The sequence below is a fragment of the Gymnoscopelus braueri genome, assembly GCF_963280865.1.
Source record: "Gymnoscopelus braueri genome assembly, chromosome: 18".
Lineage (NCBI taxonomy): Eukaryota > Metazoa > Chordata > Actinopteri > Myctophiformes > Myctophidae > Gymnoscopelus > Gymnoscopelus braueri.
In genome coordinates, this window is record NC_137618.1 from 38,029,547 (window position 1) to 38,154,476 (window position 124,930).

At 42.6% G+C, this 124,930-nt stretch overlaps 3 protein-coding genes across 3 annotated transcripts; 1 reads left to right on the plus strand and 2 right to left on the minus strand.

Annotated features, from left to right (window-relative positions):
* Window positions 1–3,043: 3,043 nt before the first annotated feature.
* slc49a4 (solute carrier family 49 member 4) lies at window positions 3,044–82,127 on the minus strand. The gene is made up of 9 exons (XM_080413017.1): window positions 81,646–82,127; window positions 76,987–77,080; window positions 56,090–56,358; window positions 53,782–53,911; window positions 47,735–47,843; window positions 37,316–37,383; window positions 26,728–26,855; window positions 20,635–20,817; window positions 3,044–5,276 (listed from the first exon to the last, which is right to left on the minus strand). The coding sequence occupies exons 1-9, from the start codon at window positions 81,989–81,991 to the stop codon at window positions 5,161–5,163; spliced, it is 1,443 nt and encodes a 480-aa protein (XP_080269143.1). The 5' UTR covers window positions 81,992–82,127; the 3' UTR covers window positions 3,044–5,160.
* Window positions 82,128–82,805: 678 nt separating this feature from the next.
* On the plus strand, window positions 82,806–99,835 carry hspbap1 (hspb associated protein 1). Its single transcript, XM_080457199.1, has 8 exons — window positions 82,806–82,955; window positions 88,635–88,839; window positions 90,573–90,757; window positions 91,969–92,105; window positions 94,180–94,351; window positions 96,431–96,514; window positions 97,043–97,153; window positions 99,050–99,835. The coding sequence occupies exons 2-8, from the start codon at window positions 88,641–88,643 to the stop codon at window positions 99,659–99,661; spliced, it is 1,500 nt and encodes a 499-aa protein (XP_080313325.1). The 5' UTR covers window positions 82,806–82,955; window positions 88,635–88,640; the 3' UTR covers window positions 99,662–99,835.
* Window positions 99,836–100,891: 1,056 nt separating this feature from the next.
* On the minus strand, window positions 100,892–121,124 carry slc15a2 (solute carrier family 15 member 2). The gene is made up of 22 exons (XM_080456794.1): window positions 121,041–121,124; window positions 119,485–119,572; window positions 118,896–119,037; window positions 117,692–117,784; window positions 117,259–117,358; window positions 116,522–116,612; window positions 115,344–115,421; window positions 112,680–112,762; window positions 112,141–112,224; window positions 111,409–111,498; window positions 109,761–109,805; window positions 109,495–109,530; window positions 108,873–108,961; window positions 107,490–107,571; window positions 106,694–106,819; window positions 105,912–106,085; window positions 105,686–105,732; window positions 105,455–105,562; window positions 104,514–104,616; window positions 104,254–104,397; window positions 103,439–103,543; window positions 100,892–102,453 (listed from the first exon to the last, which is right to left on the minus strand). Exons 1-22 carry the CDS (start codon window positions 121,047–121,049, stop codon window positions 102,241–102,243), a joined length of 2,130 nt encoding a protein of 709 aa, XP_080312920.1. The 5' UTR covers window positions 121,050–121,124; the 3' UTR covers window positions 100,892–102,240.
* Between the last annotated feature and the right edge of the window lie 3,806 nt (window positions 121,125–124,930).

Here is a 124,930-nt window from a genome sequence, read left to right on the forward strand (position 1 = left end):
ACACCCTGCCTAAAGCAGATCCAAGTCTGCAGGCAGTGATGTTCATCTTACATGCATGGGGCCAGGCTGACTACCACTAATATATTTAAAAAACACCTCAACAGGTATGTTTTTAAAACTTGCCTCTGAGAACTGTGCAGCTTTACTGTTAATTTAACAGAGTTTATGACTTTATGATTGGCTTAGATTGGCTTTTAATCTTGCAATGGCTTCTTCTCTACTTGACTTGCCATGTTAAAAAGCAGTTTGTAAACATCTGTGCTAGGTGCTACTGTACAGAAACAAAGTATGATGTCGCGAGACATCATAGCTTACAACGCGTTGCATCGCGACACGTTGTGAGCTTGTAGATCTGCTACTTTCAAATAGCTGATATGTTAAAGTGCTCATGTGGCCCATAGTCGCTTCTTTTGGGCTGGTTTTCCTAGACCTGGTTGCTTGTTTCTCTCACAGAATCTGGCAACACTGGGTACTGTACTGTACGTGCCAGGTCAGAATGGCGTAGGGTTTCAAGCACCACAGAGAGAGAGAGAGAGAGAGAGAGTATCTCGGGCAGAGGGGTGTCAAAGGCAATCACGGCGTCCGCTTTAGTCACACGAAACAGCCAGTGAGCCTGACTGGAAGCAGACCTAGAATACGATTTAGACTCAGTCTACCGTGCTCGCATGCACACCAGCCCCCAGAGGCCCGGCGCTCTGGCACGCATCACAACATGAGCTCATCCACAGCTGGGAGGGGGGGAGACAGAGGGAGCCAGGGGATGGAATGGCTGTATGAAGGGATATAATGGGAGGCTAAAGCCTGATTTGCACTTCATCGCACAGTGGTGTTGTGTGCCGATATACAACCTCACAAACGCAGACGTTGTGATCTGTGCTAGGTGCTACTGTACAGAAATAAAGTATGATGTCGACGTCACTAACCGGGGGTCATGTCACGGTACTGTCAGGGTTGTCCAGATCTGCTTATTATAATTTCCCCGCATCACAACATGAGCTCATGCAGATACCATTAAAAAGTTAAAAGTAGCAATAAAAGAGCCATATTTAATAATAACATTTTGCTGGGGTTGCCAGATCTGTCAGGGTTGCCAGATCTGCTTATTATAATTTCCCCGCATCACAACATGAGCTCATGCAGATACCATTAAAAAGTTAAAAGTAGCAATAAAAGAGCCATATTTAATAATAACATTTTGCTGGGGACCCCCTGGAACTCCCCCAACACTTAATGTTTTTGAAAAGTCCTGGAAAAAAAAACGAAGAAAGGACTCGCGCAACAACAATCGTCAAGACACACCATCTCCGGTTTACTTCCCGTATCTGCATAGTCTCGCGTCTCGCGTAGCTATCTGCGTGAAGTGGGCGGATGCCAACCTGCTTCCGGTCTCCTAAAAAAGGCGTCCGCCCACTTCACACGTTTCTTTTGCTTTTAGTGCAGTTTCTGGATGTTATTGTTCAAAACATGCTTCATAGTAAAGAAGTAGGAGGTTTGAACCCACCACGACCTTTGGCTCATGCTGATTTGCCATTTCCAGGATCCACGCAGGTTCAGAATAGTGGAGTTTGGAAGCACTTAGTATAGTGTGCCTGGGTGTCTTGACTTCAGACCACAAGGTCATGGGATCAGATCCCAGCACAGAAACCTCAGCATCTGAGCAATCTGGCTCCCATGGGTCTACTATCTTTTTTCGCCTTTATCATAAAGGTTGCTGGACAATATATAGAGGTTGAAATGCATAATTTATTAAATAATATAAAGGTAATATCAAATACATTGTAAAAAATGAGAGACATGACGCTTTATTAGCAAGACAGTCTTTTATTATATTATTCCTCATTTTGCTGGTTTCCCCTGAAACCCCTTTACTGTTACAGAGTAGGACTGCGTTAGATTGTCTGCTGATGATGTGGCCATAGCTGAATGGTTAGAGAGCCTGCCTGGCAAGCCATAGATCTCAAGTTCGATCCCAGGCCTCAACATTGTGTCAAAGTGTCCCTGAACAAGACACTTAAAAGAATAGTTCACCCTAAAATTACTTATTTTCTATCAATTACACACTCCATGAAGCCTTGAATTCATGGCGATTTTTATGTTTTTGACGTATTCCTGAGCACAGACTCAGACATATTGGTTGGATCGGCAGTGCCATGTAGGTGTGAGGGTAACGGCCAGAACCTGAGTCTAGTAGAACATAATCACGATTTTAAGAACCACTTTTAGCACTATCTAGCACCCTTTTTGTTTAGTGTGACATATGATCTACAGCCTGTAGATCATGTGTTTACACGTAGACTACAGGTAAACACATTTGAACATGAAGTTGATGATCAAAGTGACAGCTTCTGTAACCTAAACCATACCTACCAACCTCCGTCCGGTCGGGGGTTCCCCCCCCCAGGAAAGTTTTAACAGAGTAAATGTAATTTACAGTATTCTGGTGGATTTTGGGAGTTTGACACTTTTATCAGCCTTTACTTACATAGGATCCATTAAAAAGTTAAAAGTAGCAGTAAAAGAGCCATATTTAATAATAACCACTAATTACTTTAAAATGACTATCTCTTTAAAGTGGCATTGTACTGGAGTTTATCCAGACATAAAGCGACAGTAAAAGAGTAACATTCCCATTCTCTCAGAAAGAGTTTTTTTGGGGTGTGTGCCAGAATCAAAGCGTGAGAGTGAGTGAGTGAGTGAGTGAGTGAGTGAGTGAGTGAGTGAGTGAGAGAGAGAGAGAGAGAGAGAGAGAGAGAGAGAGAGAGAGAGAGAGAGAGAGAGAGACCACTCACACCTTGCCCACTCACACCTTCCAACAAAAAGAACAATCAAATACTGCCATTGTGATTTGCATATCAAAAACTCAAGGAACTAGCAAATGAACATGAATGGCCGTGGCTGCATATCAGTGAGGGGGCACACAAAAAGGGGTGGAATCCCCCAAAACAGGATAAGAACAGGAGAAATGGAAGAACAGGAGACGTCCAGGAGATGGGGTCAAATAACAGGAGTCTCCTGGTGAGAACGGAAGGGTTGGCAGGTCTGATATAGCAGCGCAAAACAAGCCCGTCCTCTGGTTCGGCATGATGTCATCTAGTCCCTTAATAACCTCTTCTCTGCCTGTTCATCAACAACGGAAGCACAGAGACAGCGGTATTCTGGAAATGTTCATTTTAATAAGGTGCTGAAAAATCTGTGACAGTCAAACATGGTATTTTTTCCCTCCTTTCCGCAGAATAAGAACATTTATAACCCAAAGCCCAGGAAATGATTTAAGTCGCACTGCAGAATGTGGAAACATGAGCATAAAACAGCTTCTTTCAATGCTACACATATACAGATAGACCAGTCACAGTGTGGAGGAAACAGAAAGACTAAATGCGTGGCTCGCTCTGGGTAATTAAGGCAACATGTCACAAGGTAAAAGACAACCCTTTATGTACAAGGAGCATAAAAAAATAAAAAGCAAGCATCAGGATATACACAATACAGTATGCCAGCGGAAGAAAAAAACAAATAAAACCATTCCCAGTGGCTCATGTGCATGGCAACTGACTCAGGAGAGAATGTTTGGCTCCACCACAAGACAAAGAGAAAAGAGAGAAAAGTCACAGAAAGGTCAGATCCAGAGAAACTGGGTAAAATGGCAGGTGGTTCTTGTCAGTGTCAGTACAGTATGTTTGTTGTGGTTATGTCCCTCAAGAGTTGACGCTCACGTCTGTTGGAGCTCCAGACTGATCCGTTCAGGCTTCTTTAAGGGTGTCCGTTTCCTCAAGTAATAATGTGCTGCTCTCTCCGTCAGTTTTGAAATCAAGTCCACGCTCACTTTGTGCAGTGACACCTGCTGGTGAACATGGTGGCTTGCATGAGGAGTAACTAGGCGGTTAGGATGAGGTTTTACCAACATGCCCGTACACAATAAAATAAAATCCCTCGATTGGTTGCTTGGTTTCGACTCGTCGTGTTCGGATACACTGCCAAGCGCTCAACCACTGACCAAGCTTCGCAAAAGCTAATTCTCGGTGTAAAATATTAACTGTTAGTGTCGTGCTCCCTCCCAATAAATATATATTTATTTATTTTAAAACGTAAAAACAAACATGTCAGATTTAAGTTAAGTTTAAAAAACATTAATAAAACAACACCAATAGAAGACCGTGGTAAAATGGTAGACCGTATGAGAATAAATTCTAAATTATGAAGGTGTAACCTGCTACCTTTGTTTGGATGACACAGGGAATTTGACACTTCCAAAAAAAAACAAAAGAACACTGGACCTTCTTGCATTGCCAAGGCTTATCCAATCACAGCCCATGATGACACTGGCAGATGGCCAGTGCAGCGTCCAATAGTTTAGCTAGATAATGTTCATTCTCGCATAATAACAGTCTTTGAGGGGGAGATAAAAGGTAAGTGTCTGTCACTATACTATAGGCAATATCACATGCCACTTAACAGTGTGTGCCTCCCCAGCTAGTCATGTCCCATAGGTTTGAGTGGCACTAAAAACTGCTGGGATGTCCCTTGTTTGCCCCCAAACTCTGCAGCATCAGGCCTGCTGACTGGATGTTGAAGCCATCTTATATTCACCTTTGACTTCCTAATTAAGAGCACCGTCATATCAGTTTGCCTTCCCATTCTTTGTTATTGTAGATAACCGTTATTGCAAGATCAGCCTCTAACCAGGCTCAGGCTACTTCTATGAGGAAGGGTAGTGAACTACGGTAAACGGATCACAGGGGGGGGGGGCAACACTGAGAACGTTAAACATTACATCATCTGTAAACAACAACAGTCCCTCATGCCATGATTGGTTAAAAATAATTAAAACCGTTGATGAGCGTTTGTTTACACACAAACGTAGGTTGTACATTACATTTATAAAAAACGGCCAAGATGACGTCGGACGACCGTGTGGCGCAAAGTCAGTTGTGTATAAAGAATAAACATCGGAAACTCTTCCCACGAGCCGAGGCCTCGTACAGAGGCGCAAATCCCGACGGATTCATCGCTGTCGTCTTATACACACCTCACACCGTAAATCCTTAGTGAGGGAGTGCTGGAGCTTCCCTCTTCCTCTTTTTATCCTCTTCTTTTGTGCAATGTCATTGTTCAGTTCTTTGAGTGTGTATGATTGTTTTTGTTTTTTTTGTGCTGGTGGTGTCAGACAGAGACGAAGACATCCAGGTAGAGGCGGTCGTAGGACTCCCTGAAGAAGAGGATGAGGATGAGGCTGAAGAGACAAGAGCCCGTCAAACTCCAGTTCAGCCAGGACACTTCTGAATGGAGGGAGACATGTAGGAGACAGAGAGGGGGAGAGAAAGAGAGCGAGAGAGAGGATTAGTCTTACATCATATTTCAAGCCTGATTTATAAATGACATAGTCCTACGATGTGTATAAATTAAGCATTAGTCATTTATCCGAGGCTTCAGAGATTTTTACTTGAAATTGAACGGGAATGACTTGCAAGTGGTTCAGTGTATTGCTCAAGGACACTTCAGTCAAGACCCGTGGCTGCTGGCTGGACAGATTTGGGTTTGGTAATAGTACATTTATACAACGCTTTTCTAGACTTCTAACCCTCAAAGTGCTTTACAATGTACTGTATGTCTCTCTCTCACTCACTCACTCACTCACTCACTCACTCACTCACACACTCACACACACACACACACACACACACACACACACACACACACACACACACACACACACACACACACACACACACACACACACACACACACACACACACACACACACACACACACACACACACACACACACACACACACACACACACACACACGTCTGCAGCAGTTAGGTTTCAGTGTGTTGCCAAAGGACACTTCAATGTAAAGAGGAGCTGGGGACCAAACCAGGAACCTTCCGGCCCCCAGGCAGCGGCTGTTCCACCTCGCTTATTTGACTGTTGTGGGGATTGAAGCTTTGACCTTTTGTTATAAAGGCTGGAATTTTAATTTAATTTTATCTTCATTCTCATCTATCTTGGTTGGCTCTATGGCGTTTTACTCTTCTGTTGCTGCTATGACACCTGAATTTCCGAATGGGGATCAATAAAGGCTAATCTTATATCTTATAATACAAGATAAGATAAATATTATGGTTACCATTTTATGGTAACCATAGGGTCCACTCTCCTGGCCATAATTACATAGTGGGTTTAACCAGTAGAGCAGTAAAAATGAATATTGTGCTCTGAATTTGAGAGACTATAGAGGTATAACAGCATGATGACGTGTTCCTTTATAATGAAATACAAGTAATCTATGCACTCTGAGAAACGTAATGAGAGCCGGAATAGAGTTGTGCTGAATAATTTATGAATAATGTATGGGCGAAATGGCTAATCAATAGAACGGTAGGAACCCCTGCCGTGCTGTAAATGAAATAAGAACAGCTTGCAGTCTTGCAATCATGATTCCAAATAATTCAACAGTATTGGCTCCATTTCCACATTATCATTGACCCACACTTGAACCTAAACAACGTTTGTATGGAGAGGATCTCTTTGCTCTTTTCAAGCTCCATTAAGCGGAGGAAAGGTGCTTGGGTTGTCTGCCATAATATTGGATCTGAAGGGCAAGTCAAGAGGCTAGACTGACTGCCTAGAGCCACAGGCCTCTCAACTAATCAACACTAAGACCAATAAATCTCTCGATCTCAAACACAAACAGGCACACAGGCACACATGCGCCTGTGTGCCCCACACACCCCCACACACACACACAACCAGTCTGGACTACAGCAAAATCAATTGTCCTCTTTTCAAATGTAATTCAGCAGCACTTGCTGCACAGCCAGCTGTCTCAGCAACATGTTGACAAGGCGTGCACCGTGGTGGGCGCTGTGGCGGGCGAGACCTGATGGAAACATTAAGCAAAGCCTAACCCACTCTGCAGAGCCAGAGAGCCCAGGACTGATGGCACGGTGGCAGGTTGGCAGGCAGCTGCTCGAGCCCCAGACAACCCTGCCATAGTACATAGAGAAACCAGGTCATACTCGTCATACCACACATCCGGGGAGGGGGGACCCCGCCGACGCAATGCATCTTCATTCTCACCCAGGGACGCCCAGGGTTTGAGCGCAGAGGGCCGGCCTCCTGCCTAATGCGGACGATCAATTGCCCCGGTTTGAGGACAGTGCACAGATCGATGAGCCACGGGGGAGAGAGAGCGGAGCAGTGCTTTTTTTTAAATTATACTGTATGGTCGCTTGGCACAAATGCCCCCCCCCCCCACCAGTGGAGGAAAAAGTACTCAAATGTTTTACTTAAGTAAAATTATCAATACTGCAATGTAGAAGTACTCTGTTACAAGTAAAAGTCCGGAATTCAAAATGTACTTGAGTAAAAGTACAAAAGTATTGGCATCAAAATATACTTAAAGTACCAAAAGTAAAAGTACTAAAATGTTTGAAAATAGCAGATCTACAAGCTCACAACGCGTCGCGATGCGACGCGTTGTGAGCTTGTAGATCGGCTATTTTCAAATAGCCTATGTATAAAATAGGGCTAAAGCGGTTAAGTATGTTATGTATGTTTTATACTATAATAATTTATATCTGAAAGTAACTAGTAACTAAAGTTTTCAAATCATTGTAGTGGAGTAAAAGTACAATATTTGCTTCTGAAATGTAGTGGAGTAGTTGTAAAAGCATTGGAAATTGGAAATACTCAAGTAAAGTACAAACACCTCATAATTTTACTTAAGTAAATGTACTTAGTTACTTTCCACCACTGCCCCCCCCACCCAATCCTCATGAATGGTAGAAGGAGAGGTGAAAGGGAGGGAAAAAGCGTGTGCGAGACAGAGGGAGGAGATATGGCGTTAAGAATGGTAGAGAGAAGGATAGAGGAAAAGATAGATGGTGGTGGTGGTGGTGGGGGGGTTGAGTGAGGATGTGATGGTGGATGTGTGGAAGCTTCCAAAGGCAACGTCGTTAATCAAAATGGGTGTGAGAGCCGGACAACGGGAGACCTGGCATGGAGACAGGTTAATGGAGTTGTGTTTGTCTGACCCACCGTCTCACTCACTTTGTCTTTCCTTCTCTCTCCCTCTCTTTCACACACACACACACACACACACACACACACACACACATATGCATCATAGAGACTCATCCATTTAAAGTGTGTGTGTGTGTGCGCACGCGCGTGCGCGTGCGTGCGTGCGCGTGTGTGTGTGTGTGTGTTGTTGTTAAGGTCTGCAGCCTTGTGTGAATGCTAATGTGGTCCCGAGGACCTCTTGGGTAATTCAATATGGTGCCGTGGTAAAAGTGGATAAGCAGCTCAATCGCTCCCCTCTGACATGCAAAAGGAAGAGCCTGGAGCAATGTGTGAGGAGGAGCCAAAACGAACTACTATGGATCTATTTAAATACTCTGAGTGGAAGGAGTAGGAGAGGAGAGGAGAGGAGAGGAGAAGAGAGGAGAGGAGAGGAGAAGAGAGGAGAGGAGAGGAGAGGAGAAGAGAGGAGAGGAGGCCAGGCCAGTCCCTAAACTACATGAGCAAGTGGCCGATTTAGATTTGAGTCTCAAAACTTTTTGCATATGTTGTATGTCACACAATATGTGTAATAGCCCCAAAATTGCATCCCCTTCTCTAGTCATGCAGAGTGACTGGTTAATTGCTCTCTCTCTCTCTCTACGGCTGACAGCTGGCTAATCAGCATGTCAAAGTTTGTTTCCCCGGTCACAGCAGCAGCCGCACTGCACTCTGATACAATGAAAACGCCAGAAATTTGTCAGAGCACAGGATTCATTACATGCGGCCACTTAATTGGCTGTGACCCACCCTGTCACATTAAAACGACCGAATACTGTGTGGGCCGTCATTCGCTAGCCCGGAGAATTTGCAGATGCGTAACGTGTCCCCGTGATGACGCTAATAACCAAACTCTACATTGGCGACAAAAATAAATAAAATGGCAGAAAGGCTTGAGACATCAATGCCTTAAAAAAAAAATCACCACTCGTGCTAATGTCAACTGGTTCTAACAAGGGTGTTAACGCGGTGGTGCATCAGCGTAGCCATCAGTCAGCTCGTCACATTAACCCCTTCAATCAGGGAACGCTTCCGTTATTTTAGATTTGAGCTAGAACCGTTATTTTATACTTTGGCCATTCAAAAAATAGCAGATCTACAAGCTCGTAGCGCGGCACCGCTTGTAGATCTGCTATTTTGAAAAATCATGAACATTTTTAGCAAGTCTTTGAATATACTGTATATTTTTTTAAGCGAAACATTTTTACTCAATTGCTTCTGGGGGGTCCCTGGAACTAAATATTTTGAGATGGGGGTCCGTGGCCAAATACATATCATTTTGGGGGTCCTTGACATGAAAACTTGAGAACCACTGATATAGCAACACAAGTTTTTTGGGAAAAAAAACTAGTATTTAGAGGACATTTGTAGAATCGGACAAATTGCACAAATGTAAAAATCAAAAAAAAAAAAATCTAAAATAGCAGATCTACAAGCTCATAGCGCTATGAGCTTGTATATCTGCTATTTTTGAATAGCCAAAGAAATCTAAAATGACACAGACGCGTTCCAGGATTGAACGGGTTAAAGGAGGAGTTCACCCAAAAAATGACTTATTTTCTATCAATTGCACACCCCATGAAGCCTTGAATTCATGGATTTATTTTTGTTTTTGTGGCATTCCTAAGCCAATAATTTGATTATAATACATTTGTCCCCATTGATTCCGGTAGGAGACACAAATGCATTTGTGTCTCCTACCGGAATCAATGGGGCTACATTTATTATAATCAAATAATAAAGGAAGGAATGCAACAAAAACAAAAAATATCCGTGAATTCAAGGCTCCATGGGGTGAGTAATCCATAGAAAAAAAGGTATTTTGGGGGTGAACTACTCCTTTAAAGGGCCTATCACAGTGAATGCCCCAGTCAGCATGTGGGTGCTATGGATGAAGACTGAGGCCTGAGGGGACAGATAGCGCATGTGGCCTTAATCAGCCTTAATTGAGGTCAACACGGTATCGTAATTAATGGGAACTCTCAATATGGCTCGCTATGTCCCCTTAATGGTAGCGTTTTGAGATGTGAGTTAAGAGTGGGGAGGATATTTACTGGAAAGCTGCATTAGCATACCGAGAAGTGCATTAGGTATTAAAAATGTGTACGTACTATATATCCCCTCGTTAGTATGCATGCATGCGATAGTATTGACTGTAGATTGATGGGAGTTGGTGAGTGTGCCTACCTGCATTATTCAAAAAGCCAGTGTGCGTGTGTGTGAGCCCACTTGCGTAAACCTGTCTAACATACCGTTTGATTTACCCATGTTAATGCTTCTTCTTGCTCAAGAGTCAAACCTCTCCCAAAAAAAGAGAAAAAAGAGAAACGGAAAAATAAATAAAACTGTTGATTCTCTCAGGAGTGAGGGAGCTCTACACAGAATTTACTTTCTTTTTTTTCTTTCTCCCACCTTGACAAACTTCACATGGGGTTGAAAAAGTCAGCCGGCAAAGACGTAATTCCCTTCCGTCAAGTGTTTTAGCAAAGTTTAACGGAATGGAAAATGGGAGAAAAGGAGAAGGAAAAAAAAACGTTTTGAGAGGGAAAATTGGTGGCAATTTGCATCTTCCCGGTGGCTTTTGTTTGCGTTTCACCTGCTAAAAAAACATCAATGGTGTTCAACTTCAGCAGCAGTGCAGTGCGCTTGAGATTGGCTGCGTTTCAATCGGCTGTTAACATTAAACGGGGCTCATTCAATATGCGAGAAAAGACAATATGGATTTGGGAGCGTAATTACAACGCATATGACTCATTTTAAAACAGAAGGTTAAAGAGATTAATATAATAATAATAAAAAGCTGGTCGTCGGATCCTCATGGGTCCATACGGATAATCCATTTCAAATGGATCCGGATCAAATGGCAATTGGAACTGATCCGACCCGTGCCCAAGGGACAAGCCAATATTTTGGTCGTCGGTTCGGGGCTTGGATCTTCGGTTCCGGGCGGACCAATGCTACCCGCCTCTAGTAATTTAGAATCTATCTACGGGTCCGTTTCGGTTCGGATCCCATTTTTGGACCCGTGCTACCCTCTAGTTGACTGTGTGGGTGCCTGGTGGCTCCACCAGTTAGTGCACAGACCATAAACACCTTGTGAGCACGAGGACCCAAGTTCAAATTTTTACCCCTGTTATCTTGCATGTCTCTCCTCTTTCTTTGCCCTTGGTTTCCTGTCTCTTTACACTGGCCTATCTGAAATAATAATTTAACAAAAAATATTAACCACAAAAACCCTGAATACTTCATTTACAGGGTCCCTCAGGGCTCTATAACAGGTCCACTTTTTTTCCCCCTCTACTGACCAAATCTCTTCGGTGGAAATAGCCGATCTACAAGCTCACAACGTGTCGTGTTGCGTTGTGAGCTTGTAAATGGTAAATGGTTCATTTATATAGAGCCTTTATCCAAGGCGCTTTTCAATGATTGTGCATTACATTCACCCATTCACACACACATTCACACACCGATGGCGGAGGAAACCATGCAAGGCACCAACCTGCTCAACGGGAGCATTTAGGGGTTCAGCGTCTTGCTCAAGGACACTTCGACACTAACTCTGGGGGAGCCCGGGATCGAACCGGGAACCTTCCGGTTCCCAAGAGGCCACTCTACCTCCTGAGCCACTGCCCCCCCTTGTAAGATCTCCTATTTCTCCCTGAATGTTCTCCCCCAGAATAGGGATGCGCGGGTTCACGTGGTTAACCGACTGAGTGAATAACTCCTGGCTTTACAAATGCAGAAGACTGAACGGCAAACCAATGCCACCCCTTTCGTCTTCGACTCCTGTCCCCCCCTCCTCCATCCCTCCATTCGGCCCGTCTCCCTGCTTCGTATTCTGCCCACCGCAGCGCGCTAAATCACACAGGCACACAGCAGATGAAAATGGGGGGGGGGGGGGGGGGGTGGACGACAAGCGCAGATATATGGTTCTGAATTTCCATTCATGTTTCTCAGTCACAGGGTTCCGAGTCTTTTGGAATTTAAAACACTTGTGGGGAGGGGTGGGTGGGTGGGCAGATAGCACTCACTGAGCCGAGACCTCTGCTCCGCACACATATTTAACCCATTCAAACCGGGAACGCGTCTGCGTAACCACTTTATCCGTATTTTATACTTTGGCTATTCAAAAATAGCAGATATACAAGCTCGTAGCGTGGCACCGAGTGCCGCGGTATGAGCTTGTAGATCTGCAATCTTGTTTTTTTGGCAAATATTTGAATATATATATATTTTTAAAGGGAACATTTGTAATCCAAATCTTTGCTTCTGGGGGGTCCCTGGAACTAAATATTTTGAATTGGGGTCTGCGGCCAAATACATATCATTTTGGGGGTCCTTGACATGAAAAAGTTTGAGCACCACTGATATAGAAACATACGTTTTTCAGAAAACTGTTGGGATTCAGAAGACATTTGTAGAATCCCCAGAAGCAAAGATTTGAGTTACAAATGTTTGCTATAAAAATATATATATTCAAAGATTAGCTAAAATGTTCGCGATTTTTCAAAAAATAGCAGATCTACAAGCTCGTAGCGCGGCACTCGGTATCTGCTATTTTTGAATAGCCAAAGAAATCTAAAAATTCTTTCCCGGTCTAGATGGGTTAAATGGACACGGCAGCTAAATTCATAAACGCGTTCCGGCGGCTTGCAAGGAAAACGGGGGGCCGCGCTTCAGAAATGCAGAAGTGGGCAGTTGGGCACATGAAAGCAAAAACCTAAAATGAACCGGAACCTGGGATTAAATGAGCATCTTTGAGGCAAAAGATTGCCAATTCTTTCATTCTTCTTACAACCAATAGGTGGGATGTCGGGGCAGGGGGGTTTAAAAGAGGAAGGCTGGTATGGAATTTATCAAGTCTGAAGCCTGCTTATTATGTGCCACCTCCATTATAGGACTACACAAATGGAATTAAAGAAAGGGAGACAGCCCACCAGAAACCTTTCGTAGGGAATTTACATAATAGTCACGTTAATCTGCAGAGAACGATCTCTTTAGGCAAACACAGAACATAGCTGTTTCTTTTAAACAGGGTAGAAAATCTAGTTCCGTTTTTTTTCTTACCCACTGGAAACTTTATGCAGAGGGTTACTGAGGTTCACCCGCTTCATTCAAAGGCCTTTTAACTACTTTCAACCTGGCGTTCCTATTTTGGGCTTGTCAGATTATTATGTAGGCCAAGTTGTCAAAGAATAAAAAATAAATAGCCAAAATAGCAGATCTACAAACTCGGCTATCTTCGCTATTTGACGTATGACAAAGGATATAGAGCTTAAATGGTTAATACAGCTATCAACAAGCATACGTACTACGCATCCTGATTCCTGACCGAAAAGCAACTACATAGACTGATCGTGTCTCGCACCGAAAATATCAGATCTAGAAGCTTGCAGAGTCTGATATTTTCAGTGAGAGACACCGGCGCACATCTGAGTATAAATGAGGCGTATCTGTCAAGTGAGCTATATAGTCTGATCACATGCTGTGAGACACCATGAGGGCGTGATGTGAGGAGTGGAGCAGAAGAGAACTCTATCATCATGGCCTTGATATTCTCTTCAGCTGTCAGAGGGAAGTTATGTCAGTATCCATCTCGGCACATCAGACATTCGTTTACAGAGACAGCCTCACACACACAGTATATGTATACTAAAGGAAGCAGATAACATGCAGACTGCCACACCCAAGATGCTTATACAGAACATGCGCGCACACACACACACACACACACACACACACACACCCCCCCACACACACACACACACACACACACACACACCTCTGCCCATACCAAGCAGTCTGTCAGTCAATCCCACAGAGGCTCTATCGTGTATACTTTATGAGGCCTGTGTGTATGTTTTGGATCGCAGCTGCTACATGTCAATCTACTTGATGCTCTCTGTCTGTCTGTCCGCACTCTGTCTGGACTACACAGCCTTCTAATCCATGATTAATCACCAACACGGCCAACTCCCGGCAAGGGGAATACAAAACGCCATCGCTTGTGATTAGAATCGGCGGGTCTAACAAGTTCAGGGTCTCTTCACCGCCCCCCCCCCCATCCACCTCCCCTCTCTCATCTCGTCCATAATGAATATTGAGCAGGACTTGGCTCTTCTGCTCGGTGCTTTTAGAACACAGGGATACGGCTTCAGCTGAGAGGCAACTGGCCGATTAACGGGTGGATTTGTTCCCTTTTACCCGCCATTTTGGTAGGCAACCAACCGTGGTCATAGTTTGCTGCTTCACAAACTTTGTTCTCTGGCTACGCTGCAAAAAATCCAAAGTATCAATTTAACCCATTGAGGCCTGAGGTTCCGATTCTGCAAAATGTCTTTTTTGGTTTTCTGAAAAACTTATGTTTCTATATCAGTGTATATCATGTGTATTTGGTCGCCGACCCCCATCTCAAAATATTTTGTTCCCAGGGACCCCCAGAAGCAAAGATTTGAGTAAAAAATGTTCGCTTTAAAATAATATATATATACAAAGATTTGCACACATTTTCACGATTAAAAAAAAAATAGCAGATCTACAAGCTCGTAGATCTGCTATTTTTGAATAGCCAAAGTGTAAAATAATGCTTTTTAGCTCAAATGAAAAAGCGACACAGTTGCGTTCGTTCCAGGTCTCAATGGGTTAACTCGTCAAGAGTGTAAAAATGCACCTGTACGAGTCGTTGGAACGGGGTGGAATTAGCGGCTATTGTGCCCTGTCGACAAACAAAGTGACTAATTGGGACGGTAAAATGCCGAACCCATTACCGCTACGCTACATTCAGATCACTTCAATGCCTCCCCGGTACAAGCAGCACTACTTAGTGTTTACAAAAACTCTAAATGGTTTAGCTCCTGAATACATTTCTGTCATGCTGCTCATTTGCCAGTAAAACCAATCAGACCTCCCACAACATCGGTCTCCAAACTGTACACAGAACAACATCTAAATCTAGTGAAGCCATGCAGAGTTTTATTATTATGGTTTTTACTCTCTGGAATAAACTGCCCGTCTGACCTGAAATCTGTTACAACTGTGTGATGTTTAAAAGCATGCATAAAACCAGCCTATTTTCTTAGGTTACCATAGTTAGTCTGTGTCTGTGTCTGTGTGTGTGTGTGTGTGTGTGTGTGTGTGTGTGTGTGTGTGTGTGTGTGTGTGTGTGTGTGTGTGTGTGTGTGTGTGTGTGCGCGTTGTTGGGGGGGTCATAAATGCTGTGTCTTGTGAATGTGTGGATGGATGGGGTTTATAAATGCTGTATCTTGTGAATGTGTGGATGGATGGGGTTTATAAAAGCTGTGTTTAAGTGTATGTGTGGGTGGGTTATGTATCTCGTTTGTCCTTTAATGTGTGAACGCCTGTGAAGTCCCAATGTCAAAACTACGGCCCCTGGGTCATAAATACATGTTCCCATTAAAAGAAATCCCATTGACTTAGTGTGTTCCAAAAATACAAAATTAATGAGTCGAGGCATTTTAATCATATAGTTACCAAGCATAAGCTGATACCGGAATTGTACCAGTTTATCCAAAGAGGCCGAAAATACAAGCCCGACAAACAAAACAGACGGTATCAGATATAACTAAATACAAACGATACAGAGCATCCTCCCTGACGTATCATGCCTGGTCTGATTACATTTTGGGAACACAGTTCTCATATTAATCATTTATGACCCTGGGACAGTGTTGCCAGATTCTGTGAGAGAAACAAGCAACCAGGTCTAGGAAAACCAGCCCAAAAGAAGCGACTATGGGCCACATGAGCACTTTTAACATATACATCAGCTATTTGAAAACAGCAGATCTACAAGCTCACAACGCGTCGCGATGCGACGCGTCGTGAGCTTGTAGATCGGCTATTTTCAAATAAAATCTTGCGGGGAAATTATACTAAGCAGACCTGGCAACCCTGCCCGGGGAGGGGACCTGGTTCTGACGTGAAGACTTCGGGTGCTCTATTGAGTTCACTGGGCTTGAATTGTGCTCTATAAATACATTTGACTCGACTTGAAACGTACGGAGAGAGACTGTCTGTGCCGTCGGGCTCGTTAGTGAACTGAAGTCCTCCTCGTGCCCGGCGGCTCCTTCAGCCCCGAAGACGAAGGGTCCCGTGTCTCACCTGCACTGGCTGGCGCAACCATCCACAACTATACTGTAAGGCTCGGGATGCAGTTGTCAGGCAGCAGCTGTCATTAGCTGGCTTCCACCTGCCGTAATGGCAGTGGGGAGAGGAAGAACTTGGCAGTGGAGAAGGGTGAACGTCATGAATATTTATGAGGATCTGAAAATATATCTTCCTATTGACTAAAACAAAGGCGAGAGAGAGAGAGAGAGAGACAGACAGTGTGTGTGTGTGGGGGAGAGAGAGAGAGAGAGAGAGAGAGAGAGAGAGAGAGAGAGAGAGAGAGAGAGAGAGAGAGAGAGAGAGAGAGAGAGAGAGAGAGAGAGAGAGACACACAGAGTGTGTGTGTGTGTGTGTGTGGGAGAGAGAGAGAGAGAGAGAGAGAGAGAGAGAGAGAGAGAGAGAAGAGAGAGAGAGAGAGAGAGAGAGAGAGAGAGAGAGAGAGAGAGAGAGAGAGAGAGAGAGAGAGAGAGAGAGAGAGAGAGAGAGAGAGAGAGAGACAGACAGTGTGTGTGTGGGGGGGGGGGAGAGAGAGAGAGAGAGAGAGAGAGAGAGAGAGAGAGAGAGAGATAGAGAGATGAGAGCATGTCCCATTCTCTCAAAGTATTGCTCATCATTCCAGCTGATTGGCTTTGTGATGTGAAGGTTAATCAGACCGTGGAGAGAGGTGGGCAAAAACAGAGGCGATGGGTTTAAAGAACAGGAAAAAAAACACACACACGCACAAATCTGCAAACACTCATTCATGCACATATTAGACGCTCACATGGATTGGATATGGATCTGATGTGATTATTCTGGCTGCCGTTAAACCCCACGGAGGCAGAGAAGTATGTCCTCTTTGCCCTCTGTCTACATTATACTTTCAAACTACGCTAGGCTGCAAACTGTGGGAGATAAAAACAGAGGTTCAATTACAATCTTGCGTTCTGCTGAACGAGTCTCATTAAGAAACCACGTTGCGTCCCTTTTGCCGCATAAGGACGCTATACAGTATACATATGTATGTATACTGTGTGTCATCATGGCATCAGGCACAAACAAATCAGTCAGCTCTATATACAATATGGGCATACATGGGCAACTGGTGGCCCGGGGGCCACATGCGGCCCCCACCCATCACTTAATGCGGCCCGCAGGTTAATATTCGGAATACTGATATATTATTGATTTCAGCTGTTACAATTCCAAACATACAAACATGACCCGCTTTAATTACTTCAGTCTATATTAGTAGCTTAACACATTGGGTGCCAGAGGTTTATTAAAATATTATACGTTGAGTGCCTGCATTTCTTCCATCCACTTGCGTTATACGTTTCGTGCTGCAGAAGCCCCGACGCGGAAGTGCATGTAAACAAAGCGTGCGTGCGAGACGGCGGAGGGTCCCGACTAACGCCTGGAACAATAATATTTCCAACGCGATCCTCCATTGCAGCGTGATCGCCGATCGGAAACGGCTCGTTTCCACCACATTAAAAAGAAATGGAGATATTAAGCTTTTAGTCAAGGAGATAACATTGAAAACGCCGACCGGAAGGATTTTTGACATGGAGCCTCATCCAGCCTCTTCTTCTCAGAAACTCCTTGGGTGATGTCAAAGTTTCGTTTTAGTGCCCCACGTGGGCCACTCGTATAAAAAGAGAATTGGGTCAAAAACGGTCCGGACCGTTTTCGGCACTTCTCGTTTGGACCCTCAAAAACGGTCCGGACCGTTTTTGGCATTCAATGTGTTAATGACAAGTATTAAAAGTCTATTGTCTTTTTAATGTCCAATGTATTTGTATTTAACTCATTCACTGCCACAATTATTGCTTGCCGTGTTTGCCCACTGCCAGAGATTTTTCATCGAAAAAAAAAAAAGTACTCAGGAGCCGAGATACAGACATTTTAAGTTTTAAGTTAACAAGGAAGTGTATGGGAGTCTAGATCTTCGATAAATCATATCTCCTTGGTCTTTGGGTGAAATTTGAAAAAAAAAAAAATTAAAGTAAAGTAAAGTTTTTTACGTCAGTGGCAGGATTGGTAAACGGGAAAAATTACGTTTTTTACGTCAGTGGCAGTGAATGAATTAAGTTCAAAAAGTTAAAATAAGTATAACTACAGGAAATGCATTTGAAATTAAATTAAAATGTTACTTTTCAGGATTCCAATTGGGAAATAGCAAAAAGATATCAGAATTCCAATAAAAAAATTGCTAAAATAGCTGATCTACGAGCTCAAACTGCGACGCGTTTTGAGCTTGTAGATCAGCTATTTTTGCTACTTTTGTGTGACATAGAATGGCGAAGTACGGCATTCATTTACGAAAAAAGTGAAAACACAGCGATAAGAGGTTTCTGTACAGTACTGTGTATGCAATGTGGCCCTCTGGAGTGAGTGTGGAAATATTGTGGCCCTCTCCATCATCAAAGTTGCATCACCCCTGCCATATGGGCATACACTGATGACCTCAGCGATCTTCATATATGGGCATAAAAGGGACAAGGACTGACAGACACAGAGATCTCCATACAGTATATGGGCATACTGGTCGGATCAGTGGTGCGACGTAGGTGTGAGGGCCGCGTAGCAGCCCGAACTCTAGACACACACACACACACACACACACACACACACACACACACACACACACACACACACACACACACACACACACACACACACACACACACACACACACACACACACACACACACACACACACACACACACACACACACACACACACACACACACACCTCTCAAGCTCTGAATCATCTGTCAATGCATGACTGGGATTTAACCCATTAAGACCTGAGGCCGCTTCTAAACATTTTCTAAATCCTAACAGTTTTTCGGAAAAAAATGTAAAAAAAATATTTTCACGATTTTTCAAAAATAGCAGATCTACAAGCTCGTAGCGCGGCACTCGGTGCCACGCTATGAGCTTGTATATCTGCTATTTTTTAATAGCCTAACGAAATCTGAAAGTGACACAGATGCGTTCCAGGTATTAATGGGTTAATACGTTTCAGCCCGCGACTCTTTGCATTGCCAGGTAAACCCCTTATGTGGTCTCGCCAGCTGAACCCTGACCCGTCTGCCAAACGTGCGTATATGGTTACCAACAGATATGTGTCATTTTCTTTTGTACGCAGAACAATACCGCTGAGATTGAGCTAGAAGAATAAAGATATGATTTCACGGCAGCCACATTCCAGCTTGATTGTTCACGCATGACCCACATCTCTCTGGTTTCCTCCATTGGCTGGCTGCCCGATCATGTGACTAAAATGTTCCCGACTACCGTATGTGTCCCGTCTTTGTGTGTTGCACTGTTTAGTCGTGTGGTGCTGAGTTACATGTCTCATGTCTATAATCGAAGGAATAGAAGCCTGCACACTGTGACTTTGCAAAAGCTCCCAATCAAGGCGTTATGATAGATTAACGTTAATCTATCATAAAGCCTTGATTGGAAGCTTCTGCAAAGTCACAGTGTGGACTTCTATTTCTTATCTTGCCTTAAATCCACTGTTGGTCCTGCACCTGCCGTCCACAATGTGCCAGTTTTATTCTTCCTTCTCATGTCTATAGTCGACCAACCAATACTACTACTACTACAATGGTTTGAGCAAGTCACTTAACCACTATACTTAGTTGACCGGGGTACCCCAGCAGTAACGACTTAAGCCCTGTTTTATAGACCCCTTAACAGACGACGTCACACTGATAAGAACCAGTATGCGTGCAACCAGTATGCGTGCAACCAGTATGCGCGCAATGAAACCCATTCTATCAGGTCTCGCTAGGACGCGCCTCACCAGCCAACACACAAGAGGGGGTTGGGGTGCAAAACAACAGGTTGAGAATTGATTGCGAGAAACAATCACCTGTGCATCCAGTCTCAATGTTGGTAAACAAATAATTGGTCTATACATGATCGTACAACGGCGTTGTGCAGAAATAGCCAATCTACAAGCTCACAGTACGTTGCATCGTGATGCATTGTGAGCGTGGCATTTTTTTTTTAACTTACCATCACCTATAATGACAAAAAAAGGAAAAAAATAAAATTAAACTTTTTTTTTCCAAAATTGATTATCTAAAAAAAAAAAAACACGATTATAATCCTCCTATAATTTGACAAACCTCTGTAGTGCATGGGTGCGTGGTGTAGTGGTGAGGCCAAAATTGGTTCTGCCCGTTTCTCCTCAGTGGCTGGAGCAATTGATCTGAATTTGCACACAGCCATTGACCCTTACCATGTGCACCTAACAGCGAAGCCCGTTTTCCGATTACACGAAATCAGCTGTTTATTTGCGTTTTTGTGTTCGCTGGCTCCCGGGTTGCCAGATCACGTGCGCATATCCCCCCACGGGTATGGTCTAGTTTAAATAATCGATTAAATCAATGACTGTAGTTGATAATAATCCACAGTTTGATCAGCTGTGCCATCCCATCTTACCGGTGCAGTAGAAGGAGAGGAAGAAGAGCATCAGGCCCGTGACCAGGTTGCCCAGGAAGGTGACCACCCCGCAGGTGATGCCCTCAGGGACCGGGTACGTCGTCTCGATGAACAGCTCAAAGAAGATGGGCACGCTGCTGTTGATGAAGATGCCCACCAGGATACAGGAGGTGTACAGGGTGGCTGCGGAGGGCAAAGGGAGAGAGAACCACATAAATAAATAAATAAATTGTGTCAAACACGAGGAATTAAAACAATTTAAATGGTTAATCAATCCATGGGGCACTCTGTGACACATTTGTTCCATAATGAAGATGCATCGTTTACGGTAGCCATGGCGATAAGCATCATCAGGTGCGCCCGTAAAGTACAGGTAGCTTTGAACACGGAGAGATGGATGGAGAGAACAGACTTTGACTTACTTTTTCAAGCCCACCAATGTGTTGATGGGAGAAAAGCCAAGAGGAAAATGGGTCTGGAATTGATTTGTCTCTACGGTGCCCTTTCTAGGTTTTCATACACTGTTGTAATAAGACACACAAATAATCCTTGGTACAGCAGCTGTTCAAACAGTGAAGGTCAGTTGAGGCTGGGTACAACAACAACAACAAGACAAGACATTTATGTTGTTTTCCCTGCCACCTTCCCAGCATGAACCAGCGCTCTTCTCTCTCTCTCTCCTGTTTCGTTTCACTTCATCAGTCCTAGGATTATAGATGGCCCGCTTCACGCCGAACCGCCCAGGTACATTCTCTTCATATAAGATTTCGATTCAAAAGAGCAGGATTGCGCTCCACAGCGTGGCCATTTTACAACGCTTAATTCAATTTTGGAGTCAACGTTGTTGCTCCTCAGTCCGCCATCAATTTAAAAGTGGCGAGTTATTTTGTGCATTTCTGAATTCACTTTTTCACAAAGACATCAGTGGGGGAAAAAGTCCGTAACACAGTTAAAGCCTAAAGGCGGTTACACACCGGCGAATATGCGAATATACGCAAAATTCGGACTCGTTCCGAATAATTAAAAGACGCTTTTTTCGCTCCGCGAAACTGGTGTGTAAGCTTGCATTGACTTTATAAGGTTTTTTTAAAAAACGTATTATTCGCATGAAAAAAATCGGTGTGTAAGGACCTTTTAGTGTTCATTTTGTCACACATGTGAATGTAATGCACATTGTAAAGTGCTTTGGATAAAGAGCTATAAAAATACACCATTTACCAACATTAACCTACTAGTCTGTGAAAGAGTGGAAAGAGGACCGACGTCCTTAGACAGAAAGGCCATGTGAGCACTGCAACAAACAAACGACAAATAAATGGAACCATCGGCTTCTCACAGTCACATACGCAGCTGTGCTATCAACACGGCAGGGCTTTGATAATGAGGAAACAATGGCGCATTCAGGTTTTAACTCCCTGCTGTGAAGACTGGCTACGTTTCTCCACTAATTCCAGAGCGAACCGATTTAGGTCATCCATTGCAAAAGCACTCGCTATTAGAGAACTGGTCTATGCCAAGCGTGATGCACTGTATGCATGTTGGCATGCACGTGTCTTGTCCCAGGGGGTCCCCAGCTAAATTGGTCAATATAGCATCAAAATCAGTTTAACCACTATAACCCCTATATACATCGGATATCTCCTTTTTAAATTTTTAAAGGGTGTAAAAACTATTTTAACAACATTAATCTTGTGTTTTTGCACAAAATATTTTCAGATGGGGGGTCCGCAGTCAAATACATATTCATTTGGGAGGCCTTGCCTGCACACTCTGCCCTCCTACTAGGGCTGACCTTCGATTATAATTTTGGAAATCAAAGTTTTAGGCCAAAAAACTATCAAACTTCGAATAATCGATGTTTAAAAAAAAAAGAAGAAAAAAACGGTGAAAAACGTCGAAATTTAGTAGCAGGGCTGCTGAAGGAGCGCTACGACATTGAAACGCGGAGCACCCCCCCCCACCGAACCGGGTCCGCGCTGAAAACACCCACCCCCCGTTGTCAAAACGGTGCTAGGGGGAACCAGGTCCAAGCACCGGGCACCACGAAGGTGCCCGGTGCTCCGTTAGTGATCTATTAAGATCAGCTGTAGAATGCTGCTCCACGACCCACTGAATGTAACCCGACACCCAATGAGCTATACTAGTTGTGTGTCGGTGTCGTGCGCAGTAAATAGCAGATCTAAAAGCTCACAACGTGTCACGAATAGGACGCGTTGTGAGCTTGTAGATCTGCTATTTACGGCATGCAACACCAGTGTGCAATTAAGTATGTTGTGCTCCGTTCCCCTCTCATTAATGTATGACTCAACTCATTCACTGCCACTGACGTAATTGACGTAATTATTCCCGTTTACCAATCCTGCCACTGACGTAAAAAACGTAATTTTTTTTTTTTTTTTTTTTTATTCTTTTTTTCAAATTTGACCCAAAGACCAAGGAGATATGATTTTTCGAAGATCTAGACTCCCATCCACTTCCTTGTTAACTTAAAACTTAAAAATTCTGTATCTTGGCTCCTGAGTACTTATTTTTTTCGATGAAAAATCTCTGGCAGTGGGCAAACGCGGCCAGCAATAATTGTGGCAGTGAATGAGTTAAAGTAGCACAGATTTACCACTGTGAAGTTATGGAAGGTGGAACGTTTCCAAAAGATGAAATCCCAGGAATAATGGAAGACACTGGAGTTTTAAATCGAAAGTGGGTTAATTTACACCACGTAATAGGTAGGATCTAGTTATTTGTTGACATGGAAGGACCAGCAGTAATTGACAATAAACGTATGCTCAGGTTCTTTTGCATTAAAATGAGCAGCGGAACACTTGCTATGTTTGTCAATTGGAGATTCGAGAGGATTTATTTGTCAGTCACAAACGTCGTAGTATGTATTTTATCGAGTCGTCGTGACTTTTATTTTCGTATCTACGAGAGTCTTAGCGACCACCCCCCCAGTTCACCCTGGAATGTCACCAGTAAAGCCCGTATTTCTCCAAACATGTACAAACGGAAAATATAAGGTGCTTACCCGCTTGCCTCAAATGTTAACTAGGTGTCCGGAGTATTTGTGCAATATATTAGTCCATACTTTTCAATTAAGAAGTGTTTAAATCTCGTCTGTGACCGATTCTGTCGGAAGTTCCCAATGGGCGGTAGTGACGGGGCGCGTCCGGTGAAAGCCGGAATTACACTCAATGTAAACAGGAATTAAACGAGGGGGGGGGGGGTGGCGTTCGTCCACAGACGGGATTAAAACAATTCTTTATTCAAAAATATGGACTAATACATTGCACAAATACTCCGGACACCTAGTTAACATTTGGGGCAAGCGGGTAAGCACCTTATATTTTGCATTTGTACATGTTTGGAGAAAAAATAATCAAATTTAAAAAACGGCCAATTACTTGATTTTTGAAAAAAAAAATCTAATCATGTGCCATCGAACGAAGCTTCGAATATTCGAGTTATTTGGGTCAGCCCTACCTCCTACCCAAGACGATGGAGCCGAGAAGCCACCCACTCAGTGTTCAAAGCCCGGGCTCCTCCCCTCCCCAACAACCAAAGGAGCAGGTATCAAACTCTGCACTGTGTACTGTTTCACCCTCTGGGCTTCTACCTCACATTATTATTACATCAGGTTCACAGCCTTCAACTCCCAGGAGGCAGTGTGAGATAAAAAGTGAAGTACAGCACTGGAACCTCTGCAGCCCTTTCCTGTGAGGACTGCTGGGCCTCATTTATACTCTGTAGTCCCATGGTGGTGTCCTGTCGCTGGCCGATAAGAACTCATTTTTAAAAATCCGTTATTTTCGGCAACGCGTCAGCGACAGGGTTGCCAGATCTGCTTATTATAATTTCCTTGCAAGATTTTATTTGAAAATAGCCGATCTACAAGCTCACAAGGCGTCGCATCGCGACGCCTTGTGAGCTTGTAGCTCTGCTATTTTCAAATAGCTGATGTATATGTAAAAGTGCTCATGTGGCCCATAGTCGCTTCTTTTGGGCTGGTTTTCCTAGACCTGGTTGCTTGTTTCTCTCACAGAATCTGGCAACACTGGTCAGCGACACCGTCGTGTGAGGAGTATAAACTAAAGCGCCTGTAAACAGGAAATGACATCATAGATGGCTGACGTCATAGCCTCTAGGTTGATAGCGGGTACTGCAGGGTACTACCGGTGAATGACAAGTACTGCACTAGTTTATGCAACCACTTAAGCCCTATAAACTTTGTTGCCCGGCATTCCCCCAGTGGTCTGGGGGAATGCCGATGCCTTGAGCTTGTACATCTGCTATATTCGCAGAGTGTTTGCCTATTTTCGCCTACAATGACAGGCCCAGATAAGGGACACTGGGGTTCATGTGGTTAAATAGCGGCAAAATGTATATCGGCCATATAGTGCCACTGGACAAAATACAAAACAATGTATTAAAATACGTATGGGTGGTGTTTAACATCGCATGCTGTTTAACGTCCCAACAGGGATGCTAAGTAAAGGGGGTGTGGGACATTTTGGCAGACTCCGGGGCAGGAGCACTCATGCGCCCCATGTGCCAGGTGGATGAGCGAGGCTGGAGCCTGGCTGCTCGTCTGTGGGCTGCCAGTGCCGGGATAGGAGGGAGATTAATCCATTAGGACCGGGAAAGCATCTAGACTGTTTAATTTTTTATAGATTTCTTTGGCTATTTTTTGAACAATTTTGAAAATGTGTGCAAATCTTTGAATATATATATATTTTTTTAAAGCAAACATTTAACATTAACTCCAATATTTGCTTCTGGGGGGGTCCCTGGAAAAAAATATTTTGGCGGCCAAATACAAATCATTTTGGGGGTCCTTGACATCAGTTTGAGAACCACTGATATTATAGCAACATACGTTTTTTCAAGACATTTGTAGAATCCCCAGAAGCAAAGATTTGAGTTAAAAAATGTTCGCTTAAAAAAAATATATATATGTTCACGATTTTTCAAAAATAGCAGATCTACAAGCTCATAGCGAGTGCCGCGCTATGAGCTTGTATATCTGCTATTTTTGAATAGCCAAAGAAATCTAAAATCCCACAGATGCATTTCCCGGTCTCAATGGATTAATAGACTGACAGCGGTGCCAAGGCTGGGAGAATGGTGATGGATGATCATGGTGAGAATCAGCAGGTTTGAGCAGTTATACGCTGTTTTTTTGGACTCGGGAGAACTGCGAGGAGAAGGAGACTCGTCTCCACTAGGTCCCCAAGTCCCTAATAGGTATATATGTCGCTGACGTTCTCTCTCGCTAATGGACTGGCACTGCTGAATATGTATTGAACCTATAACCGCGAGACTGGAATACAAACACGGGGCTAGTACCTCCGTGTCTATATACGCTTAATGAATACCTTAAATTATTCATACAGGGGGGCCAAGCCAGACGTCGCAATTCATCTGATGTCAAGGCGGCTAAATTAATTCCGTGTGCGTACGACATTGCCTTTAACCCATTGAGACCTGGGACGCATCTGTGTCATTTTAGATTTCTTTGGCTATTAAAAAAATAGCAGATATACAAGCTCATAGCGCGGCACCGAGTGCCGCGCTACGAGCTTGTAGATCTGCTATTTTTTTTTGAAAAATCATGGAATTTTTTTTAAGCAATTTTTAAAGCAAACATTTTTAACTCAAATCTTTGCTTTGGGGATTCTACAAATGTCTTCTAAATCCTAACAAAAATCCTAGGAAAAAACGTATGTTCCCATAATATCAGTGGTTTTCAAACTTTTTCATGTCAAGGACCCCAAAATTACATATTTGACAGTGGACCCCCATCTCAAAATATGTTGTTCCAGGGACCCCCTAAAAGATTTTAGTAAAAATATATTTTTAAATATCGCTTTAAAAATATATATTCAAAGATTTGCACAAATTTATTTATTTTTTCAAAAATAGCAGATCTACAAACTCATAGTGTGGCACCGAGTGCCACACTATGAGCTTGTAGATCTGCTATTTTTGAATAGCCCAAAGAAATCTAAAAATGACACACAGATGCGTTCCCGGTCTTAATGGGTTAAATACAGTACGTTTTTTCCGGCGCCTGTGCGGCTGTGGAGACCAACGACCCACCTGTGGTGGAGGGCAGGTGGGTGAATCTGGTGAGGCAGGTGAGGGTGAACCAGGTGGAGGAGAGCGAGGCACCGGCCAGCATCAACACCAGGATCAGCTTCAACATGCCCCGGATGGAGTCCGCAAACCTGTGACACAAGGAAGAGGAAGAGGAGGGACTAAGTTTAAAAAGCACTGAAGCAAAGGAGAGATATACTGTATATACAAACTACTCCATAAGCAACACCCCCAACATACACACACACACCATAACACCTCAGGGAACGGAGGCAGACGGCGCGCGAGAGACGGTACGCCGAGCAAAGATAGCAGACCTGGAAAGGTGAGAGGCATCCTTCACGGAGAGCAAACCTAGCATCTGCCTCGCGTCTGACTCGGTGTCATAATCTATTAGCGGAGACGCGTACCATTTCAGCCGGCGGGAGAGATCGTTTCCGCCCGCCACTTGTTGTCACAGAGTGCCCGAGTTGAGAGAGAGCGCTTTGTCATTATGTGCGTGCATACACCACTCCGAGAGTTTATTTAATTGGTTCTCGCTCTCAAAGACACTCTGGTTCTTGTACCGTGTGTTGATTTGTGGCCCTCTGCTGTGCCCTCACCGATTGTTACCTCTGCCTCCGTCCTCTGTTCTCTGGCTATGTATACCAGTCATATACAAGCCTGTGGTGAAGAAATGATTACGCTAATTATCTCCCTCAGGCCGGAAAGCAGAGATTATGTTTTCACCTGTTTGTGTGTGTGTGTGTGTGTGTTAGTCGGGAGCTAATCTTACAAACTGCTGGACCAATGGGCGTCATACTTTTAGTGCTCACTGGCCCCAAATTGTCCCCCTGGCACCAGTCCGCTTTACGTTCGGGGCCTTTAACTATTCAAATCATAGGTCGTATAATCAAAAGAATTCCCTGGATTCCTTGGATTATGACGCAACTCCCCATATAACCTTCTGCCATTTTGTATTTTGTTCAAAACACACATGTGATATGTTACTTCAGTACACTAACAGACATTACTAGGACCACTACAAAAGATTATAGATGAACATTTCATATCCAGGAATTCACATTATAGACACACACTACCACTATCCCTCTAACAAATTGCCCACAAATTGCCTAGTTTTCAGCTAGCCTTGTTAGATGACATTATTGTAATCTGTACTTACAAGGACTGTCAGTGAATATTTGACTCAATGACACAACACACAACTATCTCCATGTAGTATAGGAATATATCTAATCTCAGCTCCATTTAAGCATCAGGATTCCACATACTGCGACTGTGTGAGAAACTGTTGTAGCCCAAGGGGCCAAACTGCAACAGAATTTTGCATGGCTTAGCTTTTGTATCTCGCTCCTATTAAGAATAATGTATGGCTTAAGCTGGATTTCCTCCATCACTGGTAAAGGGATCTGTCGAGATAAAACCGTAGCAAAAAGTGTTTTCGAGGAAGGCTCTGGGCTGGACAGCAGGAGGGAGTTCGTTTTGAAGACCAAATGATCATTTACCCAGACTAGTATGGTTTCTGTTTCTGTTTCTCTCTCTCCCTTTCTTCCCCAAAGCTACACCACTCAGATCTCCAACTCCCATCTGCCACTGGCTGGCACACATCTACAAGCCTTCCACCCACCGGGCACCAACAGTGCCAAGAGAGGACTAAATCCTGGGTCCGCAACGAGCCAAGCCCCCTATCTCTCTGGACTGAGGATCAGCGCTCTCTCTCTCTCTCATATCGCTCTCAATCTAAACCTCGAGCCAAAAAAGCCATACTGTAAGTAGCTTGTTTCCTCAACGAGCTACGAGAATCGACTGATGTCTGACAGTTGACTGGCAACAGGGTGAAATGCGGTCGAGCAGAGCTTGAATCAAAACTCTGCTGTTCGAGTGGTTTGTTTAAAGTTGGGAAAACCAAGTGGTTCACAGCTCCAGAAGCTGTCTATGGGTCACTTCTCAACGACTGAACCCAAAGAAGATACAGGAGCTCACAATTCACTTTAATCATTTAACCCATTAAGACCTGAGGCCGATTCTACAAATGTCTCCTAAATCCCAACAGTATTCTGAAAAAAAGGTATGTTTCTATATCAGTGGTTCTCAAACTTTTTAATGTCAAGGACCCCAAAATGTATGTGTATTTGGCTGCGGACCCCCCATCTCAAAACATGTTGTTCCAGGGACCCCCAGAAGCAAAGATTTGAGTTAAAAATGTTCCTTGAAAAGAATAAATAAATTCAAAGATTTGCAAACATTTTCACGATTTTTCTAAAATAGCAGATCTACAAGCTCGTAGCGCGGCACTCTGTGCCTCGCTATGAGCTTGTATATCTGCTATTTTTGAATAGCCAAAGTGTAAAAGAATGCTTTTTAGCTCAAACAAAAAATACAAAGAAAATGCCTCTGGTGATAAACCTGTCCCATATTTGCATACTGGTTCCTGATTGGTGCCCCACAACTTTGGGGGGCAGCGAAATCCAATCACAACCGAGCAGGGCCAGACCTAATCTGCCGAGGGCTATTTGTACATTTCTTTGCACTGGCAGATTCGTCTGGTTTCCAGGCTATAAACGATGTAAGTGTTGACAGACACACACTGCATATTCTTCAGAGTCGAACCCTAAAGGCACAGACTGTTAAAGAGCAGTCTCTCCCTGATTGATACACTGTAATTTTGGGTCCATTTGGTTCCATTTGTACACTCTCAAGAGTTAAATTAACACTGAGGATTTTACTGGGAGGGCCAGGGACAAATAAATCAATATATTAAACTACATCACATACGCACATTAACTATGTACATACGTACATAGTTTAGAGATAACAGAAGGCCAAATTATACTTGTCGTGTCTCCGTAGCTGCGTCCTATGACATCATTTTGTCACTGGCTCGCGGGGACATCCACATGCGTCACAGATTTTGTGACCGTGCGTACTTCATGCAGAGATGAGTACACTGACTGCACATGCGGTACAAATGAGAAATAGATGCTCTGTTTGAGGAGAGGTTGAGTGAGGAGATCAATCACTACCCGCTGCATTAGACAAAAAAGGACTTGGAAGTTGAAGTGATGTTCATTGACATGTTTGTTAAATGGAATACAAACGGAACCGAATAAACAATAATGAATGAAAAAAGACTTCTAGATGCTTTGCTGAAGTAGCTGAGGACTACTGTGTATAACAGGAATGTACAGAAATAACTGACGCAAGTTATAGAGTTAACGAGGACAGTAGACTCTTCTCACAATGGCCTCTTGCCATGGTACTTTCTGTCCTTCAGTTATCTGGAAGAAAGTCATTCGTTTATGTCTTGTATTGAGTGCAGCCCTGTGTTGCTCCTGCTCTTCAACACGTGCAAGTCTGCAGGCAGAAAATTATAGCCACGTCGAGTCCGCTGTAGGCCTAGTTCATTGAGTCCATGTGGACTTTTTTTTTACATAGGCACTAAATACAGTTGTATGATAAAAAAGCATATGTAAAAAAGCCTCTCTTCTCAACAATTTATTTACAATATATCCTCTCTCTGGGAGGGAGCCAATTCCCCAAAACCAAGGGAGCCGTGATTTGATTGAGCCTAGTTTCTCACTATTGCATAATCCATGTTTTGATTGCAAATAGCAACCTCGTGTTCAGAAGTCTGTATTTTGAGCGGACGTTTGACCTACATACGTTGTAAGATCCTGAGTTTTATTTTAAATCTGAGAGTGTACACATTTCCATTTGTACACTCTCAGAGTTAAATGAACACTCAAGATGTTACTGTGTGTAGATCATCCCACAGGGACCTTTCAGAATGTAGACAACATGGGTGGTACTGCTGTTTATGACTTAAGCTCCACTGAAATCATCATATCTGAATAGCAAAGCCTCTGTCATGAATACTGCATGTCTCCAGAGATGTACAGTAGATCAAGGATTTGTTATAACCAACAATGTCAACTGAAAGACGGGCCTTGTCTTGTCATGAGGAAATGTGTGAATTAAAAGCCTATCATTTATGCTCCCCTTAACTGGCTTTTATTGGGCGTCAAAGATAGCGTCACTTAAATCATGTCACATCAGATTCCATTTTCTGTACTTCCCTTGCATGCCTGCAGGGAATGATTCAACAATCAGTCACGTGACGTCCGATGTTATCATTTGGCCCACGTCTCTGATTTTACTGTGCAACATTAGACATTTAGCTTGAAACATTTACAGAATTAACAAGCAGACGTAGATGGTCTTGAGTTGATAGCTGCAGTGACACGATGGAGAGGGCCATGCTTATTGGCCAAACACATCAGGCTGTGATCGGAATCCGTTTCTATTTGCGCGATCAAATCTCTCATTAACTCAAAATCAAGTGTCTGGATCAAGTCTCTCTCATAACCCGTAGTTCTTTTCTCTCCAATCCGCCCCACCTGCCTCCTCCCCCAGTCTACCCACGTCCCGAAGCTAGTAAATGACAGATAAACAGCAACGCATATTTGTTATTCGTACCACACTTCACTTTCGGCCCCAAAAACACAGCAACTGTGGTGCCACAGTCGTCTCTGTGCTGCTGGGCCATGCAATTAAACCGCCGCTGGATCGTTTGTCAAACACTTCTTCCGCGATGCGTGCCACGCCTCGGAGCGCCCACCACTAATTGAACCCACCACGTCGTCCGCACATCCATCCATCTGTGGCACGCCAGCAACAAAATATTAGCGTGCATTAAGTGTTTTTTTTTTCTGGCCAAGGGCAACTGTAGCACCCCCCTACTCCCGAAAGAAAAAACTGGTGGCTCGTAGGGGTTCAACCCACTTAAAATGTGCCACCGCAACACCTGCGGCATTAAGAGCTTTTAATGGAGGCTGTTTTTCTGCAGCCTGTGGCAAGCCATGCTCCATGGCATGCTGCCGCTGCACTCGTCTTAGGGAGAGGGAGAGATGGTGGTGACGTAGTGTGATAACTCCCTTCTGCAGGTGATCGATATGAACTAAATAAAAACTATATCCCAATGTTTTGTGGTATTTTGTCTATGGCAATATTTGACAATATTTCTCAGCTTTCATAAAGCTGTAATATGAATATTTTTCTCCTGGCATAGAAAGTAACTTACATCAGCTAATCTAAAGAAAACATAGGCCTATAGTATTTGTTAAAAGAAAAAACAGACACATCTTAGGCTCACAAACTAAAGTTAACAAAGGTTTTCGTCATATGAACAAGAACAAACTTCAAACTTTGATTAGCCAAAAGTAACAACAATTAACACACTGACTGCCAAGATCACATACAGTATATGGGTTCTTTCCAAAAACTTTTTTTATTTTGAAAATTCCACAAGGGGCGCCCTAACACAGCTTTGGAATGATCCCTCGTCACTCAGAGAAGCAGAAGCCGGATGGGACGTCATTAAAAAAAACAGACATCCATCCAGCCCAACTATAGGATTTTTAGAAAAATACTCCTAAGGGCGCGCTCTCACCGCACTTTTATTTTACCTCTGGCGCAGAATCTGCCAATGCATTGTCAATGTAAATGCGTGGATTCACGCAAGAGCGGATTTTTCCGCTTGTCGCGCAGACCTTGCGTTTATCTGCTCTACGCGACTTGTCTTTTGGAAGCATAAAACTGCTGGAGGCAGGAGCTGATTTTCCCTCTCTGTTCAATCGGGTGAGTCGAGGGCGGACAGTCTCAAGACTCAGGAAGCAACATGGTGCTCAAGGCGCGTCCAAGCGATTTGCAAGGGAGTTTACGTTCTCTTCCGTATACGTCAGTCGCTATGGACTGTGATTGGTCCGTGTGTGTGTAAAAGTGTCATGGCCGCCCGTTATAAGAAGTCTGTAGTATAATACTTGCGATGCTTTATAGAACTAATCATAACACATTATAAAGCATTCTAATTGGGGCAAACGCTTGCCCTAAAACATGATTTACTATTCTGTCCCTATCGGTACGTAACTCGGACGGCGCTGAGTAGGCTCAAGCGAACTTCGCAACGTTCGGCACGGCAACTCGCTCACTTTAGCTCGCTCGGTGGTGCCTCTCGTGGCTCAAGTTTGCTTGAGACTGCGCGCCTCCGTCATGGTTTTGTCCATAACCAGTGGTGGAAAAAGTACCCACATTTTTTACTTAAAGGGATACTTCACTTTCGGGTCGGGGAAACATTTAAAAAATATATTAAAAATAAATGAAAAAAGTAATGGAAAATTCATGGCCCCCTCACGCATTAGAGTGTCCTACTAATGTGTGAGGGGGCCTTTATTTTGCCATAACTTCTTTCATTTTTTTTTAATATATATTTTTAATGTTTATTTTATGTGAAAGTATCCCTTTAAGTAAAAATATCAATACTGCAATGTAGAAATACTCTGTTACAAGTAAAAGTCCTGAAATCTAAATGTACTTGAGTAAAAGTACAAAAGTATTGGCATCAAAATGTACTTAAAGTACCAAAAGTAAAAGTATAGAATAAATAAAATAATTTTAGTGGAGTAAAAGTACAATATTAACCTCTGAGATGTAATGGAGTAGAAGTAAAAGTATAGAAAATTGGAAATACTCCAGTAAAGTAAAAAATACCTCAAAATTGTACTTAAGTACAGTACTTGAGTAAATGTACTTAGTTACTTTACACCACTGTCCATAACTATACTTTATCGGCAAAAAAAAAAAGGTCCGCGGTTTTCATAAAAAGAGAACCAGCATTGGGATTCGATCACGGGGAGTTGTAGCCTGGTAAACCCTCCCTCCGGAAATCTCAATTCCATTTCATTTCAGGAGTGAGTCTGGCCTGATCCGCCTGTCTGCAATATTGGCTGTGCTGGAGTTGGGCGGGAGTAATACCGTTGACTGACAACCCCTTCAGCCAATGATAATTTTTCCCCTTCAGCCAATCAGCAGTTCACCAGTCTTAATGTGACGCGACGGGACTTTTGAGACAGCCATACCCAAAATGGGTTGCCTTTTTCGGGTACAATGGTGTCACTGCACGCCCCTACCGGTTCTCTAATTATTTTTTTTTAAATAGGCTTTGTCATGATTAATTGACCACATATATGAAGTTAAACAACTAAATTCTATCCAAACGATATCTTATAAGTAAATTCCGTGCCTCAAAATAGAAGTTAGAGAGCTTTTTGAAGTAAAAAAATAGCGGAGAATTGGCCGCACAAGAAAAAGATGGCTGCCGTTCGTGTTTTGGGCTCACTCGAACTCGCCACCTGATTGGCCAACGTAAGCTGTCAATCACAGAACAATGAGCGACGACACTGATAGGCGCGGCCGTTTGGCATACACAGCCAATATTGCAGAGAGGCGGTTCATGCCAGACTCACTCCAGGAATCAAATAGAAATGAGATTTCCGGAGGGAGGGTTTACCAGGCTAGGGGAGTTGGGGTTGACAGTCTAATGTTTAACGAGCACGCCACCGTCCCAGTTGCGGAAAGAGGTTTTCCGCTGTATTAGACTGTGTTACCGGGTGGATTCCTTGTTTCTTTGGTGTTTCGACCAGGCGGGCCATCCCGTTTCTTTGGTGCCGCGCACAACCTGCGTTTAACAGCGGCCAGCCAACTTTTGGTGAGAGCGCGCCCTTACTCAGTTTTTTTTTTTTTTGATGAAAACCACCCGTTTCAACGGGCCATAGCCCCAAACGTGGCTTCCACTGCGTTTCAAAGATCGTCGATTTAAGGTAATTACGCTGGCATGGGGATAAAAAAAAACGATGTTTAATATCTTGGCAGGTAATGTGTTAATAGCAAGAATATTAATGCATAGTAATATGACCTCAAGAAAATTAGCAAAGTGGCTAGACTATGCAAACAAGTTACTGTTCTCGTCATATGGCTCTTTTCTGCTTAACGACTTTTCAGCTGGCTGTTTTTTGGCAGGGGCAGCTGCATACTCCATATTCTGCATACTGATCATCCAACTATCTTTAACTGCAAGTGGCTTTTCGACACAGTTTACAAATCACTATTTCTTGTTAAAGATCAATCTTTTCTAATCTAAACCACCACCAGGCAAGCGAAGTCGAGCCATGTCTGCCGATTTAAATATTCTGTTGTGGATTCAGCGCCTCTTCTCCTTGACAGTCGAGGGCATTTCTGGTGTCATCTCTGGAATGCTGCTGCCACTCAGTTAGTTTATCATTCAGGTAACGCAGCGTGATAGAAAACCATGTGCAGATTCAAATGTCAAACGATCGATTGGGTCATTCAAGCTGGCGCTCAGAGTGCCTGGTAGAACAAGCCTTGCATTGTAGTATCAGCATGTCTAACCCTTTAAGACCAGGGGAACCATCTGTGTGTCATTTTTAGATTTCTTTGGCTATTCAAAAAATAGCAGATCTACAAGCTCATAGCGCGGCACCGAGTGCCACGCTATGAGCTTGTAGATCTGCTATTTTTTGAAAAATCGTGAAAATGTGTGCAAAATCTTTGAATATATATTTTTTTAAAGCAAACATTTGTAACTCAAATCTTTGCTTCTGGGGGGATTCTACAAGTGTCTTCTAAATCCTACAGTTTTTTTTTTGGAAAATCAGTCAAACTTTTTCATGTCAAGGACCCCTAAATACATTATATGTATTTGGCCGCGGACCCCCAATATTTTGTAATAGGGAATGCCAGAAGCAAAGATTTGAGTCAAAAAATGTCCCTTTAAAAATGTATATATTCGAATATTTGCACATTTTCATGATTTAAAAAAATATATATAGCAGATCTACAAGCTCATAGCGCGGCACTCGGTGCCACGCTATGAGCTTGTATATCTGCTATTTTTGAATAGCCCAAAGAAATCTAAAAAAGAACACAGATGCTTCCCCGGTCTAAATGGGCTAATTGGCTGATGAACAAAATCATAATCGATATTGCTAGATGGTGTTTCATGGGCACGTTAATAGGAATACTGCATACGATATCATATCGCCCACTCCCGCCCCAATTCTCAATGTCAACCTCTTCAGGGGGGGGTTGTAGGTTGGGGAAGGGACAAATGCATGTAGCAGCTCTCTACTTGGGTAACTCCAAGTCCATTAGCTCGAGTTGGCCCGGGGAAATCAGATCTAATGATAACAGGGGCCAGAGAGCGGAAGCCAAGGGGAGAGAAATTATGAAGGGGACAGAGGGTATGGAAATAAGCTTACCACAAGACCAAGGGGCAGTAGACTACGTACTGTGGCAGCCAGCCACTTCCCCCCTAGGCAATCAGGCTTTTGAACGACAAGACCAAGAGCAGTAAGCCCCGGGAAAAGTGAATGCCTGATTTATACTTAGTTGCGTGCCAGTGTCGTACACGGAAATAGCCGATCTACAAGCTCCACCAGGTAATCCGGTTATGATTGACTTGATAGGCCTATTTCTGCCTACACCAAAACACGCACACGCACACACACACACACACACACACACACACACACACACACACACACATTAAAGGGGTAGTTCACCCAAAACATTACTCATTTTTGTATCAATTTCACACCCCATGATAACCCCATAATAATTTGATGAAAGATGATAGGAGACACAAAGTTGACACTTTGTGTCTCCTATATGTAAATGCATACCATACCACATATACCACGCAGGTCACATATACAGTACATACATGTACTCGTATATGAGATGTAACAATAAGAGATCTTGAATCTTTGAATTTTACTGATCATGAGTGACCGCCAGGCCAAGCAGGGAAGTCCACTCGTTTCAAACACCCTTTGCAAACCAAGTGTAGGTAACGTCACCGATATTACATAACCGTCGAAACAAAAGACACTAATCAGTCACTCTGTCTCGCGGTCACTTCAATCAACACAAATAATCCATTACTCTGTTTACGCATACCCACTGTGAGGGGCTTCATTGATTACCGGCGAGACTAATAGGCTCATTTCCCTAATTACAACTTAAAGAAAAGCCTCGGAGGCCCTGCCTGTTTAGTGCTCGCGATAAACGTATATCCGTCAGCGGCGGGACAAATCCCTGGGCTTTTGCAGACTCCACACTTTGTCGCCATGTAGCGGCCGTCTATCCATCAACAGGGGTGCGGTGCATTAGCAATTAGCATCCCCCCCCCCCACCCCCACCTTAACAGTGCTAAAAACAGATCATATATTAGGGGAGAGGGAGCAGATGAGGTGAAGGGGGGGGGGGGGGGGGGGGGGCGAAGACGGTTCTCCCAGTGTGCAAAGCGACCCACACATGGCTGCGTCTCGGCAGAAGAACATGCTCAGCAAAGGTGTTCGACTAAGGTAATCTTTTTGGCCGGGCTCCGAATGCCAAGGCTATCAGAACAGAACGCCACTTGCAAAGTTCCCATGCATACTGAATGGACGGATACGAGTGCAAAAGGAAAGCACACGGTAAAAAGGCTTATCCACTAATTTGACGGCTCACTGGTCCTGTGGAGACCGCTTGAGGGGACATGGGCGCGTGGGCGGGCACACGCGCACACACACAGCAATGATAATGTCAGGCAATGCAATGGAAATTGAGTGGTAACTTGTGTGAGTGTGTGTGTGTGTGTGTGTGTGTGGCAATGACTATGTTGAGTATGATTCAAAGCATCCATCGTGTATAGACACAGTCCTACTGTAAGAGACTGAAGTGTATGACTTACCTTGCCATCGCCACACCAAACACACAGCCACCAACTATGGACCAGAACCCAATCCAGCCTGCATCCACCTGCATATGAGAGAGAGAGAGAGAGAGAGAGAGAGAGAGAGAGAGAGAGAGAGAGAGAGAGAGAGAGAGAGAGAGAGAGAGAGAGAGAGAGAGAGAGAGAGAGATTTCGAGAAGAGAAGAGAAGAGAAGAGAAGAGAAGAGAAGAGAAGAGAAGAGAAGAGAAGAGAAGAGAAGAGAAGAGAAGAGAAGAGTAGAGAAGAGTAGAGAAGAGTAGAGAAGAGTAGAGAAGAGAAGAGTTATTTGGGGTTCATTAGCATGCTGTTCACGGCTGTAAAGAAGGGCGAGACAGGGAGCAGGCACCAAGTGTCTGAAGTCTGCCGAGACCTGTCAATCAACCGGTCTAGTAAATTGGCGGGCAGAATTGTGGTAGGAGAGAAAGAAAACAGCCTGTGTGTATGTGTGTGTGTGTGTGTGTGTGTGTGTGCGAGCGCACGCACGCACGGTCGCACGCACGTACGCACACACATGCGTGGGCGTATAAGATTGATGTCCTTCCTTATTTACACACAAGCAAATAGCAAACACACACCCTTGGCCTGACAGATGGAGCAGAGGACGTTATGACCAAAGGGTCCACTGCAGATTCAGCATGACAAGCAGCCTCGTAAATGCACAGTCACGCGCTCGCTCAACACAACACAACAACAACACACAACACACAACACACAACACACAACACACAACACACAACACACAACACAACAACACAACAACACAACACAAACTCCCAATCTGTGTGAGCAGCAAACAGGAGAGGATGTCTCCTTGTGTACACACAAACGAAGGTGTTTGACTCCCATCAATCTCCTCCACGCGGCAAATAACTCACGTCACACCAAACAAACCAGATGGGCGACTAAACAAGACAGCAGCATCTAAAGTGGGCTCTGATGCATTCTGCTTAATCATACACACTGCATTGCCCTGTCAGAAAAAATCTATAATGAAGAAAAGTAGACTATCAAGGCTATTAAATGGAAAATGTATTCAGGGTAATCCATTCTGTCAAAACGTTGCTGTGATTGAGCTGAGCGAGCCTACATCCCTCATCGTGATCCATGCTATAGCTAACCTCCGGCGGGACGCTAAAGCTCTCACTGGGGCAGCAGGTGCCCGGTCTCTCTTGTTTGCATTAGCCAAGGCAAACGGGGGCGTAAATTAAGTGCACCCCCGGAGATTGCACACGCACACATTTTTATTTAAGTGTTTGCCGCGCACAGCGTAGGGCAGTATGGATGGATATAAAAAGGTTTCAAATATGACAGCAGTGTTTGCCTCCAGTTTTGGGAAGCTTAACACAAAGCTGTCTGAATCCGAGATGAAAATTATGGCTAAGAGGAGATGTCGATTAACAACAGTATTCTTATTGCCGGGGACAACTAATTGGAATTTGGAAGCAATCGAGGCTGGGGTTATAAAAAGCTGGGACTTCAGCCTCTTGACACATCGATGTGTTTGTTGCTCCTTGTGTCTCTCTCCGTCTCTCTCTAGCCATGTCTCATAATAAGCTGTTTTAAGCCAGTTATCATAGACTTTATCCATAGCTTTATTTCAGCGCTGCAATCTTCGGTGTAATCCCAGGGAATCCATTTCAACAGTCTTTTAACAAGGAAAGTACTCTTGTCTAGTAGCAAACGCTTTTCCTGTGATACACTTTCACAAAGCTCTCTCAAGAGTTCAAGGGTGACTTGCTAAAGAAATTTAATTCCCTTCAGTTCTTCAACTCTATTCTTAATGGCTATTCTCCGTTTATGAAGCAATTACATTATGAATAATGAGTGCAGTGTGAAACCCACTTTCACAGAGCTGTCCTCATAAATATGGAGCTCCACGTGTTATATCCACTGCCTGGAAGTCTGGCAACGTTTTTCCGTGCAGGGTTCAGACAACAGGTAGCTGGGACCCTAGACTCTATACAGGGCCTAGAGATCAGAGGATGGGTCTGCTACTACAGCATCACACCTTTGATCTAGTCATTCCGTTTGTATACACATCTCAGATCCGGATGAGATGAATTCTCTTTTTTTCCAAGAGAGGGCTGCAACCGCAGAGAGACCTGCTGTGAATGTACACTGCGTCTGTCTTCATCCGGCTTCCCAACCCACACACCATCCCCACCTGCGGTTCTTAACCCTTTAAGGCCTGAGGTTCCGATTCTACAAAATGTCGTCTAAATCCTAACAGTTTTTTTGAAAGAAACGTAAGTTTCTATATCAGTGGTTCTCAAACCTTTTCATGTCAAGGACCCCCAAAATGATATGTATTTGGCGGCCGACCTCCACCACAAAATATTTTGTTCCAGGGACCCCCAGAAGCAAAGAATAGTTAAAAATGTTCGCTTTAAAACAATATATATATTCAAAGATTTGCACACATTTTCACGATTTTTCAAAAATAGCAGATCTACAAGCTCGTAGCGCGGCACTCGGTGCCGCGCTATGAGCTTGTAGATCTGATCTTTTTGAATAGCCAAAGTGTAAAATAATGCTTTTTTAGCTCAAATCTAAAAATGACACAGATGCGTCCCAGGCCTTAAAGGGTTAATGTCCCCTGTCCTAGCCCCCCACTCAGCATCAGCATAAAAAAAACCCAGCTTCACACATTGCCGGCTTTAAGCCCAGCTCCATCTATAGCTGCCCCCCCCTGCCTGCCTTGTTTCCACCCTGGAACTGGTTGCCTCCCCGCAGTTCAATTTCCCTGCCAGAGGAGGCCCTGCGTGCCTCCGTTTTGTTACCTATCATTTGTGGGATCGGTTCAATGTCTGCCCGACGTGTGCAGACAGACACCACAGCACAGATCAGGAAGCATTTCCCCCTGACAAGGGGGAAGAGGAGAGGCCGAGAGGACTCAGTAGAGAGACATACCGCTTAGCCTAGGGCTGACAACGTTGTCGGTGTTAGGGGCGAGTCACATTTGGCAAGTGATTAACAGAAAGTTGTGGTGTGCAAGGGTCTGTCTAGCGCGCTAGCCTTTTCGCCCTTCTGTGTTTTTTGGCCCTTGGAAGGCAATGGCCTCACGGAATTGGCGCAGTGTTAAGTTGCATGTATTTTTTTCTTCGTCCGGGTATAGCAGGGGTAACATTCCTGCCCGCCACCGTGGAGACAGGGGTTTGATTCCTCCACGGTGCCTCTGGCAAAGAACTCCAATTGGCCGTGTTCGCGGATTGGAAGCCGGCAGGGGAGAGCGTTCTGTGTCACTGCTCTAGCAACTCCTACAAGTTGGACGGGCGCCTGTTCAACAGGGAGCAAATCTGGGAGTGATATCGTGTTCCTCTGCATGCGTTACTCCTTCCTTCCTTCCCGGTGAAACTCCTCACTGTCAGGTGAAACAAGCAGCCGAGTGGTTGTCTCTCCCCCGACCAACATTAGGGGTTGGCAGTGACGGGGACTATACACATGGGGCATAGTCCCTTAACCCATTAAGGACTGAGGTTCCGATTCTACAAAATGTCTTCTAAATCAGTTCTAAAAACAGTTTTTTGAAAAAACTTGTGTTGCTATGTCAGTGGTTTTCAAACTTTTTAATGTCAAGGACCCCAAAATGTATATGTATTTGGCCGCCGACCCCCATCTCAAAATGTTTTGTTCCAGGGACCCCCCAGAAGCAAAGATTTAAGTTAAAAATGTTCGCTTTAAAACAATATATATTCAAAGATTTGCACAAATTTTCTCGATTTCTCAAAAATAGCAGATCTACAAGCTCGTAGCGCGGCACTCGGTGCCGCGCTATGAGCTTGTATATCTGCTATTTTTGAATAGCCAAAGTATAAAATAATGCTTTTTAGCTCAAATCTAAAAATGACACAGATGCGTTCCAGGTCTTAATGGGATAACATAACGACAAATACAAGTTTATTTCTTACTCTTTTCCGCGTGGTTGCCCCAATGCACTTCATGGGTTTTGGCTGGCCAGAGATAAACTAATGAAAACATTCCCCCTGATGCAATCCAATAAGTGGCTTTCCTGCTTGTTTGTTTGTTTTTGTTTAGTTTTTATCATCCAGAGTCCAGACCCTGATAAACAGGGAAGGATATACAAGGAAGGATATTACTAATCCATTTGGGACATTATTTCTCTCTGAAAGAGATCAGTTTGACATGGGAGCAGATGCAGGTGCATATTAGGGCTGGTAAATTAATATTCGAATTTCGAATATTCCTCGAATATGGGGGAAATATGTATATTAGAATATGAAAATTACTATTCAAATTATTCAAATTATAATTTTTTTCCAGTTTATTTAACACATTGGGTGCCAGCATTTTTTCATAACAACTTACGTTGGGTGCCAGCATTCTCCCCATTGACTGCGTTTTGCTGTTTAAGGCTCTAGACTCCACGAGGAGCAAATCCATGTAAAAAAAAACATCCATTCATGTTGCGCGATGACCCTGGCTACAGCCTGGAACGATAACATTTCACTCGCGAGTTACAATGGGGGGGGATTGCGCATCGCGCATGACCGGTTTTCCCCACCGGAAACAGATTCGGAGATATAGGTGTTTTAAAGAAGGAAATAGACAGGAAGTGGATGGGAGCCATGTTTTTGTTTCCGGTGATCTATCTGGCCTATCCTTCTCAAGATCACAATGGGTACTCCCAGAGCTGCTCTAGCCCCGCCCGTGTGGAGAAAAACGAAAAAAACAAAAAGACATATTTCACGGTCTGGACCGTGTTCGGCACCGGACCGCTACTCTGCGCAAACACGGTTCAGACCGTGTTTAGCACCCGATGTGTTAACAGGAACAATACAAAAAACAATGTATTATTGGATCCCAGCACTTGATTAATAGTTTTTTGTATTGTTCCTGTCAAATAAAAAAACATTTTTCTTTTTTTAAATATTTTTTTAAATAATAATAATATTCGAATATATTCCAATATCTGCCAATTTTTAAGACCAATATTCGAATATCATTCCTGAGGAAAGTTACCAGCCCTAGTGCATGTAAATGGTTGTTTTCTTTTTCCAAGAAGCTGTTTTCTGAATTGCGAAAGCTAGTTATTTTGTTTAGCTAATCTAGCACCAACCACAAGAGGATACAATGTTTCAGTGCCATACAACACCAATAAAAATGAAGATGCTATTATGTTTCAGATTTAACGGAAACACTTTTGGGAGCAGAACTTAGGTAGAAGGCTACGGTAAAAGCATTCAACTTGCTAATGAAAGATACATCTGCAAGGGCCAAAGATGATAGCTATATCAGTTTAATTAGGACTACAGCTTCATTATTGAGCATTCAATCTGAGAACTGCTGGAAATAATGGTAAAGGTTTAGCATCTGCCAACTTAATGTTAGCCTGCAGATCGGAATCATTGAACTGCACAGAGGAGAGACAACCGAAGGAGGTGGAATAAAGTGGTCACCTTGAAAGAGGAAAAGGGCTGCAAGTGACAGCTTCAGCGCTGCTGGCGTTGCCCCCACCCCACACAGCCATTATTTCCTCCACCACAACACCTCCTTGGCGGCTACCACCTCATTGTACAGCAGCAGATTGAAGACGGCGCTCGACCACCACAATACCTAGCTCGTTAATGGAAAGGAAGGCGTGCGCGGAGTACAACAGAACGCTGAAGAGAGACACAGCTGCGGCCAACACCTGCAAGTGACATTGGAGTGGAACGAGTGCAGAGAGAGAGAGAGAGATAGAAGAAGACACGAGAGAGAGGAAGAGAAGTGATTGGAAGGCAACGAAGGGTGGGCGAGGCTGGAGCTGTGCCTCGGTATTGATCTGGTGCTGAGGAGAGAGAGGGAGATAGCGAGAGAGTCACATGGGAGTTAGAGACGAGAGGGCTTCATCTGGAAGCAGAATATATTGTGCACGCACGCACACACACACACACACACACACACACACACACACACACACACACACACACACACACACACACACACACACACACACACACACACACACACACACACACACACACACACACACACACACACACACACACACACAGCCTACACACATCAGCGAGGGATGAAAACCAAAAAAAATTTCAGATTAGGAGCAGTGTTGCCAGATTCTGTGAGAGAAACAAGCAACCAGGTCTAGGGAAACCAGCCCAAAAGAAGCGACTATGGGCCACATGAGCACTTTAACATATACATCAGCTATTTGAAAATAGCAGATCTACAAGCTCACAACGCGTCGCGATGCGACACTTTGTGATCTTGTAAATCGGCTACTTTCAAATAAAATCTTGCAGGGAAAATTATGATCAGCAGACCTGGCAACCCTGATTAGGAGAGAGAGAGAGAGAGAGAGAGAGAGAGAGAGAGGTACATACATACATGCTCACATTTCCGCCCCGTAATGAACAAACAAATGGATAGGAAGAGGCAATTAATAAAAAATATGGAACTGTCTCTCTTGCCGTTGGCAATCCATGCATATTTAAAAAACAACCACAAAAACAGATAGACATTTAATATATAACGGCAATATGAATAAACAGACATGCAACACAGCAGGTGGAAAGGGGAAAGAAAACTTTAAACAGAGTGTGTCCAAGTGAATAAGTAAATGAGAGACATAATCAAGTAAATGAGAGACATAATCTACAAGTCTCATTTGGCAGTCCATCCAGTAACTGCCGCTAATACACTATGGGTGGAGTGGAACACAACAGATAAGATTAGCCCAAGGCGCCAGTGTGCTAATGCTGGGACACAAACACCATGTTGCCTGAACCTTTTTAATCTAAATGAAACTAAACGAACTTGAGAACAAACATGTACCACATTTTGAAAGACACTGCTGAGGCGACTACCCATCCCATTTTAAAGCCCTGCTGTTTCAGTGTGTGTGTGTGTGTGTGTGTGTGTGTGTGTGTGTGTGCGTTTCATTCAAACCATTTTGCACTATTCTGAAGCTTCCTTCATCAACACTACTTTCTTTTCACAATGCATTTTTCAAAGTAGCTACAAAAATTATCATAAGAGACTGAAAGTATTTGTTTTTTAAACAAACAAATTAAGTCAGACAAATTTGTAATGCGACTTTGAAAGAAAGATAAAAGATAGCAAGGTGAGCAAGACAAAGGCGTCTTATCTTCTACCTACTCCGAACCCCCCCCCCCCCAATCCATGTGTGATCTCTTCTTAACCCATTAACACATTAACCGCCAAGAACGTAGTCCTACGGTCCGTTAAATCCAACTGTTAAGCGCCGAGACCGTAGCCCTACGGGCTGCGGTCTTTTCGCGCATGCGCGGTCCGGGTGCACTTTCGGAATTTTTTTGATCCACTTCCGTTTCCGGTTTGATGACCGGAAATAGAATTATTTGGGATCCGGTTTTGACGATCACGCCCGCTCCCATTCTACAGACGAAACTGAAACTCAATTCTCTTCCTGTAGTTTTTTCTCCTCGCATTTCACTGTTTAACGTAATCCGCTCTAACTACAACATGGATACCCCGTTTGACACGCGATCTTCACTGGGAGATACAGGGAGATCTCGCGGATGTAAACAGACCGTGTAGAGCTCAATCTTAAGGATTTTAACAAGATCTATGGCGACATGAAAAAAACAAAAAAACAACAAAAACACCTTGGCACTGGTGAGTACATTATGAGATTAACCTCTGGCGGTCGATGTGTTAAGACCTGAGATATGATTCTACAAATGTCTTCTAAATTCTAACAGTTTTCTGAAACACTTATGTTGCTATAATATGAGTGGTGCTCAAACATTTTCATGTCAAGGACCCCCAAAATTATATGTATTTGGCCGCGGACCCCCCATCTCAAAATGTTTTGTTCCAGGGACCCCCCAGAAGCACAGATTTGACTCAAAAATGTTTGCTTTAAAATTATATACATTCAAAAGGTTTGCACACATTTTCACGATTTTTCAAAAATAGCAGATATACAAGCTCATAGCGCGGCACCGAGTGCCGCGCTATGAGCTTGTATATCTGCTATTTTTGAATAGCCAAAGTGTAAAATAATGCTTTTTTTTAGCTGAAATCAAAAAATGACACAGATGCGTTCCAGGTCTTAAGGGGTTAAGCAGCACCTGTCATGTGAGAACCTTGAAAAGATCCCGTCCCTTTGTCTCTTGACAAAAAAAATCTGCCATGTCGGGACATAGAAGACACCAAACTATCTTGAGCTTCATTCACTGCTAACCCAGCCCAGTCTCTGGAGTCTTTGGATACAAAACGCGAAAGATTCGCAGTGAACTCATCCCAATGACGAAGAGTGGGATCTCAAGCGCTCAAAGTGTTCACTCTCACCTCCCCTCCGCATCTTTGCAGCTGCAAATAATAGTTGTTCTGTGTTTGAATGGACCCTTACAATACTGACAGGACAGGTTGGAGCGGTTTGAGAGTGCGTTAGACCATTGGTTCTCAAAGTGGGGTCCGGGGACCCCCAGGGGTACTTGAGGGGGTACCAGGGGGTCCCCAGCAAAATGAGTTAACATAGGGTCAGAATCATCTTAACCACATAGCTTTGGCTATTCAAAAATAGCAGATATACAAGCTCATAGCGCGGCACCGAGTGCCGCGCCACGAGCTTGTAGATCTGCTATTTTTGAAACATCTCGAAAATGTGTGCATATCTTTGAATATATTTATTTCAAGAGAACATTTTTAACTCAAATCTTTGCTTCTGGGGGTCCCTGGAACTAAACATTTTCTGATGGGGGTCCGAGGCTGAATGTATATAAATTTAGGGGTCCTTGGCATGACAAAGTTTGAGAACCACTGTGTTAGACAAAAGGTGCTGCGAGAGAAAGACGGCCGGAGAGAGAAAAAGACAAGCTTGACCCTTCTCCTTCTTTCAGGTTTGGTGTCCAAAAAAAAGTCATTTTGTGCCCTTCTCTTACGGTAAGGTAAACGGATGGTGTTTTTTAAAGTTCAGAATGCATTCGTCACCACCTCGGAGCAGGTTAATCAGACGGAGTAGACGTGAGGAGGAGGACGCAGCCCAGTGGGAGACGTCCTGCACTACACTGGCTGTCAGAGCTGGGTGTTGACGGATGAGCACTGGGGTTAATTACCCCTGTCATCATCATCTACCGGCACATTTCACATCTGCTTTTAATCCATTAAGACCGGGAACGCATCTGTGTCATTTTAAGATTTCTTTGGCTATTTTTTTTTTTTAATCGTGAAAATTTGTGCAAATCTTTATATCTTTTTAAAGTGAACATTTTTTACTCCAATATTTGCTTCTGGGGGTCCCTGGAACAACATATTTTGAGATGGGGGTCCGTGGCAAATACTAAATATTTTGGAAAACGTTTTAGCACCACTGATATAGCAAGCAAACAGCAAAAATAATATATACTTGGCCACAGACCCCCATTTCAAAATATTTTGTTCCAGGGACAAAAATAGCAGATCTACAAGCTTGTAGCGCGGCACCGAGTGCCGCGCTACAAGCTTGTAGATCTGCTATTTTTGAATAGCCAAAGTATAAAATAATGGTTCTAGCTAAAATCAAAAATGACAAGGATGCATTCCCGGTCTTAATGGGTTAAACAGGGATATCATCTCCTCTGTGCGCTGGCCTTAAAAGAACAGCGCCTGGTCGATAACAGGCACCGCTCACTAGAGATGCGCGTGTGGAGGGGCGGAAGTTTCTGTTGGAATGTTTGAGGACACAGGCGAGAGAGGAGAACACCGAAAACCTGCCATGATATCAATATTGTTCACCTCAGTGGGCGAGATCTGTGAGAAGTGTACAAATCATATTGTTTAAAGTATTTTTCCCCATCAGGGCTTGTTTGGGTTTTTAAAGCTGAGTGGTGAAAGCAGGACTCGAGCACACTCCTATTGCTGCCCCTTCACTTTCATATTGAAATAAACAGTAGGGTGTGTATTTATAGGTGTTTGCAAACTGCCCACCAACCAACACAGAGGTTTAATCTACATGAGAACGAGCCTTCTGAAGAAAATGCATGTTTAATAGGGTCTCCACTCTTAATCACTAAACTATCAAAATAGCAATACCGATGAATGCAATTTGGGTTAAAGTCACATGTTCGAGAAAAATGCTTCATTAGCATTAACATCTGTCTTTTATTTTGTACAAGTGCTAAGATGCTAAATCATAATATACAAGCTGCACCTCGACACAATAATTCATCTGTTATATTCTGCAAAATAATCACTTTTTTTGTCAGTAGCACAAAGTCCTTGTGTTGTCCTGGTTTACTAATGCGTTTCGCATTATGTAATCCAAGCAGACTGTGTGTGTGTGTGTCTGTGACTCTCTGTGTGTGTGTGTGTGTGTGTGTGTGTGTGTGTGTGTGTGTGTGTGTGTGTGTGTGTGTGTGTGTGTGTGTGTGTGTGTGTGTGTGTGTGTGTGTGTGTGTGTGTGTGTGAGTTACCTGGTTGACTTTGGCTGGTGTAAGGACCATATCCAGGACTCCAGACCAGCCAGCCATCAATCCTGTGGGTACAGCATAAGCCAGCGCAATTTTCAGGAACTGCAGGTTACTGAGGGATAAAGAGAAATATATTAAATGGAAATCATATTAAATATGATGATGCATTTTCATAAGGGACAACAAATACAGAGAGATTGAAAAACATACATTGCTAAAAAATGGAGGAATGCAGAGATAAATAAATACTATATTCAACTAAAGAAATCTCGTACCAGAGAGAGTGCTTTTTTATAGTTAAATTTACAAATACATTAAGGGATAACTAAAGCTCTTAAAACGACAGTGTTTATGTAGCGAGTTAACCATAAACAGAACCACGTTTGAATGAATGCTCGGACAAAATGAAACTATGCACAAATCCTGGTCTCTTCACACATGGTCTATTTAAGGAACAATCCGCACTCGTACGTTTTCAGCTTTTTTTAAAATTGAATTGCCTGCAGCAGCAGTCACATACAAAGACGGACGTGTTCACACATGGCCACAAAGGCTCAACAATGCTGGCCAAAGATGAAAGGGTGAAAGCAGCACATCTCTTTCCCTCACTGTCCACTGGTGTTTGGAGGCCTGCCAATGGCTGCAGCCACTTATCGACACTGTCGGACAGCAACCTTGTATCTCTGTATTTCAACTGTTCATGTTTTTTTCGTCACTTAATGCCCTACTTTGTCGTACAAGAGTGTCAAGCAAAGGTAGTAAAAATAGTCGATCTACAAGCTCAGTTGTGAGCTTGTACATGTGCTATTTTAACTATTTCTGACCATTTTCGTTCCATTTCCTGAAAAGAAATGGTTTTGGACATATGAGGTTTCTGCCCAACAGCAATGTTATCCGAGCCCATTCTGTAAGTGCAAAGGTATGTCTCGATTCTCGAACACACACACACACACACACACACACACACATAAAGATGCTATTGCTAGAGATACGCAGTCAACTGGATAGAGTATGCAGAGCTGCCAGCCAGGCTAGAGCCGTCCAGGACTATCGAAGGGGAGAGAGGGTTAGAGAGAGAGAGAGACAGAGTGAGTGAGAGAGAGACAAAGAGAGCAGACGATCTCTCTCCCTCTCTCTTTGATTGTCTTTGATTACCAGACATTCTAGCAATGGAATTTTATTACTTAACCACGTTAACCCTGGCATCCCAATTTTGTGTGTGTCATTATTATGGGCTAAAAAGAAATATCCGAAAATCCCCCATTTTATTTGAGTATTTTTTATAGCAGATCTACAAGCTCACAATAATTTAGAAAACGTTTGTAGTTAAATGCTTAAGTCACCTCAGCCAAACCCTAGCAGGGTCCCGTGTAGTTAAATGGGTCAACGCATGGGGAGTCCAGCACTGCCACCAGCCACAAATCCCCCAGTTTCCCCCATGCCAGAAATCTGAAATCTATGCACATGTGGCCCTGTGAGGCGCTTTGGATAACGGAGATTAGATCCTTCCAGTAACTAAGATTTCAAAATAAAACAAAGAACAAAACAAATCAATGTAGTCTCAGTTGTTGATGATAAGATTATTAGCTGACTAAATGCACTCATGAGGGGAGACGGTGAGGCCAATTGTGGCTTTTTTAGACTACACTGCAGCTTTGGGTCTAGGAGGATTGAGCTGAGCCATCTGCTCGACAGTACATCAGCCAAGGTGACTGAAAGACCCATTGTATCGCTTTATTAGCATTGTATGAGTCGCTCCAATCACGTGTAGTACTGTATGCCTGAGGAATGGCAAAATGCAATGCAAACAGAGCAGACACGCAAACATGCATTAAGGCCAACAACAACAAAAAACTCCAATTAGACCTCTATCCAATTACAATCATCCATCACACCCATGCCAATTAACCCGAGCCAGTAGAAACTCAGTGCTGATTGAAATGTAGCAATCACAGGCCATCTGACAGTTGTTGCCAGGCTTGCGGAGTAGACTGCAAAGACTAAATGATTGATTTGTTACTCTCCTTTTCTCTTTGGTTATTTGGTTAGTTCCTCCTCGCATTAGATTTTCCATTGCTGTGTCGCGTGTGACACAGGTGGCATCCTGAGTGTCAATCGCTCCGGGACATCTGGAGAATGCTCCACTCTCTCATCCCTCCTAGGGCTTACGCAACGTCGCCAACATTAAAGGAGTAGCTCACCCAAATAATTACTCATTTTCTATTCATTAAACGCCCCGTGAGGCCTTGAATTCATGGAGATTTGATGACCAGTGGAGTCTGGAGACTCAATTGAGTCTCCTACCGGAGCTAATTGAGTCTTCTACTGAGCAGCCACCCCGGTCATTGAATTATTGCCTTAGGAATGGGACAAAAACTAAGAAATCTCCATTAATTCAAGGCTTCATGGGGCATTTAATTGATAGAAAATTTGTAATTTTTTGGGGTGAAGTACTCCTTTAAGTTCATATCATACAACATACATACATGAAATGCTAGAAAGCTACTGTATGTTTTGCACTTTTATCCTAAATGTATATAGCAGCATCAAACTACCACAAACAAACACACACACACACACACACACACACACACACACACACACACACACACAGCCTATCCCTTTCCTTTTCCCTATTAGCACTCCAGACAATGGATCATTCTTATTCAGACAAGGAAGGGAACTCCATCGAGACATTCTCCGCTGTGGAGCTGTCTCATTCATGCTGTCTTGACCTGGTGGCCTTGGTAGGGAGGAGGAATGGAGGACCACTTGATGGAGCACCCGCTCTGCCTTTTCTCGCAGCACCCTTTTCATTAACTTTAGCCACAACGGCAGAAAATCAATACCCGTGCACCTTTTATACCCCCGGCCCGCAGCTTATTCCGATGACCCAGTTTAAGCCATCGAGACCCGGGAACGCATCTGCTATTTTTGAAAAATAGTGAAAAGCTGTGCAAATCTTTTGAGTATATATCATTTTTAAGCCAACATTTGTAACTCAAATCTTTGCTTCTGGGGATTCCACAAATGTCTTCTAAATCCTAACAGAAAATACTTATGTTGCTATAATATCAGTGGTTCTCAAACTTTTTTCATGTCAACGACCCCCAGAATTATATGTATTTATCCGCGGACCCCCATCTCAAAATATGTTGTTCCAGGGACCCCCATGAACCAAATATTTGAGTAAAAAAAAATCATATAAATATTCAAAGAATTGCACACATTTTCACGATTGTTTTTCAAAAATAGCAGATCTACAAGCTCGTGGCGCGGCACTCGGTGCCGCGCCATGAGCTTGTAGATCTGCTATTTTTGAATAGCCAAATCAATCTTAAAATGACACACACAGATGCGTTCCCGGTCTTAAGGGGTTAAGAAAGCAGGTGCTGGCCGCCGAGTAATAGTGTGTACGGGGTGGGTGCGTGCGGGGGGGTGAAATTTTTCAGCCGACGTTTCAAATCCGCCAGCGTCATCAAGTGCCATTTGTCCTTGGCAGGTCCCCGTCGGAAATCAATCCGCCAGGATTAGGGCTTTCCGAAATAAAATGAGGCGGATTGAGGGGTGGGGGGGGGGGGGAGGGAGGGGGGTGCGCTCCATCAATACTCAGGCAAGCATGGCACTCACTGTGATCAGGTATAACCCCATGTGGGGATACTAAATCCAGGCTGCTCGTTAAGACTGCTGTGGTTTGAACCAGATGTGAACAGCTGGGGGGAAAAGCTCATCAAGCGCATTAACCCCTGCTCATATTCGGACAGGCTGGATGGATGGAAGGATGGACGGACGGACGGACGGCTGAGTAATTATCTAGTTGGCTGGCATCAGCAGTGGCCTTGTAAGGCCACTTGAATGGTAAAAAATATTGCCATTTCTGATAGGGTTTTGGGAACACTGATTTGTGTCATTCCCGTAATAGGGAGGTGAAGACAAGCAAATGTGTGTACGAGTGGAAAATACATCTTGGGTGTGCAAAAAATCCTTCTTCGGTTTCCACAGAGAAATCCTGAGGCATCGGTACTGCAAGACTGAGATTATGTGCGGCTCAAACTGGTCAATGGGAGTGTGTCTATCGCAAGAGGAACAGAGAGTCATGCATTCTCAAATGTGTGGTTCGGCCAACTTTTGTGAGTGCAAACTGAACTGTACGTCTGTCTCAAAGGTAAACTGTGTATTTAGTTGATCTCAGCCTGGCCCCCCCTATCATCTGTCCCATAGAGAACGTAGAGAGCTAAGCTGTCATGTAAGAGAGAGTCACGGAGAGGATGCAGTGAAGTTCTGCCTCACTGCATGCGAACAGTGTGGCAGTCCACACAGACACATCCACAGAGCTGGTGTGCTGACTGCTTGTCTGGCTTCTGTAGGCCAAGTTTTCTTTCTCTCCCCCCAGCTTCAGAACTTTAATCCCTGGCAACAACAGCCTTGAGCCCCACAACCAGGCAAGGGAGACGGACCGCCACCACTCAAGAAGACACACAGACCCTGTTTCCTCTGGATACACTGGCCATACAACAGAGAAGGACGTCAGACATGGTGATGGACTCAACCCTCTATGGTGTTTTTTTGCAGGCCTTTTCAAAACTCAAAAGTGTGACACGGAGAAAAGAAAAATAGATTTACAGAGGGAGGGAGGAATACCCAGATGATAGGTTTGAGACATGACTGAAATCCAAACACTTGTCCTAGCGGTCCATCCGCTGTCCATCTTGACCATCTCTCATAGAGACGCCTTTTACGACAGACCAATGCCTGTGCCTGACAGTATAGAGAGAGACACACTTGCTGATCTATTTCTCAAACAGTGACACAGGGCCATCTTAAAGCCTGGTAATTAATCTAGAGGGAGAGCTGCTATTTCTTTGAAGACCATTAAATAAGGACCTCGGCAGATGGTGCGATGCAGACACATGGCGACCTCTTCATTAAGATTCCATATCCTTTCCTAAAGTATTGCCTCTCTCTAACTTTCTAAGACAGGGACGAAATGTGTAGCACATCACCGAATATACGGAACCAATCTTAGTAGTTAGTGAAGACCATTAAAGGCTCCCTATTGCTCTCTTAATGTCAAATATAATTGGACTGAAACTCATTTCAAATTAAGCACTTTTTATTTTATTTATCTCCATGTCTTTGCCGAAGTTGAATCAAAGACACGTCAAGTTGGATGCTCTAAATAATGCATCAAAAGCCCAATTTTGTTATAGAACTTGGATGGAGCTAGACTTTTAGATCTGGGGTTTTCAAACAGTGTCATGTCACGGACCCCCAAATTTGCATTGGGCCATGAAACCCCATTTCAAATGATGACATGATGTCATACTGTATGTTCTGTTTAGATTGCATTGTCTAAATGCTGTGTGTGTGTGTGTGTGTGTGTGTGTGTGTGTGTGTGTGTGTGTGTGTGTGTGTGTGTGTGTGTGTGTGTGTGTGTGTGTGTGTGTGTGTGTGTGTGTGTGTGTGTGTGCGCGTGTGCAGTGGTGGAAAAAGTACTCAAGTTCTTTACTTAAGTAAAAGTACCAATACTGCAGTATAGAAATACTCTGTTACAATACAAGTAAAAGTCGAGAATAAAAAAATTACTTGAGTAAAAGTATTGGCATCAAAATGTACTTAAAGTACCAAAAGTAAAAGTACTAAAATGTTTGAAAATAGCAGATCTACAAGCTCACAACGCGTCGCGATGCGACGCGTTGTGAGCTTGTAAATCGGCTATTTTCAAATAGCCTAGGTATAAAATAGGGCTAAAGTGGTTAATGTATGTTTTATAATATCATAATTTATATCTGAAAAGTAACTAGTAATAATTGTAGTAGAGTAAAAGTACAATATTTGCCTCTGAGATGTAGTGGAGTAGAAGTAAAAGTATTGGAAATTGGAAATACTCAAGTAAAATACAAAAAACTCAAAATTGTACTTAAGTACAGTACTTAAGTAAATGTACTTAGTTACTTTCCACCACTGTGTGTGTGTGTGTGTGTGTGTGTGTGTGTGTGTGTGTGTGTGTGTGTGTGTGTGTGTGTGTGTGTGTGTGTGTGTACGCATACCTGAGGAGTCTGCAGATGCTACTTCTGTAGCTGAGTCTCTGGCTGGCAGCGGCTACGCTGGGGGGCATTGGTGGGCGTGATGGGAAGTAGAGCAGGACGGCGGCAAATAGCACAGCAATCGCTCCAAACTCTGCCAGGGTGTACAGACACACAGACACAGAGAGAAGTGGGGGGGGGGGGGGAACAGGTTATTTTCATAGAACAGAGAGCTGTAATCATCGGTAGCCCTGAACAGAACGATCCAACATTGTGGAAAAGTTCACGGTGACATTGTGACAAACGGTGACATTGTGACAAATGGTGACATTGTGACAAACGCTTACATGCTGTTACTTTCAGCGGTGGACAGAACTGGGTATGTCCAAAATACAGTCAGTCAAATAGTCCATTTTAGAGCTCGACTAATGCCAGACTTTTGAGTCCGAAGCAAATCCCGATTTCACCTACAGTATGTTTGACCAATATTTGAATAGGTCATTCATGAATTTCTTCCAGCCTGTTCACTGTTGGGCGATCTTCTCTGCTTCCTTCCTAGATGTGATTTTTTCTCTGAGTTCTGCCTCGACAGACCCTTTCCAGCTGTTTCTGGGCCTTCCTGGCTTTCTTTTCCCCTGAGGGTTCCATCAGGTTAAGGATTGAGACATTTAGATTTAGATCTAAAGGTCATGTCTCACCTAGACACAGGATCTGACACGAATTCTGCTCTAAGTCCTATTCAAACATTCTCAATAATAGCCGATCTACAAGCTCACAACACGATGCATTGCGACACGCTGTAGGTCTGCCATTTTTGAAAATGTTTTACAACTTTTGTCTATGATGACGTGCCCAACATAGGGACGCCACGTTGATCAGGACAGGTCATTACAAATCAGGACACATTGACTGTATAATACCCAATACCGATGTCGTCAAAAAAGTCAAATAATGGCCAATATATTGGCCAATACATAAAGTGGATTACCACTAATATGCTGGGTCTCTACTCTACAGAGCTGTCCCTGTAGAGCAAAACTACTGCCTGTCCCTCTTACAAAATTTGGCTTGAACTCTCCCAACCCATCTAACTTGGCATCGCACGGCACAGCTTGGCATGAGATCCTAGTATAGACCCATCTCGTTCGGAGTGGCAACAGAGTCCATTTTCCAAAAAAAGATCCAGCAAATCACTCTCCTTCTGTCCCTGCCATAATATGGTGATTGATTGAGAGGCAGCTGCACATTACTTGCTGGCAGGGTTATATGCCAGCGCGCATCGATCTTCCAGCCCCCCCCTCTTCTCGTCCTTTCATTTGGCAAGGCTGTTGATTGGTGGCTTTCCACAGGTGCGGCAACATTTTGCACTTCAGAGGAACACCGGAGAACCTTTAATTCTCTCTAAATGCTGCCGACCTTAGATTAATTCTTTCGATGACCTCCAACGCTCTGGGTTTGAAAAAACGTGTCTGTTTTGTCCTTTGAAAAATTAATAGGAAGGCAATCTTAGGTTAAACAAAAGCCACAGCCTCAATCTATTACTGTGTGGAGGATTCTCTTTTTCCCAGCATGCTTTTTAATTTTCTGAATCAGTTAAGCAGAACATTCTTGGGCAATCTATTTTTCAGAGAGGCCGTTATGAAGATTATTGTCAGGGATATTTTTTTCCCCAGTATTGGTGACAGACACTCTGCCTCCCCTTCGAACCATATCGTATTAGCAGTGGTGGAAAGTAACTAAGTACATTTACTTAAGTACTGTACTTAAGTACAATTTTGAGGTATTTGTACTTTACTTGAGTATTTCCAATTGTCTATACTTTTACTTCTACTCAACTACATCTCAGAGGCAAATATTGTACTTTTACTCCACTACATTTATTTGAAAACTTTAGTTACTAGTTACTTTTCAGATATAAATTATGATATAATGAAACATAGATTAACCACTTTAAACCTATTTTAAACCTAGGCTATTTGAAAATAGCAGATCTACAAGCTCACAACGCGTCGCAGCGCGACGCGTTGTGAGCTTGTAGATCGGCTATTTTCAAATATTTAGTACTTTTACTTTTGATACTTTAAGTACATTTTGATGCCAATACTTTTGTACTTTTACTCAAGTACATTTTTTATTCTGGACTTTTACTTGTAACAGAGTATTTTTATATTGCAGTATTGGTACTTTTACTTAAGTAAAGAATTTGAGTACTTTTTCCACCACTGCGTATTAGTATCTCTCGGCATGAGCTGACACGATGCACTATGACACTATCGATCCCCAGCACCCCCGAGTGCCCCCGCCCCGCGTTCCTTTCCCGTGCGTACCGTACCTGAATACATAACCAGCTGGATCCTGTCTCGGATGAAGCTGTTGGAGAACTCCGACGACGCCTTGTTCAGAGCCGTGTCGTTGGGCGCCGGCACCAGCAGCGGGCCCACCACGAAGGACGCGGCGCCTCCCAGGTAGCTGACGAGCGAGGCCACCGCCGTGGCGGTGGCCCTCTGGTCGGGAGCGAACCACGTGGTGGAGAGCAGGGGCCCGGCGCTCATTATGGTGGGGCCGGCCAAACCGTTGAGCAACTGACCGCCGTGGATCAACCTGGAGGCACAGGGGGAGAGAGGGACAAAATCTGTTACGAAAAAAACATTTTAACCCATTAACTCTATAACTGCCAAAGACGTTTATAAACGTCTTTGAGAAATTAGCTGTTGCCTGCCAAAGACGTTTAAAAACGTCTTGGAAAAAAAAAAAAAAAAAAAAATTCTAAAAAGATTCTCTAATTATTTAGTATTGACACCTTTTCGATATTCCAAACGAATAAGGAGATAACAATTTCCAAAGATTTGCTGCTCCATCCACTTCAATGTTAAAATTGAAACGGACAAACAATTCACAATGTTTTTTGGTTTGAAACCACTGGTTTTGAGCTATTTTCAAACATCAAACAACACATGACAACAAGGTCAAATTGACCTCGTTGACATTTGTGAAACCACACCTGAATCTCATCTGTGATTAGAAATTTTCTGGGGATCAATCATACTTGAGAAAAATATTTTGTGGCTATGCGAAAAGGTACCAAAATCGGTCAAAACCCTGGCAGAGGCTACAGACTGTTCTGAAAAAACTCTGGCAGGGTAAGAGTTAAGACCTGAGGACGATTCTAAAAATGTTTTCTAAATCCTAATTATTAATTTAATATAATTATTTTTTTAAACATAATTTTTTTTTTTATATATTTAAAATATTTAAAATATAAAAAAATATATATATATTAAAAAATATTAAAACAACTAAAATATGTTGTTCCAGAGATCCCCAGAAGCAAAGATTTGAGTTATAAATGTTCGCTTTAAAATATATATATTCAAAGATTTGCACAAAATGTTCACGATTAAAAAAAAATAGCAGATCTACAAGCTCATAGCGCGGCACTCAGTGAATAGCCCAAAGAAATCTTAAAATGACACAAAGCTACGTTCCCGGTCTAAACGGGCTAAGGTGCTGTCGTAATAAAAAAAAAGGAGGGGAGGGAGAGGGATTTAAAACAGGCTGCCCGCCTGGTGCTGCCAACCTGCAATCCGCAAAGTTCCAGTTCTCCCTCGGACCCATCCCTGTCTTCTTGCACAATCCGTACGAGTTGTGCAAGAAGACAGAATCAATCAGAAGATACTCAGAGAAGTCCCACGATGCCCCCGCAACCACCACCACCACCACCACCCTCTCTGCTCAGCGTACAGCTCCCTCTAGAGCAGTCTGTCTGAGACAGCCGGTCCCCAGGGACCCCCCCGTACGGCTGATTGATTGTCTGTGTGCTCGGCGAGGACAGTGTTCACCCACAGCCATCTCACAGGGCTAAGCGAGGACAGGGACAAGGAAACGAGGGAGAAAGAGAGAGAATGAGAGACAGACTAGGCCAAGGATAGGTTAACCCATTAAGACCTGAAGCCGATTCTACGGGTGCACCTCTCTATTCATAAACACCGCCATTCCTACCATTGACTTCTATTATTCGGAATGGCAGTGTTTTCCATTTTGTTATAAAACATTGCTATTCCGAAATGAAAGACACCGCCATTCCTATCATTGACTTCTATTATTCGAAATGGGGGTGTTTTCCAGTGTTCTATAAGGCCCTGCCATTCCGAAAATATATTTTTTTCATATTTGGTCCCTGAGTCCTATGAGACTATAGACAGCTCCATAATCCCCAACCAACATCAAGGTTTTTGACTCAAATCCCCGAAGGCAATTACAGATGCGCCCGTTGCGCACAATGTAATTTCACCGAAAAGTTTACGCACCCACTAACGGGGGGAAACGTTTTGATATCAAGGGCACTATAACATGCACAACCAAAAATATTAAATACCTGCTAAAATGCCCATGCGGTCGAGGATATGTTGGTATGACCGACAGGGCGCTAAAGACACGCATTTCCGAACAACACACACACACACACACACACACACACACACACACACACACACACACACACACACACACACACACACACAAAACATATAACATTGTGGTTCTCTACGGCAGCATTAGCCTACATAATTGCAGGCCATATTAATCATATAATTTACATTTATCACTCACACTTCTGAGACCCAAGCGGAGTGGCCATAATGTTGATTATTTTTTATTTATTTTAATTTTATTTATTTTTTGGTCGTAAATGGCGTGGCGACGACTCCTGCACTTCTGTTATTACAATAACTCTGCAACATAAATTACCTTTATTTATTTATATGTTGAAAAGTTGTCTGCTTTTCATGTGTTTAATGTAAAATAAAGAGTCTCCTTTATACATTGTAATGGTTGTAACGTGTCACAAGCCTAGTCTAGTGCACCTGACGTCAGTAGACAGCAGCAAGACAAGACAGCAGCTGACAACAAGCTGCGTACATGCACTAGTGAAGTTAAACAGTCATCTGATTGAGGTGATTGAGATGACATCATGATTTCTCCATGAGTCTTTCAACAACTTTGCTTTCGAGGAAAAAAAACAAACAATTAAATAGGTGTTGATTGCTTCAGTCAATGAATCAACAGCGGTCGTTAACTCCCCACTGGGAGATCAGACACACTTGATGGCCCATTCGCGCACACAGAAAAGGTGATTAGGATCAGAGGCACTTAGTTTGTAGACAGACGCACAAGGCATGAATGGATGCCAGTGATCGTAGGTTTCGGTGACTGTCGGGAGGTTTGTAGCGAGCTGTGTGCGGCCAGGGAATGAGCGGCCATTAAATTATGATTATTATGATTATTATTATTATTATTATTATTGTCATAAAATAGCTAAACAATCCATTTTACGCACAGCAGCCCAAATACATGTCATGGTCCAGGTCCGGACAGTTCATTCTTCAAATAGGCCAGTAACATTATTATTTATCTGATGAAGGTAAATACTATAAGAACTATACAGTTCTTATAGGCTATTAAATAAGGTGTTTAGGCTATTTCAATGGCATTCGTCCTGGGTTGTCAAACAGAATGATCACAACACCGTCACCAAATCCAAGACAAGTGGAGTTTACTGGCGAGCTCAATAACAGACATATAGCATATTCCTTCTGTAAATGGGGTGTGGTTGGTTGGTCAAAGACGCACACAGGAATGAGTAGGAAAGTTGGCAGTGTTAAAAGTTCATGTCAGTCCAGTCGCTATATAGTTCTTATACCATAAGAAGCGCACACCTCTCTCTCTCTCATATGACAGTGATTAGGTAAAAAATAACGGGTGCGCAAGGCGCACTGTGCCGCGAGCTTGACCCAGTTGATCCAGTTGTCACTGTGCCTGCTATGTTATTTGTTATATGATGGTTGCAGTCACGCGTAATTGCGCATGACACATGCGTGCTGGACAGAAAGATATATTCAGATGTGCCGTGCATGCTGCGTGCAGATACATAGATGGACGGACAGACAGACAGACAGACAGACAGACAGACAGACAGACAGACAGACAGACAGCTTACCCGCTTGCCTCAAACGTTAACTAGGTGTCCGGAGTATTTGTGCAATATATTAGTCCATATTTTCAATAAGTATTCAAGTCAGAAGTTCCCAATTGGCGGTAGTGACGGGGCGCATCCGGTGAAAGCCGGAATTACACTCAATGTAAACAGGAATGAAACGAGGAGGGAAAATGGCGTTCGTCCACAGACGGGATTAAAACACTTCTTTATTGAAAGATATGGACTAATACATTGCACAAATACTCCGGACACCTATTTAACATTTGAGGCAAGCGGGTAAGCACCTTATATTTTGCATTTGTACATGTTTGGAGAAAAAATAATCACATTTAAAACGATTACTCGATTTTAAAAAAAAAGTTCGAATCTTGTGCCATCGAACGAAGCTTCGAATATTCAAGTTATTTGGGTCAGCCCTAAACGGATTACAATAATATAACATTCCCTGTAATCAGTAACATGTAGGTGAACATGAGGGCTCATCAATTCATTCGGTGAGACGGTTATTTTTATGTTCTGTTCAGTTGTGATTCTATTTGTCTGTTTGATTACTTATTGGACCAGGCTGTATGCTATTTGGATTGTTATCTATTTGTGCTTGAAGGGGGTGGATTTTGGGCCTATGGGGGAAGTACAGTTTAGCAGCAATCTTTTTCTGTCACTCTTGGGACAATTAGCAGCATTTTTTCTCAAAACGATTCAAGTAGTTGTCTATACAAAAAAAGGCTCAGATTTGTATCTATAAAACAACAAGGACTGCTTATCAATAATAATTAAAAAAAAATGTCTTCAACAACACACTGTCCGATAATCTGTGATCCGCACCAAAGAATAAAACGTCAGCACTATTGGACAGCGAATGAGGATCTGCTGGGTACAGCACTTGAGTAAATGTACTCAGGGCATGTTTAGAGACATTTTAACTTGGATTATGCAACATAATAGCCTATGTGCATTCATCATGTTCTTTATTATGGTGGAGAAATTGATGCTAGTCAAGGATTATTATTATTTTAATAATAATATCATTATTCGTTGTGCACCGGTCCAATACAATACAAACCAATGCGCTGCAGTGCCTAAACACACACACAGCCTGGCACACAACATTCTATCTTCTAATTCTCCAGGAATGTCTGATTATAATTTTCCTATTATCAGCAGATGTGAGAGTGTCAATTCCTTGTGTCAATTGTGTTTATATAAGATGATAGTCTATTCAAAGAAGACAATTTGTGCTGCGCAATGCCATTCGCTCAAAATGACACACTTCAGTTTTATTCATCGATTATGCAGGAAATAAGGAACTGATTACAATAATATAAAATACTCACAAATCAGTAACAGGTGATTCATATGTCCATCAAATATGGTTTTATTGAAAGGCAATCCAAGGTTATAGAGCGAGGAAACCAACCTTTGAGGAATGTCAGATGGTTATTATTATTACATCCCCAACCACAGCCCTATAAACGTTGGCTATTTAAAAATAGCAGATCTACAAGCACACAATGAGTCACAATATGAGGCGTTGTGAGCTTGTAGACCGGCTATTTTCAGAATAAATAAATATTATTATACATTTAGACATAATGATGATAACTTGTGAAACGGGACACTCTGCATAACAAGTACTTTTACTTTTGGTAGCCTACTTTAAGTATATATTGATGCCAATACTTTTTGTACAATGTAGACTCAAGTACATTTTTAATTTTAGGCCAGCGGTATACATTGCTGTCACCTTAGCGCATATAAAGACAGTGAACTGATAGTCTTGTATGAGTTACAATATATATAATGATTTGTATATTTACACGAGTAATGATATGACAGACTGGTGAAGACATGACACTGCTTACCTTATGTAAATGGAACAATTAACATCGGGAGGTTCCCAGCGCGCGTAATGACGCACATAATACATTAGTGGATTTCAAGTGCAAGCTGTAGGCTAACATTACATAGCCTACAATACACAACATACTGTAGCCTACTGCAGCCTATATTAATTAATTAAAGCTCGCCCAAGCACTGTCTATTGCGCTGCTTTCTGCGTGTTACCAATGCGCTCTGAAAAAGCTGCTGGTGGGAATGGTTCTGATATCTCCACAAAATAATGCACGAACACTCATCTGTGTTGTTCGGTGAGTCAGAAGCTATCGGGACTAACGGGAGGTCGACCTTTGAAACTAGCACATGTAGGCCCTACAAGGTCACAATGAATCACATTGAGTATTGTATTGTGTACTTGTAGATCGGCTATTTTCAAATAGCCAACTTATAGGGGTGAAGTGGTTAGGGATGTAATGATATAAATCTACATTGTAACTAACGTTTTCAAATAATTGTCATGGATTAAAAGTAGCTACAATATTTGCCTCTGAGATGTAGTGGAGAAGTAAAAGTATAGAAAAATGGTAATACTAATAAGGTCTATTATTGCAATGGTAAGGTCTATAATAATAATGCATACACACATATATATATATATATATATATATATATATATATATATATATATACACATACATACATACATACATACATACATACATACATACATACATACATACATACATACATACATACATACATACATACATACATACATACATACATACATACATACATACATACATACATACATACATATATATATATATATATATATATATATATATATATTTAATAATAATAAATAATTATAATATATAGCTGCAATATTTAACACATTGAAGAACAATCAACTATAGCTATGTGAAACATGCCATTCTGTACAGAGTTTCACTGGTGATGCTTTTGCTTTTGAATGGAGTTTTCGATATAGCCTTCAGTTGATACATAAGCCTTTATTTATAATCTATTGCCATTCCATCGTCACTGTCTGTATACAGACTATCAGTGGATGTATAGTGATTGTAATGTGCAATAGTCTGTACACAGCTACAGATTTACCAAGCAGATTATGTTAATAACAGTGTACATGGTCCTGGATGCACCTTGACACACCAGCTCATTGTAGAGTGGTGGGAGGGTTCATCAGGATATATCTTCCTCCCGTCTGCAATCACCTCCAGATTGTCAAAGTTAAACTCCAGGTACAATTAGTCTTCATCCCCAGCTTCTTCAGTTACTGATAACAATGTCAAGACATCTTACACCTCTGGTAAATAGCCAACCACAACAAAACCTTCCTTCCATGCAGTTGTGATACTTAGTCATTCCTACTCACTGTACATGCTGACATACTCAAACCTTGTATGATAGTACCACATTTGATACTGCAATTAAAAGGCAATACAAACCAAAGCAGGCACAGAGGCAGGATCAAAATCACAATGTACTTTATTGTATTAGATTACCAGACACATATTTAGCTCAGAAAGGCATTCATCACACTGCATTTCAGTCAGAGAGCTATCACACTGTATATCACACTGTATTTCAGAAAGCCATTCATCAAAACGTATGTCTATCAGAAAGGCATTAATCAGATGGTATTTATGTCAGAAAGTGCAGTCACCAGACTGCTATTTCTATCAGAAAGCCATTCAGCACACTCTTTCTTTCAGAAAGCTACGAATCACAGTGTATTTCTGACAGAAAGCTATTTATCACACGGTAACACTTTATCATAACTATCCGTTGTAAGTAGTTAATAGATCATTCATAAACTGTTGGTTAATGAGTTGTTAATGACTTATTAAGCATTTGGTAGTAGCTAGTAAAGAATTCATAACGATGCCTTATAACTAGTTAATAGATAATTTATAAATCATTAGTAAATTAGTTATTCATGTTTTCTAAAATATATATTAATATATAATAAAACAGTTAAGGAGTTATAACTATGCTTTATATGTAGTTAATAGATTCTTCATAAACTAAATATGTTTTATAACATACATCACTGTCAAAATATTAGTAAACTGACTTATCAACTGTATGCTAATCCTTTGAAGAGTTATAAGGCTGTTATAAATCATTAGCATACAGTTAATACGTTGGTTTACTAATAGTTTGTGAGTGATCAATTGGCTATCTACAAGGTATATTTATAAATCCTTAAGAAGCTAAAATAGTTTAAAGATGGGGTGCGTGATTTTCAGTGCTCCCCCCCCCCCCCAAAACATAATCATCAGGTATGGTTATACTAGGAGGACGATTGTTTTAAAAAAAAAAGTGTACAGAAATTGTTAAAATTACGTTTTTATGTGGACACGCCTCCAGTTCTTTAAAGGGTGGTGCCATGGTTTTGCACTTTTTCTGTTTTTCATGTGTCTATGAGGTTGATAGAACTTTATTAAGCCCCCTGGTGGTGTTTTTATGGTGTTTTATGTCTTCTCTGACTACTTTGAGTTTCTTCCTGGAGGCTGAAACCTTGAGGGTCAAACGTGCCAATAGAAAAACACCCTATGTCACTAAAGGACAATTTTTCTATTGGCACGTTTGACCCTTAAAGTCTTACTGTGCAAATTTCAAAATAACGACTTTTAGCAGCCTCTGCTGGTCATTACCGTCACTGCAGGCCGTTTGTTTATTACTGCGTTACCCAGAATTCCATGTGAAAGTGGGTAAAGTTGGGTGGGGGTGGGTGGAGGTTGGGAAAGTGGTGAATGTGGGTGGAGGTGGGTGAAAGTGGGTAAAGTTGGGTGGGGGTGGGTGGAGTTTGGGAAAGTGGTGAATGTGGGTGGAGGTGGGTGGAGGTGGGTGAAAGTGGGTAGAGCTGGGTGGGGGTGCGTGGAGGTTGGGAAAGTGATGAATGTGGGTGGAGGTGGATGGAGGTGGGTGAAAGTGGGTAGAGGTGGGTGGGGGTGGGTGGAGGTTGGGAAAGTGGTGAATGTGGGTGGAGGTGGGTGAAAGTGGGTAAAGTTGGGTGGGGGTGGCTGGAGGTTGGGAAAGTGGTGAATGTGGGTGGAGGTGGGTTGAGGTGGGTGAAAGTGGGTAAAGTTGGGTGGGGGTGGGTGGAGGTTGGGAAAGTGGTGAATGTGGGTGGAGGTGGGTGGAGGTGGGTGGAGGTGGGTGAAAGTGGGTAGAGCTGGGTGGGGGTGCGTGGAGGTTGGGAAAGTGGTGAATGTGGGTGGAGGTGGATGGAGGTGGGTGAAAGTGGGTAGAGGTGGGTGGGGGTGGGTGGAGGTTGGGAAAGTGGTGAATGTGGGTGGAGGTGGGTGAAAGTGGGTAGAGGTGGGTGGGGGTGGGTGGAGGTTGGGAAAGTGGTGAATGTGGGTGGAGGTGGGTGAAAATGGGTAGAGGTGGGTGGGGGGTATAAGTGGGTGGAGGTGGGTGAAAGTGGGTAAAGTTGGGTGGGGGTGGCTGGAGGTTGGGAAAGTGGTGAATGTGGGTGGAGGTGGGTTGAGGTGGGTGAAAGTGGGTAAAGTTGGGTGGGGGTGGGTGGAGGTTGGGAAAGTGGTGAATGTGGGTGGAGGTGGGTGGAGGTGGGTGAAAGTGGGTAGAGCTGGGTGGGGGTGCGTGGAGGTTGGGAAAGTGGTGAATGTGGGTGGAGGTGGATGGAGGTGGGTGAAAGTGGGTAGAGGTGGGTGGGGGTGGGTGGAGGTTGGGAAAGTGGTGAATGTGGGTGGAGGTGGGTGAAAGTGGGTAGAGGTGGGTGGGGGTGGGTGGAGGTTGGGAAAGTGGTGAATGTGGGTGGAGGTGGGTGAAAATGGGTAGAGGTGGGTGGGGGGGTATAAGTGGGTGGAGGTGGGTGAAAGTGGGTAAAGTTGGGTGGGGGTGGCTGGAGGTTGGGAAAGTGGTGAATGTGGGTGGAGGTGGGTGGAGGGGGGTGAAAGTGGGTAGAGGTGGGTGGGGGGGTAAAAGTGGGTGGAGGTGGGTGGAGGTTGGGAAAGTGGTGAATGTGGGTGGAGGTGGGTGGAGGTGGGTGAAAGTGGGTAGAGCTGGGTGGGGGTGCGTGGAGGTTTGGGAAAGTGGTGAATGTGGGTGGAGGTGGATGGAGGTGGGTGAAAGTGGGTAGAGGTGGGTGGGGGTGGGTGGAGGTTGGGAAAGTGGTGAATGTGGGTGGGGGTGGGTGAAAATGGGTAGAGGTGGGTGGGGGGTATAAGTGGGTGGAGGTGGGTGAAAGTGGGTAAAGTTGGGTGGGGGTGGCTGGAGGTTGGGAAAGTGGTGAATGTGGGTGGAGGTGGGTGGAGGTGGGTGAAAGTGGGTAAAGTTGGGTGGGGGTGGGTGGAGGTTGGGAAAGTGGTGAATGTGGGTGGAGGTGGGTGGAGGTGGGTGGAGGTTGGTGAAAGTGGGTAGAGCTGGGTGGGGGTGCGTGGAGGTTGGGAAAGTGGTGAATGTGGGTGGAGGTGGGTGAAAGTGGGTAGAGGTGGGTGGGGGTGGGTGGAGGTTGGGAAAGTGGTGAATGTGGGTGGAGGTGGGTGGGTGAAAGTGGGTAAAGTTGGGTGGGGGTAGGTGGAGGTTGGGAAAGTGGTGAATGTGGGTGGAGGTGGGTGGAGGTGGGTGAAAGTGGGTAGAGCTGGGTGGGGGTGGGTGGAGGTTGGGAAAGTGGTGAATGTGGGTGGAGGTGGGTGAAAGTGGGTAGAGGTGGGTGGGGGGTATAAGTGGGTGGAGGTGGGTGAAAGTGGGTAAAGTTGGGTGGGGGTGGCTGGAGGTTGGGAAAGTGGTGAATGTGGGTGGGGGTGGGTGGAGGTGGGTGAAAGTGGGTAGAGGTGGGTGGGGGGGTAAAAGTGGGTGGAGGTGGGTGGAGGTTGGGAAAGTGGTGAATGTGGGTGGAGGTGGGTGAAAATGGGTAGAGGTGGGTGGGGGGTATAAGTGGGTGGAGGTGGGTGAAAGTGGGTAAAGTTGGGTGGGGGTGGCTGGAGGTTGGGAAAGTGGTGAATGTGGGTGGAGGTGGGTTGAGGTGGGTGAAAGTGGGTAAAGTTGGGTGGGGGTGGGTGGAGGTTGGGAAAGTGGTGAATGTGGGTGGAGGTGGGTGGAGGTGGGTGAAAGTGGGTAGAGCTGGGTGGGGGTGCGTGGAGGTTGGGAAAGTGGTGAATGTGGGTGGAGGTGGATGGAGGTGGGTGAAAGTGGGTAGAGGTGGGTGGGGGTGGGTGGAGGTTGGGAAAGTGGTGAATGTGGGTGGAGGTGGGTGAAAGTGGGTAGAGGTGGGTGGGGGTGGGTGGAGGTTGGGAAAGTGGTGAATGTGGGTGGAGGTGGGTGGGTGAAAGTGGGTAAAGTTGGGTGGGGGTAGGTGGAGGTTGGGAAAGTGGTGAATGTGGGTGGAGGTGGGTGGAGGTGGGTGAAAGTGGGTAGAGCTGGGTGGGGGTGGGTGGAGGTTGGGAAAGTGGTGAATGTGGGTGGAGGTGGGTGAAAGTGGGTAGAGGTGGGTGGGGGGTATAAGTGGGTGGAGGTGGGTGAAAGTGGGTAAAGTTGGGTGGGGGTGGCTGGAGGTTGGGAAAGTGGTGAATGTGGGTGGAGGTGGGTGGAGGTGGGTGGAGGTGGGTGAAAGTGGGTAGAGCTGGGTGGGGGTGCGTGGAGGTTGGGAAAGTGGTGAATGTGGGTGGAGGTGGGTGGAGGTGGGTGAAAGTGGGTAAAGTTGGGTGGGGGTGAGTGGAGGTTGGGAAAGTGGTGAATGTGGGTGGAGGTGGGTGGAGGTGGGTGAAAGTGGGTAGAGCTGGGTGGGGGTGCGTGGAGGTTGGGAAAGTGGTGAATGTGGGTGGAGGTGGATGGAGGTGGGTGGAGGTGGGTGGAGGTGGGTGGAGGTGGGTGGGTGGAGGTGGCTGAGAGTTTATTTTTCGGAACGGTGGTGTTTCGGAATGGTGAGGACCCACCATTCCGAAACCCCACCGTTCCGAAAAATACATTTCGGAATGGTGGTGTTTCGGAATGGTGGTGTTTCGGAATGGGGGGGTTTCGGAATGGGGGTGTTTCGGAAAGGAGAACTGTCCCCGATTCTACATGTCTCTTAAACATTGACTGCCAGAGTTTTTCAGAAAAGTCTGTAGCCTCTGCCAGGGTTTTGAACGATTTTGGTACCTTTTCGCATAGCCACAGAATATTTTTCTCCAGTATGATCGATCCCAGATAATTTCTAATCACAGATGAGATTCAGGTGTGGTTTCACAAATGTCAACGAGGTCATTATGACCTTTTTGTCATGTGTTGTTTGATGTTTGAAAATAGCTCAAAACCAGTAGTTTCAAACCAAAAAACTATGTGAATTGTTTGTCCGTTTGAATTTTAACATTGAAGTGGATGGAGCAGCAAATCTTTGGAAATTGTTATCTACTTATTCGTTTGGAATATCGAAAGAGTGTCAATACTAAATAATTAGAGAATCTTTTTAGAATTTTTTTTTTTTTGAAAAAAGTTTTTTTTCTTTTTTTTTTTTCATGACGTTTTTTAACGTCTTTGGCAGGCAATAGCTGAAGGCCCAAAGACGTTTATAAACGTCTTTGGCAGTTAATGTGTTAAATCCCAACAGTATTCTGAAAAACGTATGTTTCTATATCAGTGGTGCTCAATCTTTTTCATGTCAAGGACCCCCAAAATTATATGTATTTGGCCGCCGACCCCATCTCAAAATATTTTGTTTCAGGGACCCGCAGAAGCAAAGATTTGAGTTAAAAAATTTCGCATATATATTCGAATATTTGTACACATTTTCACGATTTAAAAAAAATAGCAGATCTACAAGCTCGTAGCGCGGCACTCGGTGCCACGCTATGACCTTGTATATCTGCTATTTTTGAATAGCTTAAGTGTAAAATAAGGCTTTTTTAGCTCAAATCAAGAAGTGACACAGATCTTAATGGGTTAAGTAGTCAAGAATCATGAATCACAAGGTTTATTTGTCACTAAACATGCAGTGTGGTGAGTTCTGCAATACTGTAATGATTTATGCCATCAATGACATAACAACAATAATAATAATGCTACGAAAATAAGATAGGAAAAAAAACCTCATGAGGAATTACTGTAGCATGAATAGGCCTTGACTGTCTTTGCCAGTCTTAGATCCTCAGGCAACCGCATTACAAAGCCTGTGAAAGCCTGATCGCCCCCAGGTAATGACAAAAGAATGACAAAGAAGAAGAGCCCTATCTGACGATCTAAGGCTGTACTCAGGTTCATATGAACCAGTATTATCTAAAATGTAACTAGGATCACTGGGCTTGTAAGGGGTTAAAAGTCATCAGTAAATTCTTAAATTCAACTCAAGCCAGTGAAGAGAACCTTCAGGGTGGGTGTATATAGTCAGTGGTGTAAAGTAACTAAGTACATTTACTCAAGTACTTTTGAGGTACTTTTACTTTACTGCAGTATTTCCAATTGTCTATACTTTTACTTCTACTCCACTACATCTCGGAGGAAAATATTGTACTTTTACTCCACTACAATTATTTGACAGCTTTAGTTACTATTCAGATAAAAATTATGATATAATGAAACATACATTAACCACTTTAGCTCTATTTTATACATAGGCTATTTGAAAATAGCCGATCTACAAGCTCACAACGCGTCGCGACGCGTTGAGAGCTTGTAGATCTGCTATTTTCTAATATTTTAGTACTTTTACTTTTGATACTTTAAGTACATTTTGATGCCAATACTTTTGTACTTTTACTCAAGTACATTTTGAATTCTGGACTTTTACTTATAACAGAGTATTTCTATATTGCAGTATCGGTACTTTTACTTAAAGAGGTGGTGCCATGGTTTTGCACTTTTTCTGTTTTTCATGTGTCTATGTCTATGAGGTTGATAGAACTTCATTGAGTTTCTACCTGGAGGCTGAAACCTTGAGGGTCAAACGTGCCAATAGAAAAACAGCCCTTTAGTGACATAGTAAAATTATACCCTCCCCCTCATTATCATAACACAGCAGGTGTGGGCATGAGGAGGAGGAGGAGGGACTAGGACAGGTGGGTGGTGCTAAGGTGGTGGAGGAGGTGCTAAGGTGAGAACCAGGTATACTTAATGAACTGGAGGCGTGTCCACATAAAAACATAATTTTAACAATTTCTGTACACTTTTTTGAAAAAAATCTTCCTCCTAGTTTAACCATAATACCTGATGATTATGTTTTATGGGGGGGGGAAAATCACTGAAAATCACGGCACCCCGTCTTTAAGTAAAGAATTTGAGTACTTTTTCCACCACTGGGTGGGTGTATGTAGTTTAGAATTAGTTAACATTCTAGCAGTTCCATTCTGCACCAGTTGGAGACAGCCAGGAGACAAACTTTGTTTTACTGAGCCCAGAGGGAGGTAGTCAAAGCGTGACGAAGTAAAAGCATGAATGACCTTTTCAGAGGTCTGCAAATGACAAGAAAGACTTAATTCTGGCAAATCTAGCTGGAAGAAGCATGATTGTACATTCCTAGTTACTAGACATTAATGCAACCACTTAAACCCCATGTACTTTGTTGACTGGGGTGCCCCAGGGGTGTACTTGGTCCAATCCTTTTTAAAAAAAAAAGATTTGTACTTTATTTTCTTTTTTAGACAAACATACAAAAAATGTACTTTCAGCATTGATGCAAGCATAATTATGGTCCACTCCTTTTTTAACACTACAGCAAATCTCTTCGCCGAAAATAGCCCAACACGTTGGGTTGCGACGTGTTGTGAGCTTGTAGATCTGCTATTCCGCCGAATGTTCACCCCAGAATAGGTACGCTAGGGTTCATGTGGCTCAGACCGAGGACAGCAAACAAAAAAGGGAGTATTATGTATGTTCGAACACTCCTCTGGATTCGTCTGCCATTCTTTGTAACTTTGCCGTCCCCCCCTGCCTCCAGAGCTAATAGTAGAGAATAGGGGGACCGTTCTTGGCAGAGGACAAGGAGCCGTGGTTTCAGTGACAGGACAGATCGGTGGAGGAATAAAATCCTCCCCTTGATCTCCATCCTACATATCAAAGACCTTTTAACACACACACACACACACACACACACAGACACACCTCTAACTTTCTCACTCTCTTCCTCTGCACTAAGTTTCTCTTCTTCCCTGCTCGTTTTTTCTGACACCGTCACACAGTCCCTAAGGGTTCATCATACATATAGATGAGGAGTCGCGATGAGGAAGAGGCACTGGCTCTTAATCAAAGACTACTCTAATAAAGGAAGGATGAATCAATGAGTGAGTCAGAGTGAGAAGGAGAAGCCTGATGACCGGCACCCCGCTTCCTGTGTCGGAAATGACACTTTACAATAAGGCACCCACTGACGCAAGCAACACGGTGTCCGTCTACAGGCCTGGCCACAATGTGTTATCATCACAATTATCACACTTATCACAACCAATCAGACAAAGACCGGGGGAGCCAGACATGTCACAGTCACTGATAGATGTTTTCTGCTTACTGCTTTACTAGGGCTAGGGGCAAAAACAAATGTACCTATATTTTTTACCAAATTATTCGATATCGATAGTGTGACTATAAGATTGTTATTAGGTATATATGATATATAGATATGTAAAGTTTTCCAAAATAGTGACAATCTACAAGCTCACCATTTCCTTATCCTTATCCTTATCCTTATCCTTCCACAATTTTGGAAAATGTTCAATAATTTTGCACTAATTAAAACCACAAAAAGACTTGTGCCATATCACGATATCCCAAATCCCAGACGATATCTATATCTGTCTCATATCACACTATTGATATACTATCGACGCATTGCCCAGCCCCACTGCTTACTGCATATTTGCATGCATGCCAGACAGACAGACAGAGGACGGGTGGGGGTGATAAGAGAATGCGAGGGGTAAAGGCAGCTCCAGTGTGCTTTGATTCAAGAGCGGGTCTAATCACAGCTCTGTCTGATCAGCAGGTCACACATCATGTCACACACACAGCACAAACACATCCCCCTCAGGTGCCTTTAAACCACCCACTAGAAGACCTGGGTTACAGCTTCCTTCTGCCGATAACAAGATAAGAGTGTTCCCCTCTCTCCCAAGTTCACAATTCTCTTTGATTTCAGACAAATGAGCAGGAGAATCAAACAAAGTGGCACTTTATACTCTCAAGAGAATATGATGAGAGCAAGGAGAAGGTAAAAAAACCCGAATTGGCCATTGAGGATGAAACGACCACATGGGGGAAGAAAGAATAACACACCCATCTCCAACGCGCTGTCAGGAGCGCTCCTCTCTGATACTAACCCTGGCTAACTGCAGCCCGGGTCTCCTATGCACGGGGAGCAAAGTGGGAAATCAAAGGCAACATTTGATGGCTCCTGCGATGTCCTTGAACTCCCGGCATATCCGAGCACTCTGCAGCCAGCTGGACTAAACTAGTGAGTTACAGCGTTGGCCTCAACAGGCCTCCTGTCTCTGAGGTAATCTAAAATCACCATCTAAGCTCCCGCTGCTGATGTGGGGCGAAAAGGATAATCTTTTTATGAATCCTAGGGCACAGCAAGAGCTCAGGACATAGCTCTCATCTCATCATATGAGAGCAAACGTGTTGCCCTTGTTAATGCCATGCGAAGAGTGACACCTACTGGTGGATCTGGGAAACTGCTTTATTTTCCAGTGGCACAATGTCCTGTTTTACTGCTAATAATCCATGTTATGAAATCATGGCATCAAATAAACATTTAACAAAATTGTAAAAACTGGATTTACAAAAGCACTCCAATGCATAAAAGGAAAGCATATAAACTATTATATTTTTATTCTATTATCTTAATTGAACATTAGACTGGAGGTACAGTATTATGTGGAGGGGGGCCCCATGTGGCCCCTAGGCCGGATCGTAACAGCCAGAACTAACAGTTTGGCATACATATTCTGTCTTAAACATGTGGCTCATTATGTCATTCTTCTTCCACTTTACTATCTAGTCAAAGGGCATGGGGGTGGAAAGGCCACTACATTCTCACTTGTTGTCCTCAGGCCAGTGTCAGGGGAGCACTATGTGCATTGCAAACCTGAAGTCATACACACTAGGAGTAATTAGCCACTTAAACCCTATATACTTCATTGAACCCCCTGGGGTCAATTCCTCGAAGGCTACTTCAGTGTGAGGCAAGGCCTTCAGTGTGAGGCAAGAAAAAGCTGTTTTGGAGTGGACTGACACTCAGGTAAGTCCTATAGAAGTGAATTTGTTGGCTTGCGTGCTAAGCCAAATAACTGTCAAACAACATGGAGTTACTTAAACTTAACTGGTGAATAATTTCAATAAACACCCACGGTATTTGTTCAGAGACAAAACTGCATCTTTGAATTAAGTAAGGCTAAATGAATTAGCATGCATTAAATGCTACATTGGCCCTATATTGTGTGTTATATGTGGTTTAATGGTGTGCCATGTTATTTTGTGTGGAAATAAGGTCTAAAGCTTTTTTTGTTTTGTTTTATCCTTTTGACAGAATTATGTTCATATACATGCATTTTTGTCAATAAACATGTCAATCAAAGCATGAAGTTCTAAATTACTTAACGCAACACTGACATATATGTCTTGCATTCTCCTACTGCACTAAATGTGAACTCCTGTCCATTCTGTGAGACTTTACATGCTGATGGTACCACACACTACTACATGAGTTATTGACATATTATAATAATATATAATAATAATCGTTATTTGTATAGCACCTTTAATACAGGGTTGCAGTTCAACGTGCATCACAGGCAGGACTGTGTTCAGATAAGTTCACAATTAAAAGAGATAGTCAGACATAAACAAATTAAACATATCAAATACACCAGGTAACACACACTGTATATCACCGTATGAAACTAAATGACCTTTTCTACAATTTTGTGCAGGTTACTACCGGTATGTCAACATAAACCCGGGCCATAGTTTATCATTCAAAAGTTGTACACTATACTTTTATTTGTAGAAATGAAGTTATAGCAACACATTCCATACCGTATGATGTTATTGAATCACTTGGTGAACTCATCTACGGTTTTATCTTTTGTTTACTAGTTACCACAATTCTGTCTATGCCAGAGCACAAAGCCAATACAATCTAAACCAGGACCTTCTATGTCCCTTTAAGGGCACAAAACAAAACCACTCCATAAAATTACTAGTGATGAATAGACAAAGTGGGCCAGGCCCATGCAGATATATCGAGCTTATAGTCAATACTACATCCAGATAATTTAAGCTATCTCTATTCCACTTTAACCGACCTGCAAATCACTGAGGCCGAGTTCAATGAAGGTATTACATGGGCGGATATGGAATTCTATGGAGAGTTCCTGGCCCCCCTCCCTCCCAATAAAACCATCCCTTGTCTATGAAATAAATGTTTCCAACGCGACAACAAGCCCTCTTGTCCTGTGTCCTGTGCCTCGGCGCATGACCCGCACTTTTTCACATGATGCTGGGTACAAAAGGATAAGTCCTCAGCACTACAGTACCCTGTAAAAACTAAAAGGTACGGCTGTAAAACACCAAGCAGTTATGCAACGCACAGTGACCCGGACAAGGTTGGTAATCTGTCTAGAGATAGGAAGTCTGCCCGTGCATTAATCAGTATTTAACACAAGTAAGAGGTGACCCCATGTCAAACGACTGTGTTCTTGATTCAAGAATCTAAAGCAATTAGCTTGGGGCTTGAAGAACAGCTTAGGCCTTCCACTACTTAGTAGTAAAACTATCAAAGTTCATTGTTCATGTTGCCATTTTGCTGCAAACCGATAAGAGCTTTCATAGCCAACTTTCAATTACAAACTGACAGGCTTCCATCATGAGGGCGCCAGGAGTCTCATTTTCCAAATATCCATAAATGATAAGTGCCTTTTCATTCCCCGTACATTTGGCCTGTATTATTGGAAAGCAGGTTATAAACGTAACAAATGGTTTTCATTTTCCTGTCTTATGGGACGGACGCTATAGAGAGAATGAGGCTACCTGCTCTTTGAAAGCCCAAAATATAAATAAAAAAACTCACTGAACATAAATCCATGGTCTGAAAGTACTATGTGGCCCAATTTAAGGAAATGCAATTTCCTTCTGCTATTGGAATCGTATGATGTATTTCCTCAATCAACTCATTGTGGAGCCTAATATTTATGTGGCAGATTAGAAAGGAAATAATCAATGAAATTACAGTTTTATATCCACATCATAATTGGAATGACCTTCCCCCGAGCCTTTGCGTGTAATAAAATAGCCAAAGGACATGTAGTATGGAAAATGAAAACAGTAAGAAAGAATAACGTGTTTCGTCTTTTTCTACCCCTATACAGATGCAGTAAGGAAATTATGGTTTAAAGAAACATTTGGCTGATAAGGGAGAAAGCAGGCATGGGTAAAAGCGAAGTGAGGAATCCACACAAATCGTCACAATCTTTTACAATCCAAATCTCCAGGTGAGAATTGCTGTCTGATGGTCCCTCTATCCACCCACAAAACATTAAGAAGAAATAGGGACTTTGACCTCAATCTGTACCGCTGGATACCACAACTAGACCTTTGAGGATAAAACATTTACTACCCTCAAAGTGATATTGTTGCTTTCAGCTGTACTGATGTTGGTCAAATCTAGATTCCCTTTCATGCTTTAGCATTTTCATTTAAGAAAAACTAATTATACAATGTGCAGTATGCTGCTTCCAATTTAACCACAAATTGGCATTTTACATTGAAGTTAAAATGAGTAACTGAGCAAAAAGTTGTGCAACAAAAACCCCAATCCACACAGCCCACACATCCTAATTAAAGGTTAAATGATTGACACAAAAGCGTAGACTTACATTTTATCATTTCGCCTACAAATGTGGCCAATCATGAATACAACTTTAAAGCTACAATCCGTACGCTTTATGTCTGTTGTCTCCCTCTCCCGATGGAAACCGATAATTGCAGCGATGTCCAAACTACAATGATAGTGGCAGTAATGGCAGCTTTCTATGTTACTTAATAAGATTCAGCAGAGACGGAAAATGCACACAGCAAACCCATGTTTAGGGATCAATCCATTCTTTATTTGTAGTCATGATCATCAGGTCACAGAGAAGCAGCATGCCTGCCTCCCAGGTTCTCTTCATACAAGTGTGTCCCTAGCTCCTTCATACCCTCTTGCAGAAGTCCACACAACCAGCTGGTCAACCCTCCCAGCACACCCATGATCGGCACTTTAGAAATATACTCGATTCATGTGAAATCAGCTGTTGATGGTCAGTTCCCACATAGGCCCATGAGCAAAAGGGATTAAACTCATTTACATGTAAATAGGTTGGTGTGACAACAGCTGTTGTCAGGGAGCTAGGCTCCATGGGAATCACCTGTGGGGCCCAAGACATCATCCCCCCTGCAGAGAGTATAGGACCATAAGACTAATTTGAGCTAGCTAACGTTAGCAGTGGTGTTTTGGTCGCTTCACGGGACACCACGGCGTGTGGCCAGTAACTTTTCACGCGCAGGTAGTGCACGCGTGTGCACGCTAGAACACGTCCCCCTTGATTCACGAGCCAAGTGCCCAAATGGCTACTTTGCATAACAGGTTTACCGCTGAGCGACGTCCTGTTACAGTATAGCCTACGCCTTTTACAGCTCCTATAATTCAAGGCATTCCTTGAGAAGATTTACAAAGACTAAAACTAGGCTAAAAACTAGCCATTTCCTTTACAAACATGTTTCCTACCACTATTTACACCCGTAAACCTGAGTAAAATGTATATTAATCACACATTAAGAAGATATTTTCTAATGCTGGTCTCGTCACGAGTTGGCTCTCATGCAATGTCAGCTGTTCTGTGCGCATGCGCCCATGTAGGCGTGCACGTGACATCATTAAAATACCGTTCTGCCGAAAAACTAATCACCATTATAGTGATCTCGTTAGCAAGCTACATAATGTAAACAGATTGGTCCACCCAGCTAAAAGAAGAACAGCATAGCCAATGAAAACGATTGGGGTGTGGTTTACATTTTTCTTCTTCAGTGGGAATAGCATAAATGCGTCCAGTGTGGTGTACCATTATGCTTCAAATAACTTTATTGACAATGTCGAACCGGTAGGTTTCCTACTCTACATTTCTCAATGGAAGAGTAGGGAGAACACCTCCAACCACTGCAGATGTGCTAGTTATAATTGAACAACATAACATACTCACATAAACTTTAAGTTATGACAGCTGTTTAGAAAGATTTACACACATAAGGTGTTTGACCATAATGAAAATTAAACTAAATGGATTGTCTTATTTTCAAAGCCTATCAGAGGGGAATCTTCAGGTTGAACCCTAAAGCAGACTGGTCCAAAAAGGAGTTTAGAATGACAGACTGGTAGCGACTTAATCATGGAGTCTTACCATCGTCTTAGTTGCGGCTCTTCCAATGGAACGCTCCGCAGGGCGGCTCCCAGCACCATGAAGAACGCCGACAGCAACAGGGACACCCGTAGACCTGGAAGATAATAATAGAGGGCACAGGTAAACACGGAGAGAAGTGAGGACAGATGGGGACATGGGGACGGGTAAAGGGGAACAGGAACAGGGTGGGTTGGAGGGAATTAATGAAAGATGACACAGGCTTGAATTCAGCTGCCTATATTGCTGCCAAGGTGCTAACTAATAAACTAAACAGTAAAACTAAACAGGGAATTACTCTTATCACTCTTCTCTATACGTTGCCTTCTACGTGAAAGCACCAAAAGATAGGCTTCCGTTACGTTCTATGATCTCTACCAACTTGAAAGGGTAACCGGAAGGCTCGCCACAGAACACGCTCGCCCCCATTTTTTCCAGACCGCTCGCCCCCCCAGCGGTTCATGTATTCTTGTATTTGTTTTACTACGGATATGGTTAGAAATAAGTTTAGGGTTAGGCATCGTTTTACTGAGGTTACGTTTAGGAATAAGGTTAGGTTTAGGCATAGTTTACTGAGGTTACGTTTAGGAATAAGGTTAGGTTTAGGCATAGTTTACTGAGGTTATGTTTAGGAATAAGGTTAGGTTTAGGCATAGTTTACTGAGGTTAGGTTTAGGAATAAGGTTAGGTTTAGGCATAGTTTACTGAGGTTACGTTTAGGAATAAGGTTAGGTTTAGGCATAGTTTACTGAGGTTACGTTTAGGAATAAGGTTAGATTTAGGCATAGTTTACTGAGGTTACGTTTAGGAATAAGGTTAGGTTTAGGCATAGTTTACTGAGGTTACGTTTAGGAATAACCAGGTGGCGACCGTTCCGAGGTCGCCGGATTTGCCCCGGGGCGACTGTGTTTTGGGGGCGAGCGTTTTGGTATTCACTTGAAAGTCTCTGCTCTCAGTTTCAAGCACATGATGGTCATTTTAGGGAACTCTCCCCACTTCCTTGTTCTCCAGTTCCCACTTGAGCCGCCTCTCAGTGTAGCGGCTAGTGGCAGGCTACTGTTATTACCAGGGAGGCCACATCAATCTGTAGCCATCAACAGCAGCCACAGAGGGCTGATCCACAGCTAAGCGAGCTACATGGTTGCAACATGTCTATATTGAGTTGTGGAGCATGTCTGAAATTTCTCCCAGTACATTCTGTTAACCACATGCATGCATACATACATACACATATATATATATATATATACACACACACAAACACACACACTGTATATTTCCACTTTCCATTTGGGGTCCCTATTTTTTCAGAAATAATGTCATTATTGTCAAACAATTTCTCAAACATTTTCAAGAATAGTGAAAATAGCAGATCTACAGGTTCACAACGCATTGTGATCTTGTAGATCTGCTATTTTCATTACTTTGGTTTCTTTTAAGCCATTTCACAATAGCAGAGGCTATGGCCTCTGGCTGTGTTATGGTCTCTGGAACCCCTGTTGCCTGTAAACAACAACACATGTCAAAGTGATCCCGGGTTAACACAAAACCTGTTGGCCTGGCAGTTCAACTCTACTAGTGGCCTCTTCAGTCAGCCAGGGACTGTGCAGTCAAAATCATCATAACGATATAAGTTGGGGAATGACTGATGAGACCCAGCATCGATTCCATATCGGAAGCTTGGGCTCCGGTCTTTTATATAAATAAATAAAATAAAATAAAAATATTTAGGAAAAAGGCAGATCTGACAACCAACCAACTGTTCGAAACATAGAGGACACACATAATCACCCCCCCCCCCCGCCCATTTTTATTTGATTTCATTAAGTTATCATTATTAATTAATATCACTAGTATTATCATTGTTATAATTTAGCATTATTAGTATAAGTATAATTTGCTTTGTTTGACGGTGTGAAATTATGTTTTTTTTTTGTTACTGCATTTTGTGTAACACTGGGTGTATAGAAAAAGAAAAGAAAACAATTGCAAGAAGATATAATATATGTACTGCAAATATGAAATGTAATATGAAAAACATGCAATAAAAATATATTTAAAAAATCATCATATGATGATCCTCATTACTACAAGATACGTCCGGTTAGCTCAGTCGGTAGAGCACTCTTCGATCCCAGGCAACGCCAACTCAGTGTATGAGTAGCACAGCTTGGGTAACTAAATTACTCCTAGTACATTCTGTTAACCACAGGTTTTCAAAGTTCCCTGTTCACACTTATAAAGTTAAAGTTGTGCGGTAAGTAGTGGGAGCTGATGGTAGGTGTTGCGCTCAACCTCAACATCTCCTAGGGGTCTGGCACATTGAAAAGGGAATAGACACCCACCTTCTTATTTCATGTATTGGTCAGCTTCCTCTGACACTATCTACCACTGTCAGCGCCTGTTACATGCGATGCTCTTATAGCACATTACATGGGCTTATCCCCTATATACCTTGGATCACATAGCTTAAGTGAGTCTAGTCTCCATCTAGTCTCTGGCTGATCACCACTGGTTTCCACCACAGGGTGCAGATAAATCCCAATGGCAAGCCAAGTGCTTTCCCCCAGGGAGATTAGTTGGAGCAGAGTATAGCACACATGTTTGTGTATCCCTAAACCCTGGCTATCCCGACCGTAAGACACTGTTACGGTCTACTAGTAACCTCTGGGTTTCAAATGTTTTCATGGTGTTGTGCCTATGGCATGAGCCGTCTAGAATAGCGTTCGTACAGTATGTATCAAATTATGTGGGGATTCATTTTGTGCATTTATAATCTGTCTCAGATCCACCGACCGTCCCACCATCACTCCATATTTAGCAAGACTGATATCATCATCAATGACGTCAGAGGGAAGCCACATCATTAGACCTGGCCTTGTTTGTTGTTGAATGAGATTAGGGATTTCTCTAATTCAGGACATCTCTTGAATCTCTCGAGCACTCAAAACCTACCATTTTAACAAAGCATTTGGTTAGCTTTTTAAGCCGGTTTAATAACCCTGCCTCTCCTTTTTAAACTTGTTTTTAAACATGTTTTAAACCTGTTTTAGACTTTTTGATTATCTTGCAAATGGTTTTCTTTATCTTGTTTTATTATGTACTGTAGCACTTTGAGGTTTGTTTCAAATGTAAAGTGCAATACAAATAAAATGTATTATTATTATTATCTCTGGCCTTTCAAGTTGAGTTCAATTTGATCGTTTTATGTGGGAACTCCAGCTATGGCATTTTGCTAACTTCAGAGCCACAGTGTGCAATTGGTTCATCTAATATCTGTCAATAAAGCCGTAACAGACAGGGCACGCTGGTGGTAGTTGACCACACTGTAGTGTATCGACAAATCCTGTCTCTCTACTATCCGATTCCTACCTAAATAAAGCAAAAATGTATATATGTAATTGTAAACAAAACCCTACTAGATGATGAACTCTGAAACAATACAAGATCAAGCACCAGATACTGTGTAGAACACAGTAAAGGCTAAGTCTTCCTTAGGTTCACATGGTATAACACAATTTCATGTCAGTGCATGTATGAATTAAGTATATGACACTCCTTAAACCAATACTTCTGAAAGTAACGTGACACAGTATCACAAGATCTTTTGTTTCTTCTGATGACAGACATAAACAGTGTGATGTTTATGCCTGGTACCTTTGTATGTCACGTGATGATCTGCGTCAGAAGAACAGGAAGTACAACGGTCAGGTGACGCAGAGGAACTGGTTTGGAGAGTTGCATTCAGACAGAGCAGCTCAAGTCAAGAGGTCGAACTGAGTGGTGTCTGACTGGCTGCTCCGTCTGTGTGGCTACCGTTTTAATGACACTTGAGCAACACACTTGGAATATTTCACAGATGAGTAAGCAACTGAAGTGGCCCTCTTGGTTAGGATTCTAATGAGGCAGTCCTATTTCTTACAGGCTAGCCTGTTGCCACATGAGGACCCTCGCTCACTTGCACAAGATGGTGAAATAAAGGAATAATAGCTCCTAACCTTCAATTACAGAAGTATTATCTGTTTTTTGCAACATACACATTTGGAAAATCCCAAATGTTGGGTTATAGGACCAAATGGCCGAAATGTATATAGGGCTGAAAGTGGTTAATGTTAGCTCTGGTCCATTAGCCTGAAGGAGTTCTCTCCTTCAGGCTAATGGACCAGAGCTAGGTTAATGTATGTTTTGTAATAATAATCAAAATCAAAATCCACCAAGTAACTAGTAACAAAACAATTCAAATAATTGTAGTGGAGTAAAAGCATAATATTTGCCTCCGAGATGTACTGGAGTAGAAGTTAAAGTACTGAATCACGATTCTCATCATGATTTGTGTGCATGGGGATCTCATCTTAAGCTCAGTGCTAAATGAGTCTTCCAGTTTAGTAGACCTTGTATTGTGAATTTGTACTTCCATGTACTGTTGTTCTCATGTCTTACTAAACAAAGTACATCAATCAATCAAGCAATCAATGACATTGGAAATAATACTCCATTAGAGTAAAAAATACCTCAAAATTGTACTTAAGTACAGCACTTGAGTACATGTACTTAGTTACTGTACCAGTTGTATCACACTATCACAGACAGGGGAGTCTGGCTGCCAAACAGGACACTGTGTACCACTGACTCCCTCACTGCTAGTAAACAACACAAACTCACCCTTCTTGTCCATGAGCCACATGAACAGCAGCCAGGGGATGAAGCCCACCGGACCCCACAGCACCAGCACGGCGATGTCCGACTTGCTGAAGTCGAAGGCGTGAGCGGCCGAGTTCTGGATGGGACCCCAGGTGTTCCACACCATGCCCTGCATGAAGCCCAGCAGGGAGAACAGGGTCAGCACCAGCCATCTTCTGCCGTACACCCTGCTGTACACTGGATACACTGGCTGAGTGTTGTGGTGGTGGTGGTGGTGGTGGGCTGGCTCCGGCGGCTCGGGGGCGCCGAGGAGAGGTTCTCTCTCGGCGTCGGCGGTGGTCGTGGTGCTCGAACCGGCGGCACCCATACTACTAGTGTTCTTCTTTCTCTTCTGTCCAGGTTTTTACAGTTGGATCTCGGCGATAAGGAAGGGAAGTGAGTGTCGGGTTACTTTGTTTTCAGTCTCCCAGAGAAACAATAACAGACGATGTCATCTGCTTCGACTGCGCATGCCCAGACTAGACTGGGGTCCGTTCGCTTTGCGAGCTTCCTCATCCGGTCTGGGTCTAGAGCGGATACGGAAACGGTGCGTACATCTGATGTATCTTTGCAGAGTACCGGATACAGTAGGCGGGCTCCAGACCGAATCCGAGCACTAAGAAAGTAAATAGAAACCAGGCTTTCCACAGGTGCTGCGGAAAGCAGCGTTGCCATGTCCGCTTATTATAAGCGACTTTGGGCTTGTTTTCCTGTAAAGTTGCTTGTAAATATTGGTTAGTTGCGGGTTGCGGTTTTTTGGGCTTGTTTCTAAAGTGTTCTTGCTTATTTAGGCTTGCTTCCGATTTTTTTAAATTAATATTTAAACCAGTGGTTCTCAAATATTTTCTTGAAAATGTTTTGTGCCAGGGAGCCCTGTACCAGAGTTGTGTTGTTAGAATGAAATTAGCAGATCTACAAGCTCACAACTGTGAGCTTGTAGATCTGCTATTTTCAAATAGAGACATAAAGTGCTCATGTCATGTGGCCTAGTTGCTTCTTTTGGGCTTGTTTTCCTAGACCTGGTTGCTTATTTCTGTCACAAAATGTGGCAACACTGACGGAAATCAAGGTGACGCGAGGTTAGACCAGGCGGAAGTGGCTCGCCGTTTTTGAAAACAGTTGTCCGTCCGTCGTCCGCCATTTTGGTTCCTTTATTGCGTTTGCGTTGCTTTGAATGGGTTTGTGTTCAACGCAACGGCGACCGAGCCACAATGGAGGGACTTTCAGCGTCCACGTGACTTTTGTTTACTTCCTCTCGTCTTCTCTCGCCACGCAGCACGTGTTGCTAAAAGGTGAGTTAGTTCAGTTCCCTCCCCTCAATACAACTTGTCCCAGACAGTCCACACTCCACAGAACCTGGCTTTAACTTGTCCCAGTCCACAGGCTACTCTAGTCTACTCTACGAACCTGGCTTTGGTCAAATTTTAAGAGCATTAATGCAAATAAGGGCTAAACAACCACCCATATTCTTTGTATAACTATTTGAGTTTAAGTAAGTCTAAATTGTTGTACAATCCTCGCGACGATCATCATGAGTAGCTAAATATACATGTACGTACCTAGCCATGGATCACACGACGTTCCTCTGTCACGACCGTCATGGATGAACTTCAACCTGGTGTTTGCTCTTTCTCCCTTTTTGGCCCGTACATCTACATAAACGTTCAGATTTCAAATGTAAAGTACTTACCCCATGGCCACGGATGTTACAATTATGTACGGGCCCTCAAGAAGTACCCGTATCTTCCGTATTGTTCAATAAATCCGATCGGCGGCTATTTTCTCATAGAGTTATCATGTATCAGTGTGCAGTACACCTCCCAACCGATAGGGTCGCGTAGTTAAAAGCATATGGCGAAAAAATGAAGAAAATGGCCACCTATCGAATTAAAATGCTTTTTATTGAACAATACGGAAGATACGGGTACTTCTGAGGGCCCATAAATAATTTTAACATCCGTGGTCATGGGGTAAGCACTTAATGTTTGAAATCTGAACGTTTATGTAGATGTATGGGCCGTAAATGGGGAAAGTGCAAACACCAGGTTGAAATTCACCCATGACTGTCATGATATGACAGTCATGTACATGTTTCAGGGCTACATACAGACAGACTGTATGCAAATGAATCAAGACTTGTCCTATATGTGGTACCTGCCATATAGCATTCTGATAACTCTGCCCTGTGTTTACATAACAAAAAACATAACAATCATTCATCAGCCACTGGAGCAGTGTGGTGGTGTTTACCTGCAGAAACACATTGCCTTCTCGCTGTGGTGTTTTGACTGTTTGTGTTTTGGAAGCCCAAAAACATCCCTGTCTACCAAAACAAACAGTGACAACACCAAAATACAGCGAGAGGGTAGTGTGTTTCTGCAGGTAAACAACACCACCACACTACTACAGTGGCTGATAACTGCTGGTATAGAGGGAAATGATTGGGGAGGACCAATGGAGTCTCACTAGCTGTACCTACCTTAGCTGCAAGCAACTCTTAGATGCAATCTTTTAGTTGCAATACCAACCCTTGACAGCCCATTCATCCAAACAGAAAAGTCAGATCTGATTGTATTAAACAACGTTAAACTCTACAACATTGCAGCTCTACTGAAAGCTTGGATTATCCTCTTTGTATCTGCCAAGTTACCTTTTGTTTCATAAAAATCCACCGTAGACATGTTATGAGCTACTTTCTGTCAATAAATTCCGTGCAGGTGATTATTTTTCAAGTGTCAGAGTTTGGAATCGCTCGTCTCCTGCATTATGTGCAATTTCGAAACAGGTGGTACGTAGGACCATTGAGTGATTTCCAATGAGCGCTTCCAAACTCGAACACTTATAAAAATAATCACCTGCACAGAATTTATTGACAGAAAGTAGCTCAAAACATGTCTAGGGTAGATTTTTATTTAAAGGGATATTTCACTTTCAAAAAAACTTTTGGTCATTTTATCGTCTACTCAGGCCTTTGTGAACCCCCCAGACAGTTTTTAAGTTGCTTGATTCAGTATTTAGATATTTGATATTCATTTTAACAGACACGCCCCCATCCTATACAAACCCATTGTAACTTCAAACTTCATTTTAACCATGTTAGATTCATCAAAAATACCCGTCCTTGGTTCTGGTGACTCACCCTGCCCTCCTAATGCGTGAGGGGGCCGTGTTCCGATAATTTTTTCCATTTTTTTTATTTTATTATTTTATTGTATTTTTTTTTTTTCATTTAAAAAAATATATATTTAAAAAAAATGAAAAATGTAATTGAAAAAACACGGCCCCTCGCGTATTAGGGGGGTGGTATGAGTCACCAGAACCAAGGACGGGTGTTTTTGATGAATCTAACATGGTTAAAATGGAGTTTGAAGTTACAATGGGTTTGTATAGGAAGGGGGCGTGTCTGATTAAAGGTAGGGTAAGTGATTTGCGTTGGTTAAAATTATTGTTAAATAGCTCTATATTCTGATAGTACTCATTGCTATAGAGTGTTTGTTCAGTATTAGGAGTCTCCTTGTCTCTCCACCTCTTTATTAAACAGAAAATGCTTTTTCGTTTCAGTTTCATTTCCAATTTTATCCAACCAGGACAGAGAACTCAGAATCAGAATCAGAATCAGTTTTATTGTCACATCACAGGTTTACAAGGTAAAAGAGTGGGTGAAATTCTTTTTTGTACATCGTTCCCATCGCAACGTTAGTTTCCATAGAAAGAAGAGGGGGGGGGGAGAAGAAGAGGGTGGGGGGTAAGTGGGAAGGAGATCAAAACAAGAGAGCAACAGAAGGCCAGACAAGTTATCTACATATTTACAAATTACCTGAGATAATAAAAAACTAAAAAAACTAAACTAAGGTGCCTGAGCATAGCAGCAATGTATTGTATACTGTGCATGTTATACTTATACTGTGCATGATAGACAATGGACGTTAAGGTGCTTAGAGGAAAAGGAGCACAATAAAAAAGACCAAAAAAAGTCAGTGCGTTATACAAGGGATTAAGGTGCAAAAGGTCAGTGCGTGTCCACCTAGAGTGGACTGACCCTAGTATAATCCGCAAGTAGCTCCATGAGAGAGTGCAACAAAAAGTCATTTGTACCTGGTGTAGTCCACAGGTGTGTCCGAGGGGGGGGCTAAAGTCCGAGTCATTGTCCCTGGTATAATCCACAGGTGTGTTCAGGAAGAGCCAGAAAAAAGAAAAGGCTGCTGAACAAGGCCTATGCCTCATCCAGGCTTATTCCCCATTCAGCATTCTGACAGCAGCCGGATTGAAACTACACCAATACCTGGTGGTGGAACTCTTGATACTGCGGTAGAGCCCCTTGCCCGGTCGCGGTCGTTGTAGGGGGTTGAACAGTCTGTGACTTGGGTGGTGCTTGTCCTTGATGATGCGCTTGGCTTTGAGCACGCACCGCTTTTTGTACAGTTCCTGGAGCGCTGGGAGCTCGATTCCCATTATCCGCTCTGCCGATCGCACTACTCGTTGTAGGCTGATCTTTTCTCGGGCAGTGCAGTTCCCGTACCAGGCCGTGACACAGCCTGTTAGGATGCCTTCGACAGAACTGTTGTAGTACAGCCTGAGGATGCGACGTCCTACTCCGAGCTTCTTCAGGCGGCGGAGCCAGTACAGTCGCTGCTGAGCCTTTTTCCTCACGTGTGTGGAGTGCGTCTCCCATTTGAGGTCCTCCTCGATGTGTACTCCGAGGAACTTGAACTCGCTGACCCTTTCCACTGCAGCACCGTCGATGAGGATGGGCGCATGGTCTCTCCGCGGCCTCCTGAAGTCCACGATCAGTTCTTTGGTCTTGTCGACGTTAAGAGAGAGGTTGTTCTCCCGGCACCAGCGTGCTAGTGATTTGATCTCCTCTCTGTAGTCAGACTCGTCGTTGTTGACGATTCGGCCTATCACTGTCGTGTCGTCCGCGTACTTTATGATGGTGTTGGAGACATGTGTGGCTATGCAGTCATACGTGTACAGGGAGTAGAGGAGGGGGCTCAGCACGCATCCCTGGGGTGCTCCGGTGTTGAGGGTCAGGGGGTCGGATGTGATGCTGCCCATTCTCACCACCTGATGTCGGTTGGACAAGAAGTCCTGTATCCAGTCGCACATGCTTGGGTGTAGCCCTAGGTCTCTGAGCTTTTTGTCAAGTATTGCTGGGACAATGGTGTTGAATGCTGAGCTGTAGTCCACGAACAGCATACGTACATATTTGTCCTTCAGCAGCTTGTTGTCCATGTGCGAGAGGACGGTGTGGAGAGCCATGGCAATAGCGTCGTCGGTGGATCTGTTTTTGCGGTATGCATACTGCCACGGATCCAGCGAGGCAGGTAGCGTGGAGCTGATGTATTCCCTCACCAGTTTCTCGAAACACTTGCTGACGATCGGGGTGAGAGCAACAGGTCTCCAGTCGTTCAGGCATGTCACTTTGGCCTTTTTGGGAATGGGCACAATGGTTGACATTTTGAACCCTGCAGGGACCACAGCCAGGGAGAGGGAGAGGTTAAAGATGTCAGCGAAGACACCCGCCAGCTGGTCTGCACATGTCTTAAGGACCCGGCCTGGAATCCCATCAGGTCCGGCTGCCTTGTGGATGTTGACCCGTGTGAAGGCTGTACGCACTTCTCTCTCCGAGATGGTTAGAGGGTTGTCCTCTGCTGGTGCTGCTGATGGCCCCGCTTGGCTGCCGCGGTTGGAGCTGATCTCAAACCGGCCGTAGAAAGTGTTCAGTTCGTTGGGGAGGCAGGCAGGCGGGTTCACCTCGCTTCTGGTTCTTGTTTTGCAGTCTGTCAAGGTGTGTACCGCCTGCCATGTGCTCCTGATGTCGCCATTGCTGAGTTTGTCTTGCATCTTTTTTGTGTAGGCCTTTTTCGCCTTCCTGATGGCGCTGTTTAGGGCCGCGCGCGTCGTGTTGCGCGTCGTGTTTAATCTGTATCAATCAGGATACAGATTAAACAAGTGAAATTGGAAGTGATGACACTAAGAAATGAGCTGGCAAAATTGGAACTGGAACCCTATACAAATTAAGCTTAAAAATGGGTACTTTCTCCTGATTGGCTGAGATTCTGACACCTACCGAAAAATGTATTTTCTGTTTATTAAAGAGCTGGAGAGACAGGGAGACATCTGTTACTGAACAAACACTCTATAGCAATGATTACTATCAGAATATAGTATTTTAACCTTTTAACAAAATACTTTTTGTTTTAACCAAAAAATATCACTTACCCTACCTTTAAATGAATATCAAATATCTAAATACTGAATCAAGCAACTTATAAACTGTCTGGGGGGCTCACAAAGGCCTGAGTAGATGATAAAATGACCAAAAGTTTTTTTGAAAGTGAAATATCCCTTTAACACAAACTTTAGAGTTTAACATCATTTAATACAATCGTTTAATACAATCAGATTTTCGGTTTGGATGAATGGGCTGTCAAGGGTTGGTATTGCAACTCGAAATGCCAGAAAGCTAAAATTGCGGCGATACCTACCTGTTGATTATTAACTCATTGAGTGCCAGAATTATTTCCGGCTATGTGGTCCCAGTGCCAGAGATTTTTCAATTTATCTTAGATTTTCAAGTAGTCACAGAATTTTTATCTCCAGTATAATCGATTCCCTGATGGGTGCTACTGATAATCACTGAGGGTTGCACTCTGTGGTTTCACAAATGTCAACGAGGTCATCGCGACCGTGTTGACATTAATTGTCTGATGTTGAAAATAGCATGTCTGGGCCAGAAAAGCATAGTAAAAAAAAAGTGCTTAGGAGCCGAGATACAGCCTTTTTCAGTAATAAGTTAAACAAGGAGAGAATGGAGCAGCAAATCTTCAGATAATGATATCTTGGGTTCTTGTTTTTTTTTCATTGGCACGTGGCGCCATTGCGGTAAAACACGTGAAACACGTGTTTTAATTAACTGCACCTGTAACCCAAGCCTCTGTGACACAACCCACTGTTTGTATGTTATTTAGGCCACCATGACCACCACAGCCAAAACCATGAAGCCCTTTGGCCCAGAAGAGGCCCATGGGATTCTGGGTGCTTTACATCAGCCCGCAGTCTTCACCAACATGACGTGTAATTGGCCCGTTCGCCACTGGACTGCAGACCACCTGTCTGGTTGCCTTGGTGACAAGGTCATCAGATTCAGACTTGGGAGAAAAGATGAGACTAACAGTAAGACCACTAAAGAACACAAAATGTGGGTCATTTTTGGGGCCCTGATGCTGTTAATATAATCTGGCATCACAAGGCTTTCCATAGAGGCCTCCCATGTTTAGTGCTCGGATCCAGCCGACACACACACACACACAAACACACACCCCCCGTTTCTGTATCTTCTCTAGGCTGGAAACTGCTAAGCAAATTGATCCCAGTCTACTGTTGTTTGTATCTAATTTTATTGTACATAAGTTATGAAACTAACTTCTTTTACCCAATGGCTCAACAACACACAAGGTACCGTAGTCCAGGTGCCCTGAAAGTAATTCACCACAGCTTCATGTTTCGCATTTGAACGAATGCAGCTTATTCGATGCATAGAATTGTCCCGTGGCAGTTAAACAGATGCTTTTATCCAAAGCCGTCACAGATCAGAGAGCCCATTCATGTTTGGGATATAGCCCCGGCTAGGACAGAGTGTATAATCTTGGTGTTGCAATTACCATGCTCAACCAAGTGAGCCAGCATGACAAATGACCACCAGAAACCATACAATGTTCATTCTTTACTCAACCTCTGTACCCAAAATAGAAGTTCAGTTCAGCCACAATACATCCTAATTCCCTGCAGTGTAGTCCTGCTAGGTTATTATTTATTTATTTGTATTTATTTTTTACTGTTACTACTTTCTGGGAAATTTCCAGTGATTCCAGGATTACCATTTTAATTCATTTTAAACGTCCACATCACTTCCCTGTACTGAGCTTTTAAAGGGCTCTGCTCTGCTCTCAAACAGTCTCCAGACAACAACACACAATAATTAGATGTCATCTTCTGTTAGTTATTCTCTTAAAGTGACAAATTGGATTGTAGTCATCCAATCCAATGATGTATGAGCATGTCAGGGCAGTTGGTTTTGTCTTTTGTTGCCAGTGTGTTATGTCTTCCCGGCTCTAGTAATAAATCGTTAATTCTGCGGTAAATAACAGAAAACATGCTCTCTACCAAAAGCCAGCTAATTAGACTGCTAAATCAATTTTTATTGCTGCAGCAACCGACCGAAATATAAATCTCATCACCAAACCAGGGATTCAACACAAGGGGGAAAAAAAGGAAATGGGTGGAACAATGATTTATTCACACCATAAAATCCACCAGTGTTTAAAATATAATTATATGTCACCTTGATAATACAGTGTTGGGTGAACCTGATATGCAGTCTTCATTGATTTCAAGTCAACGGAGGGTAATTGAATAGTTTAACCCTTTAAGACCGGGAACGCATCTCTGTCATTTTAGATTTCTTTGGCTATTAAAAAATAGCAGATATACAAGCTCATAGCGCGGCACCGAGTGCCGCGCTATGAGCTTGTATATCTGCTATTTTCTTTTTTTAAAGCGAACATTGTAACTCAAATCTTTGCTTCATTTGATTCAACAAATGTCTTTTAAACAGTTTTTTTTTTAATAGTTATGTTGCTATAATATCAGTGGTCCTCGTTCATGTCAAGGACCCCCAAAATGATATGTATTTAGCCGTGGTCCCCCATCTCAAAATATGTCGTTCCAGGGACCCACCAGAAGCAAAGATTTGAGTTTTAAAAAATCGTGTTTTTTTGTTTGTTGAATAGCCCAAGAAATATAAAATGATACAGATGTGTTACCCGGTCTTAATGGGTTAAGCATTTATGATCATTGTAATCATATCCCCCTCCCCCCCCCCCCACTTCTCTCTCTCTTCCTACCAGCACCCCTATTTGAAACACAATGCTCCTATGTAGAGGCACAACTGGGGCAGTTCCTAAGCTGGGCCAATGGCCTGCCTGAGTCAGATATGGGGCCGCTCTGTGATTATCCCGCCTCAGAATACTGGGCCTACGCTGACTACAAGTACATCGCTTTGCTGTTCCAAGATCGGCCTTCCATGTTTGAGGTTAACTAACCCTGCTTATCACAAATGTATTCATTTAATTGTATTATTTAGTATTTCAAACTAAAGGAGCTTCCGTGATTTAGCAACCATTTCACCATCTGAAGAGCGCTTCCTTAGTCACTTATTTAGCTTTTGAGGGTCGGATGGATGAATTTTCACCTACTCTGTAGATAATTAGGATTAATCCAATGTCAGGATGTATTTTATAATGTCTGTTAATCGCTAGTATCGCTACCTTCAGTGTGACATACTGTAGGCGTCACTGGGAATGGCCTGTCATGTTTGCTGATTTAAAACCCCCCCTTGATTAAAATTCATGCTTGCCTCTCTTAAGATATTTTCCCCCTGTCCTCTTTTGTCTGAGGCTTAAAAGTCAGTTTGTGTCCAAAGCCACTGCCACACTTCCTGTTAATGCCATCACAGTGATAATAAATTCCTACTGAGACAATTTTACAGGTCTGCTAAAACCCATGCCTCTGAGAAGGCAAGGCAGCACCTTTTTAAATTGTGCAATAGCGCAATATAAAATGCTGCCTGAAGGCTAGATTGTCCAGACTGTCATTTACAGCGGCCTGAATTATATTGTTATTATGCTAATGGCCTCATTATCCAGAATGCTGCAGAGAATACCTGAGATGTATTCTGCTGCTCTGACAGTGAGTGATTGACACCCAGTGTTTGAACAAAGAGCCCGTAGACCTGCAGTTACACCCCTCATAAGGTTCTCTACTGGTTAGTTACATGTAATTGACCTTGTCAACGAAGCTTGTGCAATGGGGGTGTAGGTACAGTAATATGTGATCGTGTCACAGGTCGCCCCCGAGCTTTGTGGAGTGTTACATAGTACATACTGCATCACTCTAGCACTCTTTTTATGACATTCTTTTATTACAATTCTTTTTTTTTCTTGTCCAGTTTTCCACCCACACATCGTCTCTATACTGTAATAACATGGTGAACCTAAACAGATCCCAGCATTATTCGTTTTTTACCATATTCTAACCAAATAGTGCATGTTAATAGTATTTAAAAAGAAGTTATAATAAAGAAATAAACAATTTAAAAGTATTTTCAACATACAATACAAGTGTTAATAGTATTCAAAAATAAGTTATAATAAAGAAATTAAACAATTTAAAAGTATTTTTCAGCATGCAATACAAGGCAAATTTGCCATTACTTCCTCCCACTGAACGCTGTGCAACTTGCAGGATATTGTGTGGTCCGACTTTGGCTTCTTGGGACGCAACGGAAGAGAGAGCACCCTGTGGATTGGAACAGAAGGAGCCAACACACCATGTCATCTAGATTCTTATGGTTGCAACCTGGTGCTGCAGGTGCAAGGAAGGTAAGAACAGACGTGGATATTTGACCTCAGAGTTGTGTGAAATGCTGTGGCCTGACCTCGTCACACCCGCGTGGCAGTGCCCATTAAACCATTAAGGCCTGAGGTTCCGATTCTACAAAATGTCTTCTAAATCCAAACAGTTTTTTGAAAAACCTATGTTTCTATATCAGTGGTTCTCAAACTTTTTCATGTCAAGGACCCCCAAAATGATATGTATTTGGCCGCCGACCCCCATCTGAAAATGTTTTGTTCCACGGACCCCCAGAAGCAAAGATTTGAGTTACAAATGTTCGCTTTAAAATATATATATATATTCAAAGATTTGTACACATTTTCCACGATCAAAAAATAGCGCTATGAGCTTGTATATCTGCTATTCTTTGAATAGCCAAAGAAATCTTAAAATGACACAGATGCGTTCCCGGTCTTAATGGATTAATCTTTCACAGTGCATTTCAGTCTATGGGCACGAATAAAGCAGGGTAGAGGAACGGTAGGGACAGACAAAAGTGGTTGCAAATGATCCCAGTGGGGATTGGTGATGGAACTGTCCTGCCCGCCATCTATCTATTCACCTCTCTCCTAGCGTGGACGGCGCTCTTGAGAGACGAGCCACCTCCCTCTCCATCAGCCGTGATGGAGAGGGAGCGGTGAGAGTGCTATTTCCTTCAATGACTGATGGAGACAGAGAGAGAGCAAAGAGCACAACTGACTGAGCCACTTGGGCACAGAGTGTGGTCTGTGCCCAATAGCCTCGGACAAAGACAGTCATTTCTGGCACCCTCTCTCCTCACCCCATTGCATTACAGCGAGGCAGAGGTGAGGTGATGGAGATAAGAGCCGAGATGCCGTCGAGGCGGGAGGCGCAGACTCCATTGTGGAAGGTAGTGGGTTCTATGACAAAGCGATAAAAGGTCCCTTTGTATCTTATCGGTCTCCGCTGCTTACCCAAGTGGCCAACGATTTTTTTATCTCCCTTGTAATTGGGTCTGGAGCTCTTTCATTTGGAGGTGATCTGCAATTGGAAGGAGAAATGTCTCCGCCGGGTGTCTGACGCCGCCAATCTGTGAAAATATAACGGGCTGTCGATTGAGGCTTTTGTAACAATGGAAAATCAGTTGAACTTTGAATGAACTTTACCACGGAGTGAACCTTCTTTTTTTTTTTTTTTTTCTCTTCAAGGGTTGAATTCCTGCAGTCTTGAATAACATGTAGAGTACATTCACACTATCAGAAAAATACCTTTTCTAGATTTGATTGATCATTTGCCATTGACCATTTTATCATGACATTTTGTCTTAACACAGAGTATTAGTCATGTTTTGGTCAATTGCATGTCCTTTTAATTATGCGTGTGCTTAAGTCTTTCCAAATTGAACAATGAATGGGACTTACATTTTGTAGCTGTCGGTCAGAAACCTTGTATCTCCATATTTAATCTTTTGGGGGTTTTACTTTGGTCTGATGAAGAGCTGGTGGGGCTCGAAACGTCACGTCCAATGGTGGAAACCTGAAAGTTTTAAACTTTGGAGCACGATTCAGTGTACGGACTTTATTCTTTTTCTATTTTATACTTTGTCTTATGACATTGTCGCGGAAATAACCAATCAGCTTGAGCTTGTAGGTCAGGTATTTTAGTTATGTTTAACTATTTTTAGTTATTTTTTAGAAATTTCAGCCATGTTGACATGTGCAAAATAGGGATGCCAGGTTTAAATTGGCTACGTCTGTCTTTAGGTCTTGTAAATAGTTACGGTAATCAATAAAAAGTATTAACAAGAGCTTGTGACTAAATAATAATTACATTGGGTCCATTGGAACACACAGTGCTGAAAAGTAACCGTTTTGGACATTTCCGCCCAACAGTGAGGATTTACAACACAAATGATATTCCTATAAAAGATACAGGAAGGCCTATGTAATCACTTCACTAATTATTAAAATAATCAATTAATACCATGAACAAATTCCTAGACAGATAAATAATCATCCTACGTTCATTGAGTTATAATTCCATTTAGCTTTGTATCCTGCAGTCATATTTGACAGCGTGGTTTTCCTGTATTTCATGGAGGAAACGTTGGCACCTGTTCCCTCCTGAAGACACAGCCAGTTTGTACCCGACCCGGATTCCGTTTGAGGAGTCCAGTGTCTTCAGCCAGGTAGATGTTCTGCGACCAGACCTCAAGAAATGCCCTGCCTTTAGGATGGCTAGGGCTCATGTCTTCACTCTGCACCCTGGACAGGTCAGTACAAGTTCTCTGAGGAATTGTGGGGAAGTGTTTCAAAATTGCATGTCATTTCTACTGTTAACCCTTTTGATTCATGAGCATTTTCTTCACTTGGATTTTATGTTAGGACCCTGCTGTTACGTGGTTGCGTTGCTAAAATAGAACTGTTTGTACAATAGAGCTACACGCATAATTTTGTTGCATAGGAATGTTGACTTGTGATGCAAGATTTGAAGCAAGACAATGGTCATGATTAGTGATGTGATTGTTCCCAATGAATTCTGCCACTTTCAGTAACATACTTTCAGGAGATACACTGGAGTGTGCAAATGGAATGAAATTGAAAGGTTCACTATGCTGTTACTGTCCAATTTTAGACATCTAGTGGAATGTTAGCAGGGTCAAGAAGACTAGGCCAATAGTTCAACATTCAGCTCATTCAAATTCACCCTGTCTGCTCCTTCTCAGAAGAACCAGGTCAGCGCTGATTGAATGTGATAAGCAAGTTGTAAATGAGGTATGGTGCTGTCAAAAGTGTCTGCTATGATTACCAAAAAATGGCCTTGGCTAACTGTTATTCAAATGTCAGTCACTCTGATTTACTCCAACTCACTCTGCGGGGCTTTCTTTATGTATTCCACTCACCCTCGTATTATTCCTCTCGACAACCCCCTCTCTCTCAGCGTTGTTCAGATTCCAGCAGTGCTCTCCCTTGCTTTTCAAGAGTCAAAACAGTGACAGAGCAATTAGCCATCCATCTCGCTCACTATCTGCTGGCACTGGATCCCAGAAGCGTACTAAACACCCTCCTATCAGCACCGCCAAACACAACTGTCACCCTGTTTCTGCACAAATTGTCTGAGGAGGAAAAACAGAAGTGTAAGCTGCTGACCTCTAGTAGACTATATGAGTGGTTAACTACTTAAAACCTATATACTTGTGGTCATCTCTCTTTCAGCACATGGACAATGTATAACCAATATGTAATAGAAAAATAACTAACAATTGTAGAATGCAGCCTATTCGTTTTTGTTTTCTTTTTTCTTTTTTGTACTGTCCTGTTTTGTTGCTTCTGTCCCCCCCCCCCCCCCCACACTTTTATGTTTTGTCTTGTATTCTTGTATGTGTATCTGTCTTTTGAAAATCCTTTGTTCCAATAAAAATTTAGTAAAAAAAAAATATATATATATATATATATATATATATATATATATACTTAATTGACCAGGATCCCCCAAGGGTCTATACTTGGTCCCCTCCTTTTTTCCCTCAGCACCGAATCTCGTTGCCGAAAATAGCCAATCTCTAAGCTTGAAAGCTTCGCAACGAGACGTGTTGTGAGCTTAGACATCTGCTATTTCTGTAGAATGTTTGCCTATTATGACATGTTCAGAATAGGGACGCTTGGGTTCATCTGGTTAAATTAGTGAAACCGTAAGCACTGGAGAGGAGTGGACCACTTGCCCAGACTATTATTGAGGTCATTCATACAAAACGCTGATGAACAAAGCATTGTCTGATTCTGAATGATTGGCAACTGCTGTGATCAGACATTGTTTAGAGGCCTAGGCCTGGTCTCTCAACACCATCTCTCTTATTACTGCCATTTCCTCTGTGCAGTTTTGTTGCAATAAGCTCGCACCTGTCCCAGTCGGCCCCTATCAGCGCCAAGATCATAGCAATATTTCACTTGTTGTTTAGATGCTGAGAAACTGCCACAGTACACATCACTTTCCCAACCAGATATTGAGAGATAGGCATAAGCAACTCAAACCCAGCATGCAGCATTCCTCCTCTCTGGGCAAGGTGCAGGGCATGAATTAATTAGGACAGCCGAGGAACCAGAAATCAATAAGTCTTGCCCGTTTAAAAAAAATGGGAGACTTTATGAATGGCTGAGCCATTCAGTCTGTGTGGAAAAAGACACATGCTGCCATCATGTGGATGTTCCCTGTAACTACAGTATGCAATGCCCTATTCAGGTAGATACTGTTTTTTAAACAACTGACAACTGTCTCTGGTTTATGGACCATAGTAGTAATGTGTGACATCTCGAGATCCTCTGACATTTAAATGCTTATTGGTTCTCCTCAGGTGCTGTTTGTCCCCAGACACTGGTGGCACTATGTGGAGTCAGTCGATCCTGTCACAGTCAGTGTCAACACCTGGATTGAGTTGGTGAGCTGAACCTCTGAACTGTTCAAATGAAAAGAAGTCACATACTCGGTCAAAACATTGATTTGCGCTTAGGTCACAATCACACGAGACCCGTCGCTACTTGCTCAGACGCTTCATAAACACCTTGGCAAATGAGCTGTGTCCCTGAGTATGGGTTAAAACGTTTATCCGTGTCAAAAAACTGCTAGAAAAACGTGTTTCTAGTGACACGTCTCGGTGTGATCACCACCTTAGTGCTCCAAGATGATGACTCCTTCGAGCTTTGAGTAATAAACAGCCATGGAAGGAGTAGGAGTTACTCCCACCATAATGATGAGTGTGTCTGCACAAACAAGGCATAAACCCCTGTTGGTGCCAGACAACTATCTATTCAGAAGGCAGCTCACTCTCTAGCCTAGTCTGCAAGGTCTCAGACACTACAAACCGCCCCAGACTACATATTGGTTTCATTTCCTTAACCCACTGGACTTCTAATCTTTTTTTGAGGGAGGGTGTGCTTTTTCACTCAACTTTCCTCTTCCTGGACAGGAAGAAGACGATGAGGCCAGAGTGGGTGAGGCCGTGACCAAAGCTGTTGTCTGTGCCCTGAAAACTACGCCTGGCAGCGACAACAATGACAAGTGGCTCAACCCCACAGAGGTAGCTATTAAACGTTTTTGAATTATAGCTCTTCTTACCTCTGCCAAAGGAGGTAATGTTATCACGGCGTCTATTCATCTGCCTTGTCTGTCGGCGGGGTATCTTGAGCCGTTATGAACAGATTTGTACAAATCCTGGTTGCAAAGTTGATCCTGGAGCCTATTAACTCTTCACACTGATTGGTCATAAGGGGGCGTGGCAGTGTGCAGGGCCTGTCACGAAAATGCACATCTGTTTATAAATGGATTAACATAACTACTTAAAGGTTTATAATATACTGGTATATGAACTGGTCAAACCGTTTTCCTTGTCAAGAGGCCACTGAGTGTTGGGAGTGGGACCCCTTGTGTTTTTTCTCTAGCCCCCCTTCTGACAAAAGCTGATACCCCCGCACACACACACACACACACACACACACACACACACACACACACACACACACACACACACACACACACACACACAAAATCCTCGAACTTTTAGAATTCTGGCACGCTCAGTTTTCTTTTCACTTTGCAATGTACCCACACATCGCTACCCGACCTGCCAACACACACACTCACACATAAGACGAATAGCGAACACAAGCTCACGTGTCACTTTGTTATGTATTGCGAGCCTGTAGATCTGCTATTTTTGGGTACTTTTTGAAACCTTTTGAAAGAATGTTGACTAGTTTTTGACAACGACATGCCCAAAATAGCAATGCCAGGTTGAAAGTGGTTAGATTGTTTTTTAAACGATGTTATTACTGTGCTTCACAATGATGTGCCATGTGGTAGTTAGCTATGTTTAAGTTACAGGATAATAGATTCTGTGTGACAGGTTGGACTGATATTACATTGATTACATACAAAGGGAGGCCTGGATCCCAGGTTGTGAAAAACTGGGTTAATGGATCATGAAGTTCTATTGGCCAAAAGGGGACGTAGTGCCAGAAGCACTGCAAAACCTGACACCTTGACACCTCCGTCAAGTACAAAAACACGAGTTAAAAAACACGCTTCTAGACAGCTCGTCTCTGAGGAGCGATGCTGTAAGAAGCTGAAAGTGGCTTATACTATACGCGGTCACGGCTTAAAAGTGTATGGGTAGACGGGTCCACATGCAGACAAAGTCTCACTTTCTTCATTCCCTGTGTAAAGGTTGGTAGCCTGGTAGCTTCTACCACACAGAACTCACACATCCGTTCCTCCTCCAGGGGGAGAGCGGTATTTGCAGTACATTCAGAGCCTGAGGTGCCATATGGAGGCACAGATCAGAGGAAGCTGTTCCTCCCACTTGGCAAGAATCCAGAGAAAGTGTAAAGCCCTGGCTGTATGGAGACTGAACACAGACTTAACTTGAGATTCTTTCTCAGAGTCGACGATTGAATGCTTGGATTCTTTCCAAGCTAGGCGGTTTCCCACCAGTGTAACGGTGGACCCTCAACAGACCAGCTTTCAATTTAGGAGAGGCTTTCAGTTTAGAAACGTATATCCCGATATTTTATGTTGGTTACCACTAGAGCCAGGCCGATATATCGGTTTGGCTGATATATAGGCCATTATTTGCCTTTTTTTACGACATCGGTTTATCTGCAATTATGCAGCCGATGGGTCCCGATTTTTCTCAAATACAGATTTTTAATACAACATTTTCAAAAAATGTTGCACTTTTTCACAAAATATTGGTCAAAACATCTGGCATCGTTCAGGCTCTAGTTACCATCAAAGCTGTTGTGGTTATAGTGCTTCACAAGGGTATGGGTTATGTGCTTCACAAGGGTATGATTTATGTGCTTCACAAGGGTATGATTTATGTCAACTTGAATTAGACATAAACAACGTAAATTAAATGTAAACAGGAATACTGAAGGATGCTACTATAATAATAACCTCTGTGATATTGTCACAGGAGGACAAAGTGGCGTCCCACGATGAGAACATGCATCATGTGAACCTGGCGGTGCAGGCCCGTATGGAAAGAGAGAGGTGCGGGCAACGCAGTAAACACGCCCACTCCTTTGGAGGACGTGGGCCAGTCAAGCGTGACTCCAGCGGGGCGGAGAAAAAGAACAGTGGCTCGTCCGGGAACCCTCCGTCGTCCTGTGCCGTTCCGTTTGGGCCTCATCTCATCCCGGTGCCCCGTGATCACGTGGATTCACGTAAAGGAAGCGGGACGAGTCCTCTCGAGCTCCGTGCGGCTGAATCTCGGCCAGGCCAGCCGTCCGCAGACTGCGCCGTGGGCCCAGATGGAGCACAGACCAGCAGGCCCACACCCGCTGGCCGACTCCAGCCTGAGACGCAGGAATGTAGGCCACGTGGCTGTGAAAACAGGACTCCAGAACACAGCGTGGCTGAAAAGGCAGAGGGTGGCGGCGCCGTGTATTCCACTCACAATCCACACTTCTCAATCACCACCAATGACTTAATAGAGTGCCTGGTGCATCCTGATGTCATCGCTCGTGTCACCGAGCTTTTGCTAGATAAGCAGAGGCAAGGTCACAGTATCACCACAGCAACTTAACGTTTCTATTCAATAATAAATATATACTCATTTATAAAGCTCATGAGTCCATATCAACTTGAGGATTTGTCATAATTACAAGCAGGGTGTACTCTTGACATTGACATAGCACTGACGAAGGTCCTAGGACCGAAACTTTTGCTTTTTTAATTCACCCCTCACTATGAGCACCGAGCACACTATGATATTTTCTAAAGTCTGTCTAAGGAGTTTTCCTTAATCTTTATGCATTGAGCAAGTCTTTTTTTTCAGTTTTCCTTTATGTTTTTGACCTTGACCAAAGGACAAAGAAGGGTCGAAACAGTTTTCCCTGTTCTTTAGTACTCTTGACATTACCACATCAGCCATCAATTGAAATGATACTGTGCATGGTAGGATATTGACAGTTAATACATCCAACCTGGCTACTAACGATGCCTCTATGATTGTGGGTGGGGACATAAAATGATTAAGCAATTAAACCCTCTATACTTAGTAAACTTCACTGGGGTCGGCTCTGTACTTGCTCTTTTTTACACCAAAAACAGCGGATCTACAAGCACACAACATGTTGCAATGAGATGCGTCGTGAGCTTTTAGATCTGATATTTTTTTGGCGAATGTTTTCCCCAGGATAGGGATGCTAGGGTTCAAGTGATTAACAACACAGCGTTTACGCCGTCTCCGTCTCTGGTCTGGTCTGTCAAGAAGTTCTTGAGATAAATCCAGTTCCAGCTGGTCTCAGCCGAAAACAAGTATAATGCAACGACTGACTCCATCTGTGCCTCATACAGTCCTCATGATTTGTATTCCTGCACTCAGAGCAATCCTGTTTTGTTCACCAGATGGTGAAGGAAATGACGGCTCAAAATCAATCTGGTACTAACCACGTCTTAGTGATATAAGATGACATTAATTTCCTTACCAACATTCCTGTCATTTGATATAGAGTAGTTGGGAAAATAGCCAACAAGGGCCCGATCACATTGGTTTGGTGATTGATGAAGGCTGTTTAAAGAGTGATAGATATGGTAGGCCCAGTACTGTTCTGTGTTGTGTTTTCACGTTGGTTGTCATGGACCTTTTGAGAAGGGAATGCAATGGCTAAAGCCTGAGTTATACTTTGTTTTTCATCCTCTAACAATGTCTTTACATGGACTGTATTTGTTTTGGGGGGGTTTACTCACTGAGCTATGACAAACCGCTGAGGCCTGATGCTTACATACTCTTATCGTTAATTCAAATATGTAAATAATTACCTTGGCTGGAATGGTTCATGTTGGTATGCCACAGGGGAATAGTGATAAATTATTAATTCAGAAAGAAAATATGCATGTACTGATGGCAAAATATTTACATTTTTATTTAATACTTTCAACAGTACAAAAATGTCTCCCAGAATTACAATAGACGTAAATAATTATACTTTTCCTTTTTATCAAGTATTGTGGGTACCATTGGCACATTATGTAAACTGAACCAGTTGAGCAATGATTTTATTATCCATTGATCAATCTATTAAGCATGTAGCTTAACATGACTTCATTCTTTCAGCAGCTTAGAAAAAAGAAACATGAAGTAGGCTTGGGCGGTATCAAGGTATTACACTATACCAGGGTACCTATATATCCTGAAGGTAGGATTTTTAATGCCATCAAAAAATATTATTGACGGAAAAGAAAGATGTAAAATTTAACAGGTAAAGTATTATTGTGACTGGTCACTTCTGCTCTATGTCTCTAAGCTAATCAATTAAATATGACTAGATAATATTAACACTTACTGTTTCAATTACGTTTTTCGGCCCAAAAGCAGATTTAATTTATTCAACTTAAGTCACCACCCACATATCATCTCTCAGTTCAGCCCACTGATGGATCTATGGAAGAAAGGTGCTTATTTCCCGTCTATTCATTCTATGGGCCATAAATATGTAAACCTGGTAACTTGTCTAAGTAGGCTAATTGCATATTAAGACAACACCATAGGCTAGACTATGTCATACATGCTACAATGACTTACAGCTCAGCTTTTTTTAAACAAATACCGTCATATTCCAGATATACCCCAGGGAAATGTCAGGAAGGTATGAAAAAATAGATACTGCCCAAGCCTATATTGAAGCAAATCTGAAAATAAGCAAAAATGCATAAGACGAATACAAAATCTGTACATGAATACATTACATCTGTACATTACTGTCATTCTACAGATACGGTACTTATTCCTTCATGCCCTAGTTGTGGATTCGTAGTGCTATCTTGACCAGTGTTAGTAAAGCCTGTTTTACTCAGGCTTTGCATGCTGACAATAGCAGACGAATGAGCATTACTTAGGGCCTAAGTTATGCTCCATCGCACGACCATCTGAGTCTTAGGCTAAACTCAGGCTTAACGGTCTCACAGGTAAAACACTCATATGAGAAATATCAAACTGCATTATCTTAGAATTCACACAAAAAAAACTTGGAAGTCATCTGAAAACAAAACAAACATTTCTTTAAAACAGGGTACATTTCCAAAATGGCTGCCAAGTAAACAACAGCGTTCGCGTCACTCGCGAACGATTAAAAGCTGAACCACAGGTGGGATGGGATGTGGTTACATTTTGGTGCTGGTCTCTATTCTGTTCAGATGCACCTCGTCCGTTTGTTTTTTCTTGGGGAAGTCCTCGTCGTCGTCCTCTTTCACCGTTAACTCCAGGTTGTCCTTGAAGAGCTCATCGGGGTCAACGTAGGTGTAGAAGTAGGCCATGATGGAGAAGATGATGCACACGGCCACCAAGAGTAGGGCAAACAACAAGAACTCCACCCACTGTGACAACAAGAGACATGACTGTGTAAAGGGTCTTATTCCAAAAGAGATGTATACAGTATGAGTATGACACATGACGCCTACTCTGACTACAACACCTGACTGAACACAATTTATATTGTTCACTATTTTGAGCCCTTATAAATCAGTTGTAAAAAGTTGTGTCTTAAATATCAAAAACACGTCTGTTTGTCCAAACTGGAAATATTACTATATCATTATACTGTTTATTGAACTGAGACTTATGTTATTCGTCACCTGCTTTGCTTTAATCAATCAATCTTAGTTGTGTTGCCCTCTAGTGGTCTATTGAAGGATTTAAAGAAAAATCGATGATGAGACCTTGTAACAAAGGAATAGGAATTTACTTAGAAGTGATACAAAAAAAGACATTAAGGTATAAGTTTACTTTTGTTTATGTTAACTTTTGTTAAAATAAGTGTTAAATAGCTCTATATTCTGATGGTAATCATTGCTATAGAATAGAGTGTTAGTTCAGTAACGGGAGTCTCCCTGTCTCCTGCTCTTTAGTTAACACAAAATGCATTTTCAGGTCGGGATACCTGTTTTATCCAATCAGGAGAGAGAACTGATGGTGGAAGTTAGTGGCACTAAGAAATTAGCAGACAAAAGTGTAACTGGAACACTATAAAAACTGAAGCTGATAAATGGGTACTCTTTCCTGATTGGCAGATTTTTTTCAACCCACCCAGAAGAATATTTGTGTTAATCGTTTTGTAATTCAAAACACTTTTTCAAAAACGTTCAAAAATAGCAGATGTGCAAACTCGCTGCACAGCACGAAGTGACACGCTGTGAGCTTGCATATCTGCTTTTTTTGAGAACCACAGTTCTAAACCACTGTTTTAACTCCTAAAGAGTCTTCTGAAAAAGGTATGTTGCTATATATATACATATTTGTATAGCTAAAATAAATGACACAGATGCTTGATCATATCTGCCACATTGTTCTGTGATGTCATACCTGATCCAGCCCCGCCCCTTCTGCCACGATGAGCACTATGATGTTCCCAAAGGCAACAGTGAGCAGCCAGCCAGCCTGCAGGACTGACTTCATGTTAGCCGGAGCCTAAAGGGCCAGTGGAGACAAAGTTAGGGTCATTGGGAGACAGCGCCCTACTCAAACGGCTTAATTATCAATCTGCTACAATTTCGTATTTTTTATTTTCATTTGCATTTGTAGAACAAAGAGAGCAAAGTCCGGCATACAGCCCAGATCTGAATGGTGGTTCAGCAATACACATCCGTGTAAAACCCATCATCATTTGTGTGGTTTGTTTATCTTACACACTACATTTGCCTTACTGAGAAGCTAGCATGTATTCGGGCTAGGGTTGAATTTGTTCAATGGTGGGTCCTTTGCTTTTGTTATCCCCCACGGTCATTCATTTATCACTGGTGGGGATGTTTTATCCCTGCTTCTGGTGAGACTGAATTACATTTCATGCATTTCCTTGCATGGGAAATGTAGACTCTGATATATGTTCAATAATATCACAATTGAACAATTTAATTAAAATGTATGTTAACCACATTAACGATGGCATCCTTATTTTGGGTAAATTTGTCAATGTGTCATTCTTTAACTGTTATTTTATTATTATTATTAATATATTATCAAAAATCACGATGCATTGTGAGCTTGCAGATCTGCTACAGTATTCTATATAGGGTTTTAGATGGTTAAGAAAATGCCCGCCATCCATCCCCCCCATTGTTTTTTCACAAATTGAACCCTGCATTTGCCTTGGTGAGAAGCTAGTGTGAATTAGGGCTAACCTGTGAGTAGGAGAATTCCAGGCCTGTGATGGAGAACATGACCTCTCCGGCTGTCATCAGGACGTACTGGGGAATCTGCCACGCAATGTGCACGTTGTTGGCCTTCACATCCTCCATCTTGTGGGCCTCAATGTTACCCGAGTTCTGGACGTAAAGATGGCCATAATAATACATGATTTAATCTTTTTATTGACCATGCCGTCAACAGGGAGATAATCTGATCACATAATCTTTGAATATCTCCACAATCAGTATCCTACCTCCAACAGAATGACGGAGTAGGAGGCTCCAAAGTCTAGCAGGCCGAGGTCAAGAGAGTTGCAACTGTCCGATCCCATGTGACAATATTTGACATCTGGATACCTACAGTACCAGAGGCAACAATGATGAGGAAACAAACAACTAAATAAATTGTTTGAGTGGTATCGGTATGTTTCTAATGAAGAAAAACTAAATTATAACATCAAACAATCACTCTACCAATAATCAAATCAAATGCTGTGGGAAAATAGTTTTGGTGGGCGTAAGTTACAGTATGTCCCAAGTATCAACACTGAAGTCCCAAGTCAAGTTCTAGTAATCTAGTTCAAGATTAACTCAAAAGTCAATAGTTAGATTTCAAGTAGTAATCAGGTCACATCAAGTCCCAAGTCCCTAACTTTTGGCTTCAAGTGCTACGCAAGTCATGAGTTAAATGCATTTTTTTTACTATTATATGACTAATTTCACATACATTATTCATTATGAAAATGTGTTTATCAGTTCATTTAAAGTGTTTTAAAATGCAGTTAATATATTCAACATTTTCAAGTCGAGTCTGAATGACTTGTGTGCAAAGTTAAAAATAACTGTCCCCCCACCCCCAAGAGTCACCATTGAGGTGCCCTTGGTCAATGCCTATGAACAAACCTACACAGTCAAATTCTGAGTGTTCATTAATTCTTATATTGCATAAATGTACACACAACACCACATTTTGATAGTTTCAGAGTTAAATGTTGCTGTGTGGTTGCTATTGGATTTGCTCCCAGGTAAGAGTGTCCAGTGCATACTGTGCAAACTCTCCCGGAATATAAAATAAAGATTTAAAAAGGTGATTGTGTCTAAGCAATTATTTTGCCTTCAGTAATGTCTGATTACAGTTCCCTCAGCCCCACAGTCTCAGAGCGCTGTGCATACTGACTACTCCAGTCCTACTTACATGTTCCTAGTCACGGTCTTGTTAAAACAGACACTATAGTTAGCACCCACTTCGAACTCCTCCACTCCAACAGTTAGGGTTACTGCCCTGGGCTGTGTGTTGATGAACCTGTTTAAGACAACAGTTAGCTCTGTGATGTTACTGATCAGTGGCCAAACATAATAACTGGAAAAAATTAGGCTCTTAGAGTGCGTCATTCAAGAGTCTGCTCTTACTCTCATTACATTATACCTCAAAAAGGGGTCCCCATTGGAACTTTTCTCTGTATTGTCTTTCACCTGCATTGTCAATAAAAACAAGAACAACGATGTCAATAAAAATGCTATAAATGCAATGATAACGCAACGTTGACAAAAGATTAACTGTTGGTGTGTATTTAGTGTGTCAGATTATCTATCTCAAGCGAGTTTCAAGCCCCAGATAGATGTGACTCTGTACATAGGAAAGCTGAACTCACAAGTTTACACAAGATTCCAGTGTCTCCACGAAATAAGATGAGAGTGTGGGCTTCCTGCGCTGTGAGGTTCTGAGTACACTCAGACACAGTTTCAGCGGTGCCAACGAAGGTGACCTCCATTTTCACTTCCTTAATGGGTTCCCCTAAATGAAGCCTTACATATTCAGGAGGGTCCTATAGCAGGACACAAGAGAGGCCACGGTTAATGATCAGCTACAGTATGGTTGCGGAACATATATTAACTAAGGCAGTTCCTCCAGCTAATTAAAACAATAGCTGTGGGCTTGTGCTAAAACCACCAAATTCATATTAGGTTGCAGGTTGATGACAAAAAAAAAAGTAAACATCATCTCTAGCATGGTTTTGGGAATTCAAGGCCAACTTAATTTAAAACTATGTTTACCAACTGGTAGCCGATAGCTACAAGTTGGTAAACACACGCAATCTTGGTTTGTGATTCTGTGATATAAAGACAAAAGAAAAACAAAATTTAACCACTGTACTTCCTTGATTGGTGACCGCCAGGGGTCTATGTTTGCTGGTCCTCTACTCTTTCCCCTCTACACCAAATCTCTTTCCCGAAAATAGCCGATTTTCAAGATTGCGAAGCGTTGTTAGCTTGTAGATCGGCTATTTTCCACAGAATATTCACCTATTATGACATGCCCAGAATAGGGACAGTCGGGGTTTCATGTGGTTGGGCAAACATGTTCAGTGTTGTTAACTGTTCCTTTGGCCATGCCTGTATGGTGCAAAGAACTAGTTTTGCATTCTCCATTTACCTCAAGGTGTTTGATCGGCTGTGCAAACAGGTCACTGCCTGGGATCTTCAGAGTGACATCCCTCTCTGCCAGGTTAAAGACCTGCAGGAGACACTCCCCCTGGGGCGCAGGCTCCACCACTGTTTTCTGGAAGACGGGAATGGAGGAGAGCACCGGATGAGCGTGTGATTGTGCATGCACATGTATGCACAATGGTGTGTTTGTACTTTAACCCATTAAAACCTGAGGTTGATTCTACAAAATGTTCAAAAGGATGCACGGCACGGAAGTGATGTGCTGTGAGCTTGTATATCTGCTCTTTTTGAATAGCCAACGCTAAAATCTAGATGACACAGACGCTTTCCCGATTTGAATGGGTTAAGATACTATCATACAATACATTATGAGCCGAGGGAATGCCAGGCATCAATTAGTTGATCAGATATTTTCTATCAATTACACACCCCATGAAGTGTTGAATTAATTGAAATGATTGGCTTAGGAATGCGACAATAAACAATTCTCCATGAATTCAAGGCTTCATGGGGTGTGTAATTGATAGAAAATAAGTCATTGTTTGGGTGAACTACTCCTTTAACTAGCGCCGATTGGTGAGCTAATGTTGTATCGGCTAATAACAGTAATCTGATATCAGTTGCCACTCTCGTTCCTTTTCCCACTAACCCTATCACCCAGTGCAAAGAAAGGCTGGGTATGTGATAAATATACTAGGTATACTATGTATATATACTATATACATACTACGTATGTATATTTACAATACAAAAGTCCCATATCTTTTATTGTCCATACATACCACAACCTCCCACTCCACCATAGAAGCTGCTCCAAAGGCCAACGCCGCAAATATCATACCACCAGCCATCTTCTTTAGGGGTCTAAAGGCAAAGGGAATACTAGTGAGCCAATGCAAGGCACTCACACATGCACGCACAATATCAATAGGGGTCAACACTGTTTAATCTAAAATAGCATCTGCATGCTCTGAATGTGGTGCTTTGTCACTATGGATCAGATTGTGATTTCCACATTATGGTGTCACATTCTCATTCTCCCAGTGATTTCCTTCACATTGCCTGATAAGAGGACTAGGTTGAGAGCAATAACATCTGTTGCAAATGTGTCGTTTATGACTTAAGAGCTATGTGTAATTGTCATGCGCGTGTGCGTGTGTGTGTTGGGGAGCCACATTATACCACGCAAGCACTTTACTCACAGTACCTTTTGCATGGAAAGAAGAAATGAAACACTAACAACTAGAAAAAGTGCTCCACGGAGCACAGGTCTCCGCCAGGTCAGGTACGTTATTTTGGCCTCCTGGTGGCGCTATAATAGGCCAATGTGAAAAGTGTGGCATTTATTCTTAGGTCGTTCACGGCAATCGGACACTGCATTCATGATTTGAGGCATTTTGTTCCAAAAATGTTTTGCTAAATTAGACCTGCTGTTGGCGCTATAACAGGCCAATGTGAAAAAGGGTGGCATTTCTTCCTTGGCCTAGTGGGAATGTGTTTGTGAAATTTCACGGAAATCGCAAGCTGCGTTCATGATTTGAGGCATTTTGTTCAAAACGGACCAATCCTGCAAATTGTGGAAGCGAACCTTAGCCAATGAGGATGGAAAATGGGAAATTGGACAGATCCGTGTTGATCACATGACTATAGAGATACTGTGTACCGATTTGCATGACGTTTGGATAAAATCTGTAGGAGTAATGTAAAAAAAATGTTTTTGCACAAATCGGCCTTCAGGTGGCGCTATAACAGGCCCATGTGAAAAATTGCAGGTGGCAGAGGTTCTGAATTGGCATCCAGGGAGTGTGTGTGCACAGTTTCGCAGTGACCGGGCCAACGGTGCCAGAGATTAGCTGTTCACAGACGGACACACACACGGACACACGGACGGACGGAGGGTAAAACATACTCTCTCGCCATGCCTTTCGGCCTGGCGGAGACATAACATACTGCAAACTAGAAATAGTATAACTGGTCCTCACTGTCTACAGTGTCTACAGTACTTGATGCAAGTACAACAGCTTTTATTTCAGCATGCTGGTGTGCTCACAGATATATAAAGGAGATGAGTGGTGGCCGGGGCCATGTCTCACCCGTAAAAGAGGCCTGTTAAATGTATGTTTGCAATAAAGTCAGAGTCTTCAGTGAAACAGGTATCCACTCACGTGAGGTTGATCCTGCAGAGGCCAACGAGTGGGTAGATGATCATATCAAAGATGGGGACAAACAGAAGAATGAGCAGAGCATTGAGCATCTAGAGAACCAGGGAGGGAGAAAAACAAACCTTAAATGACTCTATAAAATGTCTCACAAAATATAATAAAATCATAAAGGTTTTAGCTGCACATTCACAGAGATAATTACAAACATCCTTGGCCAATGTCACCAGTGAAGAGATTGCAGGGTGGACAGTTGACACCACAGATGATGTCAAACATTAGTCAATACAGTACTTATAAAGGATGATTCACTTGAGCTTTACCTGTGTGTGTGTGTGTGTGTGTGTGTGTGTGTGTGTGTGTGTGTGTGTGTGTGTGTGTGTGTGTGTGTGTGTGTGTGTGTGAGTGTGTGTGTGTGTGTGTGTGTGTGTGTGTGTGTGTGTGTGTGTGTGTGTGTGTGTGTGTGTGTGCGTGTGCGTGTGCGTGTGTGTGTGTGTGTGTGTGTGCGTGTGCGTGCGTGTGTGCGTCTGCGTGTGTGTGTGTGTGCGTCTGCGTGTGTGTCTGTGTGTGTCCACATACTGCCTTTGAACCTGAAAGGCAGCTACACCTGAGAGTATGGTAATAATACCTGCATTTGGTCAGGCTTCAGGATGAAAGAGTCTCCCTGTCAGAAAAGAAAAATGGAAAGTTTGACTCTGAAAAAGTGAAGCTTATCAAGGCCACAACCAACACAATTACATAGAATGAAATGTCAGACCACATTGCCACATCATCACAACATGGGAAGGGCTCTGACAGGAAATGCTGTGTAATAATCAGATAAGTTTCAATATTACAAACTGATATGAATACACAATAAAAAACACAATAAAAATATATAAAAACAAAGCTTACAAAGGCCATGTTCATCCTGGTAGCTTGGAGCGTCCAACGGGAGCCCTGTGACAAAGAATGACTGCTTTTATTAGCATATTCACTGTTTTCTATACTGATCAAATCTAGCAGGCTTTTTTGATTCCTTAACTGATGTATACAAATGATTAAATCATATGACAGTGTTGCGCAAAATAGCCAATCTGCAAGTTCACAACATGTCACAATGCGACACAGTGTGAGATTGCTCATCTGCTATTTTTGCTATTTCTGAACATTTCTGAATATTTTTGAACATTTTCACCGGTAATGACATGCACAAAATAGGGACGCCACTCAGGCCAGGTTGAAAGTGGTTAATTGGCTACCATTTTAGATTCCTTGGTATTTGGTGACGATAGAGAGCTGTGATGTTCTCTCATTTACATGTTTGGTATTGAGAAGAGTTTAGAAGAGGAATGTGCCCGGGAAGCCTGGGACTCAGGAATACTTTATCTGGTCCTCGGTCTTATAAATAAACTTGGTAATCGCAATCACTGGAATTCACAAAACGGTCTACAGCTGAATAAAGATAAGACTACTTTTAACGTAGAAATGGGTGTACCGGGTCAAAGGCAGGAGATTCATTCCCATTTTTTATTCATTGTCTGAAACACAGCGAGCAGGTCAGAAACCAGGGTGTTATTATGGATGCGTTCATTTTCAAAACAACTTCAAAACAACTCTACAGTTAGAAGCTTCTTTTCCCAGTCTAAAAAACTGGTCCATGTATTAATCTCCATGTAGTTAGATTACTGTAATGCTCTCTTCATCCTACTTCCTAAAAAGACTGTAAGAAGGCTCCAGCTCATTATCTCTGCCCAGGAGATCACGTCTTTGCCTGTGTCTGTCTGAAGCGAATCTCGGATACTAATAGGCCGATCAGCATCATATTTTTGGGGCATGGTGACATGCACAACAAATCAGGTAAGGCCAACTATATGGCATTTAAAAATTATATACACAGAGCAATCATCTCTCCAGGCAATGCAATATGTGTCCCACAAGGATATATGGACCGGAACTAGCCTGTCCGTCTGGCTTATGGGATCTATACTAATAACTAGCCAATTGCAAGGTTCCTGAGACTCCAGCTTATGGGATATACCGGAATTAACACACAAGCTGATATTAGATTACAAATAAACGTAGCTAGGAAGTTCTCTCTAATCAGATGTTTCTGTTTGGGTGCCGCCCAAAGAAGAGCTAGTATATTGTTTAGGAAAGTGGCAACCCAAATGAGTACCTATCTAATAATCCTAGCCCTCGTTGCAATTGTGGAAATACTGTACTCTGAGTTACTCTGAAGGCCTCTAGTTTAAGGGCAGGAACATTCATGTTTATCGGCAGTGCAATTGATGGGTTCGGAGGTTTGACACAGCACCTTACAGCTGGAGCTAACGAACTAAAAAGGTGGGCCAAATGAAATGAGACGACCCACCACAAGCCTCTATAATATCCAAGTTACTAATGCTTCATTTATACTCCGTTGTACGATGGTGTTGCTCGCCCAAAATAGTAGATTTAACAGATCGGCTATTTACGGCAAGCAACACCAGTGTACGTCGTTATATAAATAGTTTGATATTGCCCGTTGCTGTTAGCAAGTCTTAAGGTCATTGTAGTGTACCTGCTGGTCAAAGAGAGCCCAGAACATGGGGAGAGGGATGTAGAGGAGCAGAACTCTCAGAACCATCTTTATCTCCATGATCAGACGCTTCTGTTAAGACATAGAAGATTGGACCGCATAGGTTATTCACCTCAACACAAATTACTATAAACATTATGTATATTGACAATCAGTGGTGGACAGTAATGAAGCACATGAGTACTGTGCATAAGTACATGTTTTGAATATCTGTATTACTTGAGTGCTTTTAATTTTTGGATACTTATGACTTTCACTCCACTACATTTCAAAGGCAAATGTACTTTTGACTCCACTGTATTTCTTTAAAGGGAAAATACATTTTTAATTAACCACTTAAGCCCTATTTCAAATATAGTGAAAATAGGCGATCTACAAGCTCATAACGCGCCATAACGTTATTGTCACTATCATTAATATTTGTATTTACTTTGTAATTTGTACATTTTTAAAAGGTACACATTTTAAAAGCCTGTACTTTTGGATACTTTGGTATTTTTAAAAGCAACAAGTACTCCAGTACTTTAACTCAAGTACAAATTTGACTGCAACTTTCACTTGTAGTTGGGTAATATTTTACCAGAAGTTTAAGCTCAAGTACGGTGGTTGAGTACTTTGTCCACCACTGTTGACCATATCACCCACATTTACTCTTGTACACAAATTCTCTCAATAAGCTCTTTTCTTCCAAGTGCAAACTAGTGGACACCTTACCGAGTATTTGTCCTCAGCCCAGTCCAGCCAGTGTTTTCTCTTTGGGTCATACTTTGATTTCTTGCAGCGGTTGCTAATGGCAAACTGTAAACCACAAACCAACAACAACAAAAATACATAAAGCTCACAGATCAATTCATGCCTTCTTTCACAGTAGTGCACTCTGGGCCCTATTTTGCACTTCTTAAATGCCAGGTCTTATGACGTAACTTAAGAACTGGAGGTGTGGTCAATGCTGTTTCGCAATTTTTAATGACCAAACAGCATTGGCCACGCCTCCAGGACTCCAAGTTAAGTCATAAGACCTGGTATTTAAGATGCGCAAAATAGGGCTCTCTGACTCTGATGAAGACTGGGATGAAATTGTACTACTGTGCTATAACAGCAGAGTGATTCATTGCACATTCTCCAGTGAGCAGCTCTATCTATCAAAGTGAGTACCGGGCCCTTCCTTGAGGAATACCAAACCTGGCCTGTTTTAAGGTTGCAGGGGAGTCGTCCTCCGATACAAAGTGACTGATGCGAGAGAGATGACTCACCCCAATACACTTGCAGACATCCAGCATGACGTTTCCCTGAGGAGGACTCTTTTTGTACATCCCACTGCCAGAGATGAACACAACTGCACCAGAAGCACGAGGAGTTAGAGCAGACACAGGGGAGTAACCATAACAATTGATGTTGCAGATGGTTTGACTGTTACTCACACTGTGGCTCTGCTCCCAAGCCCCAGAGACTATGGATTTATGATAGACAGTATCAGGATGTCCCACTAGCATAATTCTAACTTGGCTTAATGCCTCCCCAGAAACACACCAGTCTGCCAAAACACTGTCAGACTGAAACCTTGTATGTAAAAAAAAACGGTTTTTTTTCAGGAAATGTAAAAAAAAGAACCTGTGTTCGAAATGGATCCAATGTAGTTATTATTTAGTCACAAGCTTTTGTTAAGACTTTTCTTTGGTTAAATATTTATAAAACCTGCAGACAGACGTGACCACTTTCACCCTGGCAACCTACTTTGTGCATGTTATTATAGGCAACGCAAAACCGCATTTTATTTTTTCAAAAATAGCAGATCTACCACCATATCCTACGACAAAGTATACAATTAATTTATGAAAAAACATAAAAAGATTAAATGTGGACATACTGTACAAGGTTTCTTCCCGACAGCGAAGATAGATGACTCTTAACAGAGATGGTTACCATTTAAGGTTATGTTTTCTCCTCTCAATTGTTTTTTTTGCATTTTGCATGAATTACTGTTGGTTGTTATTAATAGGCTGCTAACTTGGTGAAATCTTTTTTCGGGCTATATTGGCCTCAAACGATGTGGGCAGCCATCATTGTGGGCAGTGGTGTAAAGTAACTAAGTACATTTACTTAAGTACTGTACTTAAGTACAATTTTGAGGTATTTGTACTTTACTTTACAATTTTCAGAACTTTTACTTCTACTCCACTACCCATCTCAGAGGCAATACTCCACTACTATTATTTGAAAACTTTAGTTACTAGTTACTTTCCAGATATAAATGATGATATTATGATGCATACATTAACCACCTAAGTCCTATTTTATACATAGGCTATTTGAAAATAGCAGATCTACAAGCTCACAACGTGTCACATCGCGACGCGTTGTGAGCTTGTAGATCGGCTATTTTCAAACATTTTACTTTTTTACTTTTGGTACTTTAAGTACATTTTGATGCCAATACTTTTGTACTTTTACTCAAGTAGATTTAAGACTTTAACTTGTAACAGAGTATTTCTATATTGCAGTATTGGTACTTTTACTTAAGCAAAGAAGTTGAGTGCTTTTTCCACCACTGATTGTGGGCCATCCTCGCGGTCCTTCTGGTTTAAAAACATGGTTTGTTTTGATAGCAGGGGGTTAAGCCCTGGTGGAGGCAGCCAACCATGAATCCTAAAGGATCAGATGCAGTCAGCAGAAAGGAGATCACTGGCTGTCATCACAGATGTGTGGAGTGGCCTCGATCAACAGGAAGCAACTGTAGGACAGTCAAAACAACTAGTCGAACCAGCCTCACAACCACACACACCCGTGTTTACACCAGTGGTTCCAAGCGGTGTGCCAAGGCACACTGGTGTACCGCGAGACAAGTCCAGGTGTGAACAGTTACAAACATTCACACTTGTGTGCGTCCAAGCATGACTATAGGCTACATAATGCTGACCAATGACCAGCTCCACTGGAGCAGATGGCGTAGTAGTAGGAGATATGTTACTAATTCACTCACTTAACCTAGCATGAACTTTCTGCACTATTATATTATATACTATACTCTGCGCCATTAGAACATCATAACTCGACACTTCCTGATTAACCACATAAATCCTGTATTCTTCATTGAAGGGGGTCTATATGTAACGCCCGGGATTTGAACCCGGGTCTCCCACGTGGAAAGCCAACATCTTTTTTTTCTCAAATGTTTTTATCCCACGATTTTGTAACCCTTTTTCACCTGGTGCCAATTATCTAAGTGATCCTGGGCGCTACACTCCCCCCGCCAGCCTAGGGAGCCCAGGGCCGAGCTCATGCCTCCTTCAAGGCATGAGAGCCAACTGACCTTCTTGTCACCTGACAGGGGGGAGGTTCCCTGGTAGGACGTAGCGTGTGGAAGGAACACGTTATTCCAACCAGTTCCTTTCCTCTCCATCAGGCGCCCCGGCTGTCATGGGGGAGGCGGTATAGCGACCACGATTACTGCATGTTTTTGTGAAGGTATTAACTACCCTAGGAGACACGGGGAGAACATGCAAACTCCACACAGAGTAGGCCCTTTCGCCAACCCCAAGACACGCCCCCAGTGCCCACAGCGTCCCCGGCGGGAATTGAACCCAGGACCTTCTAGCTGTGAGGCGACAGTGCTACCGACTGCGCCACCGTGCCCCTGGAAAGCCAACATCTTAACCACTAAGCCAAAGGGATATCCCTATCGCTCGGGGTAGATATTAGACTTTCAGGTCATCAGGCTGAGGTTGTGAACCACTCTGTTACATACACTTAGTCCCCTCATGTTTTCCCTTTACACCAAATCTCTTTTGACATTCTTCACACATCGCGACGTGTTGTGATCTTGTAGGTCTGCTATTTTCGCCGAATGTTCACCCATTATGACATGCCCAGAATTGAGATGCTAGGGTGCACGTGGTTAAATATATTCCACCACTCACCTAATGCCACTATCATTAGAGCTGCAGGAACTCCAAATGCCAGAGCGTAGCAGTCCTCTCCAAAACACTTCACATCACCTGCCGCAAACATAGGCTTCATTGATTGACTTGAATACAGTATATACTTTTAAGACACAAAATAAAAAAGGCGTTTGCTCAGAACACAGAAAGGTTAAACAGGTATTTGTACTGTCGTCCTCAAAGGTGGTTACTGACAGCACAGCAGGCAAGCAAACTGACAAGTGACAATACCTGCCAGAACAATAACAATTTCCAACCAAAAACAGCATAAAAAGTATAATACCAATACAAATAAAACAAGAAAAGAAGCTCTACAATCAGCCCTATGCCATACATCCTATTCTTGATCCATAATCCACTTTTTCACGCTTTGTTTAAAGATCTGCAGTGTGGTAATGGTTTTGATTTGAACATGTATATGATTACAAGATGGCGTATGAGATTTGGTGCAAGCTTTGCTGATCATATCTTGTGTGTTGTTGACTCACTGATCATTTGTGCTTTCCCACTGCAGGGACTAAAATCAATCAATGAACACCTACAGTATGTACGTCATTAATTCCTTAATTCCTTGTGGCCAAAGCACGCTTTGGCCACATTGAGCATGGTTAGGAAAGCCAGCTGAGATCTCAGAATCATTCTATAGTGCCATGGAAAAGCCCTTTTAAATGCCATGGTCCAGACATCTGTTGATCCTAAATTCAACCCAAATAACTAACAGATGCCTTTACTTGAATGCTTGTTCCATTACACTGTACATTGAACCTGTTACATTGACTATGATTTGCTCTAGTCCAGACCCAAACAGAATACTTTCTGTTTTTCCCAAACGTATTATCAGCCAGCCACTGCCAGACATTAGAAAGTTATTTGCTCAATAATTTTTCTAGAGCTTATCTTTATGGGACACACACACAATGGAACTTTGAAAAGTAATAACTCCTGAATTACACAAAACTTGTCAGAGACACTCATTTATCCTAACTCTACAAATTTGCCTCAAGAACTACTAAATACGATACAATCGTCATAAAAGCTGTTAGTTAGACCCTTAAATTTAGAAAACTTAGCTTACAACCTTAAATATGTGTGTAATACAGTCAGTTATAGGAAAACATCCCAACTATGCTACATGGCCACTCAGTGTCAACACTGACCTCTCAGTATCGGTGTAATGACAGTTGATAAAACACTCCCAGCATTGATCGACATGTAGAAAATAGAGAAAAACTTCCTCCTTTCACTCGCCTGTGGGAAAGAGCAGAAAAGGACACAAAATTATAAACAATCTCAGATTTTCTTTTTTATTCTCAGTTTTGGTGAGTGCTGTTTATAGTGTGCGAGGCATACTAATGAAAGCCCATGCTGTATCTATTAAAACATTTCAGAATGACAGCTATTTATTTAATCTTCAATTACTTCCACTGAGATGAATAAAACCCTTGTTCAAAAGAGACCTAACAATAAATGCAACATTATGACAAACATAGTAGTTGCAACAAACAAAATTGAACATGAACAACAATATAATTAAATATCCGGTTGAATGTATATTTGGAAATCTAACTAACTAACTTTTGCTATTGTTTAAAGATAAAGTTAAAGACAACATTAGATTTTGTATACTTTCTAGTGCTGTCTAATACTGTATTTATGCTCCAATGTATTTGGATTGATTGCAGGACATGTGCACTTGTGTCGATTTCCAAATGCACTTCTGTGTTGTTTTTTTTGCTCCAAGGCTTGACTTAATTCTTAGATAGTTAATCATTATGTCCATCATGCAAAGACAGCTGCATATATGATTATTATTTTCTCCCCAATTTAGTCAATGCCAATTCCACAAGTGTACTGCAGTCCCTGCCGCTGATATTGCACTTATTTATCATCTTACATGTTCCTCGTCAAACTGGTCTCCTCCAAATGCTGCCACACATGGTTTGATCCCTCCAGTGCCAAAAGCTATGAGAATCAGACCTAAAACGGACAGTGCACTGGGACACACACAAACACACACAGACACATACACTTTGAAACGGCACTTAAACACATGAACCCTAGATTCCCTATTCTCGGGTCGACAAAAATATTCAGCAAAAATTGCTGTAGATCTGCTATTTTCAGCAAAGATATTTTGTGTAGGGGGGAAATGGAGGGGGCCTAGTATAGAACCCTGGGGGAATCCGTTCAATAGGGTTTGAGTCTTAACTTACCTTACTTGTTAGTGTTACCTTGATTCACAAAGTATGCATATGCATATCTAACTACCATGCCCCACTTCTGTCCATTCCAAAAGAAGGAATCAAAGAGGAAAACAAAGTGCTTACATGTGCACGTTCTTGTCTCCCACAGTGGGAATGGCCCCAACAGACTTGACCACATGGCCGATGACATAGACAATGGATAGGTAAATGATAGTCCTGTTGAGAACAAAGATTACATTCCGTGTTACACACAGCATAGAAGGCTATACAAGATACTGGCTGGTATCATTATGGTGATGAATCATTTCTCTTGAACTGCTTGGAACAGTTCACAGAAGGTTAGATAGCTAAGGGATTCCATGTTCATCAGAATCATTGTTTTAGCTCTTGCTCATTTGATTTTCTTATTTTGTCTCATCTGTTTATGAAAGTAGGTAGCTGATATATTGCACTTTTACTTTCGCGCTAGGTATACTCTTGGTTGCTTGTTTTAGAAGAGAATGCACTTAATGCTTCTGGTGATTAGTAGTTTCGTTCCCTACCTATGTTGAATGCACTTTTTGTAATTCGCTTTGGATAAAAGCGTCTGCTAAAACATGACTGTAATGTAATGTAATCACTTTATTGCCATGTATATGAGGTTCATACAAGGACAACAGGTGCTGTGACAACCCAACAAAATGACCGTAACTACTGACGCAATGACAGGATACGTTGGCACTTAGGACTGACACTAGTGCAACGTTACATTGTGAAGGGCCCTATATTGGGCGCCGCCTTATCCATAATCCCTAAACTTCTTTGCCACTTTTTACTATTTTGAAAAACAGTCTTCAAATAGTCCAAATAGCCAATCTACAAGCTCACAACGTGTCGATGTAGATCGGCTAGTTAAAACTATTTTAAAATGTTTTTAAAAATAGTAAAAAAAAATCACACCCAGTGTGAAGTGGGCGGTGTGGTCATCACAGTGGTCATCATAGTGATGGAAGCTCACTTCCAAAAAAAATGGATTTTTGGAAGTGCATAATCCTATTTATAGGTTATTAATGTCATCATGTGTCTCGCTAGCCAATCACAGTGCTGAATAGAGTCAGCCAATAGAGTCAGCCAATCACAGTACAGGAAAGTGGGCCAAGTGGGCCAATCACAGTGCAGGAAACTAATACTAATGAGGTGTCCCAACCCCACTTATAGGGGCGGCTACACCGCCCAAAAATGGCAAAGAAGTTTAGGGATAACGGGTAAGATAAGATAAGGGTAGATAGGGCCCTGTGAGTTCAGCAATAGGCTATACGCGAACAGCAGATAAAGGAGAATGACTCACTTGAACTTGCCCAGCCAGGAGTCTGCGATGAGAGCCCCCAGTACAGGTGTGAAGTAACAGAGGCTGGAGAAGGCATGGTAGACAGCTGTGGAGAGGTCCTTGTCCCATTTCAGGTAGCTGATAAAGTAGAGCGTCAGCACCGCTATTTCGAGGACACAAATGGTTCTTACTGAAATCTGCTTTTCAATACATCTGGTGAAATCCCCTTGTTTTGCATACTTCAGTGTATTATTGCCTCTGATGTTTGTGTGTCATTCTGTGAGTACACGTGACAAAGGAAGTGGGACAGACAGATCAGGTGATCGGAGGAGGGGGGATTCTACAGTGGTCTCTGTCCGATTGCCCCTGTTGACCTTAAAATACCCTGTAAACCAATTTCACAGTCTCATTCATCGTCCCTGACAACACTTAGTCACGGAGCATTTACTGTAGGAGGCACTTCCAGAGATCTGTGAGAAAATGTTGTAATACCTCGTATGAATAAAGGCTTATCATATCTCATCTTATCTTATCTCTTATCTACCCTGAACGCTGTTTCCTGGTTGATCAATACAGATGTGTGTGTTGCATTGTCACAGAGAGTAAATACCTTTCATGCCATAGTAGGAGAAGCGTTCACAGAACTCATTCACCACTATGAAGGCAATGCTGACTGGGTAGTTGGTCCCACATAGTTTCTGTTGAAGAGAATAATAAAGACAAACAGAGAGATAAAGAGAGAGTGGGGGTGTTTATAGATTAGGTTGCATTTAACAATGATATTTTGCAGTGAATATGGTATTGACATACCCTGTGTTCTGTGTATTTTACTGACAAGTGCTATCTAGGGTAATGTCCTATAAAGAACTCAACATTCTGATAGTAGTCAAATATGTTCTCACTGCTTTTTGCTTCTGGATAAGATAGGGTCCCTAATATAGGGTGTTAGGGCATTTTCAGTTTCCGACACTACCCAGTGAAATGCACATCAATGATCATCAAAATAAAATACAGAAAGGGAATTTGCCTCTTGTCAGCTGTGCACCAAAATACATCATAATCATTAGGAAATGTGTAGGGAGGGAGTAGGGAAAATATGAGTAGGCCTATCTGTGATCAGCTGCATCATAACAAGCATTATTCTATCACCCCCATTCTCAAAGTTCATACTTTAGGCTAATTTGTCATAGCCAACTGGATTGATATAAAATGTAGCCTACTTTATATCATAAGTTTAACACATGCTAGCCTAACTGAAATGACAGGAATATAAAGGTGCAGCTGCAGCATCTTCCATTTATTTAACCACCCACATGCTCAAAATAATCAGGAATAAAAGCTGTTTGATAAATATCACGGTCGTATCAACTAATATTTGCAGGTGACACGTCGCATAAGTTGCAACTTGCATTCATACAATGCAATGACAAGTTGGCTAGAATACTTGTATGAAAACCGTTACAAAAACAAGTTAATTGCAAACACTTCAGTCCACTGTTTCCCAAAGACTGGGTCGGGACACATTTAATGGCTCACGAGTAAATATCCCTTTATTTTTTGTTTCGTACATTTTGTCTTTAATTATTATCTAAACATTTTCCAAATCCCCCCCCCCCCAAAAAAAAACAATGCACTTTTTTCCCCCATGAATTAGGAACTAATCCAATGATTTTTCAAAAGAATTTCATGAATAAATAAAAATAAAATCAAAGAAATTCCATAAATTTGAAAACAAATAGTGAAAATAGCCAATCTACAAGCTCACAACGCCTCGCAATGCAACACGTTGTGAGCTTGTAGATCTGCTATTTTCACTAGTAGGCTATGGGTCCTGGGGGAGACATAAAAATGTTCTTTTGGGTCTCGAGCAAAGAAGTTTGGGAACCAGTGACTTTGTCCACACAAACAGTAACATATGGTAATGAAATCTAAATGTCTTTCTCGCTCTGCAGCTCTGACCAAGCTTGCATCCAGCTTTTTAACTTTTAACGTTACCATCACGCAAGTAACAGACAGTCCTGATGGGGAGAAACGCTACAATTGTACGATCGAACTCGTTTGGGATGCATTTAATTAATTAAACGCATCCCAAACGAGTCCGATCATACGTGATGATCAGAATTGAGTCAATTGACATGAAAAATGATGTATTTATATTTACTGTACCTTCCCCATGTCTGCAGTGTTTTCTGGTTAGTTTGAGGTCTAGTTACTGTTGCATCGATAACTCTGGCGCGGCATCCAAGTCCGTCCCACTCTGGTCTCTCTGAAGGTAGGAATGCTAAACTTACATTATATGAAAAAATGCGCCTCTTAAAGTTAATATTGCACCAGAGATCTATGACTTTTGTTCTTTCGAGAAAAGCAGGCGTGTCTCACTGTGTTTCTGTAGGTCTACGCACACAATAAGAAGACTAGTAATTTAGAGTTGACTGACTGTAAAGTTTGAGGCAACAACAGCCTTGGATGCACAGTAGCTCCAATCGGCACCTCTCCCTCCGTTATATAGCTCCGAGAGATGAGGTCCCGCTACGTAGGGTGGCGGCAGAGTGCGACGTCGGTGAATATTGGCCAATATTGTTGATTCTTACCTTTTCCCGCACATCGTATCCAAAAAGTAAAAGTACGCCCCCTGCAGTCAGATGTTTTACATTTTAGCGGTCAAGAAAATGTAAGCGACGGGTTGAAACAAGCATTTAAATCGCTTTTTTAGTCAGCCTGTGGCCATGTCAACCCCCGTCCGCATGCGCTGTACAGCTCCCGTTAAGGTAGCTTTGGGAAAACTTACCACAGGCTGACTAAAAAAGCGATTTAAACGCTTGTTTCAACCCGTCGGTAAAATTTTCTTGACCGCTAAAATGTAAAACATCTGAGAGCAGGGGGAATACCTTTACTTTTTGGATACGATGTGCGGAAAAGGTTAAGAATCAACAATATTGACCACCGTTCTCTGGTTTCGCACTCTGCCGGCACCCGACGTAGCGGGACCTCATCAGAGCTATACAGCGGAGGGAGAGGTTCCAAACGGGGCTACCACTTTGGATGCACAATAGGGTCCTTGTTTTGCGCAGAGCCCACAAACCATAGGTCTGGAATGTAATGCCTGGTCAAAGCAGTGAGCAGAGGCTCCCCGCTACTCAGTGGATTGATGGGGGACTCTAAAAAAACAGTTATGTAAGAAATACTCACATGTTTTTTACTGTAAGTAAAAGTATCCATACTGCAATGTAGAAATACTCTGTTACATAAAAGTATTAAGTAAAAGTCCAGAATTAAAATGTATAGCTAATCTTTTGAAAATAGCCGATCTACATGCTCACAATGTGTCACATTGGGATGCATTTGTGAGCTTGTAGATCTGCTATTTTCAAATGTCCGAAATGTATATAGGGCTGAAGTGTTTAGTGTGTTTTGTAATCAAAATCTACAAAGTAACTATAACTAAAGTTTTCATATAACTGTAGTGGAGTACAATATTTTCCTCTGAGATGTAGTGGGGTAGAAGTATAAAAGTATAGAAAATTGTAAATACTGAAGAAAGTAAAAAATACCTCAAAATTGTACTTGAACATGGTGCAATATCAATTTAGGGCACAGACTCTTTGGATGCCAAAAGGAGTAAAGGAGTGTAAAACCCTACTCACTTTCAAAACTGCCCTAAAGACACACCTACAGGAGGCTGCAATTTGAAAATGGCCCCTGTCTAAGTCTTAACCTACCCCCACCCCCTTATTTCTTTTTTTGTGCATTTTTTTCCTTTTCCTTTAACAGGTCCGTTCATGAAAGTCCTTACGGTCTTGTTTCCAATGAGGGCCTGTGAGCAATTAGGGGTTAAGAGTCTTGCTCAGGGACAAATTTCATTTCATGCTGGCCTGGCCTGGAATCGTACCTGGGGCAACCAGGGCCTCTGGCTCCCTAGGCGGGCTCACTAACCACTCAGCTACCAGTAACCTGTAAGCTGATTGTATGACATTCTGTATAGTAGTGTGTATATCTGTCTGTCTCTTATATGTCATCATGATTTGTGTGCATGGGGATCTCATGTTAAACAAGCTCAGTGCTTACAGTTTTTCACAATTGTTAACACACAAAAAGCGAAAATTCGGCACAATTTTCACAACCTTAACTTCATGTACTAATCGCTGGACCCAATTTGGCACTACTTCACACTCCCTTATCTGCATTAGACTCTGACTTTCCTTCTTTACACTCATCACTATCATTACATTATCACCTTGTTGTCCAAACACTACACACAATGTTCAGTTGTTGCACACACTTCTCACATAAAATCTCAAAGCATCAATCTACAACACACCTTGTTGTCCAAACACTACACACAATGTTCAGTTGTTGCACACACTTCTCACGTAAAATCTCAAAGCATCAACCTACAACACACAAATAGTCAAATCTCTAAACATTCAGGTCTGGTGAGCAATTTGCACCACCGGGCTGCTCCAGTGCGTGAGTGGTTCCAGGACCACCCACATTTTTCCGTTCTGTACCTTCCACCTTATTCTCCTTTCCTGAATCCCATTGAGGAGTTCTTTTGAGCTTGGAGGTGGAAGGTATACAGTATGAACAGAACCCACAGAGCCGGGTCCCACTGCTCCAGGCCATGGAGGAGGCTTGTGGCGACGTCACTGTTAGGGCTGTGAATCTTCTGCTATCTCACGATTCGATTCAATTCAGATTCTTGGGGTCACGATTCCGATTCTTTTCCGATTTTTTCAAAACAAACGATTCTCGATTAGTAAAATATGTTTTTTTCCAATTCAAAATCGAAAAATGTCATTATACAAAAATCGTGAAAATCGATTGCAGCCCTAGTCACTGTTGAGGTCTGTCAGGGCTTCATGCGCCACTCGAGGCGTTTCTTCCAACGCTGCTTGGACAGGGAGAACATTGCCTATGATGTGGATGAGGCCCTCTGGCCAGACATGAACCGGAGGCATGATACCTAAATCATGTAGAGAAATAAAACATTTTTGGCTACATATTTGTGTTTTGTTTTATGTTTGACTATGAAAAAAGTAGGACTACACTGAGTCATTTTACAAAAGGAGAAATGGCTCATTCTCCAGAGTCATTGTCATTCATATGGTGTGTTCCATTTCTATGATTGTGTTTTCAATTTTGCCCTGCAGTGTGCTGTAAATGTTTGGTAGTGTGCAGCACATGCTTATTGTGTGTACTGTAATGAATGGTATGTGTGTGTCATTTGAAAATATGGCTGTGTGTACCAAATGAAAACACGAGTTCCATTTTGTGAACAGTTAAAAGATTTGATGGCAAAGAGTGATCTTGCAAAGGGAGTGTGGGGTTTAGCATATTGTGTGTGATGTTTTCAGTTTTGTGTGTGCAGTTTTGAGAAAGCCGTTATTGTTTTGAGAAACGTGTGTTAACAATTGTGAAAAACTGTAATGAGTCTTCCAGTTTAGTAGACCTTGTAGGCCTATTGTGAATTTGTACTTCCATGTACTGATGTTCTCATGTCTTACTAAATAAAGTACATCAATCAATCAATCACTCAGAGTAAGAAGTGCATCACTGATGTAACTGCTCTGCTCACTGCTCTGGTGAAGATGGTTACTGATGATATGGTCAAGCTACAGTACAGATGAGGAGTGATGTCAATAAGGAGGATACTTGGGGATGAGGTAGACCAGGATGTGCGTAAGAGAATTTTGTGCATGCCAATCAGGAGGGCGAGGGCCAGGAGGATGTGGTGGGTGGATGTGGTGGGATGTGGTGGGCAATTTCGGAAAAGTCGATGATTCGGGATTCCGAGAAACTATTGGGTTCAAAGATCCAATTAAGCCTATATGCTCACAGACGATCGGCCCGGCCAGAAAATTGTCAAATATGTTTGATATTTATCTGGTTGATTACATCACTAGCCTACTGTTCGAGTGGGACGGCAGGAGTGAGCCCTGACAGCAAGTCCCTGGTTGGATTCCAATGCCCGGTGGGTCTTTGCTGCATGTCACCGATTGTCTCTCCCTGTTTCCTGTCTCTCCACAGATCAATAAGGCTTGACAGAGATCAGAATA

Coding starts and splice junctions, on each gene's coding strand:
- slc49a4 (XM_080413017.1), bottom strand. CDS start 81,991: ATGGGTGCCGCCGGTTCGAGCACCACGACCACCGCCGACGCCGAGAGA. Junction 47,844..53,781: donor AGCATCTGCAGACTCCTCAG/GTATGCGTACAC, acceptor TTTATCCCTCAG/TAACCTGCAGTTCCTGAAAA. Junction 37,384..47,734: donor CACCAGCCAAAGTCAACCAG/GTAACTCACACA, acceptor TCTCATATGCAG/GTGGATGCAGGCTGGATTGG.
- slc15a2 (XM_080456794.1), bottom strand. Junction 119,038..119,484: donor CTCCTACTATGGCATGAAAG/GTATTTACTCTC, acceptor TCCTCGAAATAG/CGGTGCTGACGCTCTACTTT. Junction 115,422..116,521: donor CATTACACCGATACTGAGAG/GTCAGTGTTGAC, acceptor TGTTTGCGGCAG/GTGATGTGAAGTGTTTTGGA.
- hspbap1 (XM_080457199.1), top strand. CDS start 88,641: ATGACCACCACAGCCAAAACCATGAAGCCCTTTGGCCCAGAAGAGGCC. Junction 96,515..97,042: donor TCAACACCTGGATTGAGTTG/GTGAGCTGAACC, acceptor CTTCCTGGACAG/GAAGAAGACGATGAGGCCAG. Junction 97,154..99,049: donor AGTGGCTCAACCCCACAGAG/GTAGCTATTAAA, acceptor ATATTGTCACAG/GAGGACAAAGTGGCGTCCCA.